The sequence below is a fragment of the Phascolarctos cinereus genome, unplaced genomic scaffold (genome assembly GCF_003287225.1).
Source record: "Phascolarctos cinereus isolate Bilbo 61053 unplaced genomic scaffold, phaCin_HiC Scaffold_726;HRSCAF=1367, whole genome shotgun sequence".
NCBI classification, from domain to species: Eukaryota; Metazoa; Chordata; class Mammalia; order Diprotodontia; family Phascolarctidae; genus Phascolarctos; species Phascolarctos cinereus.
The window spans coordinates 72357399-72501577 of NW_027556098.1; the positions used below are offsets into that span (position 1 = coordinate 72357399).

Genomic DNA, 144179 nt, shown 5'->3' on the forward strand with positions numbered 1-144179 from the left:
ACTTCCTTGGCTGGGTTCCTGCAGTAAACAGTGCTGATGTGACGTTTTGTTCAGGCAGCAACAGAACATGAGGGAGCTGGAGGAGGGAGGGATGCAGGGGGACAGGGGTCAGGGAACTGTCAAGGCCTTCATGGTAGTGTGCTGCAGCCAGTGCTACATTACCTGTGCTTAATACTGACCAGCATTGTACCGTGCTGATCTTGGGGGATGGTACCCTTTTTGGGCAGAGGGAGTCAGAGAGCATCTCTATAGGACTGACTACTTTAAAGATAATATAGAGAACAAACAAAAGAAATACAGAGGGGGGAAAAATGGAAACAAATCTTATGAGGAATGTTAGCACCCTAAGCATGCTTATGGTCAAGGTAAAGTTGTGCCCCAGCCTCAGGTTAGCACTGGTCTCTCTACTCATGAATTCTCACTTTATATTACCACTCAACAAGTTACCCCAAAGAAATCCTCTGAAGGATGAAAATAACTGCATTTAGCAAACCAATATCCAGAAAACAATGTTATAGGAGACCCTTGCTAATCAGCTTCTATAAAAGCCACATTCATTCATATTTTCCCAAGGTCCCTTTGTACTAGAATTGTGTCTCTAGTGGCTTTATTAAGATAAGCAGTAGTTGCTATGTGAATATAAGAAAAGGCTGAGTTGAAAATAAGAATTCTGGAAATTTCCTCATGCATTGACTTTGAGTATCATAGCTAATAAACCTGAATGATTTTTATATGTAGATAATACTAGCTTTTGATTAAACCATAAAAAAATCACGTGCTTGACAAATGGGAATAATTTATTTATTTATCCCATAGATTTCCCTAATTGTTTTTTTGTAGATGAAGAAATTCCACCCTTCTTGATATAGAACAGCCTTGAAATATGTTGCTTATATTGTGGTAAATTTTAGTGACATCCAGATGTGTGCAAAACCTTGTTCAGAAAAAAAAACTTAATTATGTCCTTTTTCAAAATATATAACTTCAAGATCAGTTTTCATATGACTTAGAGGCTATGTTTTTACTCAGTCTATTGTTCTAATAAGGAAGGAAGGAAGGAAGGAAAGAAGAAAGGAAGGAAATAAGCATTCATTAATTGCCTACTATGAGGCAGTCCACTGTGTTAAAAGCTTTACAAATATTATCTCCTTTGGTTCTTACCTTGTAAGGTAAATACTATAATTATTTCTATTTTATAGATGAGGAAACTGTGACAGGGGTTAAATGACTTACCCAGGATTACTCAGCTACTATCTGAGGCTAGAATTTGAACTCAACCTCTGCCTGACTCAAGGATCAAATACTTTGCCCCCTGCCTCTATCTACCTGCCTCTATTAACTACTCTAAATAAGATGTAAGCTGTCAGCTCTTGGAACTCACAATTCGTTTACTTCAATGGTGTTACAATTATCCACCCAAATAACTGAATTAAGGATCAATGTCTTATGTATTATCTTTATCCCGAGTACAACACTTAGAATATGAATTTAGGTCTGTGTTGTCAAAGCCACAACATTTAGTATTTTTTTAGGACCCATGACAGACTAGCATAGCACACTACTAGGCTGAGGACACAGCAGCCGGCTGGTGACCATTGTCAGTCTTCCCCCTTTACCAGTTCTGGTGGCTGGCCGTGGTTACACTCCTCTGGGGTTGTTTGTCTTCTCCATAGGGATGCTTGGCTCCTCAGGGCTTCAATTCCATCCCCAGCTCAGATTCCTGAGAAACAGCTCTGTTCTAAGGAGTCTTCCCAAGCAGAGGAGGAGGAAAGTACAAAAAGGATACTGAGAGTACAAACATGAATTAGGTATGGAACAGGAAGTTTTATTCCTACATATAAAGAGGGAATACTAAGCAACAAAGAATCGTAGAATGAATAGAATGAATCTAGAACTTCTTATTACTGGTACAATAAGTTGTACAGCTGAAATTCAAGCTTCAATGGGACAGTTTGGAGAGTCACTGATCAGCCATTTTACATTTCACCTCTGCATGGTACTGCCAGATCAATGCCAAATGGGCTCTTTCTCTCTTATGATATCTCTCTCCCTCTCCTCTCTTCCTCCCACTCCCTTTCCTTTCTTCCTCCTCCTCCTTCTCCTCCTCCTCACAAAGACTTTCCTCCCTAGGAAAGAAGACACAAACACGAGGTAGTCCTATTCAGGCACAGGCTTACCTAGGAAAACACTTGCTCATGCTTGTGGCTGGGTGGACTGATGTATTCTACTCCTCCCCTAAGCCTCTGGAGAGCATAAAGGAGAGACCTGTGGGACATAGAGTGCCCTTTTAGTATATCCCTGGAGTTCAGGTTTAACTAATTAAAAGACTTTTTTTTTTGTCACCACATAGTACAAACCTCTTAGTTATAATGACCAAAAGGAAGCGATAAGCAGATATCTATGTCTGCCCTGAAGTATGTTTAGTCAAGCAACCCTTTATTGTATATATCTAGAAGCAGGCCTACACCAAGCGTCCTTGCCCTTGATTGGAATGCAGACTAAAAATGTTTTAGGGGAGAAAGGGGTACAGAAGTAGGACTGAGAGGTTTTGTGGTATAGCCTAATTTCCCCCTACAATGTCAAGGAAAACAGGCCCTAAAACTTAATTGGCTCAAGAGACTATGGCTTGCACTATTGAAATGGGCCTCTAAAGTCCTTTCCTAGCATGAAGTTTTAGGTCATATTCCATCTCGACATTCATTTTCCAGATTGAAGAATTCTATTCTTTTAGTCTGATTTCCCAATGATCTACAATTTAGGAATTCTCCATTTCAATGGTGGTATGTGAGAAAACAGTTTCCGACTCCCAGCTCAGCTGATCCATATTTTCCAGTTCCATGCTAGTAGCCTAAGAAAAATAAGTCAAGAAAGTTAACTGTCTTAAAGAGGTGGCATGAAAGAATACAAAGGTTTGTGTGTGTGTGTGTGTGTGTGTGTGTGTGTGTGTGTGTGTGTGTGATGAAAACTATGGGCTACTCAAGTTGTTGTATAACTGAAATGTGGAAATCTATTTTTCCAAGCTTATGTGATGAGAGGAGTAAAGGTTAGCAGATGGCTCTTTAGTGACTGAGAAGTAGAAATCATTTTAACTCAAATACACCTTACTGTCTCTGCAACCATGTGAGGAATTTTGTAGTCTACAGGGTACTCCTGAGTGATGAGGGCATTAAGTTCAAACCCAGAAAAGCTCTTAGTTAACAGAAGAATTAAACTTTGATGGACATCTAAATGTGACAGAAACTCTTTTTAGCCTTTGCAGTGAAATAGATGACCTGGAGATTGTTTGAAATTGACACTATGAACCAATTTTTACGTGATGTCTTTTTATTCAAAGCTAAGGGTCAAAATTCACTTATAATGTGGGAAGAAAATAATTATATCCCTTCCAGAAATGAATCATGGCACCAAAAAAAAAAGGAATTTTTGAAGAACAAGATCTAATAGCTTGGAAGAAAATGAAAGGATTTAAAATCCAAAAGGTCAGTTGATCAAATTGTTCTTGGGTGAACTGCTAAATGTAGAAGAAAATGAAATAAGAAAAAGAATGTACATTAAAAACCAGTTTGTTCACCATTCTTTCAAATGGAAGTATCTATTAATGGGCACATCTATGATTATAAGAACAATGATAATTGATATTCATAATGAAGACCTCAAGGCACCGCAAGATCCTGAAGTGCTTTCTGAACCATCAAAAAAAAAATTAACTTTTGTGAAGAATAGTTTGTTTCAATCATGGTTAAAGACCCTTGGGCCCATGGTCCATAAGGTGCTGTCTCCCAATAAGGAATTTCTGCTCTTGGCTCAAGTGAACCAAGTTCAGGCCTGTGGGAGCCGAAAGATGGAAGTCAAACCCTTATTCTTTATGCCTCATTATGCTTTCATCTTAGAGCCCTGAGAAAAATTGAAGTTTTAGTTTGACTTAAGTGTAGGGATTTCCCAAAAGAGAATAACAGAGTCCTCCTAAAAAAGTACTCAATGTACAAAATAGATCAGGGGCAGAACAGCAATTCAGTTTCTCCACCACAAAGAGAAGTTTAAAATTCAAAAGACTCATAAGGGCACATTGATAAATACTTAAAGCATTTTATAATAATACATTATTCCTTTTATACTCCCCCCAGAAGGGTATTTCAAACATTAAAACATGAAACACTTTGTGGGACTGCTGAACAGGACTTTCACTTTCACCTTGGCTTTGTATGGTCTGAACAATTCATTCAATTGAGGGGTATTCTGGTAAGTCAGGGTTTGGCTCCAGTTCACCCTCTCAAAGGTGATTATTGTCTCTAAAATGTTTTTTAGAGATCACTGACAGCTGTGCAACTTGCAGTTGGACCTAGGAGTTTCCAACCTCTTGAACCCTTGTGGGTTCACAATAAGTCTACAAACATCCATCTCAACAACACTGGTCATACATGTTCAGAGAAAGAAACTCAAAGCAAAAGAGGAAGCTAGAGCCTTGATGTTGTCTCAGGAAGGATGTTTTCTTGTTGCCACAGTAGACAGTTGCTGTTGACTCTGGAGTGAGAGAGTAAGGGAAGAAGTACATATCTCCTTTCCCCTGATCAAAGTCCATGAAAGATGTTTAAAGAGTGTTTGACAAGACAGAAAGAGAAAAATGAAGAGAGTAGTCACTTCTTTTACACTCTGTAGAGTGATCCACTCTTCATGGTTTAGTGAACAATCTCCACTGACACTCCCTTCAGTGCTTTTTGTGTGAGCACAGATAAAGGCCAACCAGAAGGCTCTGTTTTCATATGCTCTTTATGAAGGGGTCCACTGAAGGTGCCCAGGTTGAACATTTATCTTTATGCATGTTCCACAAGATGGTTACTGTTAAGACCCTCTTATTCGTCTAGTTATCTAGAGTAGATTTGGACATTCTTTCTGTGGGTACTAGGGAAAGCTCAGGAGTTTTCCTTTCAAGTGTCTATTTCCAGTGTTTTGCTTTAAGGAGTCTAAATGAAGTCCATGTGACACAGTTTTTCATGGTTTCATGAGTGCCATGTAAGAAGTCCTAGCAGAAGTTCATTCAGTACAATTCCTAGAGAGTCTCAGATTTAGTAACTGTTGTGTGTGTGTGTGTGTGTGTGTGTGTGTGTGTGTGTATGTGTATGTATGCACACATGTGTGTGCCTAGATCTACTACAGCTGGTGAGCCTACTCACAAATACAAAGCTATACAACCCCAACAAGGAAAATATATTTTTTGAATTTATTGTAGGTTACCACATACCTTGTTCTTATAAAGGCCTATTCCAAACCAAATAACTAAGGAAAAGAATGAAATTGAAATTAAAAAAAAAAAGAAAAAATTGTACTAAGGAAAGAAAAAAAGACTATTTTTTAGGGGGAAATTTTAGTCTTAATTATTAATTAATGAATAAACAAAAAATAAATAACTAATTATTGTTATTAATTAAAATTTCTAGTCTTAACTTCCAGAGCACGTGAATCTTTGCCAGTAGAGATCAGGGACTTGGGGTCTACTGGAAGCTCTTTTCCCTCTGCTTTAACTTCAGGTGAAAATCAACATGTTTTGAGTGAAAATTACTTCATTGGTCCCCTCAGCATATGTACCAGTTAAGTAAAGATGGTGGAGTGGGAGTTGAGCAAATTTAGCTTTAGCTACTAGTGTTCCCAGAGTACTCAGAGGTTAAGTATCTTGCTTGTTGGTGGTCACACAGGTGGCATATGTTAGAAGCTGTACTTGAACCAAGATCTTCCTGACTTGAAGGCTAGCTCCCTATCTATAGTATCCTTATACTATGTAGCTTCTTAATCATATTTCATTGCATTCTGATTCTTTGAAAATTAATAATCTGAGAAATATAGTGTCAATTAATTAGAATATTTGGTTAACTCAAAGCCTCATCTCTGGGCGAATCAAATAGCAGAGAGTTTATTGGAATAATATTAAATTGATTTGCAAATTTCCTTAGTTATTTGTGTAAGTGTGGTGATGCTATCATAAACAAATTCTATTTTTAGTTAGTTAAAAAAACCTGACAATCACTGAATTTTCCCCAGACTTTTGATCTAGTTAATAATGAGAACTTGATAGAACCCACTAGTTGGAAAGTTGGAGAGAGATTTTTAGGAGGATTCTGTTCTGGAACTAGACATTTCTGATTATTGCAATATCATGTATTCTTTGAAAGATCATCAGAAGAATATTTCAAAATGGTTAGCAATAGGAAATATTAACAACTGAGTGAAGATCTGGTTTTATTTCTATCCAATTAGTTCTTGTGGCCAGAATGAGTGATTTGTTTGTTTTTTTTTTTCAGTTGAAATTGATAACTGACTCAGTGATTCAATGCCTGCCAAGTCTACAAGGAGAAGTCCTCTGATTTATGGTCAAGTACATAGGCAAATGCTCAGCTTATTTTATCTTTTCTCTCTTCATATGGTGGAGGGGAAATAGAGTGGTATCAGCATAGTGTTAGAGGGCTGGCTTTGAAATTAGAAAGACTCAGTTCAAGACTGGCTTCTGAAACACACTAGCTTTGTGACCCTGAGCAAGTCACTTAAACCTGTAGAACAACAGGCAACTTTACCTATACCAATAAAATACCAATTCCTATACCAATAAAATAATAAACCTACCAAAATTATCATAAAAATGATGATGACAGACAGATGAATATCTTACTCTAAATTTTCTGCTCACATGTATAATATAAATAGATTAAGAAGAGTCTGCTGAGAAAACATGATGCCAGCTATTAGCACAGTACATGGCACATAGTAGGCACTTAAATGTTTATTGACTGGCAAATGTTTTTTGACTTCTAGGTTTTTGATGAAATCATTGTCAATGAATTTTTTTTTTTGGCAAGGCAATTGGGGTTAAGTGACTTGCCCAGGGTCACACAGCTAGTAAGTGTTATGTGGCTGAGGCTGGATTTGAACTCAGGTACTCCTGCCACCTACCTGCCTCCAACTAATTTTTTTTTAAGTAACTTGCTCATTTTTGCTTGAGCAGTGATTATAATGGCCAAATATGTGTTGCCCCTGTGTTCTGGCAGTAAGTTGATGAATGACAGAGGCAGTATAGTAACCAAATATTTTTGGGCATGGTCTGGAAAACATACAATTCATCCTGTCCTTTAGTGAAAGAAGCTTGATTCCTTGAGTCAGCTACAGAATACTGCTACTTGAATACTTTCCACTGCATTCTTCTTTTAAAAAATAACACCCATGTTTACACTTTATGGGAAGTAGAAACTCTCTTAAGAAGACTTGTTTACTATTAAAGGAATGATTACATATATATTATATACATACATACATATTTAATAATATTAAATAAAATGTGGTTAAAAAGGCAAAAATATGATGAAATGACCTCTATTCATTAGGACTGTGAATGCTGAAGGATGCATAATTTAGGAAGCTTCATGGCTGTGAACCAGGAAATTTTAGCTAACTGTAACCCCTCTGCATGTCACCTGATCTGTTTGTATGTGTGTTCAAGAGGTTGAAAGGATAAGGCCCTGGGGTTAGTGACTTATTATTGCTTCACTTGCCTTATTTACTTATCAAGTTCCAGCTCTACTTTTTGTAAGTTATTCCAGGTTAGGGAAACAGTCACTAATTACTTTATGGAAAAGCCATTATTTTTATGATAATTTGATAGGTTTATTACCTTATTGGTATAGGAATTGGTATTTTATTGGTACAGGTAAAATAGCAATAGACAATTGTTGAATAGGTGACCAGGTTTGGATTGTAGACTCAAGTACAGTGGATAGAGCACTGGGCTTGGAGCTAGGAATAACTGAGCTCAGATCCTGCCTCAGACTTTAAGTATCTGTGTGACTATGGGCAAATCACTTAAGTTCTCTTGGCCTCAGTTTCGTCACATGTAAAATGAGGGGATTGGACTTGATGGCCTCTAAATCCATTCCAGGTCTATGCCTATATTCCTAAATGTGAGTTGTCCTATTTTCTTTCTCTTTCTAAGAGTGGGAGGCTGGTATAAGTATTTCGTAGGATAGATGATTACCATACCCTCATTTATGGGGTGGAAGGAATCTTTTCAGATTCTTAGCATGTCAGTGTAAGGGCAGGGATAAATTGAATAAATTAATTAAATCATTCTACCTCATTTAAAATAAGGGATAAAATGCTATGCCCCTGTCTTTTATGAGGTGAGAACAATCAATCAATCTCAATTATAGGCTTTAATCTCAAACAACCAACCAATCTTAGACTAAAAAAAAAAGTGCTTGTTCAATTGGAGTGGAGAGGAAGAGTGCTCAGATTGGCTAAAGAAGCCAGGAAGCTAGTAGGTGCTGGTTCATAATTTAAGAGACTTGAGCAAAAAGTGTAGTGAAAAGAGCATTCCAGCTAAATCCCTAGAGCAGGAATTTATTTTTTTGGGGGGGGAGGAGCAGAGTCCATAGACTCAATCTCCTCCCCTACTCCCTTGACCAGAGAAGGACCTTGTCAACTTTGGAGGTCCAGAGGACTTCACATCTTCCCATTGCCATCCCAATACCACACTTGGATCATCTCATAGTAAGATTTGTGTTGGGCACTAAGGTCGGATTGTACAGAAATCAAGCCTTTAAAAAGAACCCAGCAGAAAAGTCACACCCACACCTAACCTAAGAATATCTTGGGGATTCCAGCAAAAGAAGCTCAGGAGTTATGAAGTACTGCTTTTCCATGTTGTGTTCTAAGCTTGAGCCGTCTTTATCCTGGACTTTGGGTATCCTGGTGAGAGAGTGTGTCACAGACTTTCTTGGGGATGTTGTATAACAATTGGTTCTGACTGTACCACCTTGGTAAATATTCCTTTCTAAAAGGGAGATTAGTCTGGCTGACTAAATGGACAGTCATGGTAGGAAGCATACTGGTTGGGGCTTCTGTAGACTAATAACTCCTTCCAGCTCCACCCCACAACCCTGGGAGGATATAGTCAGGCTCTTGGGATCTGACTCATTATTTTGAGTCATTTAAGTGGGAGTCAGGATAATCTCAGAGTATATACTACATCAGAATCACAGAGAGTAACCAGATGTCAGAGCTAGAAAGCATCAAATCCAAAACTCTTCTTTTACAGATAAGAGAACCAAAGCACTGAGAGATTAAGTGATTTGCCCAAAGTGGTACAGCTAGCTGATAGGTGCTCTCCTATACACACAACTGTTGGATCTGTAAGAACCCCAGAGACACTGCCTCAGAATAGGATTATGAAGGAAATGACCATAGGTCCTATTTTGGGGGCTCAAGGGGAATTCTCCACATCGGCTTCTTGATTGCTCTGATTCTGGATGAAGCTTCCCCAAACTTGAGGGCAAAACACCACCATACTAGGAACTTTTTGCACTAAGTAGCTGTAGGTGATGGTGAAGAAAGCATGCCAAGTACTGAGCAACTTTTATCTTCCCCTTTCACTCAGACTCAGAGAGGAAGTACCCAGTGTTTCTCAACACGCAGAGCATAGCTTGGGCAACGTGTGTCAAAGGCTTTTGCTGAATTCAAAGATTTTGCTAGGATCATAGTTTTAGTGCTGGAAGAGACCCTAGAGTTCATTTAATCCGACCCCCTCATTTTACAGATGAGGAAACTGAGGCTCAGAGAAGGTAAGTAGCCTCATCCAGAATCATAAAGCTATTACCAGATGCAAGACATGAACCCAAGTCTTCCTGGCTCAAAGTCCAGTGCTCCATCCACTATATTAACCCCATTGAGACATTGAGGATTTGCAGGCCTTCTGCAATATAGAAACAAAAGAGCCTAGCACCTAGTTAACGGAAATAATTAGTTAAAGTAGAAAGCTACCAGATGAATGCTCCTCCCCCATGTTGCTCTACTACATATCTTCCTCCATAGTCCCTGCCTTGCCCTGGTGTCTCAGCATTTTTGTCTCCTCCTTTCCAGGTAGTATCCTCCCAACTAAAGGTACTCTTCTTGCCACTGGCTCCCACCACTATTTTTGATACTTGCCCAGTTACAAAAATTCATCGTTAAAAGAACCCTGGGAATAGTAGCAGTACTCAGTCCCCAACTACACTGTTACAATGAATTAAGAAGGAAGGTTTTTCACCATTTTTAGTACAGATGTCTGAATAAATTAATAAAAGAGCATTTCTACCATCCTATAACCCAGAAGCAATTATTGAGTGGGGGCAACTTTTGTGGAGAATGGACCTGCTATTATTCTCAACACCATCACTAACTACTAATGGCCATCAGTGGGCACATAAGCCTAAGAGCCTTGTCAGTAGTGCCCCATGACCCCCTACCACTGGTCTTGTTGACAGCGCAGATGTGCAGCCATCTTCCAGGGCATCGACTCTTATGGATATGTCACCTGCCAAACTTCCTCTGCAGCTGCTGCAGCATCTCCTTCCCAGTAGCCCCAGCTACTAAAGGCCCCCCAAAGAAATTCTTACCACCAAAGTCCTTGGCACAATAAAGTAGTTCAATATCATAAAAATATATGATCTTATCAGTGGAAATAATGTTAAAGAAGATACATTACCATCTGTTTTCCTGTTGCACCATGAAGAGCATGAGTCCTTTCTGCACAACTTGAAGCTTAAACCTCTTCTTTGTGTTGGTTCCTCCTATTAGAATATGAGCTTCTCGAGATCAGGGACACTTTACTTGATGATTGAAGAAAAAGGAAAGGGATAAAAGAGCAGATTTTAGCACTGTGTCAAAGGGAGACTTGAACTTTATCTATGTTATCCCTTGCTGCCAGGTAAATGGTTGGCCAGTGAGAGGCTGGTGTGCTTTCTATTATCGCCTGCTGCTAATAAGAAGCAGAAAGGATAGAGAGGTTGCAATCCGCTTTCTTTTATGATTTACTGCTAAAAAGAATGATGAATGGAGACAATATACTTTGCTCTGTTTTATGATTTGCTGCTAAGAAGAACAGAAGGTAAGAGAAGGCCAAAGATACTTCTCTGCTTTGCCATTTATTGTCACTAAAAGGTGAAGGAGGATCCTACCAAAAAGCTGATTTGGAGAAGGTTTTGCCAATTTTAATATAAAAATTGTTGCGTCAGGTGCAGTCATCTTCTAAACCTGAAGCTAGAGGTGAGATAAACTACAGAAGCTGTAGAGGACTATGTCTAGCTGGACAGAGGAAGGGCTTGGAAGCAAAGAATCAGAGAAGCCTCCAGAGTACTGACTCATCCAGCTGAAACATTGTGTCCAGTGACCTAGTAGTCAAATACAGTGTGGATCAACTCAGCTCAGAAGAGGGAGCATCTGTTTAACACAGAAGCAATTCTCAGCAAGGAACTTCTATGGACAGTTTCTGAGACAATGAAAACATTGAGATCTACATTTCCAGGTATGATTTGCCCTGACCCACATGTGTTCCCTACATGTGTGATTCACTCCCCTAAGATTTTAACCTTTGAACACTTCCCACAGACACTGTGTACACTGAGAGTGTAACTGAGGTTTATAGGTGGGATGTTATGAAAAAAAATTGTTTGATTTGCATTTTCAGTAAACATTTTAGATAAGATGGACTATTAGTGGCTGATTTGTTCTCTATTGATGAAGGTTCTTTATCTACTTGGGACAGTCACTCAAGAGTTACTCTTAAGATTCTCAGAGAGCAGTAGCTGTATGACTGCTCCTCTGTGGAAAGGTGCCTATGTGTTCAAGTAGGTGTAGGTAGAACAATCAAGTCAGCTGCATGGGAGGATGAAGATGGAGGAAAGGGGGGGGAGAGAGAGAGAGAGAGAGAGAGAGAGAGAGAGAGTCAGAGAGCCAGAGAGCCAGAGACAGAGAGAAAAAAAAGACAGAGAGCCAGAGAGAAAGAGGACAGAGACACAGAGATAGACAGACAGAGACACAGAAAGAGAGATAGAGACAGAGAGGGACACAGAGACAGAAACAGAGAGCTACAGAAGAGACAAAAACAGGGAAACAGAGAGACTGGAGGAAAGTTAGGGATTTAGTTCTAACCTGGGCTACAATAACATTTTCTAAAAAAAAACAAAACCCCAAACTCAGAAATTTTTAAAAACTTAAATCAGTGGTTCCTAACATTTTCAATTATGATAACCCCTTTTTAATAAAAAAAAATTTTCAGACCCCCCATATTATAGGAGTTGTATTTTTGATAAATAATGACAAAAAAGCTATGACTACAGTAACACCTGAAAAAATCATATCTATAATCATTTGAAAAATTCGTTATTCACACTACATATTTTGTGCTATAGTGTTTAATATATCTTAGGATTGAATCTAATTGCCATAAAATTTCAGAATATTGGAGCTAGAAGGAGCTCTAGAGATGAGCTAGCCTAATACCCTTCATTTTATAGATGAGGAAATAGGCCCAAAGGCAGAGTTGTAGGGGTAAATGTTTAATAACTGACTCTCCAAGAAAAGACAAAAAGTACATTTTAAAGTTTAATCTGCATTATTAACATTTTCTCATGATTTTCTTAAGCCTAAACAATCAACAAAACAATAAAACAGCCCTTATTTGTAGTATTTGTCAATTTCCAAAGTGTAAATGCTTACATGGGAAATTTAGCAACCTACTCTCAGGCCTTTGGAGCTAGCTCAATCACACCTGGGGCTGCTATCCCTTGCTGTTAAAATCCTACTTAACCTTCAAGTTTGGGTCCTTCAGGAAGCCATCTCTGATCCACCCTATTGGAATTAATCTTTTCTTCCTTTGAACTCTCACATTACTGTTCTCTCTCATATTCATTACCATTTTTATTTTATATTGTGGTTACTTGGGCACATGCCTGATCTCCCTAACAGAATCACGCAGTGTTAGAGCTGGAAAGAAGGAACCTTTTAGATGTTGTAGTTCAACAAAGGAACTGAGGCCTTTGAATAAGGAAGTATGGCATAGTGTAAAGAACCCTGGTTACGGAGTCATGAATTTAGGGATTCTACTCCTATCAATTACCTATGTGATGGTGAGATAATCACTTAACCTTTTCTCCTCTCAGTATTATCATCTCCAAAATAAAAATATCTAAGTGTTTTATGTTCCTTTGAAACAATTTCCTAGAACCACATACTAGGGAGTGACAGAAACTGGACTACAACCTGACCATATCTTTTTAGTCCAGCTGTCCTTTCATAGCAATGCCTTTCCTTTCTTATTTGTTGTAAGTACCCTGATTGCAGGGGTTATATCTTATTTGTGTGTGTTTATCTCTTTTTGGCGAGTAGCATAGTGCTCTGTACCAATAAGTCCCATGAACAGAAAATGCCTGAATTGGCCCAATGGTTGCTAAATTAAGTGGCAAATTACGGATTTCAATCTCAAAGATTAGGCAAGGCTATAGAGTTAGGATGACCTGGATCCCTATGATCAGCTTTGAGGACATGTAGGTCCTCATTAATAAATGATGTACTTTTTAAAGATGCTTAGGATGATACTTGGAATGACCACATTTGAAATTTTCCCCCCTATATTCTTCATCAGGAGCAGAAAAATCAGTTCCATTTTAAAATGTTCTCTTTCTTTTTCTTTAATTTTTTGATAGATTCACTGGTAAAAATTGAAAGTAGCTTTTAATTAATGTCTTTAGTTTTTAGGACTTGAAATGACTATCTTTATTGGGCAAATGGCTTGATTAAAGAGTAAAGAAATATCCTTTACTGCTCATAAATTTTTTATACTGAAGCATATTAATGGATCCATAATCTCGTCAATGTGGTTACCACCTCTGTCTCTCTAGGTTATGACCCCATCCAAGACTTTTCATCCTTTGCAATCCTTGTTCATGTTCTCTACATATGCTTACCATTCTTTATTTCTTTCTTCTTTTCTTTCTACCTTGCCCAGGCAGGAAATTTAGGGATCACTTAAAAGCCATGATCCAACTGCTGATTGGTATGAAAGCTTTGACCTGCTGTTTCCCACCTGTACTGGTTTGCCCTTCCTTAGGTAGCCCAGTGGTTCCCTCCTCATGGGGGCCCATCATTGGTGCTGTACTTAGTGTGGACACCCGATCATCTTTATTTAGCCCAACTCTTGATTTCATCAGCCTCAGGCTCCTCTTCCACCCTCCCTACCTTTCAAGAACAGGGACTGTAGGTGTGTTCTACCATGAACAAGCTGCTATAAATTCCCCACAGAGAATCTAGACAATAGAAAGGAAAGGAAGCCTTCTTGTGGAGTTTACTTAAAAAACAAAACAAAAAATAAAACTTTGTGGGTTGCCTGTGCAGTATTTTGGCTGTGACTATTCTCCTCCAGGTGAGGAAAGTGCTTCCACAAATACAGATCAGTACCAGTTCTTCAACTTGTACTCTTAGAGCAAGTCTTCTTAAGCTGGGGTCCATGAACTTGGTTTAAAAAAAATTCATTTCAGTATATTTTTTCCTTTGTAACCCTATAAGATACTTGATATTCATTTTGTAAAATGACCCTGGATATGACTCATACTTAAGCTTTATTTTAGAGAAATTCTCAGAATAAATATGGGCTATGTTGAAGGACATGCTATTTTACAACTTATAATCCTAGAGAATTTCTGAGGCACTGAGAGGAAAAGTGATTTATTCAGTTCTTTATAAGAGACTAGACTTGAATCTATTCTACCTCTGAGCCGGGCTCTTTATTCACTATAATGTATATAAATAAGCATACAAAGCCCACAAAACTCCCAACCTCTGACCACCCCCCAAAAAAAAATAAACTGAAGTTAGTCTGGGATGACTTATTTTTTGATGAACCCATGATGTCTCTACTTCTACTTCCAGGTGCTCACAAACCACTCCTTTGATAATATATTCAAGTATCTTGCCAGAAATATAAGCCAAAGTCACCAGTTTGTTGAATCTAGCCCTTTCTTTTTTTAAGATAAAAATTATGACATTTTAAAATTTTCAGTCCTATAGTACTTCCACTGTTACCCATTTTTTTTGCAAAGATTCTTTTTAAAAAAAATCCTTGAACACAACACCTAAGATAATTTAAAATAAATTATTTTAAAGTGGTCAGCACTTTGCCATTTTATTTTTCATTAAAGTACTAACAAAAAATCTGGGTTAAAGAGATGATCATAGTCTACTATCTTTTCAAAGGCCAGTACACTCAGGAGGTGTCCTGGGAGATTTCTCCTTGAAGAATCAGCCTCAACAGGACTGGAATGTGGATTTGCCTGGTCCAGGTACTTTAGACATCTTTGTTTTCTTTAGTGCTATTCCTATCTCCTCTGTGGTATATTAGAAACTATGACGTTGGAGTTAAATATGATAGTTCCATTGTCATTGACAGGTATTCCAGGGATTTTCTTGCCTGAAATTCAAGGGAGAGAAAGTGTATGTGCTGACAGGAAGGTCCAAAAGGAGAGACATTGAAGACTGTAGCTATAATCTTATAGGCTACCAAGGAGGGACATTATTGGATAAGAGAGTCTGTCTTTTCCAATATTGCATACCTATTTCTCTGTAAGCCAACTCTTCTTCCTCCACCCCAAGCCATGAGGACTGCTCAGAAATTTCTGTGCAATCCTGGTAAGGCACATTTATTTCAGAGAGGAGCCAAAAAACATATCCAGCTTTGTGGAAAACGTTCCCCAATTACATTTGCTGCACATGTTTGCCCAGAAGCCAATTCCATGGACATTATCTTCTTCCTAAACAATTCACATTTACCCCTCAATTGCATCTCGCATTCAGATATAACAGAATTCAACTCTGTCTCTGACTTTGTACTAGCATTTATTTTCTAACATTAAACTATTGGGATTTTTGTTATCATAATCTTTTGTCATTCCTCAAAGACTGGTATTTGTCAATATTCCATTTCTCAACAGACTTCCCATAAGCTCTAGACTTTTAGTCTAGGTGATTAGGGATGGTTTCCTGCCTGGTTCCATAGCCCATACATGAGAAGATGATCTGCAAGATACATCTTTCTGTGGCAATCCCATTTCTCTGTATGGTTCTTTTCCATAACAAATTGCGCAATCAGGAAGTTTGGACTTTTTTTTCATTAAACTAATCTTTCTTGCCTCAGTTGTCCTGATATAATTGGTAGGGGAGCATCCATATGATGGAGAACTAAGGGAAATGATATAATCCAAGAAGCAAGGATTTGATTCTCAGAAACCGAAATTCCATTCCTAAGAAGGTATGCTAATGTTGATAGCCCTAGAAATTTGATTCTCATTTCCCATACATATACATATACACCCTTATGGGAGACCATTCATGCAGTGTATACATTCAACCCAAGTACTCACATAAAGATGAGAGACAGCTGGAGGCAGACATTTGGAACAGATTTGGATAGAGTCCTAAGGCTTTGAGTCAGGGAAGCCCTGAGTTTAAACACTGTATCAGGCATTTACTACCTGTTAAAGGCAAATCACTTAACTTCTCTGAGCCGCAGTTTCCTCATCTATAACATGAAGGGGTTTAATCTGATGGCTTCTATGGTTGCTTCTAAATCTATGATCCTATGACTTAATACATTTAACTAGAGTACATCCACTGAGGCACAACTCATGTGTTCAACCCTCAAAGAAGCTTGAAATCTTTTGGTGACAGATATCATTGTGCATTTTGTTAGACCTGCTTTGGTCCAGGAGTTGCTCTTGACCATTCCCTGCAAGACATTTGTCGTTTTTAAGGTCATAGTTCTGTGGCTAGAAGGGATCTCTGAGGCCATCTAGACCAAACCACTATTTTTGCAAATGAGGAAACTGAGGCACAGATAAATGACATTCTAAAGGTTATCCAAGCAGTATGCATTAAAGACAAAATTTGAACCCAGGTTCTCTGACTCCTGAGCCAGTGTTTTTTCCCCACTGTATTATTCTCAGCTGTTTTTCATTGTGTATCATCTGCCGCTTTTTGTTTTGTTTTGTTTTTTTAGGCAAATGGGGTTAAGTGACTTGCTCACAGTCACACAGCTAGTATCAAGTGTTTGGTCTGAGACTGAATTTGAACTCAGGTCCTCCTGACTTCAGGGCTGGTGTTCTATCCATTGCGCCACCTAGCTGCTCTGATCTGCCACTTTTTGCAAGATATTGTATCTGCTCTAACTGGTCTTTAGTTATTTAGCTATCTGAGGCTCACTTAATACCCCCATCCAACACTGACTAAAGGTTCTATAATTAGTAATAATAATATGTATTGTATATTTATATCAAAACTTATTTCACAAAGCACCTAATACTTAGCAGAGATATAGCAATAATATAGCCATTATCCATACATGTATACTGAGTTATATAACAGCATAGAATATACATATAGCTCATGCTCTAGAGCTACTCTCCAAGATCACAGTTATATTGGCAGATTGGTTTCCCAGAGCATTGCTGTCTCTCCCATTCAAGTTTCTAAGGGAAGCCTTGAGGGATTAAGGGTGTCTTTTTTAATACTATAGTTCATGAGCCTTTAATTGTGTACTTTCCACCCTATGATTACAATTATATAAATTCATCCTCTGTTCAAGGCAAGAAGGGAGGAGACTAAGGTAGACTAAAGCTGGAGCCAGGGCCCTTCTCCTCTCAAGAAGTTTCTTCGCAGGGGCTTAGCTGGGAAGACTTACACTCTCAGGCACCAGAGGCTCAAATCCTCGATCACATTAGCTCACTAGTTTTATAAAATCCTCATAGGTATGACTAAGTCCCTCAACCAGGTTGAACACATTTCTTGTATGGTGCCACTCCAATTCATCTGGTGGATTTCAAAGACTTGTAAATTAATCAAGAACTTGTTGCACTTAGTCTAAAGCCTAGGGATTGATTGTTCGATTCAATAGAGATGTCTCTGATTGGCTCGCTCTCAACCAAGACATGAAACATACTATCTTGTCATCTACCTGAGGTGGGTTGGGGCAATTAATTGGTTCACTCAATAAATGAAGCATAATATAATCACCGTAGCATTTTGCATAATAAAATGTATTCTATGCAACACCAAATACATATGTTGTAATGTGTTGCATTGTGCACATTACATGCACTCCAACAGTTGGTATGATCTGCCAGAATGGGCAACCATTTTTTCCATTCTCCCTGACACATTATAAATGAGTTTCATCACTGGCCAAATAGGCTTATCATTTCTACTTTGACCATTCTTAAATTGTAGATGCCAGAGTTGATTATAATTAACTACAAACCTACTGTCTTTCAGTACTAAGCCTGAGTTAATGGATAGTCCAGAATCTGTGGATAGATACCTTCTGTTTCCTAGGAGCAATGGTATGCTGGTAAATGTTTCACAATTGACTCTCTGAAAAAACAAATGTATGAGCAACACACTTCAAGTTTAACCTGCATTATTAAAAATTTTCCCCATCAATTTCCCAAGTGTAGGCAATTAACAAAACAATATAACAATCTCTGATTTATAGTATTTGTCAACTTCTGAGGTATAATTGCATGTGTGGAAAATTTAACAATTGACTCTCCCAGCTGGTACGACTTGGCTTCAGCACATTCCTGCTTAGGTGACTCCTAAGAGCAAGCTAGAGCATTAAGATTAATTATGTTTGTCATCAAGCTTTCTGTATACTTACTTTTTCTTCTATGATTTCTATTTTGTGTGATGAAAGTACTCAAAATATTCCATATCATTCTCTGTAAGATTTGGCAAATGAGTTTACATTCTAAACTGGTATTACCCTTAGCTGCTTTGTCCCTGGCAAGGAGACAAATGTTTGCTGATTGAGGTGGTTTCTAGGATCTTTTGATCTCTTCTTTTTATTGATTAATTTGCATTGGTAAACTCCCTTAGGCAATGGTAATAGTCTATACCATTGATCCTTCTTTTCACCATTTCCATTTTTTCCTTATATCAGTAAATCATGTTGAGCTTGCTACAATGGAATTCATATCCTCTTGTTTTTGTTCTTTCTATTAATATTAATTTCCTATGGTCTTTGGCTTCATTGTATACAGATGCAGAAAGAACTCCCATATGGAAATCAGTTTTTTTCTTGTCTGTTAAGATATAGACAATTTGTGTATGTATGTGTATGTGTGTGTGTGTGTGTGTGATTTGTTGCTCTTCATGTCCAATGGTTTTGACCCTCTAGAGAAGCAACTAAGTGGCATAAAGAATAGTATGTTGGGCTTTGAATCAGGGAGATCTGGGTTAAAATGTTAGACAATTAATAGCTGTGTGAACCTGGATGAATGATTTAACCTTTGTATGCCTCAGTTTCTTGTCCTGTAAAATGGTTTTTGTAAGGTTGTTGTAAAATTATTTAAATCATTTTGCAAACTTTAAATCATTACATGTTAGCTGTTACTACTATTACTGCTACTACACATTCATAATGTAGATAGATCTAAGACTTTACAAGCACCTTTTCTCTTTGATTTCTTAGTCAGTCAAATTTTAATAATAGTAACAATAATAATGATAAAATAGTAACTTTTATATAATACTTACAGTGTACCAGGCAGTATCTAAGCACTTTATTATTATTTCACTTGATCTTCAAAACAATGCAGGGACAGAGATGCTATTATTATCCCTATTTTATGAATGAGGAAACTGAGGCAAACCAGGATTGAGTAGCTTGTCTGGAGTCACACAGCTAGTAGGTGTCAAAGATCAAATTTGAACTCAAGTCTTCCTGAATCCAGGACTGGCACTCTATTCACTGTACCATTTAGCAGCCTGAACACTGTTTAACTGCCCACTCTTATGTTTGTCTTTGTATTCAAGTCACTGAATATTCAAATATATATTCATATAATTTGGAGGATCTTACGAAGTTCTTTGTAGAATTTCCTTACTTTCTAACATTCTACAATAATTATTGCCTAATGAGCTGTAATTATCTTCACGTTAATCTTTTTGCAAATAGTCATTATACACATCAGAACAAGGATGATCCGTTATCCCATGAAATGATGTTTCTTGAAGGCTTTGGAAATAGGATAAAAGTCACTACTTTATTTGCTTCTTCCAAGAACTTTTGAGTCGTCCTTCCAACTTGGTCACAAACTGCTTTTGTTTTCTGGTTTGATTTATGAAAAGAATGTCATTATTGCTATGTTACTCTAGTCGTATGTTAATATGTTAGTCACTGGAAAAAGTTGTAATACTTAAGATACTGTTTATAAGTAGTCTAAAGACATTGTGATTCTTGGCATTTTCTGCCCCCATTGCTGTCATTCTGCTATCATCACTGAAGAAGCCATATAGGACTGAGGGACAGTTGATATTTTACTTTGTTGTTATTTAAAAAAAATGAAATCCTGGCTTGGGAACTAGCCTCTTTTCAATATTTAGGTAGGCTGGCCATTATAAAATAGACATATATTATGTTCAGATTAATATTTGAAATCTTCACAGCATATTGGAGAAGGGAAGGAGGGCAAAACCAAGATGGCAGAAAAAAAGTAGTGACTGGCCTGAGCTCTCCCCAAAACCCCTTCTAATGCCTTTAAATAATGCCATAAAACATTTCTTGGAGTGGCAGAACCCACAAAAAGATGGGGTGAAATAAATTTCCAGCCAAAGACAACTTAGAATGTTGGCAGGAAAGGTCTGTTGTTGGGTGAGAGTGGAGCACAGTCCAGCTCAGGCCATGCCAGCAAACCAGGAGCAGGCCTTGGGAATGACTGAATGACAGTAGTGGCAGCTGCTGCTTCTGGAGCTCTCAGCCCACAGATGGTAAAGTAGTTGAACAACTGGTCAAAAAGAGATTATAAAGGTCTCTTCGCTGGAATTGAGTATAGGATTCTGTTGCTTTGCCCATACTCAAATCCAGCTTGCAGTCCTGCATGGCACTCCCGGGGCAAAAAGGAGTACTAGTACACCAGAGCTTGCAGCCACAGTGGAGCAGGGTCCCTGGTCAGAGTTCTAGGGCATAAAAGAGTGCTTGTGGTTGCTTACAGAGGGAGAGTAGTAAACACACCACTCCTTAGATCATACTACTTTGGAAGAACTGAAAACTTACATGTCCCTAGAAGTATCTTTGAAAACAGCGGCACAAAATGCTTGAAGCTTGAGATGATGCATCATCCACCCTGGAAGCAAAGCCCTACTTTAACAAAGGGTTAAAAGTCAAGAAGTAGGCTCAAAAAGTGAGCAAACAACAGAAAAAAAATCTGACCATAGAAACTTACTATGGTGACAGGGAAGATCAAATGACACACTCAGAAGATAACAAAGTCAAAGCTCCTACAGCCAAAGCCTCCAAGAAAGATATGAATTGATCCCAGGCTATGGAAGAGCTCAAAAAGGATTTTGAAAATAAAGTAAGAGATGTAGAAGAAAAATTGGGAAGAGAAATGAGAGTGATGCAAGAAAATCATGAAAAAGGAATCAATAGCTTCGTAAAGGAGACACCAAAAAAGACTCAAGAAAACAGCAGCTTAAAAACAGACTAGTACAAATGGTAGAAGAGATACAAAAAGCCAATGAGGAAAAGAATGCCCTGAAAAGCAGAATTGGCCAAATGGAAAAAGAGGCACAAAACCTCACTGAAGAAAATAATTCCTTAAAAATTAGAATTGAGTAAATGGAAGCTAATGACTTTATGAGAAATCAAGAAACAATAAAACAAAAGCAAAAGAATGAAAAAATGGAAGACAATGTGAAAGATCTCATTGGGAAAAACAACTGACCTGAAAAATAGATCCAGGAGACATAATATTAAAATTATTGGACTACCCGAAAACTAAGGTATATTCTAGCCAAAGGAACATTCAAGGAATATGCTAGCCAAATTCCAGAGCTCACAGGAGCCACAGTCAGGATAACACAAAATTTAGCAGCTTCTACTTTAAAGGATAGGAGGGCTTAGAATATGGTATTCCAGAGAGCAAAGAAGCTAAGGTTACACACAAGAATCACCTACATAGAAAAACTGAGCATAATACTTCAGGGAAAAAAAAAATTGATCTTCAATGAAATAGAAAACTTTCAAGCATCCTTGATGAAAAGACCAGAGCTGAATAGAAAATTTGACTTTCAAATTCAAGACTCAAGAGAAGCCTAAAAAGTAAGCAGGAAATGGAAATCATAAGGTACTTCAGATTAAACTGTTTAAATTCCTACATGGGAAGATGATGCTTATAACACATAAGAACTTTCTCATTATTAGGATAGTTAGAGGGAGTATATTTAGACAGAGGGCACAGGTATGAGTTGAATATTAAGGGATGATACCTAAAAAATGAAATTAAGGGCTGAGAGAGGAAGGTACTGGGAGAAAGGGAAAGGAAGAGGTAGAATGGAGTAAATATGTGACATAAAAGAGGTAAGAAAAAGCTTTTATAGTGGAAAGGAAGAGGGGGGAGAAGAGGGGGAGTGAGTGATCCTTACTCTCATCAGAACTGGCTTAGAGAGGGAATAGAATAATTACTCATTTGGTTATAGAAATCTATCTTATTTTACAGGAAAGTAGAAGGAGAAGGGGGATAAGAGATAAGTGGGGTGATAGAAGGGAGGGAAGATTGAGGAAGGGGGTAGTCAGAAGATATGAACAGTTTTCAGATGATGTAACCAAAGCTATTTATGGCCATATAAAAAAAATGCTCTAATTCACTTTTGATTGGAGAAATGCAAATTAAAACAATTCTGAGGACCTCATACCTATTAGATTGGCTAATGGTAAAGAAAAGGAAAATGACAAACATTGGAGGGGATGTGGGAAAAAATGAGACATGAGTGCACTATTGGTCGGATTGTGAACTGATTATACCATTCCGGAGAGAAATTTGAAACTATGCCCAAAAGGCTATAAAACCCTTTGACCCAGCAATACCACTACTAGGTCTGTGTCCCAAAAGAGATAAAAAAATTTAAAAAGGGAAAAGACCTATCTGTACAAAAATATTTATAACAGCTCTTTTCTGGTGGCAAAGAATTGGAAATTGAGGGGATGCCCATCAACTGGGGAATGGCTGAACAAATTGTAGTATGTGATTATAATGGAATACGGTTGTGCTATAAGAAATGATGAGCAGGATGCTTTCAGAAAAACCTGGAAAGACTTACATGAACTGATGCAAAGTAAAATGTATTGTGTACAAAGTAACAGCAATATTGTAAGACGATCAGCTGTGAATGACTTATGACCCAAAACAACTCTGAAGAACTTATGATGAAAAATGCTGTCTAACCCCAGACAAAGAACTGGTGATATTTGAATACAGATTGAAGCATATTCTTTTCACTTTATTTTTCTTGTGTTTTTTTTTGAGGGGGGTGTCTATACCTTCTTTTATAACATGACTTATATGAAAATCTGTTTAGCATGATTATACATGTATGACCTATATTGAATTGCTTTCCTTCACAATAAGGGGGGTGGCAAGGGAGGAAGGGAGAGAATTTAGAGCTCAAAGTTTTAAAAACGAATGTTAAAAATTGTTTTTACATGTAATTGGGGAAAAATAAAATACTAAATACAAAAATAAAAGAAATTTGCCCTGAAAAAAAAAGAAGGGGGGGAAGGAGGGAGCCGGCATTTATTAAGTGCTTACTATGTGCCAGGAACTATGCTAAGTATTTTTCAGATATCATCTCATTTGATCCTCACAACAACCCTATGATGTTGGTATTATTTTGATCCGTATTTAGCAGTTGAGGAAACTAAGGCAGATACAAATTAAGTGACTTGCCCAAGGTTATGCAGATAGTGAGAGTCTGAGTCCAGATTTGAATTCAGGTTTTCCTGACACCAGGCCCAGTTCTCTATCCACTGCACCCCTTAACAGAGCTTGAAGTCATAACTTTGAAGAACACAGTCCCTTTGGCATCACAATGAGGCACGTGAATTGAACTAGTACATGGATTAGATGTTGAGCCAGAAAGATCTGAATTCTTGGCTTGCAACCTATGGGAAAATCCCAGGAAAGCCACTTAATGTTTTTCAGCCTCTGTTTCTTCATCTATAAAATGAGGGCTTGGCCTCGATGATTTCTGAGGTCTCTTCCTGTTCTAAACTTTTGATCCTATGACATTTACACAGGAAGAAATGTATAAAGTACGCACTGTCCTCTGCCTTAAAGAGAAAAGATTCCTTAGGAGAATATAATAACTAGTGTATCATTAAGCAAAGCTTAAATTATGAGCATGTGCAAAAATCTCTTTTCTCCCTGTCAGTTTCAGTTAGTGGAGATAAGAAACTTCCTCTTTCTTCAAGTACATCATAGTTAATTCAAATAGAACATCACACACTGAATTAAAATCATATTCCAGGGAAGCTTTCTAAATTATTTTTAATTTATTTGCAATGTTCACAAATAATAAGATTGTTTTCCTTGGTATTTAGGTAAGCAAGGTCATATTTAAGGTGTGTAACAAGACAGACCAAATCTAGAGCAAATATTAGAATTTTTAAGAGGCTGAGAGCATGATTCAATGATTAATACAAGGAATAACCTCTATCTAGTAAGTGAATAGCTAACCCAGATATATTTGTGTCTGGACTTTGTGGAGATTACATAACATTAATATTATGGCACGTGATTTGAACTGTGGAATTTGAACTGCCTTTTCTTATAGAAAGATGTTATTTGGCTTATCTTTTATAATTATATCTTAAATGATTATAGAGGGAGCAGTGGGGTTTAGTGGAAAGATAGTATTGGGTTTGGAATCAGAAAGATTTGGGATCAAGTCTCACCTGGTACTTACAGAAGCGTGACCCAAGCGTAGTCTTGTAAGCACCTCAAAAAAATGCCCAGGATTTACCAAATAATTCAGAGATAGGATTCCAGTTTGACAACATAACAGATCCTTTACATATCCAGGCATGTAAGAGTGCACAAAAATGAAGCTTATTTTGCATGTTGAGAACTTTTCACATTAGAGGGAGCATGGTGAAGAAAGAGAGCTGGCCCCAAAGACAGGAAGGCCTATGTTTGAGACCCAAATTTGACAAATACTTGCTGTGTGACCCTGGACAATTCACTTAATTTATCAGTTTTCTATGAAACTCTCTAGATTACAGAGAAGGTGATTAATAGAGGGAGTTTCTTCACTTCAGAGTTCCCTCTCCCAGTAAAATAATAGATTCAGTCCCTATTCGTAACTTTTAATAAATTTCTTTAATATGAAATTTTATTTCTGAAAAGGAATAAAAGAAGTTATTTTAAAAGAAAAGGCCTTTAATGCAGCTGCAAAAACTGAGAGTGTCCTTAATTCTCAAATCTTCCCCCCTTCTCCTCCCTCAACCCCCAAGACACAAAATGTGCATAGCACCTACACAAAACCACAGTTCCTCAGCCCAAATAGATATCCTTGCTTTTTCTAGTAAGAGGACACAATTAGCTGAAAGCAAAGGCATTAAATGAAATAACATGATAAGAAAAGTAGCAATAAAACAGTTTCCCCTAAACTTGAGGTATGTTCTCTCACAAACACAAATGCCATCAGTGGGAAAAGTGGACATACCAAAGAGTAGATGGGCTCATGTGTAGGGAATATCTGTGGCCATAGCACACTTAGACAGGAATATTTATGACTAGAAGACAGTCAGGAAGGAGCCCACATGTAATGAACACATGTGGGCCAAAGCTACCCCTGTGCAGGGTCACCTCATGGCTCCTAAGATGCATCTTCTGATGATACAAACAGGCTATCCTTCATGTATCTACTCCCTCCTAGTTATCTGTGCCTTGCCAGACACTGTTGCGTGTTTGGTCTCTGCCAAGTGTGTCATCTCTTTTTGTTAGGTGTGCCTCTCTTGAGTTTTTTCCCTGTGGGTCTTGTGTGGCTACTGTCTGATGGCATACTATCTAATTTCAAGGTTGCTACTCATCTCTTCCAAGTCTGACTCTATCATACACAAAGTTGTTCAGCTTCTCTTTGCTTTTAGGTTCTAACTTTAGCTGTAGCTATTAGCTTTATAATCCCATTTGGGGTTTTCTTGGCAAATATACTGAAGTGGTTTGCCATTTCCTTCTCCAAATCATTTTACAGATGAAGAAACTGAGGCAAACAGGGTTAAGTGACTGGCCCAGGATCACACAGCTAGTAAGTGTCTGAGACCAGATTTGAACTCAAGAAGATATGTCTTCCTGACTACAGGCCTGACACTTTATCCACTGTGCCACCTGGCTGCCTGGGGTATATGGGGTATTAAGGGAGTACTAGCACACCTTGTATGAGGGCTTGCCAAGCCTTTTCAGAGCTACTCAATTACTTTTGGTGTCCAACAGGTCACCTAACTCTCACCTGTGGCTCCAAGAAGCTGTCACATGCATAGTGGCCACACCTTGGTAAAACCAAGATGGGGTATAACTGACAGGCCTCAAACCCTTGTGTGAGTCAGGGGGGTGTCTACCCCAATTGTGTGAAGATTTCTCGTGGGAGAATAGGTGCATGACAACAATTTGTTCCAACAGCCCTGAAGATGGCTGAAGCAAGCTCTGTAGAGCGCTTAGAGCTTGGTCAGACATCAAAGACGCCAAGGTCATCCACTGCATCGTGGGCCATTTCAAGTCATCCTGACTTTTGTCCTGCCACCAGACTTTGATGACTCTGAAAAAAGGTGAATCAGATGACCTTGTTGCACTCTGCCTCACTTTAATCCAGTTCACACATGGGTCAAGACATTGCCCTCTGATGTCTGTTATTGGTCCTCTTTGAAAAGGAAAGACAAACAGCAATCCATAGCTGGGGTATGGCTTTTTCTTTATAAGAGGAAGAGTGGGTTGTATCCTCTTTCTTTTAGTTTAAAGCTCATAGGCTTAAGCAGTAGATTTTTTTAGAAAGGCAAGGCCCTTAGATCCACAGTCATTGGACTAAAGAAAACCCTTAGTGACTTGGCTTTTTCTCCCTCATCAAGAAAGGCTGTAATAGTTGTTTCATCTCTAAAAGGATATTCTTTGTCCAACCAGCCAAGATCACATTAAAAAAATAGCCACTGGTTTTAAGTCTATTTTTGACCTCTACTTCCTGATCACCAAGAGCAGAAGCTGTCTAACCTCTCTTTCTAACTTAGGGTAAGCGATTCCTTTGAACTGCCGCTTAATGTGTGCTCGTTGAACTGTACTTATTCAGTGTTATCCTAGGGATCTTTTTCTCATATATTGCTAAATATTCTCTGGTGCTTTCTGGGCCTGTAGCCTACCAGCTCTTGTCAATCTTAGGATTCTTTTTTTTTTTTAAGGCAATTGGGGTTAAGTGACTTGCCCAGGGTCACACAGCTAGTAAGTTTCAAGTGTCTGTTCTGAGGCCACATTTGAACTCAGGTCCTCCTGACTTCAGGGCTGGTGCTCTATCCACTGCGCCACCTACTTGCCCCTAACCTTAGGATTTTTTTTTTGTTTTCATGCAAATTAATTTGAGGAGGAAAAGGCAAAGAACAAAACTCATTGGATCAGAATTTTCAACACTGAAGGATGTTCCCCCTTTCAAGAGGCAGTAGTTGTACAAGAGAATCTGAAGGATTGGGAGCATGAATACATGACCAAAATTATTGGCTATTTTAAAGTAAACCCCCCATAGGCTACTTCCTATACTTCCTGTCTCCTCTAAGCTACCCCACCCACAACTTACACTCACAGATTGGGTCCTCTGGGGAATGACTTCTACAGGTTCAAGGTACTCTATGGATCTATACCACTACTAAAACTAAAATTTAAAGTCCATATCCATTTATTTTTATAAGTCAGCAAATTGACACAATTAGCTCAATCAAAGGCATTTACTACAACTGCATAGTAAGAACAGTAGTCACAAAATATTTTCCTTATATACTTGGGGTACATTCTCCCACATATATGAATAGTATCAGTAGGAAAAGTGAATACAAACACAGAGTACAATAGTAGAGAAGCACACATGCAGGGAACACACCTGGCCTAGGCATCTCACACCTCTGGCCCTGCAGGATCAAATGTCTTTTCCTTTTTCATGGCATCTTCAAGCTACCCTCCCTGGACCCATCATTGTCTCTTTTCGGGGTTCCCTGAGGCTTTTAATCTCCCTCAACTCAATTCTGAAGCTGTAATCTCTGGTTTGACTCTGCTGCTCCTAGTGGACACCTTGGTTTAATGGGTAGTCTGACTCTAGACACCCAGCCCTTCCTTCTGCTCTTACGGGAGGCCTTTGTTAGAGAGGAGAAGGTCTGGAACTCTCTGCAGAAAGAAAGGGTTAGTGCCTCTAGCATGTATAACAAACCCTGATGGCAATCTGTTGCCTCCCATCAGCTCAGCCTTGCAGTGAGGCCAATGCAAAGTTCTCTAGTGCCCAGGCATTGGGTGCTGCCTATACTCTGCTGGAGTGTCCTAGTCTCAGGCCTCCCATTATTTATGGCAGAAGTTCCTAGGGCATGACTAGGGGCTGGGTGGGTCAGGGATGATGAAGCCTAATTGAAATGTGCTACTTAGGGTGAGGTGTCAGCCCTGGACCTCTATGCACTTCTGGTTTTAGGTACTTACTTATCAGGTTCCCAAGTGGAAGTTTAAAAATTAGAACCTATTGTGTTTTCTTTACCCTTGACATTTGAGAGGCAGCAGGATTTTAATTCTGGCTCTGGTACTTAGTATCTATATGATCTTGGATCAATCACTTATCCACTCTGGGCCTGGATTTCTTTACCTGTAAAAGAATGGTATTTACTGGGTAATTTCCAAATTCCCTGCTGTCTCTAACTCTGTGATCCTGGGATCCTATAATGCTATAATGAATGTAGCGGTGATTATTTACATCATTTATATATTGTTTTGTTTTCTGTGTTTAATATTTGTATGGTACAGTGGACAGAGATCTGACCTTGGAAAAAGGAAGAAATGGGTTCAAATACTGCCTCACACATACTGGCTGTGTGACCTTGAGCAAGTTGCTTAACCTATTAATGCTCTAATAAACTAAGATTATAAATTGCAGAGAAGGTACCTATCTGCTTTGTTGAATGTTTCTTCACCTGGGAGTTCCTCATGTCAATGAAATTATAGGTCAGGTTCTTCTTCCTATAAAAATATAATAAATTCATAATTTTATTTGAATAAGATATTAACCAAGAAAAGTGTTTACAGAGATTGATTTATGAAAAGTGGGTTGAAAGCATGATATTTTCATTGTTATTACAAAGTGGGGTGGGGCTTAGCTACATCAAGTTTGGAAATTGCTGACTTTGGGGGAGTCACATTGCCAACTCACTCTTTTGTTTCAAATTTTGTTCAGTCATTTTCAGTCACGTCCTACTCTTTGTGACCCCCTTTGGGGTTTTCTTGGCAAAGATACGGGAGTGGTTTGCCATTTCCTTCTTTAGCTCACTTTACTGAGGCAAACAGGGTTAAGAGACTTGACCAGGGTCACACCCCTAATAAGTGAGGCCAGATTTGAACTCAGGAACAAACGTGAGTCTTTCTGACTCCAGGTCTGGTACTCTATCCACTGCGACACCCAGCTGTCCGTTGTTTTGAATTACAACCTTTTCCCCGCCTTCTGGTATGTGCCTATCCTCAAAACTTTTAGGGCTTTGATCTCCTCCTGATACAACTCTATTCATATTTTATTTCAGTTCAGAAAAAATGCTCAATGCTTAAGAAAAATACACAGCTCAGCTAACTTGCAACAATGATATATTTTCTCTTTGATGGTTAGTTATTAATCTCATTTCCTAATATGAACACTGCTGACTTGAAATTCTTATGTTAATTAATTTGCTTCCTGTATTAATCTTTCAAAAGAAAACTGAAACTATCTACACTTTGCATATACTCTTGTGCATCTTCTCTACCACCTTGTCTCTGTCCTTTACACTCTGCTGGGTACTAATGCAGGTAGATTAAAGTATCATTTTTAGTTTTGCAAGTCCGATTTCATTCCTCTATAGGAAATGGTCACATCTGTTAGTGACACTCACGAAAAAAAAAAACTAATAAAATTACCAAGTGCATTAGGTGAGAACAGGGATCCAGAAAGTTTTCTGGATTGTATCAATAATTACATGAATTTAAAACTGGCTTAAATAGTTACTGAATCAAAGCAAAAGCATCAAAGAAACATTTTTTTCACAAAGAAAAAAATCAAAACAATTGCATTCAAATGGCTATTGTTCCTTTGTGGAGAGGACGAATTTGAGGTTAATGTGACATTATCTATTAAATACTATAAAACCTCTTGGCCTTGAAAGGTATGTAAACATGTTGCCTGCTTTGGGTTACCTTAGTAACTAATAGAACAAGGCCTTGTGAGTATTTAGTGACCAGGAAAGTGGAAAGCCATTTAGATGTTCTAAGTGGAACAAAGTAATTTTCCTGTTACATCAAATCCATTTATATGTGGAGAAGATTGATTGATTAATAAGTAGATAGACTATCTTTTCTTAACACTTTTCAGGATTTAGAACACCTAGACTGAAAAAAACAATAATAAAGTTGATGGAAAAAAAAAGTAAACGTGAAGAACAACTGAATGATACTTCAAAGTATAAATTGCCATAGAAATTTATAGCAATTATAGTTCAAGTATTTACAAAACTCACACAGAAAATCTTGACTGTAATTAACTTTAAAGTAGAGAATACAGATTAGGTGTTGTGAACTCATGAATCATACATCTGATTTAATCTTTGATCTATAAAGTATTAGGCTGAATTAAGGTCCCTTTGAACTCTGATTATAAAATTTGTATTAAGCCTTGAACTTTATGTTTATAATACATAAAGATCGAATCTAACTCTTGGTTTTTGTATGTGTGTCTCACAACTTCTGCATATCTGTTTGGACTAGATGGGTGGCTTATCAGATTTGTTTATTAAGACAGACCAAGCATGTAAATGACCATTTGTTGATCTATTGTTTTCTGTCATTTTAGACTGATTCTGATTGACTCCTTTGCTTCCATATATTCATTATGACAGACTGCCTTCATGTTGTCCCACATCATCAAAACCTTGAACCATCTTACTATAGTATCAATCTAAACAATAATATTACATATTAATTCATTTTACATGAATCCATTTTATTTTAGGCATCTTCATAACTAATAGAGCAGGATTTTAAGGAAAAAAACTTTAGAACAATTCATAGTTTAATTGGTAATAGGATCAAAGACCTAGAGAAAATCTCAATCCTAAAAAAAATCCACCACTTTTATTTTACAGTTGAGGAAACTGAGTCTCAGAGAGGTAAAGGGGACTGCCCAAGTCAACATAAGTAGTAAATAGCATAGCCATTAATAGAACACAGGTCTTCTACTGCAAATTCAGGGCCCTTTCCATTACCCCACTTTTCATACACCTCACTCATTAATACATAGTCTTTAACGCAGTAACACTGGTCTTCCTGCTGTTCTAAGAATATGACATTCCATCTCTTGGCACTTTCTCTGGCTGCCCCCCACCCCAATCCTAGAATGCTCTGTGTCTTCATCTCTACCTCCTTGCTTCTGTGGCTTCCATTAAGTCTCAACTAATCTCTTATCTTTTACAGGAAACCTTTTTCCACCTCTCTTAATTATAGCACCTTCTCTCTCTTAATTATTTCCCAATTATATGGTCTCTGCACATATTTGTTTGCTTGTTGTCCTTTCCATTAGATTGTAAGCTCCTTGAGGGCAAGGACTACTTTGAACCCTTTTTGTATCACCAATGCTTAGCACAGTGCCTGCCACATATTAGGTGCTTAATAAATGCTTATTGACTTTCTGACACCATCTGATTTTTCCACATAGTCATTATAACATAGGATCCAGGGTCTCCCTTACTTTGGATCCTCAATTAGCTACCCAAAATTTTAGTTACTTTGTGGGTCAGAATCCTTTACAAATTATAGCTTGTGTGCCCCTATTAATGTATTTTTAGTTTTACCAATTAGTCATAGGACATAACAGTTCATTAAAAAAGCATACAATTAAATAGAAATGTAAATAACATAACAATAGGACATTTCCCCTTTAACCTTTAATCTACTCTCCCACAAATGCAGATTCACTCAGTGAGAAAACTGAACCTTTGTAGGAATGATGCTTGGGGCATCCCTAAGCCGCCATAAGAAACTCATTAAATTGGGTTAGGGTTTGAGCATGCATGTCTTCTTCAGCTTTGCAACTCTTTCTATTACCTCCTGGTTAGACTTGCCTTGTAAACTACAGAGAGAAGGTACTCCCATCTGAATTGAGCTACTAAGGTGATGAGAATGAGCAAGAATTTTCGTATCTCTGGCTATGTGGAATGGATTTCTCTCTCTTCTCTTTGCCTTTCTGAAGAGAAGGAGAAAAATCCCTCTGTGTTTACAGTACTCTTTGATCTCCTTGCAGCATTTTTAAAGGCACCAGTACAGTTAAACAAAGGAAAGAATTAAGCTTCGTGCAAATCTTTATGAATTTTTAATTTGGGAGAGTATTTAATAGTCATGAAAATCTGCATATAGCACTTTGAGAAAGCTGCCCTTTATGCCCAGTTAATTATATAGGAAATATTATGTACTTTTCATTTCGCTTTAAGATTGAATATCAGTTATATAAAGCCTTTAGTAATGAAACACACAATTATATTGATCCAGCTTTACTTTCTCTATAGAAAATTTAGAAAAGAATATGAACAAGAATTGCACAGAATATACAAGCATAGATGAGTTTTGACCTGCGTAGTTGGAGAGAGTGCCAACATCAATGAGATTATATACTCATTGGATTATTGCTTTATTGGTGGATTGGTCTTACATTCATGAGAAAAATTGCACAGAGGACAAGGAAGTAAGGTGTTTTTAGATCATTACAAGACATGGATGCTACCAGATCCAAAAATTTTAGTGTAGTAGTCTTATTGTCATACATGTAAATTAGAAAATCCATTCTAAAGAGTGAATTGCATTACATTTTTCTTTTTAATTGTTTAAAGCAAGAACAGACGTCATCTCTATTTCTGTCCTCAAGAATCTTGTACCCTCCCCTCTCTTCTAGGAGATCACCCTTTGTGTTCCCTCTCTCTCCTTTGTAGCCTGGCTTTTGGCCCAAAAACTCAATTGAACTTTCTCTGTTCAAATTTACCAATAATTTTTTAACTCTTAAATTCGATAGCCTTTTCTCAGCCTTCATCCTTGACCTCTCTAGAGCTTATAGCCTTTTATACTGTTGGCTTCCTCCTGCATCTTCGCCTTGATTTTCACTTCATGGCTTTCACTTCATGGTATCTTATCTCATCTGTCTGACCTCTACTTCTCAATCTCCTTTGCTGGATCTATCTCCTTAGAGGACACTTTGAGAGTGGGTATTTCCAGAGCTTTGTTCTGAGCTCTTTCTTTTTTTCTCCTCATTTATTCATCTGGAGACTGGATCAGCTCCCATAGACTCAAGTGTACAAATGACTCGCAGTTCTCTACTATTAGCCCTAATCTCTCTTCTGAACTTCCATTAAACATTGCCAACTATTTGTTAGATAGCTTCATCTGGGTATCAGCAGCATCTTAAACTTAACCTTCCTAAAACTGAACACATTACCTTTGCCCCTAAATATCTCTTACCTTCTCATTTCTAAGCAATTATCAAATATGGTTTATTTTCTCCCTCATTCATTGCTTGAATGAATTTTCTCCATCCTTAAACCATCACCTAAGTACAGATCCTCCTCACCTCCTGCCCAAGGACTTATTGTAGTAGCCTCATAATTTATCTTATTGCTTTTAATCTTTTTTTTCTTAGCTCTATCCTTGTTAAAACTACCAAAATAATCTTCTTAAGGCACAGGTCTGATGATGTCACTTTCTTCAAAAATCTTCATTGGTTGGCCTTTGATTGTATTGGGTGGGCCCTTATGAAAAGAATTAGTCTATCCACTGGGCCCTTATCACACTGTCTCCTCTCCTATTTCAGTTTGCCCTTTGTCCTCTTTTCTCTAATTGTCAATTTCTCTTTTCCCAAAAAATCTTTCCAGATCTCATAAATGTGTCTATATCTATCTCCACCTTTAAAAAATTTTTTGATTTTATGGTACTATTTTATAGATATCCTCATGTTCACAATTGCTGTTGTTGTTGTTGTTGTTGCTGTTTTTTGTCCTTTGTATAGAAGAGGACTAATGACAGCATGAAGGTGACGTCTTGACTTGCGTGCCAAATGAATTTGAGTAGAGAGGCAGAGCTGTGCAAAGTCATTGGCCTCCCTCTCTCTTCCAGTCATCAAAGTCCAGTGGCAAGACAAAGGTCAAAACAACTGGCGATGGCCCAGGATAAAGTGGGTGACCTTGGCCTTTCTAAATTAAGGTCTTCCCCAGGTCTCAGTTTGTCTGAGGCCATGCCCATTCAATGACTAAGGACTGGGTAAGAACTGAGACCGCAGATGGCCCAGTTCACTATCTCAATATCAATCTGGGAAAGGAAGACCCTCAGATATTCTGGCTAAAACAGAAAACAATTGCTATTTATACTCATTCTAAGCCACTAAAACCTTAACAATGACCCACAGAGGCTTTGTTTAGGCCTATTATTGGCCATTCAATGAAAGCCAGAATAACTGGGTTTAAAGGCTAGTTAAGTAGCTCTACTTAAAACACAATGGGCTTTTTAAAAGCCTGTTTTTCAGAGCTATATTTCAAAAAATAAAGACTGCTCAGGATGAAAAAAAAATTGTCTGAGCTTTTTGAAAAAATAAATAGTAGAAAAAGAAGGAGGAAGAGAAGGAGGAAGAAGAAAAGAAAAGAAATAATAGCAGCATTTCCCAACTTCTGTTTAAATTGGTAGATTGGATCCCCAGAGGGCAGCTGCTACTGCTCTCAGATAACATGGTAAAATAGTTAATACAAAACCTTCTCCTAAGAACCTAGTTTACTCCTTCCCACAAATACACACAGAGTCCACGGGAGGAGTAGGCTTAAGCTGAGACCATAATAGTAGTGAGGCACATGCATAAGAAATATATGTGACAAGGTTTAATTCATATCACCTCTTCTTAAACTCAACATTTCCAAAACAAAACTCATTATCTTTCCCCCTAAGCCCTAGCAATACCACCTTCCCAGCCCCTTAGGCTTGCAAGCTAGGAACCATCCTGGATTCCTCACTATCTCTCATTCCCTATATCCAAGACCTAGACAGAGAGGCCTGCTGATTTCATCTTTGTAACATCTCTCAAATATAACCATTTATCTCCCTGGATACCTGCACCATTCTGGTGCGGCCCTCATTGCCTCATGCCTCAATTACTGCAATAGCTTGCTAGTGGGTCTGCCTGCCTCAAATCTCTCCCCACTCCAATCCATTTTCCATTCAGCTACTAAAGGGATTTTAAAAAATTATGGGTCTGATCATGTCACCCCAGGCATTCTCTCTGGCTGTGCCCTATTCCTGGGATGCTTTCCCTCTTTTGCTTTGACTGCTGACTTCCCTGGCTTCCTTTAAATCTCAGCTAAAATTCTACTTTCTGCTGGAAGCCTTCCCTAACCCCTTTTAATTCCAGTGCCTTCGTTCTTTTAATTATTTTTTACCTAGCCTGTATATGGACAGGTAAGTGGCGAAGTGGATAGAGCACAGTGCCTGGAGTCACAAAGAGTCATCTTCTAGGTTCAAATTCAGCCTTCAAATCATACACTTACTAGCCATGTTACCCTAGGCAAGTTGCATAACTGTTTACATCACTTCAACTGTAAAATGAGCCGGAGAAGGAAATGGCAAATTACTCCTGTATCTTTGCTAAGAAAGCCCCAAATAGGGTCATGAAAAGTCAGACACGACTAAAACAACTGAACAACAATAACAAAACTTAGCCTATATACAGCTTTGTATATATTCATTTGCATATTATCTCTTCCATTAGACTGTAACCTGCTTGAGGGCAGGGGCTGTCTTTTGCTTCATTTTGTATCCCTAGAACTTAATACAGTGCCTGGCATACAATAGGTGCTTAATAAATGTTTTTTTTTTTATTGATTAACTGATGTTAAAGTTCCCTAGTATGAATGCAAGAATTAGGGAGGAGTGAAAGTGTCTAAGTCAGGCACTGAAATCATTCAAAAAGGAATGAGAGTCTCTTAGAGGTTGGTGGGTATTTTGATTGGGTGATAAAGATGAATTGGATAATTTAAAAGGAGAAGAGAATGATGGTAGTAGAAGGAAAGTCTGGAAATGGCAATAGAGAACAAAGAATATTTAAACCCCACCAGTGCAACCAGTACTGGAAGGGGTGGCTAGGGATGTCATGTCACCAGGAGGGAGCCAGGTCTCAGGGAATATAACAAGATGGAAGAAGTGAGAAAGAAGAAGGATAAGATGAAAATAAGTTTGTGACTTGTGGAGTGGGCATTCCACAGACCACAGTGGAGCGGATGGGTAGATCTTGAGTAGGGTTTTGACAGGGGTGAGTTAGGTTGAGGGGGATGGGAACCAGGGAGCAAGCAGTGGGGGGTGTAGGGAATAGGGTTTGTGTAATGACAGAGAAGGGGTTCAGAATCACTGGGACAGAGAGGGTATGTGTTAATCATTGGGGAATGAGTTTGGGGGGGTTATCAACATAATTAATAGGCCAGACAGACTAGGTGGAGTTGGGGCAGGCCAGAAGGTAAACCAGTAGTGGGGAGTGGGGGAATGTTTGAAATATCATGGAAAACAGGACAAGAAAACACAAGATTTGAGAAAAACAAAAGTCTCAATTTCCATAAAAGGAAAGAGAACAGAATCTGAAAGACTGCACCACTGAACTTGGCTTCAATTCCTGGCAAAATTGCATTAAAGATAGTGTTGGTGAACAATCCAGAAAGGGAAGCTGTGATTACAAGGAGGCAGCATGGTTTTGAGAACAGGTCATACCATATTAAATTCATTTTCTCTTTTGACTGGATTACTAAACTAGTGGAAAAAAGGTAACACTGTGGATGTGGTTTATCCACTGTGACTGTCTCTGTTTTGGGGACTGCTGGGAACATGTGTCTCCTTTCCTTCATTTAGGCTTTAAACTCTCTCAAAATGAATCCCTGCTGCCTGACAGGCATATCTCCTTCTGCACAAATAAATCTAATGCTCAACACCATGGTTGATAGGCAACAGGGGAGAGAGAAAGAGAGAGAGAGAGAGAGAGAGAGAGAGAGAGAGAGAGAGAGAGAGAGTGAGAGAGAGAAATCCCCTCTCCCCCTCTCTGAGGGAGAAGTCTTAACTGGTTCCTACTCTCCAGAGTTCAGCTATTTAATGCCCCAGAAGTCTGGCTATTTTGTTGTTGTTGAACTATTTCTGTTGTTGAACTGTTTCTTTCTAACTCAAGTCAGAGAGGGCCTCATACTTTGTAAACCAGGTATAGGAAAATTCCTTTATCTGTCTATCTTGGCATCAAGGAACTATATATACACACATACAGTTGCATATATGCATGTATATATATGTACACACACTATATATGTATATAAAAAGACACCCTGATGTTTTCAGTGGAAGGAACTCCTGGTGTAGAAATTCCCTCCAGCAATGAAGCACTGTAATTCATTGCCTTAAACAGTTGCCTGGGCACTAGCAAGTTGAGTCACTTGCCCAGTCACACAGCTCATATATGCAGCTAGAGGTAGGACTTGAACACAGATCTTCTTGGTGTCAAAGGCTTGCCCTCTTATCTACTATGTCATACTGCCTCTCATAAATTATCTGGCTATTATAACTACTCCATTCTTACTAGCTGTTTCATTACCCCCAAACATAGACATCCACTTCCCTTCAGTCCTCACAGTTTTGCTTGTTCTATAATTTTAAACAGCTGCATCTTGTATGAGATATGCCAAGTATGAAACTACATAGTACTTGACCTGTTATGACAGAGCAGAAGCCAAATCAAGTAATTTGCAGGAAAAAAAAATTAAAAGCTTTCTCATCATATCACTATATCAATTTACTGACTTGATTTAGCATTTATTTAGAGCACACAAGGATATAGAGATTCAACATTGATGACTTTAAAAAATTTTATTCTGAGGCCTGGTTTATTTGTCCCCTGTGACTTCCCATCTTAGAGAAGCATCTAGATCAGCTGTCACCCCTGTCCTGACTTCTCGGAATGATCCTGCTTAGTGAGTTATGGTTAGAACACAAGCTGAGTGCTCTCTGTGAGCCAGTTGTATGTTATCACCAAGTCTTTCTGTCTCTTCTATGGAAATGTTCTCTGGGTTTGCCCTTTCCCCTCCATTCCCACAGTGATCAGTGTAGCCCTAATCAGCTTATGGCTAAATCACTCCAACAGCGTCTCAGTTTGCTCTTTCACTTCTGCTTACTCTTGCCAGGCTGATCTCCCTCAAACAGGGTTTCTAACGGTCACTTCCTCATTCAGGACCCTACAAGGACTCCATGATTTCTGTCACATCAACTAAGCTCTTCTGTGGAGCTTTCAAGGCTCTCCAGGGTCTGGCTCTGTCCTGCACATTTCTTTCCAAAGCCCTTTTGTAGTTTAAACTTTTAACTTGTAAATGTCCATTAGGTTAAAAGCATTTTAGAGACAATCAGGAAATGATAGTAAAAGGCAAATTGAATCTCCCATACCAGAGGTGTATTTTATTTCAGACACAGATGCATTTTTGTCTTTTTATTCATGTTTCTCATTTTTTTCCACAGTAACTGAAATAAGAGTACCTTATATATAATTTACTATAATCCTTCTAAGGCTGTATTTGGATTTAATTGACTTTTACAGAATTTTTTTTTATCCTTTATCAGAATCTAAATTATAATAAAGTACATAAATATGTTGAGAACTCAGGATATACTTTATTTTTTATTAAAAGTATACAAGTATGCTAACAACTTAAGATGTAACTCTAATAGTGTTGAATTTGAGGTAAGGAGGGAAACCTTAGGAGGACCTTAACCATTGGTCTCAGGGGACTGAGTTCTTCTTCTCTTCCCTTGGAAGATGTAGGGAATTTCTAATGTAGATACTCTTTCCATGAATGCAAATTGTTAATCGCCTCATCTGTAAGTCTTAGAAAGTTGTCCAGGACACTGAGAAGTTAAATGATTTCCCCAAAGATACAATAATAATACAAATCAGAGACAGGATTTGAATCGAATCCAAACCATGAAGCATTTATCAAGCACCTGTTATATTCCTGACATTGTGCTAGGTACCGGAAAATAAAACAAGGTATAGCCTCAAAGACCTTACTTCTTCCTGGGGACACTAACTTGTAAAATGAAAGTTAAATTTAAAAAGTAAACCAAAAACTTGTGAAGGGAGAAACTACTGTGGATGAAGTAGAACCTGACTTCAGACTTGAAGGAAGCCAAGAATTCTGAGAAGCAGAGGTTAGGAAGGAGAGCGTTTGATATAATGGACCAGCTGGGTGAAAGCAGGAAGGAAGGAGTTCAGAGAACTGCGAGCACATCTGTTTGATTAGGAAGTAGAATATGTTAAAGGTTGCAACGTGCAACAAGGCTGAAATAGCAGATTAGAGCTAGACTGTGACAGGCTTTAAAGGCCAGGATAAAGTGTTTATATTTTGTTCTAGAAGTAACAGGGAGCACCTGAAGGCTTTTGAGCAGAGGAATAATCTAGTAGGGGCTCTTCCCTAGGACAACTATTTTGGTATCTGTATGATTGATGAATTGGAGAGAGGGGATGCTGGAAAAGTAGGAGATCAGCATAGAGACTACTACTATGTATAGCCCAGTAAAAGGAAGTGAAGGACTGAAATAATAATAATAATAACTTTCCACAGAAATACTGTGAGTCTCAGGGGGCTGGGCTCCTCTTCAGAATTCCTCTGGCCCTAAGAGTCAGAGTCCAAGGCTTCCCCCACCTCAGAGCTCCCAGACCTTCCATCCTGTCTCCTCTGCTTCACCAGAGGTCAGTAGCTGAAGTGTTAGGATTTGGAAGATAATGCTTGTTCTCCTTGGCCCTAGAGGGTCTTTATGATGACAAAGCTGGCCCTCCATACATTACACCAAGCTATTTCTCTTAATGATCTTGAGATAAGCTTAGTGGGGGCAAATTTCTAAAAGCCTTGCTTTTGGACAACTGGTAACTCAAAATACTATCTTAAAATTCGTGTTGAGTGGATTCCCCTTCATCTTCCCTGCTTAAGTAAGTAAACAAAACCTTTAAATTTAAATACTCTCTCAGTAAAAGACAATGTGGTGTTATGGAGAAAGCAGTCATTCTAGTCAGAAGACATATATTCCAGTTCTGACTCTTGTTATCTGTGTGACCTTGAGGAAATCATTTAACTCCTTTGATTCTTTGATGTTCAGTTTTTTCATCTTTAAGATGAAATGGTTATAGTAGATGATTTCCTAGTGCCCTTTTAATTCCAAAATCCCATGATGAAATCTTGTTTCTTAAGTGCAACTGGGGTTTGTCCCACCACCCTCATTCATACCCTTATCTTTTCTTGCTGGACCATACACATTAGTAATCTCCATGGTGAACAACTACTTTACAGATACCAAAATAGGCGTTGTAGGGAAGAGGTCTTACTAGGTCATTCCTTTGCTGAAAAGCCTTCAGTTGCTCCCTGTTACTTCTAGGATAAAATACAAACTCTTCAGGTAGGCCTCAGATATTGTTCTCATTGTCCCTTGATCATACCTTTGTGTACATGTACAAATGATAGGTATAAACATACCATATGTCTGCCCACATAGGAGCTTGGAAGATACTCATTCCTTCATTCTGTCTATTAAAATCCTACCCATGATCCATTATAGACTGAGAAGTGAGAAGGCCCTGTGAAGCCAGCTAGTCTAATCCCCACATTTTAAAGTAGAGGAAACTGAGGCCCAGGAAAACTAAACTTAAGTTACTGCTCAAGGTCACACTGGTAATACACATTAGATATGGGATATACACCAGGTTCTTCTGATTGGTAGCTCTCTTTCTAGTGTATTAGGCTGCCTCTGGATGAAACCTTCTCTAATTATTCATCCCCTCTTCCCGCCCCCCCCTTATAAATGGGGCAGGAGTAGTTTATCATTAGTGGTTATTGAATCACTAATTACATTATTCTTCAGAGTGCCATATTTAGAGTCAGAGAACCTGAGTTCAAACTCCAGATCTGGCATTCTTTTATTCCCTATGTGACTTTAAGCAAATTGTATAGTCTCCCTGTGCATATACAATAAAGGGCTTAAACTCAGTGATCCCTGTGGTCCCTTTTAGCTCTAAATCTATGAACCTAGGCCTTTTTAGGGCTGTCTAAGGCACTTGGTAGACACTTAGTAAATATTTATTGCTTGATTTATCTCCCTCTATTTTTGCACTACCAGATTTCAGGCAAGGAATCTAACTTCTTCAGATCAAAAACAAAAGGTGAAACCTCATTTTCACTTTGCATGCTTGAAAATAGTTCTGTGTTCCTAGTGCCTTTGAAAGTTTATGAATTGAATATACTTTAACCTCAATGGAATAAATAAAATATTGAGACAAAAAAGCATGAGGAACATTACTAAAGATGAACAGTGCACATGGGGGGGAGAATTTTATTAAAGCGTCTTGTGACATTGAGAAAGAAAAACTATTCTCCTGTTTACCAGCTGGCTATCAATGGTCGGCAGATCAATAAGGAACCACTACCATGACTCTCATCAGTGATATTACTTGTCAATTGTTATTGAAAGTCAGATCATGTGGTGAAGGTACCTTTCAGACTACAAGAAAGATTACACTGACAATGGCTGCTTTTGGGACACAGAGTAAAATTAACTTCTAGGTTATCCCCGTCAAGGACCATTAAGTCCTGAACTATGAGGGACACTGTGAACAAGTCATATTTTAACCTCCTATGAGCACAACGCAGGCAGGTCCCCCCTCCACCTTCTCCCTAACATCCCCCCCCCAACAAATCTGACCTTCACTGAAATTTATGTGAAAATGAAAAAGGGAAAGAAAGCTGTGACCCTGCCAAACACTGATGATGTTACTCATTTTAATTACTGGTATTTGGAAATTAAATGGCCTAGGGCTTGTTCGGCAGTTTGTTTCAGAAGGGAAAATGATTTAAGCAAGCCCTAGAGTTCCAGAACCTTTTTACAGCAGGTGTTGAAGAAGGCATTCATTTTTCTTTTTCCACAGTGTCCTTGTAAGCATAATAACAATTAGGAAGCAAGGCCTTCACATCAAAAGCTCAGGCTCATTCTGACATTCTTCCCTGAGCTTCTTCATCCCTTGCAATTTCCTCACTCAGCCTCAAAAATGCCTGTGCTTGAAATTTCCCTTTAAACAATGTCACAGACCAAAGACTTTCTTTATAGGTAAAGCATTTGGAAAAACCATACAAAAGAATGCTTTTAAGTTCATTTTTAAGTTCCCTTTCTTCCTCCCACATTCCATTTTCCAGCCCTGGGTTTGGTGTCCATTAATAAAAGGAGGTTGAGATGGCTGAGGGAAAACAAAAAAGGAAATGGAAAGGAGTAGAAAATTATATTCTAATTTCAGAGGCTTAAGAGTTCATCCTCTCTGTCTCTCTGAATGTGCACTAGCAAATGTTTCATCTGTAGGAGGCAGGGTGTAGTGGAAGGACTTAGGGAAGAGACATGGGTCTTGAATTCCAGTTCTGTTGCTTCCTTTTATTGTGGACTTTGGGTGAACCCATCTTGGCCTCAATTTGCTTGTCTGAAAATTAAGAGGTTGGGCTGTATTCTCTCTAAGATTCATTCCAGCTCCCAATCTATGAATATATACATTGTATATAGTATATACTTATGGGTATTTGTCTGAATAGAATGTTAATATGCCACATCCTACTCATATGGATTATAGCAGAAACCCCAAATACTACTTTTTCATAGTCTTCATCATCATCATTGTTATCATCATCATCATCATCATCATTATTATCAACATCACTTATAGACCAGGGATGTCATAATAGAGAATTCCTGATATAAGAACTTCCTCCACCAACGCAGACCTACAAATCATCTGTAACTTACACTCTAAGTCAAGACATATGCCTAGGACAGTGGTCTCCACATGTTTTTTAACCACATTCCCTTATGATTAAAATGATTTAGGAACATCCACTTCCAATATGTTAATATTTGTTTATAAAATATATGCATGCATTACTAACAATTAAGCATACTGGAATAAACAAAAAACAATTTTAAAAGGATGAGATTAAGGTGAAATAACTTTTGATCCTAGAGTCAGCTGGGAGCCACTGGAGTTTTTTGAGTAGGGGAGTGACATAGTCAGACCTGTATTTTAGGAAAATCATTTTGACAAGTTATATGGAAGATGGTTTGGAACAAGGAGAAGCTTGAGGCAGAGAGACCAATGGGGAGGATATTAAAGTAGTTGAGGCATGAGGTGATTAGGTCCTGAGCTAGGATGGTAGCTATTTGAGGAGAAAGAGAGGACAGGTATAAGAGATATTGTGGTTATATACAAGACAAGTTTTGGCAACTGATTTGATATGTGGAATGAAGAAGAGTCAGCAGTTGAGGATAATACTAAGATTGTAAAACTGAGTGAGTGGAATGATGGTATCCTTGACAGAAATAAGAAAATATGGAAGAAGGTAAGTTTTGGGGGAAAGATTTTGGGGAAGGAGAATGTAATAAGATTTACAATTCAGATGGAAGCTTATTCATGCCTACTTATTATATGTGAATTACTCTGTCCCACAAAAACTGCAAAAAGAGGGTAACTTTTATTTATTGTTCACTGACCCAGCTGCAGAAAGTAAGTGCCCACCACATCCACAAGGTAATCTTGGGGGGAGGTAGTTTGAGTGGGCACAGGCTGTGGGAATGTGAGGATGTGTGCGCACATGCGCACGCGTGTGTGTGTGTGTGTGTGTGTGTGTGATTTTGAAGCCTGGTTCATGATTAATTTATAATGGTCCTGAAGGATTGATACCCTAGTGTAGCCATGGAAGGCCAATATACGTGCCCAAAATTAAGGCACTGGATTTTGATATTCTATTTGATTTAAGATTTGCTTTATATACAATTGTGGACAGCTAGGTGGCACAATGAATAGAGCACTGGGCCTGGAGTCACGAAGACCTGAGTTCAAATCTGGCTTCAGACACTCTCTGGTGATGTGACCCTAGGTAAGTCACTTAACTCTGTTTGCTTTAGCTTCCTCATCTGTAAAATGATCTGGAGAAGGAAATATCAAACCATTCCAGTATCTCTGCCAAGAAAACCCCAAAGGGCGTCACAAAGAGTCAGACATGACTGAAATGACTGAACATGAGATAGTGAGTGACAGAGGAACCAGAGACCAAATTGCTAACATTCACAGATTTATGGAGAAAGTGAGGGAGTTACAGAAAAACATCTATTTCTGCTTCATTGACTTGTGGATCACAGCAATATGTGACAAGTCTTCAAAGAGATGGGAGGACCAGATCATTTTACTTGTCTCTTCAGGAATCTGTATGTGGGCCCAGAAGTAACAGTTAGAACCGAACATGGAACAACTGATTGGTTTAAGATTGGTAAAGGAGTATGTTGGAAGGAGGATATGGCTGGAAAGGACAAGGCTGTATATTGTCACCTTATTTATTTAACTTTTTGCAGATTATATCATATGAAATGCCAGGCTAGATGAATCAAAAGCTAGAATTAAGGTTGTTAGGAGAAATATTAATAGTCTCAGATATGCAGATGATACTATTTTGCTGGCAGAAAGTAAAAAGAACTTAAGAAACCTCTTGATGAAGGTTTAAGAGGGGAATGTAAAAGCTGGGTTGAAGCTTAATATTAAAACACTAACAACAACCAAGATCTTGGCAAGTGGTCCCATCACTTCCTGGCAAATACAGGGAGAAGAAATGGAAGCAGTGTCAGATTCTTGGACTCAAAGATCACTGCAGATGGTGACACACCAGACAGCTGTTGACTGCAGCCATGAAGTTAAAAGACACCTGAAAGGAAGCTTCTGGGAAGGAAAGCTATGGCAAATCTGGACAGCATACTAAAAAAACAGGGATATCACCTTGCTGACAAAGGTTTGTTATAGGCAGTGCTCTGAAGATCTACCCATGGTTCTAAAGTCATTATTCCATTCTAATTGTTAAGGAAGTATTTTCTTCAATGAGCTTTTGGACCTCCTTTTTCCATTTAGCCAATTCTGCTTCTTAAGGCATTCTTCTCCTCATTGGATTTTTGGACCTCTTTTGCCATTTGGGTTAGGCTATTTTTAAGGTGGTTTTTTTTTTTGTATTTTTTTGGGTCTCCTTTAGCATGCTGTTAACTTATTTTTCATGATTTTCTTGCATCTCTCTCATTTCCCTTCCCAGTTTTCCCTCTATTTCCCTTACTTGCTTCTCAAAATCTTTTTTGAGCTCTCCCATGGCCTGGTACTGATTCATATTCTTCTTGGAGGCTTTGGATGTGGGAGCTTTGACTTTGTTCTCTTCTTTTGGTTGTATGTTTTGATCTTCTTTGTCACCAAAGAAAGATTCTAGGTTCTTGCTTTTTTGCACAGTTTGCTGATGTTCCCAGCCAATCACTTGAGTTTTAAACTCTTTGTTAAGGTAGGGGTCTGCTTCCAATGTGGAGAACGCCCCAAGCTGTTTTCAGAGCTACTTCTAGGGACCTGTAAATTTTCAGTTTTTCCAAGGTGGTATGATCAAGGGTAAGGTGTTTACTCCTTTCCTGGCCTGTACTCTGGTCTGTGGGTGACCACAAGTACTGTTTTCTGCCTTGGGACTTTGAGGAGCATTCCCTTTTCACTGCCACTACAAGCTCCACCATGCCAGCACTCCTTCCCCCCCTCCCCAGGACCACCACCCAGAACTGTGACCCAAGCAAGGGCAAAGCAAGAGAATACTGCCTCAGCTCCAACAAAGAGATCTTTGGAATGCCCTTCTGACCAGCCACTCGATTCCCCCTCCATCTGTGGGCTGAGCTTTAGACCAACCTTTCTCACTGCAGTCACAGACTTTTCCTACAGACCTTGTAAGTTGTCTTTGGTGTTTGTTGGTTGATAAATCTGGAAACTGCCACATCTGCCCATGATTCAGTCCTCTGAGGGCTGCTCCAGGTTCACTGACGCCTGGTCGTTGCCTGCATGGCCCATGCCAAACTGCTGTGCTCTTCTCCTAGCCTGGTGCGATGGACCTTTCCAACCAACTATATAAGTTGTCTTAGGCTGGAAATTTGTTTCACTCTGTCTTTCTGTGGGTTCTGCTGCTCCAGAATTTGTTTAGAGCCATTTTTACAGGTATTTGGAGGGCTTTGGGGGAGAGCTCAAGCAAGCCACTGCTTTCACTCTGCCATCTTGGCTCCGCCCCCTCCTGAAGGCATTATTCAACTAGGTCTTTTAAAATAACACTTGGATTGTCCAGCTGTTAACTTTCACTCTCCCTAGAACCAACCCATCTTCTTCCAGTGATATGTCCTATGCCATATCCTTCATATCAACTCTTACAAATATGCTATAATATATATATACAGATATCATATATCTCTTCAGTGTTTTTTGGGTTACCTGAAATATTTATTCTTTAAAGATTGGGATGGTTGTTGAAAGATCAAAATAATATCACAATGTTGAGGTCAAGGTACAGACACACAGACACACGCATTTATATAGGAAACACTGCAGATGACAGTGAGGTTCAAATATTGTCCACTCCTCCCACTTCCCCCTCCAGCATATAAACTCTTCCTTTCACACTCCATTTAAGTGAGGTAATTGGGAATAATCTTCCTCTCCCTTCACCCTTCTCCCAGTGCATTCCAATTGCCCACTCTTACCTTCTTTTGAGATAATCCAAACACAACAAAATCATTCCTAGGCTCTTTGTCTATTTAGACTCCCTCTAAGACCTCTAGTGACAATAAAGTTCTGAGGGGTTACATGTATTGCCTCCCCATATAAGAATGTAAACAATGCAACCTTTTTGAGTCTCTTATTTTTCAGTGATATTTTCTTTTTGATGGTTCTCTTGAGTCCTGTATTTGAATGTCAAAATTACAATTCAGTTCAGTACTATTAAGGAATCTTGAAAGTCCTCTATTTTATTATATATCCACATTTTCCCCTGAAGAATTGTATTCAGTTTTGCTGGGTAGGTGATTCTTGGTTGTAATTCTCTTCACCCTGAACCTGTGTCCCAGGGGTAGATCTGCCAGATAGCATATGTTCCAAGTAGGAATAAAATTCCTAGGCCACAGTTCAGTATTTTGAGAATATTCTGTCAGTACTGGAGTTAGCACTTGTCATGGCACATTAAAACACGGGTTCTTGACCTGAGGTCTATGGGCTTAAATTTTTTCATAACTGCATTTCAGTATAATTAATTTCCTTTGTAATCTTTTGTGTTTTATTTTATGCATTAAAAACATCAGTCTGAGACATTCATAAACTTTAGATTGCCAAATGGGTCTAAGACACACAAAAAGATTGAATTCCAATGATAGTGTTTCATCGTGAGCACAATCCATTTCCAGAAATTCTTTCCAAAGCCAAACTGTGACTACAAGGAGAAATATGTGTGTGTATGTGTATGTATGTGTGTATATATGTGCATATACATGCATACACATATACATACATACACATAGTTGCTTTCATGAAAACAATTTGTTTCAAAACTTTTTATTTCTCTGAGAGATTCAGCTACTTCCATACTTCAATCTATATTACTTACCTTTGGGCTACTTACCCAGCTCCTATTCACTAACAGAGGAAGATTGAGTACCCAAAGAGGGTCTGACTACTTCTTTTTCTCAGGGTTCTAGACTTTGTATAAATCATGAGCTCCCACTTGCAGAGTCCTCCATTGATTATCAGCCAGCTAGACTTAGTTTTTAGAAATGTGTATTTACTAATATGGTACAGTATGAAGAGTTGATATAAAAGCAACAGGTGATACAGTGGGGGACATACTTTGCTGCAAGTGCACACTGAGTCCAAGGAAAAGTGGACTCTAGCTTATATGGCAGCTCTTGGTTTTTGAAGGCCTTTTTTCTCTTTATGGTGTTCTCAGCATAGTGCCTGGGACATGGTGCTTAATAAATGCTTGTTACCTCCTTCTTTCTCTCTCGTTAGCCACTTTGCTCCTTTGGGGACATTGCTACCAAACCTGACAGGAAGTCCATATGTTTTGACTTTTTAAATTTCAAAAGGTTTTCTTTTGGCCAGCGGGGAAAGGAAGGAGAGAGAACCCAGTTCTTGCTCACAGGCAATTAAATTTCTTTTAGTACCACTTCACAGGCCTGTTGCTAGAATATTCCTCCTGGAATGTTCAGTTCATAACTGGCTTGCCATGATATACATAAACCCAGAGTGTGGCTCATGGATTTCATTTAACAATCAACCCAAATTGATTAAGGACTTTTTAACACTTGATTTATACTTTTGATTGATTGATTCAGTGGAGCTTAGTTTATGCTTTTGACTGATTCTGTTAAAAGGACATCTAGGCTTTTTATAATTGTTTTACTTGGGGTTGGAGTGTGGAATACCCACCATCACACACATAGCAATGAATAGTTGTTCTGATGTTGGCATTCTTCATATTATAGCTACTCAAGTAGTGAATATACCAACCAAACATTTGTCACTGAGGTACAGTATTCCAGTTTGGTTAGAATATAAAATTGATGAAGGGGGGGACACATGCAGCTTGGAAATGTAGAATGGAGGCAGATTATGAAAGGCCTTAAGTGCTAAACAGAAGAATCTGATTTTTTTTTCCTCTTAGAGATTATAATATATTTGAAAGATCGAACTAGTGCAATGGAATAACTGAAAAAGACAGTATATAATTAATTGTTTATGTGTAGTAGAAAACATGCTGTAAGACTACAGAACAAAGGGAGATCAGTGCTAGCATAACTCATTGGAGGTGTATTTCTTTTTTTTTTTCACAAGGCAATTGATGTCTTTATTTTTCTTTTCTTTATGTATTTTTTCACATTTATTTACTTTATCATAATTTATGGAATAAAACAAGCATTTCCAGAACATAGTATAACAAAAAATATGATTGCCCATGAATCTGTTAGACAACTTGCTATTCCTTTTAAAGATATAATAAAGTTATCATGTAAATTTTCTTTCTTTTTTTTTCCTTCCCCCCTTCCCTCTCCCTACCCCAGAGATGGCTACCATTAGACATAAATAGATATACATGTAAAATTTTTCTACACAAATTTCTATTTATCAGTTCTTTCTCTATATGTAGGTGGTATCTTTCTTCATATGTTCTTTATCATTAATTTGGATATTTATAATAGTCAAAATGACTTATTTGCTTAAAGTCATTCTTAAAACAACATTGCTGTTAATGTATACAGTGTTCTTTTGGTTCTTCATTATTTCATGGAGGTGTATTTTGTGATTTGCTTTACTGGGTTGGCCAGACCATTTGACAAAACGTTGCCAAGTGTAAATTCCTCTATTTGGCTTTAATACCCTTCGTAACACAGTACCATTATACTCATCTAATCTTATTTCTCACTACCCCCTCCGTGTGTATCCTGAATTCCAACACATAATACTGACATTTAAAGTGCTTTATAGTTTGCTTTTTGCATATTACCTTAGTAGAGCCTCATGACAAGCCTTTCAGATTGGTACTACAGGTATTATTATCATCATTTTACAGATAAGAAAACTGAGGTTCAGAAAGGTTATACTTGTCATGCATTGATATGGAATTGGAGTGTATGTTTGTGTGCTGCTTTTCTCAGGGCTTTTGGTACTCAGTCCTGGACTATCTCCATCAGGATCTGAGGTAGTCATTTTTCTTAATCTCCTTATTCTTCTCAATCTCTCTTCAGACTTTGATACTGTTGATCATCCCCTTCTCCTTGATAGTCTCTTCTTCCGGGTTCTTCCACACATCAGACTACTCCTTCTCAGTCTCCTTTCCTGGATTTTCATCTAAATTATGCCCTCTAACTGTAGGCATCACACAGATTTCTGTTCTGGGTCCTCTTTTCTTCCCCTTCTATACCACCTCTCTTGATCATCTCATCAGCTCCAACGGGATTTAGTTGCCATGTTTATGCAGATGATTCTCACAAGTATGTATCCTGCCCTAACCTTTCTGCTAGCCTCCAATATCACATCTCCAACTGCCTCTCAGACATCTCAAACTGGATGTCCAGAAGATACCTTAAACCCAACATGCCCAAAACAGAACTTGTTAAGAGTTCAAGAAGTCAAGAGGAATGAAAACTGAGAGGTTATCAGGCTTGGCAATTAAGAGAATATTGGTAACTTTGGTGGGAATAGTTTTCATTGAATGATGTGTTTAAAAGACAGACTGCAAAGGAGTTTGGAAGAGAGTGAAAGGGGAGGAAATGGGCATGTATAGCTTTATCAAAGAGTTTGGCTGAGAGAGAGAAAAGATACAAAGAGACAATACTTTGAGAGGATGGTAGCATTTATTCAGCTTTTTTTTTTAAACAGATGGTGTAGACACTTGGCCATGTTTGTAGGCAGCAAGAAATAAACCAGTAGATGAGGAAAAGACTGAAGATAAGAAAGAGAACAAGATTAAGGGGACAATTTGCTGGACAAGATGGGAGGGAAGAGGATGCCTGTAGAGGAGTTGACCTTTGTGAGAAGAGGCATACTTTCCTCAGATAATGAATGAAAAAATAATAATAATAAGTTTCCTTCAAAATTATGCACTAAATGAATATCGTTTTAGAACTGAATGTACTCTCTCCTCTTTCATTGACAGGACTCTGAAAGAAGGTTACCTATATGTCTTCTGATCTATAACACAGACTTTCCTTTAAACTAATTACAGACCCTTAATCTTAATTAAGTTAGCTATTTCCTCTGATGGCATTAATCAGCCTCTGGTCTATGTGTTGCTTGACTAACAATTTCTTCCATTTTCTTCACAGGCTTCTTTTTAGTGTTCTTTTAATGACTTCAAGTCTTTTACCTTTCTAATCCATCTTTTTTTACAGCTTCTTAAAGCTGAGAGAAATTATTTTACTATTATATTAACAACCAATTATTAAATTGGGATCCAGGCTTTTCTCCTCAATTTTCTCATTAAGTTCATGCTCTTTTTAAAGTCAGTCTCTGAAGGACATGACTGATTGAGGAGATTACCCCTAGCCCTCTAGGAACATGTTCTTCAATCTTGGGGAGACCCTACCCAACTAAGAGACCTACTTTTCTCTGGAGTGTAAACAAAAGCCAATCTGGGTGAGTTCCTATTCTGAGGAAAGGAACCCCTCTCCTTGTACCCCTCCATTAGAGTTTAGGATGACCCAGCTCATGAAGAAGAAAACCAACCAGAGCGGTCTGGATGGAGACAGATTCCCCTGTCCAGATTGCTGGATGTGGCTGAGTCTCATGATCAAGCCATGTTCTCAGCAGGAGTTGCTGAAGACTTTTAGCCCACCTCCTCAGTAAATGTCCACTGCTCACGGCTGATTTTCAGTTGTCAAAGAAATTCCCTTTCAAGGGTTATTTAAAGCTTTCAGTCTCTCTATGGGACATCTTTGACTGACCATCAATGTATTGATAGTTGGCTAGCCTAATTAATAAATTGATTATTAATTACCCAGAAACTCTGTCTTTTGGGATTTCTTCATTCATTTCGAAAGTATAGTCCTGACGATGCTATTTTCTTCCTCAAATAGTTCTAGTGGCTCTCTATTGCCTCTAGAAAAAAAAAATCAAACTCCTCTGTTCAGCACTTAAGCCTTCCATAATCTGGCAGCTGCCTGCAATTCCAGGTATATTATATATTTTTCTCCATTTCATTTTTCATTCCAGTCAGATTGGCCATTTGATGTTAAATGAACATGACACCTCTTCTAGCTCTTTGCCCTTGCACAGCTATTGTCTCTTCTCACCCCACCCTCCATGCTTATAAAGTGTAATCTGTCTTATCTTCCTCCTTAGAAACTTTAATTCCCTTCAAAATTTTGGGCCTGCCATCTCTTAGAAGAGGCCTTTCCCACTCCATCCATATGTAAGTGCCCCTTCAATATTACTTCACAGACATTTTGTTTTTATTTATACATAGACATGTTGTTTCCCTACTAGAAAGTAGGCTCCTTGTTGCATTTTTGCTTTTATATGTCTAGTGCCCAGCACAGTAGACTCTTAATAGCTATTTCCTGATTGATTTCTTCAGATTTTCTCACTCTAAATTTAAACAGTTACAAGGACTAATTTTAAGGATATGATTTCATCATATGACCATTAATATTCCCAATAATTTTTCAATAGAAATAAAGGATTCAGTCATGTTGAGTTAGTTTTCCTTAAGTTTAAGGAAGGGGTGGGGAACTTGCAGCCTCGAGGTTACAGGTTTCCCACCCTTGATCTAGGGTCTTGTGCTTGTAGTCTGACTAATTAATAATTAGATCAGATAGACAGGCATTGGCCAATTCCACTTGTGTAGTTCCTTGTGGTGGAAATTAATTATTTTTCAAATATTTCCTGGTGGTTCATAAACATCCTTCAGTATGAATGAACTATGCTGGCTGGGTCATTATAAATTCATATTATCTACCTCTAACTGGAAGGGTCTTCACTGCAGCAAGGTAGTCCTTTTATTTCTCCCTAATTGGATCCCTATTTGATTCTCTGCAGAATAAATTCCAAATCTTCTCTCTTCACTTCAAGCCTCCCATACATCTTTCTACTTTTACTCTTACTCTTACTCTCTCTTACTCTCTCTTACTCTCTCTCTCTCTCTCTCTCTCTCTCTCTCTCTCTCTCTCTCCTTAAGGCCTTACTTATTTATTGAAAAAAAAATAGAAACCTGCAATTTCATGTCTTTTCCAGTTCTACTAAACACATAGAAATGGCCACTGGTTAAGTTCAGAATAAAAATAATTTCTAAGAAAGAATTTGAGAGAGAGAGACAGAGAAAATTGAGGTTATTCATTATGTGCTTCCTCATCTCCTTATATTTTTATCTCAAAACCCCTTGACATCACTCTCCCTCTCATTCTCTTTCTTTTCCCACTAGTATCTGATAATGAGGTTATCCTTCTTGCCAAAGCCAAGAACTTCTACAAGTGTGCTTAATGCCATACCTTATATCACTTCCATCAGGTTGCAGACTCAATCATCAAAATATTCAACCTCTCCTTTTCCATTAGTTCCTTTCCTACTGCCTTAAAACATATCCAAGTAATCCATATCCTTTAAAAATCTCAAATAGATCATATCATCCTCTCAAGCTGGCATCCTACATTTCTTTTCCCTGTGCCATCCAAAAATCCTAGACAATACTCTCATGGAATTGTCTTCCTCTTCTTCCACTCCTCAGCCTTTTGCATTTTGACTTCCGACTTCATCATAGAATTCAAACTGCTCTTTACAATTTTACAAATACTTGATTAATTGACAAATCCAATATTTTTCCCCAGTGCTTATCCTTCTGGACTTATCTGCTGCATTTGACAGTACAGTCCACCTTCTCCTCATAAACACTCTGTCATCTCTTGTTTTCATGACACTCATTTCTCATGGTTCTCCACTTGTTTAATTTTTCTTTTTCGATTTCTTTTGTTGGATTATCACCTGTATCGTGTCCTCTGACTGTGTGCATTCCCTAAGGCTTTTCCTCGGGCTTTCTTCATTTTTTTCTCTATGCTCTCTCACTAAATGATCTTATCAGCTCCCATGAGTTTAATTATCATCTCTACATAGACAATTCACAGATTTATGTGTCAAGCCCTGATCTTTCACCTGAGCTTCAGTCCTGTATCACTGATTCTTATTAGACATTTTAAAATGGACGTCCTTGAAGCACCTCAAACTTAACATGTCTAAAACAGAAATTATTATTCTTGCCTCCCTTCCAATCTACACATATTCCATACTTTTTCTTTCCGTCAAAGTCACTGCCATTCTTCCAGGCTCTAGGTTCATAACTTTGGCGTTATCCTCGATGACTTCCTCACTTTCTCCCCTGGCACATGAACAAACCAGTTGTAAAATCTTGCTGTTTCTTTTTCCATAAAATTTCCCACATCTTACCCTTTCTCTCTGTTTACATAGCCACCACCCTAGTTCAGGCCTTCATCTCTTTTTTTCATAGATTATTGCAACAGGCTTCTAATTGGTTTTCCTGCCGCAAGTTCCCCCCTAGTCTTGTCTATTCCATATATACTGTTGCCAAAATTATTTTCCTGAGGAGCAGGTCTTACCATATTTCTCCCCTTCTCAATAAAGTCCAATGGCTCCTAATACCTTTAAAGATGAACTCCTCTACTTAGCTTTTAAAGTCATTTCCAACCTAATTCCCACAAACCTTTCCAGCATCCTTTGGCACCCCTCTGTCATACTCGGCAGTCCACTACAACTGGCCTTCTCTCTGTTCATCATATAGACCTTCTGTCTTCTGTCTCTGTGCCTTTGTTCTTGCTACCTCCCAACCCTGAAATGCATTCTTTCCAAACCCCAACTTTGTATTTATTCCTTTATATTTATTTGTATATACTTATATTACCTTACATGTAAATACACACACACATACGTATGTACTTGTTATTGTCTCCATTACAACCCAAACTTCTTGTGATGAGGAATTATTTCATTCTTTGTATATGTATATGAAGTGCCTAGCACTGTGTTTGGTACATAATAGACAATAAACATTTGTTGATTGATTACCTTAGTTCCCCACTATAACCTGACCACATCAGGTTTTATACACACACACATATGTGTCTATATAGGTATGGATATACACATACACATATATAAATAGATAGATATCTATAGCTCTGTAGCATTTAATAAATGTCTATTGAAGTTTAAAATTTGCAGCCAAATATACTCATGTGAGTTAGAAAATGATTTTATCTATGGGAAATAACACAGATCTATGAAATTCTAAATATGGAAGTTTTATTTTTATTTATTTGTCTTGATGAAATACTAGGCATCTTGGTTGTATGAGCTACTGGTAATTTAAATAACAATGATCTTTTAGATTTTCACTTTACTATATTTGTGATACTGCACTTGATTATGATAGAGTTTACATTCATATTATACTTCATAGTTACCAAGTGCTTTATCTATACATTTGTATGGATATATTTGCATCTGTACATACATTATCACTATTTTACAAATTAAGAAACTGAGGTTCACAGAGGCCATGATTTGCTGAAGGTCTCCAGTGAAAAACAGCATCTGTTACTAAAATGTAAAAGAAAAAAATATGATGTCTATCCAACTTTTGTAGTCTGAACTATCTCAATGTCAACAGCTATGAAAGTGAGGTAATAATTTATAAGATCAAAGAATTAGAGTTCAAATCATCTCTACATAGATGATTCACAGATTTATGTGTCAAGCCCTGATCTTTCACTTGAGCTTCAGTCCTGCATCACTGATTGCCTATTAGACATTTTAAAATGGACATCCTTGAGACACCTTAAACTTGACATGTCTAAAACAGAAATTATTATTCTTGTTTCCCTTTCAATCTACACCATATTCCAAACTTTTCTTTTTCATCTCTTTTCCACCATGTTCAACCTTCTCATTTTACCAGTGAAGAAACTGGGGCCCAGAGATGTTAAATGACTTGTCTAGGGTCACACAGTTAGTAAAAGCCTGGGACAGAATTTGAACTCAGGTCTTCTTAACTCTTTACCCAGTTCTCTATCCACTGTGCCACCTATTAGCCAATGATTTTCTCATAGGTTTGAAACAGCATGATACCCATAACCAATTGAGTCTAAAAAAGCCCAGGGATAGACTCAGTGGCTTTTATCTGCCAGAAGATAAAAGACAATATCCATAGCAAACCAATATATTCAGTCTGTGCAAAAAAAAAAAATCATTTGGTTTAGTGAGAAAAATCAGTCAAAAAAGTGCTTTTGCCATTCTGCAGAGAGAACATTTGTATAATGGAAAACTTCAAAAAGGTAATTTTTGAATTGTGTTGACACATCATTAAATGTGTCATCAACAATACATCTGTAGGACCCGAAGTTACTAGTGATGATTGTCTTTGTAATATATGGCACTGTATTTAATTCTTCTAGTTAAAGGAATTATGCATGTGGCTTCAAAATAAATATCACCATGTAGGCTGTATCTGTTTTACAACAGCAAATAAAACCCAAGTTTGAAAGAAGGGTACAGGAAAAGTATAGCAACATAGCCATGGAATAAAAGATATAGTAAAAAAGTAAGGGCAGGTATATTATGAAATAGGAACAACTTAAGATATTTAATTTTATCAACATTAAAACATGGGTTATATTAGCAATAAAAATCTCAGAAGAGGGCATTACCTAGGGAAATTATTGACCATCTAAAGTTAATGGAGCTCTGCCTTTTCTTGGCTATCAAGGCTCTGAGCTAATCATTCATCAATCTCTGGGAAATGTCTTACATCATTATTGTTACTGCTTCAGAAAGTTTTTTATTTTAAGTGTTATAGGAATATGGGTTATTTCCTGCCTAGAATGCTTTCTCTCTTCACATCTATGTCTTGGAATTCCTAACTCCCCTCAAGAGACCTCAGTGTCCACATTCTACATAAGAATAGACTATGGCTATATAAGCCTATATATACAAGCCTGTCCTGATCTTATCAAATAATAGTGTTTTTCTCCTTACATGACTTTACATGTCCTGTATCTATTTTGTATGTACATACGTGTGTACATAGTGTTTTTCTCATAGTTTGTAAATAAGTTCATTGAGAGAAGAAACAGTTGTTTGGGATTTTTTTTTTCTCTTTCTTTCTTTCTTTCTTTCTTTCTTTCTTTCTTTCTTTCTTTCTTTCTTTCTTTCTTTCTTTCTTTCTTTCTTTCTTTCTTTCTTTCTTTCTTTCTTTCTTTCTTTCTTTTTGTCTTTATATCTTCAGTATTTAGCATTATGCCTGCATGTAATAGGCAATGAATGTCCTTTGAAATGAATTGAATAACTCCAGCTGAAAATAAAATAATTAACACTTTCAATGTCTAATGAGAAATTACTAGAATAGTTCACAGATTATTTATCCCAATGCTTAGTTATAAGTATCATTAAAATGTGACTAGTTTGAGACTTTTTGGTCATATTTTTAATATTTACTCAATTTAAATATTCTAATAGAGAGGAATTAACATTTACTTGTGAAATCGACAATGAAAGTTTTCATAAGAATTACACAATTGCATAGCAAATTTGAAATCAAGAACTTCAGTAAGCTTGTACTAAATCAAAACATAAAACAGATATACTCACTTACCCTCCATGCCAAGACTAGGTCAGGAGCAAGTGGAATTATGTCACATCAATAAACAAATCAAAAAATTTTGCTCTATATGTTATGCAAATTCAGTTAAAAAATGTTATTCTCGGAAAAATATTCAAGTAGTTTGAGATTTTTTTTTTCAAAGAGCAGGATGCATCAGCCTAAGATGTATAGTCCAATCAAAGGCCATTTCTAGGGCTCTCTCTGTTTCGCTAGCTCTGGTTTCCCCTAATGCAGTTGTGCTACAGCAGACCTGCACATCTTGGTAGGGGCCAAAATTAAAACAAGCCAAACTTCTTTGGGCTGCAGATAGGTTAGCATGGTTGGTTGCCATGGGACATGTGACAAACAGGAGAGTGCACAGTGGCAACTCTACATTTTTTGCTGGCTGCCCAAAATCCTTTGGTGGCCTCAAGTGGCTTGTGGGCCATATTTTGTGCAGGCTTGTGCTAGAGGATATGTGGATTGGTGAACAAACCTGAAGCTGGTTAATACTTCCTAGCTCACCACAAGTCTTAGGGCCAAGAGTTGTTTGAAAAGAAGGGGAATACCTGTTACCTGTCTTCAAATAGGAAGGCCAATTATAGTATTCTCCGAAAGTGAATAAAAACCATCACCATGATAGATAGTTTGCTGGTTTTGGCCCTGCACATTATTTGCTTTCACTATACCTCAGCAAAGGTAAAGAATAAAACTTTAAGATGATTTCAGACACTACTTTGAGTATGTCATGGTGGAGTATTTTTCAGGTGTTGTTTTTTTTTTTGTAGTTCATAATGGATGAAGAAAGAGTGCACTTATATCCTACTAACATTAACAGAGAGCCTGAACCAGCAAGAAAGAAATAGAAAAACATGGGGTGTGTTCTAGGAATGATTAACAGTCCTTCTTGTCTAGAGCATGGGGGGAGAGGGAGATAGTTGTTTTCCTTTAATTGATCAACCGTTCAATGAATATTTATTAAGTACCAGCTCTGTGTCAGACACTGGTAGGTCCTGGAGACAAATACGAAAGTCTCTGTTCTCAAGGAACTTATATTCTATAGAAATAACAAGTTTCATAAGAATTACACAATTGCGTTGCAAATATTCAGTAAGCTTGAATTGAATCAAAACCTAAAACATATATGCTCACTCTTTTCTTTCCCTCCTGAGACTAGGTCAGGAACAAATGGAATTATGTCACATCAATAAAAATAATTACTCACTGCTGTCATATAAACCCATTTGCTCTTGACCTGGACTCAGAAATGGGATAAAATTGTGCATCTTTCCTCGAGGAGGGGTCAGGAGGGACAAGACTGACAAACATGTAGTCATAGAGAACAGTACATTTCATGAAGAAGAACAGTTTGCAGTGGTATTTATCATTTATTTTTGAAGAGGACACTGGAGTCTAGGACAATAGCCTGAAGGCTATTTCAGCAAAGCTGCGATGTGATACTGAATGTTGAAACGAGGGAGATGGCAGTATGACCAGAAGAGAGAGGAAGGGCAATAAACATTTTTTGAGTGTCTACTATGTGCCAGGCACTATGCTAAGCACTTTTAAAATATTATTTTATTTGATCCTCAGAAAAACCCTGTGAGGTAGGTGCTACCATGACCCCCATTTTACAGATGAGGAAACTGAGGTAAAGGTGAAGTAATTTGCCCAGGGTCACACAGGGTCACACTTAGGTCTTCCTAACTCCAGGCCCAGTGATGTATCTATTATAACACCTGGCCGCCTCTAACAGGAAAGGATGGGTTAAAGGAACATTTTAGGGAAAAAAATTTTGCAGAATGATGAAATAATTTCTAAGAATACTCTGGCATTTATAAATTCACATCTTCTTCATGGGAACTTTGGAAGAATCTTATGCTTACCTTTTGGTGTTTTTGAGGTAATTGGGGTTAAGTGACTTGTCCAGGGTTACCCAGTTAATAAGTATCTGAGGCTACATTTGAACTCGGGTCCTCCTGACTCCAGAGCCAGTGCTCTATCCACTGAATCACCTAGCTGCCCCTTACCCCTCTTTGGGGAGTAGACTAGGGTAGTACTAGTTAGAAGGAATGGAGCAGGTTGTATGATCTCACTGGCCTTACCAACCTAAAGTTTTATTATGTATTCTTGAACTTTTCAATCAAGCTTCAAGATGCATCTTATGTCAGTATTTCAAATGATTTGTGATTTCATCAGAGCAAAGATTTTACTTCAGTGCTGCCATCATAGTACCTTTTACCATGGTCTCCAAAGTGGAGGCTGTCCTCCCTTGGGGGTAGGTAGAATGATCCTGGTTGATATGGCTTGACCACAAAATGATAAACCAGTTGAGGGTGGGAATATTGTAGCATTCACTCTCCTTCATCCTTCCCTTCCCTTCCCCAGTCAATTCTGAGTTTGTCTCCATTCCAGTGACATCAGTCCCCTGTAACACATCCCCTATTTGCCTCTTCCCCCTGCAGGTCTTCCCTAACTGCACCTAGTTATGGACCTTCAGGAAGGCAGGTTACTAGCCTCAAATACCAGCTGCAGCTTAGAAGGTAAAATCCCTCTGTTCCCTACCTGCCCCCATGCAGTGACCTCACAACTAGCCCTCTCCCCTCTACCCCATCTCACTGCCTACCATTCGTGATGGTAATCCTTGACAATGAATACTTTCCTATTTCCTATATCAATAAACACCCAGGCAGAATTCACTCAATTAACCTCCCTATAGTCCGATAGTAAATTCCTTATTATTTCACACAATTACAAAAAGGCAGTAGTTATATACAATTTTGGGAATGTATAATTATAAAGAAACAATAATGTTAAGAAATAAAACACATTAGAATTTTCAAATACTAACCCCAAGGCAAGTAAATTTCCTAGAATACCCACTGGTGAGTTTCTTCAGGGCTCCATTTAGCATTGCAAAGTCAGTTATTAAAAAGTAAAATGGAAAATTGAGATAATTATGGTGAAATTGGGTTTTTGGCGGGCCTAATTTAGATTACTGCCTCAGTTTTTTCACTTGTTTTTGATGCTGTGGACTTGGTCTTAGGAAACTGTCCCTTAAGAAAGAAGAATTTTGTCATTGTATGACCAAGCTTTTCCCAGATTAGTTTCTATTTGCACATGGCAAACTTTTAAATAACTGACATTTATATGACACCTTAAGGTTTGCAAAGTGCTTCCTTAGCAATAATGGTGTCAAGTTGGTAGTACAGGCCTGATAATTTTACAGTTTTAAGGAAAAAAAAAAAGAATCCACTCTCAATCCTGGAGCCCAGAGAGGTTAAGTGATTTATACAGGGCCACATAGCTCGTAAGAATTAGATCTAGGACTTGGACCCAGATCTTTGGATTCTAAGCCCAATTCCATTTCCAATCTACCATGAAACCTTATCATTAAAGACTATGGCTATTACCTATCTGTATATCCACACATATTATCCCCATTCTTCCTGTGTATGGTAGGAGTAACATCTCTACTATCCCTGTTTTTCCTTAAAAAGCATTTAAACAGCCCTTAAGGTATAAGTGGCTGAGAGAGTAAGGCTTGAACCAGATGAGTCAGTGCTGCATTCTTGCTATCCCCACGCTATTTAAGTAAATGGTCTTTTGTTATTTGTCAGAGGTTCCACCTGCATCTCATTTCATCCTGATGGTAAACCTGAATCATCACACCCACTTGGGTCTGGCCTAGCCCACAACATTTGGTCTTAGTCAGAGGGATTGGGTCAGCATCATCTCCTGGTTGAAGTGAGGGAAGTTCACTTTGAAGGAAAAGGGATCTCAGCTGATCAGAGGCCCTGCTCTTCTGAGGTTGCTTCTAACTCTGGAGGCATACTACAAGGGGAACCCATGACTTGGTAGGATAATGAGGCAAATTATCCTTGAGCATTGAGCAGCTAGAGAGATGTGAATACCTTCTGCATTTTTGAGAACTTTTTTGATAACATTTTGATAAATGTTAAAAAAAATTGTTGTATGACTTTTGTATCTGGAGGTGACAGTGATATACAGGCCCACACGGATATAGTAAGGGGATTATCTAAGGACTGTGCTGAATAAACTGCTGTGACTTTTCCTATGGCATTTTGGAGGCCAGCAAGAATCTTTATTGAAAAGCACTGGGGGAAGCCCTTGAAAAAGCAATGCTTGAGTTTCTCCATGATCCTATAGACCTTTCCAGATTGTTCTCCCATTTGATTTGTTGAGGACAATGGAGGCAGTTTGAAAGGGGAAATCATTCCTTATTTTACTCTAGAACTATGAACTATAACTCTTGTTGTTTGTTCCTGTTTGTCCATTGTTCTCAAAGAGGACAAATGACATCAGGAGGGTAATGTCTTGACTTGCAAGTGAATTGGATTTAAGTGAGGCAGAGCTGTGCAAAGACTTCTATGATGACCACATGTACTATTCTAGACCAATTATCTCTGGACTTCTTTTCTGTTCTTTTACTTTCTCTGAGCATAGGTGAGCAAATAATAATATTGAGATGGATCTTCCTGTATGATTAAAAGTTTGGGCCTTGCATGGGGTGGGACAGCAGTAGCCTCAAGCTCCAGTATAATGAAGCAGTGACAGCACCCATGGCAGTGCTCTCTCTGGCATAGGGATAGCATTTACCAGAGGCCCAGGGGCAGGTCTTGTGCTTAGCCTGAACACTGAGACAGCAGGAACCTTGGACCTCAGCACAGGAGGGCAAGGGCAGTGCTTGGGTCAGTGCAGGGAGTAATGGTAGTGCCTGGGACAGAGGGCAAAGCACAGATGACAATGCTCAGACAAGTGAAAAAGGGAACGGCTCTTGGGCCTAGAAGAATGGACATCCTTGTGGGCCTCAGAAGCAGAATATGCAGGGGTGTAGGCCCCAGGAGGGTGGACATGGGCAATTACATTTCCATCTGGTCCAGGCTGTACTTGAGAGTGTTGTGGATTGCATGTGGCCCAGGTCCATGTGTTTGACACCTCTGCTCTAGGGGACCTTTAGAACTTGCCACCAAGGTTTGAGATGTGGAAGGAATAATATCTATCTTATGAAGAATAGGATAGTTTTTCCTTAAAAAGTAATGAAATTATCCTTGAGAATTAATTACTCTGAGAGGAATGAGGCCCAAGCTGTTGATGAAGCTTCCTTGTTGCCCAAGTACAAAAGTGAAGGAGGTCTCTAAGGCTTGACACAGGCTTCTGACCAGCTACCATGGCAAATTCAGAGGCAGGGATGCTACCCTTGACTGACCCAATCCTGTGTCCTGGCTGAATATCCTTTCAATGCTATTGATAAATGAACCTCCTTCCATCAACTGTTGGATGCTATGAGTATCTCATTTTGTTCCAATCTTAAACCTGTATCCCCAGACAAGTCTGAGTCAAGTTTGACTTACAATACTCCCTATGGAGGATATATAGGCTTTATAATGTAGTGGATTCCTATCCCCATTCTGACTTGAAAGATTTTCAGCTATCTCTTTTCCTTTCCCCATTTTAAAGATATTTTTTCTGCCCTTTGGGATGACTCAGAAATAAGTCCATGTTTTAAACTCAGGCTAGCTTTTCAAACTATTTGAAGTGATTATGTGAACTGCATCTCACTGTTATTCTGGTCCGTTACACTGGGATGACTGTGAATATGGAGGATGGGATACAAACTGTACAGAAGTCATCATTTTTATCATTTAAACGTACTTGTTAAATTCAAGAATCACAAATCACAAATTTGATAAGTATGACCTTTTTTCCAATGTTAGTCACCTTTTATTTTACCTGTAGATCCCACTCTCCCTTCCACTCCCATGCCTATATCCATTTGTTCTTTACTGCCAATAAACCATGGACATTATCATGACTGTTTTACAGGTTAAAAAGCACACCAGCAACAGTGTGAGCCATACAAAGGTTAAGCGGTTTACGCAAGTCCCATAGCTAGCTAGTATTAGTGCGATCATTACATTCCCATTGTGTTGCTTCTTTCACTCCTTTTAATTCCTACTTATAGGAACTTTATAAATGTAAACAATTTTTAAGAAAAAAATTCAAAGTTTTTCTACCAAAAAGTACTTTTTGGAAAAAAAAATCAATAAGCTTTGTAGTACTGTAGCTTATACAGTAGTAGTCACTTACAGAGGAGTGATATTAATGAGGGATTGTAGGCAAAATGGTCACCTTTCTGATAAGGCTAACACCACCTATGAGAATACACTAAGAAAATCACATCAGACTTAGTGATAGAGTTCAAAATTTATCACATTATAGATAAGACATTGTAGGCTATAGCCTTGAATAGATCATTTATAAAGAGTGTGACTGAGGAGGAGATAGAGGACCCTGTCATCCTTGCCTTCTATATTACATGTTGTCATTCTGTCAAGTGATATCTAATATAAATGAATCACATTAATCAGAAAATGTGAATTTCTACATGACAAGCTAAAGGAGCATAACATTTCCAATTAGATTAGCTATCTAAAATTAGCTACTGACACAAGCAAGCATACATGGTCAATTTGCCTGCCTGATATTGGAAATTAAATAAGACATATTGGATAATAGATAGCCCTGGGATGAGCACAAGACTGTAATTCACTCATATGGCTCAGCTGATGTCATAGCCCTAAACTAAATTCAGCCCTCTACTTGGCTCGAGATCACCTACTTGTTGGACAATAGTGATTTAACATTAGGGAGTTCATGAGAAAGATACCCATTTACTCAGGCTTTTAGATGGTGAAAGCGAAGGATTTTTGCTATTGCTTGACTAATTTGAGTTGTCAAATGAGAAAGTGTGATTGTAGGATCCAAATCTCTTTTGAACATGTGGGTTCCTCTCATTATTATTGAGGTAGCAAACCATGCCCTTTTACAAGGTCACTTAACTTTCTGGTTCTACAAAGTTTCTTCTTCTTAAAACAGAAATCAAAACACCTGCTTAACCTCTCTCACAGAGCTGTCATGAGGGTCAAATGCACTAATCAATGTGAAAGTGACTTGAAAAGTTGAAAACGCCAAATAGATATATAATGAATTATTATTCCAATTATTCCATATACTTGATACACAGTAGTTCCCCTGCATCCACAAGAATTTGACTTCATTAGGAAAAGGTTTGTGATATCTAACTACTGAGGAGAGGCTAATGTGTAAAATAAAATTTAACAATTCAAATTCTTGATTAAAATTTGGCAGATCTATTGTGAAGAGAAAAAATATTTATTGTCTTGAGATACAATGCCTTGATTTCAGGCATAAAGAGCAAAATATGAAGAATATAATTTCTTATAACTTAGTGTCCATAACTGTTTGGAGGTTTGTTTGTTTGAAGGTGAAGAGAAGTCTTGATACTCCCATTTAGCTGGCCTCAACCTTTAGAATATAGTCTTAGCCATCCCTATTCAGCCACCAATTCTTTTCCTACCAAGAGGGAACCTTCTGTGTAACCACTATCTTCACTTCCATCACCTCAAAGATAATTCTCTGTGCAGAGATGGAAAACAATGGTGAGGGCAGCATGACTCATCAATGTCCATTCCCTTTCATCTAACCACTTAAAACAGCTATTTTTAGCTTGTAGGGAAGAAGAACCAGATATAAGCTTGTCCCACACGGAGAATTTTATAAAAATAGAAAATCAACATCAATTAGATTCTCTCTCATTTTGCTCTTGAACCACCAGTAAAGAAGGAAACGAATTCTATCCATTCTGACATTGAGACAAAGTGGGCCCATTTTCTCTGCCTCATTATCTCTCTACTCTGCCACCCACTGCCCCACTTTTCTCTTCCCCTTATTCACAAATAATGAAGTGTATAAGGAGAAGACATTAGAATTAGTCTCTTATCCAGTTGGCATTGGTACTAATTAAAGTGTAAAATGTAAATATACCTTTAAAGAACATAAGCATTTTGGAACAAAACTAATTTTCCCTGGGAATGAGAAAGAGAGAAGACAAAAAGAGGGGTGGGGGAAAAGCACCATCATAATCCATCTTAAGAGAAACAAATAGCCAGGGTGTGACCTGGGCAAGTCACTTAACTTCTATCTACTTTGGTTTCCTCATCTGTAAAATAAGGATAATAATATCACTTCCCACCCCTACCCCCTCACCCAGATTATTGTAAGGATAGACTGAAATAATATTTGTAAAATGCTTAACACAGTCCTGGCACATAGTACATACTTAATCTTTCCTTCCTTCCTTCCTTCCTTCCTTCCTTCCTTCCTTCCTTCCTTCCTTCCTTCCTTCCTTCCTTCCTTCCTTTTTTCCTTCCTTCCTTCCTTCCTTTTTTCCTTCCTTCCTTCCTTCCTTTTTTCCTACCTTCCTTCCTTCCATGAGGCTAAGAACTGAATGTAACACTCCAGAGTTGTCCTACTCAGACAGAATATGAAGGAATTATAGCCTTCTTATTCCTGGAAGCCATTTCCTTAATGCAATCCAAGATTATGTCAGTTTTTGGGGACAGCAATATGAGAATACTTCTCATATTTGAAGTCCACTAATCCCTCCTCCCCACCCTTAAAAAAAACTTTAAAAACTTAAAAAAATGCTACAAAGGTCTCTCCCATCTTGGGAAGTTGATTTTTTGAAACCAAGCATAAGGTTTTGTATTTATCCCTATGGAATTTTATATTATTAGGTCAGTCCAATAATGTAGTCTGTTAATATCTTTTTGAATCCTGACTCTGTTTTCTAGTGTTTGAAATAATCCCTTCTAATTTTGTGTCATCTACTAACGTAAAATTATCTTTTCCTTAATGTATTTTTATTTATTTTGTCAAATATTTCCCAATTACATGTAAAATGTTTTAAAAATTCATATTAAAAAATTTTGAGTTCCAAATTCTCTCCCTTTCTCCTGTTCCTCCCCCACCTCTTGAGAAGGCAAGCAATATGATAGTGATTATATATATGAAGTCATGCAAAATGTCTAATGTGAAATCATTGATAAAAAAAGACATAGGGCCAGGAGCAAGTTTAGGTGGCAAGATAATGAGTTCTCTTTTGGACATGTTGGATTTGAGATACCAGCAGGGTAATCCACAGATAGATGATGTTATAAGACTGTAGCTCAGGGAAAAGATTAGGGCTGGATCAGTAAATCTGGGAGTCATGTGTAAAGATGGTACAGAGCACTTGGAAACTGATGAAATCTCTAAGCAAGAGGATTTAGAGAGACAAGAGAGAACTCAAGGAAGAGCCTTATGGAGTATCTATCCTTGGAGAGTAAAAAAAAATAAAGCCATGGATCCTTAGTACACTTCATTGTAGACCTCTGGACAAATTGAAATTGATAATTATGGCCATTTTTGAGTCCTGTCATTCATCTGATTCCAAATCTATCTAATTATACTATTATACAGTCAACATCTTTCCATATTTTCCACAAGAATATTATGAAATAATTTATAAATTGCTTTGCTAAAAATCCAGGCAAATTATGTCCATGGAATTCCTCTGATTTTCTGTTTTAGGAACCCTGAGAAAAAAATAAATATGATTAGCTTGGCATGCCAAGGTTGTTTTTTTTTTTTAATTAAACCATATTGGATCTTTGTAATCACCACTTCTTTTTCTACATAGTCACTATTTCAATGAGCAATTTTAGAATTTTCTTAAAAATTAAAGCCAAGATTCTATTCTTTTCCCCTTTTTGAGTTTTGGGATGCTAGTCATTTTGCTTGCTATTAGTTCATTAGCCCTTTGTGATATAACTTTTTACATTTCCCAGATAATCTTGTGGCTTCTTGATCTTCCATTGAAGAAGACTATTAAACATTCCTCTTATGCCTCATCATATTCTGACAATAAAAAGCCACTACTGGTTGGAGGAGCTAAGATGTTCACCTGTCCCTCACCAGTAGAAGCACCCTCTCTTCCTCTGGATTCAGGCACGTATAGACTAGGTTCAAATGTTGTTGAGTCTGGCTTCCAAAGTGAAGGATCAGGCTCTTTTGTCTCATTGTCTCTGGCTCTTTAGGCTTCCACCCCAGAATTGGGGTATAGGAGGGGAAGTTGGTGATCTTATATAGCTTAGGTTTGGGATTGTGTCTAGGGACTTTCCAAAATGGAGGGCTTAGAAGGATCCTCATTCTATATTATATATCAGATATAGTACAGCTATTTATTACATCTACACACAAAAGAAAAGTCTTTTAAGATTACAATTTTTGGGGGCATCTAGGTGGCACAGTGAGGGGCAGCTAGATGGCTCAGTGAATAGAGCTCTGGTCTTGGAGTCAGGAGGACCTGAGTTCAAATCCAGCCTCAGACACTTAACACTTACTAGCTATGTGACTTGCCCAAGGTCACATAACCCCAATTACCTCACCAAAAAAAAAAAAAGACTACAATTGTTTTTTTTTCTTTTCAGGATTACCTTCCAGTCATATATGCTTAGGAAAGAAACACAAAATGGAGAAAGCAGTTGAGGTTCAAGGCCCAAGCTTGTATGACCTAGTTCAGTCCCTTCTTTAGCTCCTGTGTGCTTGTAAATGCCGTGCTTGGGGCATGATAAGGAGGTTCCACCTCTCCTTAACCCTCCAAGCAAACTCAGGGATGGAGAACTATGTTCCATGAGACAGGAAGCTTTTCCTCCTTTTGAATTACCACAGCAAGGTTTAATTACATAAGATTTAGTCAATTAAACAGTTTTTTTAACCTAAAGTTATTTACTCATTTTCATAATTTGCTTATGGGTTAACCAAGACATCAAGAATCTTAATATCTTCCTAAAAGCCAAATTATAAGTTGCTGGCAGAGCTAGACATATTTCTTGTCTCCCATCCTATATAATATAAACTGGCTGAATGGCAACTTGGCTAAGCATAGGGAGGGACTTAGGAGAACAAAAACATATCAAGTTTGCAGTTAATACATTTATGCTGAGGACAAGGACAGCTATGCATATTCCACTAATCAAAAGAACTTTTTGAAGTCAAACTATTATAAGAATGAAACATTTAACCATTTGACTTAGGACTGTAAGATTCAGTGGTTGAATGGACCATAGAGGCCAAGCTCCTCACTTTACGGATGAAGAAACTGAGGCTCAGAGAGGTTAAGGTATTTGTTTAGGGTCACGTAGTTAATATGTCTGAGGCAAAACTCTGTTCTGGTTGATTCCAAACCTAATACTCTATCCAGTATTGTTAAAGTAGGAAATTCAACCCTCATAGCTATAAAACAGCTGCTAGCATTTAGTTTTTGTGTTCATGAATAAGATTTTATAACCTTGAAGACAAACTTCATAAGACTATAAACCAATTAAATGTTAAGCATACTTTCCCTTAACCTTGGTAATAAGTATCCCACATAGGAACAAGAATTCAATTCCCTTTATGCTAATTAGGACTCTAGTTTTTTTTTTTAACTACCAACAAATATAAAGAGCTGTTCTCTGCTGATTGGCCTTATTAACTGCGTAAAAATGATTTAAAAACTCCCACAACAACAGAAAACAAGATGAGATTCATCACAGGATGGGGAAATTGGAACCATTGAACAGCTGGTCCTTTGACATACTACTGGTTTGATGCTGACTCAGTCCCAAGGGCTACCCAAAGTGGATAATTATATACAGAGGGGGGAATGGGAAATGGGCATATTTTAGAAATATTTTCGGGAAAAGTCATCAGCTTTCAAAATTACTACAAGTTCTTTAAATGTTGTAAAAATAATCCAATCAAATCAAAGTGATGAGCTAGGGGCCACTTGGTAGTCAAAATGGTGACTGATTTAGTGTCAAAAAGTCACAGAGCTGGTCACAGAGTAATTAGTCTCAAAATTCTCAAAAAGTCACAAAAAGTCACAGAGTAATTAGCCAAGAGTTCCTGAGTCTTATCATAGGACATACTCAGGCTTGATGTTAGGGGGAAAAATCCCCAAACAACTGGCTAACAATTTTTACTGTCCAAAAGTGGGGTGAGTAGACTGTTTCAGTTGGCAGGATGCTATTCCTCATTAGCAGTATTTAAGTAAAGTTTGTGTGATCATTTGTTTCAGCTCTGAGATTCAGTGATACTGTGAAACATTGATGAAGCATACCTATAGTGTCTCTAGAATTTTATTAGGTCCTTCCTCTAAGAGAGGAAAAGAAGTGACTATACTCCTATCGTTGCTGCAAAGGGTGAGAAGTTAATTGAGAAAGTATGCATGTTTATATGGGTGTGAGTATAGGAGATTATGGCATATACACATTTGACTTGAAATTAGAGAAGAAGATGACCGTACACTTTAGAGAGAGCATTTAATCCCACTCTTATTTTATAGATGAGGAATTTAAAGAAGTTAACTATCTTGCCCAAGATCAAAGAAGTTTGAGAGCCAGTATTCAAGCCAAGGTTTCCTGACTTCAAATTCAATTGCTGACTTTTTTGGGGACTATGTTATAATTTTTAAGAACTGTGCCAAATATATAGGGAGGCAGCATGGTGAAATATCACCTCTGGAAGTTACTGGCTGTGTAACTCAGGGCAAAGTCACTGACCAGCTATATGCCTCAAGAAGTTCACTAGGTTTTATTTATTAAGTCATAAATGAGTTAAGACTGCAGTAGACACTAGATAAATATTTGTTGTACTTGCAATGGGTCTCTTCAACATTCTCCATTTGTTGGAGGAGACAAAATAAAAAGCAGAAATTTTGTATTATTCCCCTTCTAGAATACAAATCACGAAAGTGGCATAGTGTATTAGAATAAGCAGGCATTTGAAGGTAAAGGGCCTGGGTTCAAATCCTGGCTCAGGTGCTTATGTATATATGACCTTTGGCAAGTCACTTAGCTTCCCTGGACCACATTTTCCTCATCTATAAAATAAGGGGCCTGAACCAAATAGACTCTTAGTTACCTTATAGCATAAAGTCTCTGGCTCTATAACCCTAACTATTTCTCAGCAAAAGTCTTGGTATCAGTCACTTCAATCACCTTGGGAAGGAGAATAGAAGGTGAAAAAAGAGACATAAGAGGATAAAAGAAAGAAGAAAGTATTAGATGAAGAAGGAGCAATAAATGTTGGGAAATGGAATTAAGAGGTGAGGGATGAGGGCAAGGCAAAGGATCAGAAAATAAGCTTCAATCCACCAAGTGCATATTGGGATGAAACTGCCATCCTAACATTTTATACTCCCTTTTTCCCCAATTGCTCATAATTTTCCCTGAAAGTCCCCTTTGATTTGAAATTGTCTACAGTTTGTAACCTGCTTCAAAAAAAGTGCACTCAGAAGCCTAACTGTAAGATACTGTGGCTCTTTCAAAGTTAGAGGTTTATTTATTTATTTTTTTTTCTGTGACCAATTTTCCCCTCCAATTCTATTTGCAAGGACAAAACTCAAAGCTGGTTTGGATGATAACCTTCAAATTCAGCAAGACACTAGATTTCAATAAATTGGCAAAGTGAAGCCTGAATTTGATAACAAAAGAAAGTATTAAAGTTTTTTTGAATTTAATATAATTTCTAAAGCTGCAACACTTTTGAAAGCAAAAGCCTCACAATTTCTTTTGAACAGAAAAAATTCTTCCTTCTCCATCAGAAGCATAAAAACCTATAATTTTAGTTCCTACAGGCTTCTTTCATAAAATTACCAATTTGTACTTTCTCATAACTTTATGGAAATTTCTCCTTTGAGCCTTAACTACATATATTTGACCTTAGCTGAAGGTGTTGTATAATTTAGGAGTTAATGTCTCTTAGATGATGCTAACTTTTCATTGCAGAATGACTTTTACGTTTGTAGAGAGTAGTGGATTTACTTTTAAAACATTTGCTTATACAACCTTGAAGGAAATTGAAATGCCATATTTAATGAACATGGTATGCATTCAGTGTTGCTTTTATGCTGGTTTTTTGCTCATAGGAGATTATTAGTGGTCTGGACACCCATGGCGGAGTGGGCACAGCATGCCAGAGAGAACTCTTTTGACCATGATCATGAGGCTATAGTTTTGGAGCTGGAAAAAAACTTAGAGTTCAAACTGTCCAACCCCTTTACTTTATAGATAAGGAGATGGCATTGCAGAAAAGAGACTTTCCCAAGGTGACACAGACTGGCAGACTCATTCTAGTCCCAGTTTCCAACACTTATTATTTCCTTTCCTTCTGATATTTTACTCTTCCCATGTCTCATTTTCTTTTATCTTGCCTCCTTATTTCTTCTGCTCTCCTCCCAAAAGTTAGGCATCTGAAGTCACTGACATAAGAAAGATTGAGGAGCAAAGGTGGAATCACGGGGTGATCATTGTAGATCAAAAAGGACCTTAGGAGGTCAGTTAATACCATCACTTAAATTGCAGATACAGAAACTCAGACTTGCCAAATGTTGCATAGATAGTAAGTGGTAAGATTGGAATTAGAACTCAGGTGTTCTTACTCTTCACCAAGCTATCCAGCTATTTTGGTTTCTGAGTTGACCAAATTAGATCAATTAGTCAGTTAACAATCATTTTTTTCTTTTTTCTGGTGAGGCAATCGGGGTTAAGTGACTTGCCCAGGGTCACACAGCTAGTAAGTGTCAAGTGTCTGAGGCCAGATTTGAACTCAGGTCCTCCTGACTCCAAGGCCAAAGCTTTATCCACTGTGCCACCTAGCTTCCCCCAAGCATTTGTTAAAGTGTCTACTACGTGTCAGGCACTGTGCTAAGAACTGGGGACACAGAGGAAAGGCAACCCCCCCCAAAGTCCTTGCTCTTGACGAGCTCATAATTGAATCAGTTTTTCAATGTTTATAGGGAAAATATGAATTTTATTCAGCAACTATGTGGAGTTTTAGGATATAGGTCATAGATTTACGCAATTCAGGTTATAGAATTATAACTGGAGGTAACCCTAGAGGTCATCTAGTCTAAGCCCCTCACAGATTCAGTCTCTGTCCGAAGCTATTGACTGCCTCATTAAGGCTATATAATATGGCTGATGTCAGAACCTCCCAAATGTGATTATCTCATTTCTCCAGCTAACAAGCATTTATTAAGTCCTTACTCTGTGCCAGGCCCTGTGCTAAGCACTGGGGATACAAAGAAAGAAAAAAAAGCAGTCCTTGCTTTCAAGGAGCTCACAATTTAATGAGTAGATGACATAAAACAAATATGTACAAACAAGATACACACAGGGTAAATCGGAGATAATATCAGATGCAAGACACTAAGACTAATGAAGACTGTGAAATGGTGCTTGAAGAAGGCGAGACTTTACCTGAGATTTGAAGGAAACCAGGAGGCAGAGATGAAGAAGAAGAGGGTGCAAGGTGTGTTACATAGCCAGTGAAAATGCCTGGTGTCGGGAGATGGAGTGCCTTGTGCGAGGAGCAGCAGGGAGGCAAGTGTCACTAGATCACAAAGTACGTGGTGAGGAGTATAGTGTGAGAATTGAAAGGTAGGAAGGAGCCAGGGAAGGAAGGGCAATGAAAGCCAAACAGAAGATTTTATATTTGATCCTGAAGGTAATATGGATCCATTGGTCTTTACTGAATAAGGGGTGACATGGTCAAGACATGCATTTTAGGAAGTTCAATGTGAGACAGTGTAGGGAGGGGCTGCCATGAGAGATTTGAGAAGGGATAAAAAGATTTGGAAAAACCACTGTAGTGAATGAAGTTGTAAATCTGTATAAAAGAATTGTCTTGCTGCAATGAGGACCCAGTTGAGATTATGTAACATTAATTTGTAGTAGACCTAGTTAGCGTGGTTTCATGCTGAACTCTGTTCAGCAGTAAGCATATTTTTTAGGTGGTTTTCTGCAAATTTGTCTCCTCCAGTTTCCTTTACAGGTGAAATTGAAAGTTTAGGGATAGACAAGGTTCCAGAAAGGAAAAGAAGGCCAATAATTTAACATTTAATATGAAACGTAGGGGTCATATTACCATTTTAAAGTTAGTATGTGGCAGAGGGTAGAACCAAGGAGGAAAAGCTGGATGGGAATTATGTTGATCAATAGAGTAATGGTAGACTAGAGGCATAATGGAAATAATGCTAGGTTGGAGTAAAGAGAATTGAATCTAAGTCCTTAAACAGCTAATTATTATTTCTGTGACCTTGGTTAAGTCAATTCTTGGTACCTTGGTTTCCTTCTCTAAAAACAAAAGTGTTGAAGTAATGACCTGTAAAGTCCCTTCTATATCTATAATCTTAGATAGAGGTTTCTATCCTGGAACTAATTCTGTTCAATAATTTATTTTTATTAATAACTTGGATGAGGGAATAGAAGATATTTATTATTGGATAGAATTCATTTGTAAATCTATTTGTTCCAAGATTTTTTTTCCAGAGAAGGGAGTTGAGGCTGAATTATATAAATTCTTTATTGCTCTATTAATCTTGATATTTTATATTTTTGTATAGACCTATGCATTTGATTTATAAGTTTTTGTTGGAATTTTGATAGAGTATTAGGCAACAAATTTTTAACAATTTCCTTCATTTTCTCTGTTATGATTTCTTTTTTATTTTAGAAATTTGATTTTCTGATTTCTAAAATTTGCTAACAGTTTATATTATTATTATTATTATTACTATTAGGTGAGGCAATTGGGGTTGCAACTTGCCCAGAGTCACACAGCTAGTGTTATGTGTCTGAGGTCAGATTTGAACTCAGGTCCTCCTGACTACAGGGCTGGTGCTCTATCCACTGTGCTGCCTAGCTGCCCCCTTATTTTATTATTCTTTTAAATAAAAGCTTGTAGTTTTATTTATTAATTGAATATGCTGTTTTTTTTCAACTTTCATCATCTCTTCTTTGATTTTCAGAATTTCTTTTTTTGTGTTTTTTTTTTTAAGTTGTTGCCTATCTATCATTTCTTTGGGGGGAGGTCATTGGGGTTAAGTGACTTGCCTATGGTCACACAGCTAGTAAGCTTCTGAGACTGGATTTGAATTCAGGTCCTCCTCACTCCAGGACCAGTGCTCTATTCACTGTGTTACCTAGCTGTCACGCCTACATATAATTTTAAAAATATTTCCATGACCGGTTCATTGATTAATTTTTCCTTCTTTTATAGGTAAAATTTTTGGAGTTATACATGTAACCCCAAGCAATACTTTAATCACATTTCAAAACCTCTGGACTATTGTTTCATTGATGTCATATTCTTTTAAGAAACATCTATTTTTCTATACCTGTTCTTTGACCCATATGTTCTATATGATTATATTGTTGTTTTATTGTTCAGTTGTTTCAGTCCTGTATGACTCTCTGTGGCCCCATTTGGGGTTCTTTTGCCAAAGATACTGGAATGGTTAGCCATTTTCTTTTCCAGCTCATTTTACAGATGAGGAAACAGGAAAACAGGATTAAGTGACTTGCCCAGGGTCACACAGTTAGTAAGTCTCTGTGGCTGGATTTGAACTTGGGTCTACTGACTCCAGGGCTAGCACTCTATCCACTGCACCACTTAGCTGCCCTAATATAATTATATTACTTAGTCTCAATTTAAGTATGAATCATTTCTTCAAACACTCTTTCTTCATTTTTTATTGCATTGTGGTCAGTAAAAGGAAGGATGTATTTAATATTTTTGCTTTTCTACATTTGATTATGAGGTTTTGAGGCTCTAGCACAAAATCAGTACCCAAGGGAGTGGGGAAATACATACACATATGCATGTATATGCATGTATGTGTGTGTGTGTGTATATATATATATGACATATATAATTATATATATGATTTTTTCTATTTTCATTCAGTAATTATCAGACATTTATAATACCTAATTTGTCTAAGATTCTATTTAAGTCCTTAACTTCTGGAGGCACATTAATACTTTTAACTAGTATTGTTTTACTGTTTAATTCTCCCCACATTTTGGTCAATGTTTTATTTAAGTACTTAGATGATACACCATCATGTACGTACATAGTAAATGCATATGAGAGGCATAGTGGCAATAGAGCAGTCCTCAAAGCCAGGAAAAACTGGTTCAAGTCCTGCCTCAGGTCTCTAGGCAATTCTCTAAGATTACAAGTTGTGAAAAAGGTGCTGACCTCCATTGATAAAAGTAGATTTCTCACCTAGGAGTTCCCTATACCACTGAAATCACGGGTTTGGTGCCTTTCCTTACTACTTCAAGCATGTGTTTTTCTTGCTTATCTTTTTTTTTTTTAATGACATCTATTTTTATTCTTTCCTCATCTGAGATCATGAATATCATGCCTGCCTTTTAATATTCATCTGAGGCAAAATAAACTCTTCCCAATCTATAGTTCTGTATAAATCTTTATTTTTCACATGTTTCTTATAAGCAACTTATTGTATTCTCTTTTCTAATCCATTCTGCTTCCCTCTTCTGTTTTATAGATGAGTCTATCCCTTTTATATCGACAGTTATGATTGTTAATTGTGTATTTTCCTCTACACTATCCTTACATATTTTTCTTCTCTCCTCCCCCATACTACTCCCCTCTATATAAAGATTAAGAGGTCTTAAAAGAGAAAAAAAATTGCTCACCATAGCAATCTATAATTGAATTGATCTACTCCCACTCTGCTGCCCTCCTTTCTTCACCTAGCCCAGATCCAGATCACTGGTCCTCATGCCTTCTTTCTCTCTTTTCTTTATATTCCAACATCCAAAGTTGAAGCTTCTTTGACTTGTCTCTATTCCTACCAGGACTATCCTCTCCTTAATTCCACTCTGTCCTCATCTGTTTTCTTGTTGAATTTGATATATTTAATATATTTTTACACCAAGCTTGTGTGTGTGTGTGTGTGTGTGTGTGTGTGTTCAGTCTCCTGGTTCAGATAAGAGTGAGATATGCTTGTTTCCTCCTTCTCTTCTTCAATATTTGCATATTCTTTTTTGCATACCCCAGTTATAGGAAACAAGTCTCGTTTCTTCCCTAATGTGTTCTTTTCTTTATTTTTTTTAAACCAATAAAACAGAACAAAACTAAACCCAGGCCTTATGTTGGTCTTTCTTAATTCCCCCTCTGACCCTTAAAGACAGTGGAATTCTGAAAGAGATTCTTGTCGCCTTTTCCCCATTAGCATTTGAGTGTTTCATTATGATTTAGCTTCTTCCAATTTATCACATGAATTTACCTTTCTAAGTTTCTCTTGACTCCTGTGTTTGTGTTTCAGAGCTTCTATTCATCTCTAGTAGTTCATTTTTTCAAATTTAGGGTTATACTCAGCCTTGCATGGTTTTGTACTTTTGGTACCTTTGATTTCGGCTTTGAGAATAACATATTTAAATATATTTTTTTCCTTTAGTGTAGTTCCAGCATAGTGTTATGTGATCTTTACTGCAATTCTTTGATACTTGAACTCTTTAGTATTTGTAGTATTTTTACTTTTACTTCGAATTTTTGGATTTTGGCTATAAGATTCCTGGATATTTTCAATTTCGGTTTTCTTTCAGGCAGTGACTGGCAGTTTCTTCCTTTTTTTTCACTTTTCCACTTGATTCACATAGATCTATGTTATTTTCTTTTATAATTTCTTGAAATGTGGCATGGAGACTTTACAGAGAGTCAATAATTCTTAATTTTTTTCTCCAAGATCTTTTCCAAGAACAGCTTTTTAAAAAATAGATACCTAAGACTTTTTTCTATTTTTTCCCCCAATGTTTTGACTGGTTTTTTTTTTTTTTTGGTTTGTTTTTGTCTCCTGGAGTCATTCAATTCTGTTTGCTCCATTCTTATTTTCAAGGGGCTCATTAATTCAGTAAAGTTTTCCTCCTTCCATTCAAAACTACTTATTTTCCTTTTTAAATTTTTTTTTGCACTCAGACATTCTAATTTCATCTCTTAACTCTTGCTTCATTTCATTTAGCCCTTCTTAGAGTTCTTTTGGCCAAACCATTTTTTTTTTCTCTGAGGCTTTGCTGTATTCTGTGTAGTAACTCTCTTTTCTGGGTTTGCCTCTTTTTGTTATCTTAACCCACAGTATTTCTTGATTGTGTCTGTAGTCTTCTTCTTATTCATATTATCAGCCTCAGTTCCTAGATTGGAACTTTTTGCCAAGCTCAAGTCAACCTCTCTCAATCACTTTTGAATAGGGTGAGCTGGCCCTATATAATTGCATTCCCCCTCTAATCTAGATGCTGCTACTTCTGAGCTTTTTTATTTAGACAGCTGATACTAGCTAGGATCTGACCTCAGTCTCAATTCCTGCTTTTTTTCCCCTTCCATTTCCTGGAAGTGCAATGTTATGTAAAACTTGGTCAAACTCTGTCTCCTCCTTTTACAATCCCCAATGAGGACAAGTCCTAATCAGAGGCCAGAGATCACACTACTCTCACCTCTCTTGTAAGATCCCATCAAGCTGGATCTGTATCATTCTGTTTTCTCCAGTACTCTGAGGAGTGCACAGTTGGGCACTGTCTTCATAAGTGATGACCTCTGGGGGTGGGGGCTATCTCACCTTTCTGTTTTGACAGACCAGGGCCAATATCTTACCACAGGCCCAATTCCTAGAACTTATATTGGTATTTAAGCTGGCTTATACTTCCAATGGCTTACACTCAGAATTTCCCTATCTTTCCAGATCGATGGAATGTCAGTACTAGCTTTTGCCTCCCTTGGAGAGACTCCTCTCTTAGCAATTATAGGCTTCTGAGCATCTAAATGTGTATCTCTGGATTAGATGGAAGGTTTAAAAAAAATTTTTTTTGTTACTCTTGATCATAATTCAATCTAGTGCTTTTTTTTAGATCTTTGCTGGAATGTATGTAGGGGAGCTAGATATTCACATCACCATCCTAATTGGAATAGATAACTTGGTTTTAAAGCATTCCTAAAGTGATTCCATATCCATTTTGATGCTTTCAACTAATTTCTTGCATTGACAATACTCTGATGTCTGAGAAATTCTCTGATCTAATATTGGAGAACTATGGTCAGTTATTAGCTTTTAAACATATTTGTTAGGTAAGATGGATAGAGACTCCAGAGTCTGTAGAGCAACCAAAAAACAAACTCCTAAATTTATGCAGCTTGCTAAGCAAGTTAAGCAAATACACTGTGCAAAACACTGTTTCAGGGGCTCACAGGAGACATAAAATATGTGGATGGCATAGTCTCTGGCTTTGAGATGCCTAAAATCTCTATGGAACACAGTGAGAATGCCAGGGTTGGTTGCCATGGAAGAGTTTTTTACTTCTGTTCATCCCCATGGAATGTAGATAAATCTTGGAGATTCTTAATCTGTTCCAACTCTTCTGAAACACTGGAGCAATGACTGCAACCTACTTGTCTCTTTGGCAATTCCATATTCTACCGACTTTCCAAAACTGACAAGTCATGGAGGTGTGTTCCAAATCACTGTCCACATCCCTTCTGATGGTAGTGGAGATATACTGTGTCTCTGATAAACAGTGATGATGGGGGGGGGAGGAGAGAAAAAACAGGATGCTGGGTGTTGACATTTTGACAACAGCCTTGACCTGTCTTATCTTCTTCGTGGTGGTATAAATGATGTCTGGTGATGAAACCACATCACCAAGTGGACTGATTAACCTTTGTCTTGGCTCTGCTACACAAAAGTAGTGAAACGGAGAATTGGGCAATTGACCAATGAAATTAATCAATGTAGACAACAACAATGTAGGAAATAACTCAAGGCAATAACAGGATTTATACCCTTTTGTCACATGAATATTATTAAGGGCCTCTACTGTTTGGGAAGACACAAACTCTTAAACTCATTCTACCTTATTTCCCAGTCTGAAATTATCTAAAGCACTCACAAAATATCACTAATTACCACAGTTGACAAACAAACAAAAACGTATGGTTTTCTCTCTGTGTTTCCCTATCTAGTACCTAGAACAGCACTTTCTACAAAAATGGAAGTTTAAATAAATGTCTGTTGGACTAGATTTTAAATATATTCACTGGAGAGGGGTTTGACATAGAAATGATCACAGAACTAGCTTTCTCAAGCAGTTGTTGACCAGAAGGGATAAATGTGATACGTGGTGAAACTATAATTTTACATCCTTCAGGGATCTCAACTTCCTAAGTGATATAGACCATCCTTGGGATGGAATTAGTTTGAGGCCCAGCTCTAACTCTAAAGTGTTCTGGCTCAGTAAATCTTTTATCCCACAGTAGTAAACAAAACTTGCTTAGTTGCCAAGAAAAGTTATTCTTGTATACATGGGTATGTGTTGGGGGTGAGGAATGTATACATTTTGGTATTTTGCCCACAGGAATGGAATGAAAACAGACAAACTTGAAAGCCACAACAAAGTTAAATGACCCAGGAATGAACAGGACCAGGAGAGGAGTGAGTGCTGCTTTTGTTCCAGTTGAGCTTTGTAGAAATACTCAGGCTTTGCCAAATGATTATCAGAAACTCTGTATTGAAGCTATTTCCAATGATATTGTAGCTGGATCATTACCCACACACAGTTAGGATGGTGTTTCAGAAGGGATAGCTGCCCTTTCATTGACAGATAAGCCAGTAACTCCTCCCCTGGCATCTCTAAAGCCATGCTTGCTGACAGGAGCTATTTACTTTGAGGGTAGGAGGTGGGAGGGCAATGATTGGGGAATGCAGGCAGCTTAAAGGTATCAATGTCTAGCACTTTCAGTAGTTGTAGTAGGATACCCATGGTCTGAATCTGATCCACAGAGAGGAGAGAGAGAGAGAGAGAGAGAGAGAGAGAGAGAGAGAGAGAGAGAGAGAATACTTGGCTCAGTAGATGGGTAAACATGACATGGAAGTCATAGAAAATAAAGATAACTGTTCATGAAATACCTAAGTGAATATTTGACAAAAGATGCTTTGTTTTTCACTTTCTGGACACTTAAAATGTGTATTTGGGGGTGTAGTTTTCCAAAAGACTTAGCTAAAAATTAAATGAAATACATAACAGAGAACTTCAGTCATTGTTAGCATTTTGACTAAGTTGTCCTAAGGAGGCACATTAGCCCTTACTGTTATTTTATTGGGTATTGAACTAAAGTTTCCCCAACTAATCACCTAATTATTTTTTACTAAGAATTTATGTGCAAAATAGACAACCAAGTTCACAATTTTTACATCTGGGCTTCTTTGAAATTAATACATGATTTTTATTTGCATAAATAAAATCCAAAGGGAACTATAGATGTCATTTTTTAACATATTTTTACATGGTTCTCCAAATCCTGAAAATTATTTTATCATGCACTTGTGGAAGAAAATGTATTTCAGATGGCTCCTACTAACAACCTTATATTTTCACCCTTGGCATAGCTTAAGTAACTAGCAGAAATACATCTTTGTGAATAGTCACATGTTCTTAAGTAATTTTCCTATTCCTACTTATCTCCAAAATACTGACTTTAATTTATAAAAGAAGAGAGGGTTTAATTTAATTCAATTTGTTGCATACCTACTATGTGCAGGCATTGTGTTATGTGCAGGGGACACAAAGACAAAAGTGAAAGTTCCTGACCTCAGAGAGACTACATTCTATTTAGGGAGATGATATGTACATATATTGGTATCTGTAACATGAATTTGTCTCTGGTCCCACTGACTGAGGATCAGGTTTATTACATTTTATTCTACTCCCCCACCAGGGTTTTCCAGGGCCCTAAAGGTGTTGGAGAGTCTATATTCTCTTTCCATCCTCTTAAGGACCACCCCCCACCACCATTTGTACTTTCCCCTTTGAAGGGCCAGCTATTAATAACTCAATTCCATTTAACCATTTAACATCAGATTGCGTATTATGAAAGAATATTTACTTCAAAGATATAGGAAGAAAAAACAAATAAACATTTCCCCCTATGTCTTGGGGGGCATAATTTCTTCTCTATCGACTTAGTTTCTAGAGAGAAGGAGATTAGGTTCACTTTTTAATTTAGTTCCTACAAAGCATTAGTCCCAACATGTTCAAGTTCAGAGCCCCATTAGGCTATTGTCTTTTACCTTTATTTTTCAAAGCTGGGGTGGCTGAAGTACACAGCCTGGATTCTTGGACTCCCAGATCCCCATGGTTTAAGCTCCTGAGTTGGAAACATCGCCTCCTTTTATCTGAACTGAAAAATCCAAATGAAGCAGGCCAAAATCTGGGTCCCATTTCTTGGGGGCCACATGGTCTAAAGGAGAGGGGGAGATGGCCCTCAGGTTCTACTGCTTACTGCATAGTGTCACCTGCTATGAATTAAGGAATCTTTCACCCTTACCTATCTCCAACTATATTTACTTTCAATATGCCTTGAAACAGAGAGATTTAGGGGGTAGGATTGACCTTGAGTTACAGGCAGGAAGCAAAGACTGGAGAACTGGGCATTAAAGTGAGTAGCTGCTAACACTGACAGAGCCTATCAGAAAATAGAGATTGAGGAAATTAAAGCAGCAGTGCCAGCAATGCTAGTTCCAGGGTGATGAGTTAGCCCAAGAAGACATAACTGAGTGAAGCTCCATTTTCTTCTTTCAGTTATCTGAGTGTGACAGCTTCTCTGTTCTACATCTGTTGCTTTCCATTTATATTTCATTTAGGGTGATTAGTATGAATAATGCTGAACTATGCATTTATTTTATTTAAAGCTTACAAATATAGAGAAGATAAGAGAGAGAACATTTTTTTAATCTAGAGAGACACAAAGTTTGGTAAGTAGGAGCTGATCTGGGAGCTTGGAGCCATTAGGCCAAAATAGGAGGGCAGAACTAGATTGAAAATCCCTGGTTTATGATTTGGGATTCAGGTACTCCTGGAAATAAATCATGGACTAGTGAAGATGGTAGGTTGCAAAGAAAATAAGTATGGGTAAGCTCACTTTTCATTTTTTTTTTTGGCTAGGCAATGAAGTTAAAATGACTTGCCCAGGGTCACACAGGTAGTCAGTGTTATACATCTGAGGCTGGATTTGAACTCAGGTCCTCATGACACCAGGGCCAGTGCTCTAGCCACTGCACCACCTAGCTGCCCCTCACTTTTGTTTTCAAATTGATGCTTAACATTTTGGATCTTAGGTTCAAAAGGAAAGCTAATTTCCTCCTGGAGCAGAAATCTTCAAGAAAGCCACATCTACATGGAGGAGGCGGATCCTTTCTCCCCCTTAGAACACTGTCAGGTCATCCTGACTAGCTCTTTAGTGGCATGTGATGTCTACATACAAAGTAAATGCAAAGTAATTTGAAGAAGAATGCACTAGGACCCAGAAGAGGCTTCAACAAAGCAAAATGTAGAAGGTGGAATTTGGGCTGTGTCTTAAGGGAAACTAGGAACTAGAAAAGGCAGGAATGAAGAGAGAGTGCATTCTGTCACCCAGCCAGAACTGGCCTCTGACCTGTGGGTGGCAGGAGTGGAACAAGGCAGGCAGGAGAGTCAGGAATTAAACAGAAGTTTAATTTCAAAGAAGGGAAATGGCTTACAAGCAAGGATACACGGTTCGGGAGCCTAGCCCCTCGTGAGGAGGACCCCAGGCAATGCGGAGAGATTTCAATACTTATACCAATGGTGATATGTAGCCCTGACAATGAGAGGTAAAGGCAACAACATGACAAGTTTGATTCATAGCCGGGCTTCATGACCAGAACTTGTCTGAGCTCAGAGAACACCTGGCCTTGGTCAAAGCAATACAATAATTATGTGATTTTGCCTGAGGGTGAGATCATCCAGAGGGCACACATAGGGTTGTTATGCCAAGCTCAGGGCAAATCTTGCTTGCTGGGCCTTAGCTCTGGAAAACAAGGTGTCTTCTAATACTTTGACATTTTCAAGTTTTGGGTGGATGAGTACAGCTAGGGCCAAGGCATGGAGATGAAGGATAGAGTCGTTATGACTAAAGATCAGCAAGGTCAGTTTTACTAGAGACCAGAGAGCATGAAAAGGAGTAAGATATAGTAAGTCTGGAAAAGTAGATTGGGGCAAAGTTATGAAGGGCTTCAAATTCCAGACAGAAGAGTTTGTATTTGATCCTAGAGCAAATAGGGAATCCCTGGAGTTTCTTGAGTAGAGAAATGACCTGCTCTATGGGAAACTCACTTTGTGTGGAGGGAGAGGGAAGAGACAGTCAGAACAATTGGGAGGCTATTGAAATAGTTCAGGTGAGAAGTAATGATGGCCTGAACTAAGGTGGTGTCCACGTGAATTGGGAGAAGGGGATGGATGGGAGAGATATTGTAGAAGTAGAAATGATAAGACTCAAAAACTAATGGCACCAACATTGAGAATCAACGTCATATATTACTTTTAATGTTTACAAAGCAACTTTACAGACATTATGTCCTCCAATGCTGCCTTAAAATCTGGTGGCTAGCAGTATTATTATCCCTATTTAATGGAGAAGGATATGGACACTCAGAGGAGAGTGATAAGCCTAAGTCTGTGTCAGGATTGGGATTCAAAGACAGCAATTTTGACCTTAACTCTAGTGACTTTCCTCTGACCTAAATTCTGGCTACTCTTTCAAAATTTCCCCTTTCTTCAAGATATCACTGACAATTTTCAGGCTCATGAGAGCACCATGGTTCTGTCAGGAAGAAAAATAAGCCTTTCTTTCTGGTTAAGTAACTAGAAAATATTCTCTTCTTACATCAAAAAACATTGAGAAATAAAAATGATAGAGACATCAAAGGTAGCATTAACATTGTGAGTTCTAGGAAATGGAGAGGATGATGCCGATTCCAGCAATCAGAGAAAGGAAGCAATGGAGACTTTCATTTATTGATATGTTGCCTTTTTGGGAAAGCATTCCTTAGTTATTTCGTGTGTTTATGCTATAATATCCTGACTAGGTGCTAAGTTCCTCAAGGTATGTATGTATATCCATATCCATATCCATATCCATATCCATATTCATATTCATATCTATCTATCTATCTATCTATCTATCTATCTATCTATCTATCTATCTATCTGTCTATCTACCTCTACCTCCATTTCTATTCATATTGACCTATATATCTACATCTACATCCACATTCACATCCATATCTAAATTTTTGATGAAAAGGTACTATTTTTCTTCACATTTTGTAGCACTTACTATCTGTCAGATACTGTGCTACTGATTTATAATTATTATGTCATTTGAAATTCACAATGATCCTGAGAGGTAGGAACTATTTTCATTCCCATTTTACAGATGAGGTGACTAAGGCAAACAGAAGTTAAGTGACTTGCCCAAGCTCACACAGCTAGCAAGTTTCTGAGGCCAGATTTGACCTCAGGTCTTTCTGACTGCAGGCCTAGCACTTTATCTACTGTGCCAAATAATTGCCTCCATGTTATTATGGTTCATTGTGATATTCCTTCTATTGTAGGCTATGTATATTGTTCTCTTGCTTCTGCTAATTTCTCTCTCCATCACTTCATATCTTCCCAAGATTCTCTGTCTTTCTCATATTCCTTGTTTCTTGTTATACAATTATATTAATTATATTCATATACCATAATTTGTTCAGCCATTCTCTTATTAATAGGAATAAATAATAAATGAATGAAAAACATTTGTTTTAGTACAGGCCCAGTACTAAGGGCTGGGGATAGAAATACAAAAAGACAGATAGTCCTTGCCCTCAAGGAGCTTACATTCCAATGTAGTACCATAGCTAACTAGGTACCCATTCACTGAAGCCACATGGGCTGATGATTGGCTCCCATTTTGTTCCATCGCCTGCTCTCACAGTGTGTTCAGGTTCAGTCTGGGGAGAATGATGCCTCAATAAAGGAAATGCCCCCCTCTCCATTCTCCTAGTTACTGCCTCATGACTGCACCATGTGTATCCTAGGGACTTTTCCAGTTTTGGCTCTATTCTAAGCTTCACCACTGGGAGTGGGGGGAGAAAGGTGCCCAGAATACAAACGTGAGTCAAGAATGGGACAGGAAGTTTTATTCCGATGAAGAAAAGAAAATGCTAAGTGAGAAAGAATAACATAAGGATTAGAACAGAATCCAGTAATATTACTTACTACCAGCATAATTAGGAAGCATCTTTGTGATATTTGCAATTGGTTTCTATGCAAGGACTGCTAATTTTCCCTTTTGTATTTTCACCTCTATTGTACAGTTGGATTAACATCAAATGGGTTCTTTCTTTACAGTAGTTTCTTTCTCTTCAGGCCACTCTTTTCCTTTGGACCTCCCTATTTCTCTTGCTGCTGCCATAACTGCTATAGTAGCCTCTGTAATAGATAGCCTGCTGCTTGAGTACCTGAAGAAGAGACTATACTAGATCTCACAAGGCCTTATACCACAGGAAAGAAGACACAAAAGGAAGGCAACTCCATTGTAGTTTAAGGCACCTGTAAAAGGTCATGAGCTCATGGCTTACAGTCAGGTGGGAAGAAGTATGCTCCCCACTCAATCTTTTGAAGATCTCAGAGAATCATTCACTTACTTAGAAGCCAGTAGGAAAGGAAGAGGAGGCCTAGAAGTGGGGGTGGAGGTGGAAACCACTCCTTTAGTATATCCATAGAGTTCTGTCTCAGGAACCAATTAAAGACTTTTCATCACTAGAGTATGAACCCCAGGCTGACAGAAAGTAGTCAGAGAATATTTGCACCTACGTTAAAATGGGGAGGTAAGAAGGACTCCTCTATCACTCATGTCCAAAAGCAGGCCTACAAGAAGCTTCTATGTTCTTTTCAAGATGCTGTAGTGTCCCTCACCGCAGAGACAAGGAAAAGCAACACCAAAGAAATAAATGGTAACCAATGAAGGGTGTTTTGGGGGAAGTCATAGGGATGTCTAGGGCACTCTATTGACCTTTGTATTAGTTCAATTACCGTTCCCAAAGCTAGAGATAGAAAGTTGGGGCTGAGAGAAAGGGTAGAAGGCAACAGTATGGCATAAAGATACTCAGAGAGTATCATCATGGTGGATCTGTGTTGACCTAGTTATAGAGTACTCTTACCAGCAAGAAGACAGGAACACAATATTTTGATACCACAGAAAGGACAATCTTGAAAATATATGTAGATATAAGAGTTTCTACACTCTTTTCTGGCTTTTGTATCTCTCTCACAGTATCAAGACTAAGGATACATCTATTTAACACACTTTTACGACACACCTACTATGTGTAAGGCACTGTGCTAGGGACTGAGAAAAATGCAAAGATAAAATATGGTGGCTATATTGAAGTTTATTCTTTGTAAATTACAGTAAATAATTGATTTGTAAATTTTTTTTTGTACTTTGTCCTTCATTCTCTTTTTAAAAAAAATTTATTTTTAGTTTTCAACATTCACTTCTCAAGATTTTGACTTCCAAATTTTCTCTCCATACCTCTCCTACTCCCACCCCAAGACAGCATGCATTCTGAATACCCTTTTCCCTAATCTGCCCTTCCTTCTATCTCCCCCCCTTTTCTTATCCCCTTCCCCTTCTATTTTTGTGTAGGGCAGGATAGATTTCTGTACCCCATTGCCTGTATATCTTATTTCCCAGTTGCATGTAAAAATATTTTTTAACATTCATTTTTAAAACTTTGGGCTCCAAATTTTCTCCCTTCCTCCCTCCCTACCCACCCTCATTGAGAAGGCAAACAACTCGATATAGATTATACATGAGTAGTCATGCAAAACACTTCCATAGTAGTCATGTTGTGAAAAACTAACTGTATTTCCCTTCATCCTATCCCACCCTCTGTTTATTTTATTCTCTCCTTTCACCCTGTCTCTCTTCAAAAAGTATTTGCTTATGATTACCCCCTCCTCCAATCTGCCCTCCCTTCAATCATCTCTCCTCTCTTATCCCTTTCCCCTTATTTTCCTGTAGGCTAAGAGATTTCCATACCCAATTGAGTGTGTATGTTATTCCCTCCTTAAGCCAAATCCAATGAGAGTAAGATTCACTCATTCCCTCTCACATTCCCCCTTCCCCTCCACTGTAAAAGCCTTTTCTTGTCTATTTCATGTGAGATAATTTACCCCATTTTACCTCTCCCTTTCTTTTTCTTCCAGTATAATCCTTTCTCACCACTTAATTTTATTTTTTAGACGTCACCCCTTCATCTTCAACTCACCCTGTGCCATCTATCTGTCTATCTATCTACCTATCTATCTATACATATTTTTTCCCCTCCAACTACTCTAATACTGAGAATGGTGTCATGAGTTACAAATATCATCTTTCTGTGTAGAAATGTAAACAGTTTAACTTTAATAAGTCCCTTATGATTTCTCTTTCTTATTTACCTTTTCATGCTTCTCCTGAGTCTTGTATCTGAAAGTCAAATTTTCTATTCAGCTCTGGTCTTTTCATCAAGAATACTTCAAAGTCCTCTATTTCATTGAATATCCATTTTTTTCCCATTGAAGGATTATACTCAGTGTTGCTGGTAGGCGATTCTTGGTTGTACTTCTAGTTCCTTTGTCCTCTGAAATATCATATTCCAAGCCCTCCAATCCCTTAATGTAAAAGCTGCTAGATCTTGTGTTATCCTGATTGTGTTTCCACAATGCCTGAATTGTTTCTTCCTGGCTGCTTGCTATATTTTCTCCTTGACCTGGGAACTCTGGAATTTGGCTATAATATTCCAGGAGCTGTCCTTTGAGGATCTCTTTCTGGAGATGATCAGTGGATTCTTTCAATTTCCATTTTACCCTCTGGTTCTAGAATATCAGGGCAATTTTCCTTGATAATGTCTTGAAAGATGATGTCTAGACCCTCTTTGTGATCACAGCTTTCAGGTAGTGCAAGCATTTAAAATTATCTGTCCTGGATCTATTTTCCAGGTCAATTGTTTTTCCAATATTTTTCCATTGTCTTCTATTTTTTCATTCTTTTGGTTTTGTTTTATAATTTCTTGATTTCTCATGAAATCATTAGCTTCTATTTGCTCCATTCTAATTTTTGAGGAAGTATTTTCTTCAGTGAGCTTTTGGACTTCCTTTTCCATTTGGCCAATTCTGCTTTTTAAGACGTTCTTCTCCTCATTGGCCTTTTGGATCTCTTTTGCCATTTGGGTTAGGCTGTTTTTTTTAAGGTGTTATTTTCTTCAGTATTTTTTTGGGTCTCTTTCAGAAAGCTGTTGACTTGTTTTTCATGATTTTCTTGCATCACTTTCATTTCTCTTCCCAGTTTTCCCTCTACTTCTCAAAAACCTTTTTGAGCTCTTCCATGGCCTAATTCATATTTTTTCTGGGAGGCTTTGGATGTAGGAGCTTTGACTTTGTTGTCTTCTTCTGTTTGTATGTTTTGATCTTCTCTGTCACCAAAGTAAGATTCTATGGTCTGACTTTTTTGGAACTGTTTGTTCATGTTCCCAGCCGATTACTTGAATTTTAAACTCTTTGTTAAGGTAAGGGTCTGCTTCCAGTGTGGAAACTGTACTGTCCCAAGCTTCAGGGGTTTTGTGCAGCTGTTTTCAGAAATACTTCTAGGGACCTGTAAATTTTTAGTTCTTCAAAGGTGGTATGATCTAAGGAGAGGTGTTTACTCCTTTCCTGGCCTGTGCTCTGGTCTATGAGTGACCACAAGCACTGTTTTCTGCGTTGGAACTATGAAGAGGATTTCCCTTCCAAGCACGACCATGCCAGCTCTCCTTCTTGTCCCAGGACAGCCACTCAGAACTATGACCCATATCCAAGCATGGGCCAAGTAAGAGAATTCTGCCTCAGCACCAGCAAAGAGATCCCTGTAATCCCCTTCTGATAAGCTGCTGGATCCCTCCCACCACTGTGGGTAAAGAGCTCCAGAAGCAGTCGCTGTCCGGGGGCTGTGCTAGAACTGGGGCCAGACTGTGCTACTGTCTCAACCAGGTCCAACAGACATTTCCTACTGACCTTCTAAGTTGTCTCTGGTGTTTGTGGGTTGAGAAGTCTGGAAATTGCCACAGTTCCCTGTGATTCAGCCCCCTGGGGCCTGATCCAGATTCCCTGAGGCCTGGTCTTTGCCTGTGGTGCCCATGCTGAACTGTGCTCCTCTACCTGCCTGGTGCAACAGACATTTCCTGCTGACCTTCTGTTTGTCTTGGGCTGGAAATTTGTTTCACTCTGTCTTTCTGTGGATTCTGATGCTCTAGAATTTGTTTAGAGTGGTTTTTTTTTGTTTTTTTGGCAATTGGGGTTAAGTGACTTGCCCAGGGTCACACAGCTAGTAATGTCAAGTGTTTGGTTTGAGGTCCTCCTAACTTCAGGGCCGGTGCTCTATCCACTGCCCCACCTAATTGCCCCTAGAACCTTTTTTTACAGGTATTTAGAGGGGTGGGAGAGCACAAGCAAATCACTGCTTTTAGTCCACCATCTTGGCTAAGCCCCCCCCCCACCAGATATTTTGTAAATAACTGGCTAGGGGAAAAAGCCTCTTGATGATGCAACATCTGTGTGCTTAGTGCTTGTGTTCACAGGTTGTAAGAGAAATAGCCTTATTTAGCATAAAGGACAACGATAAAACTAAGCTTCTGATAAATTCTAACATTCCAGCTTTGGAGATGGCTATTTGGCATAAAAATCTGGTTATGTGTGATCTAGCTGGATAGTTTTTTAAAAATAATATCTTATTCCTCCCCACCCCTAATTGCATGTAAAAACAATTCTAACACTTTTTTAAAGTTTTGAGTTTCAAACTTTTTGTCTCCCTACTTCCCTCCCCTCCCTGTTCTCTGAGATGGTAAGCAATCTGATATAGGTTATATGAGTGCAATCAAGTAAATCATTGCCATATTAGTAATTTTGTGCAGCAAGACAAAGAAAGAAAGAAAAAAAGAAAGGAAGAAAGGGAGGAAGGAAGGAAGGAAAGAAGAAAGAAAGAAAGAAGGAGAAAATGCAAAATGGTATGCTTCAGTCTGTATTCAGATGACATCAATTCTTTCTCTGGAGGCAGATAGCATTTTTCATCATGAGTCTTGGGACTGTCTTGGATCGTCGTGTTGCTGAGAATAGTTAATCATTCATAGTTATTCATTGTACGATATTGCTATTACTGTGTACAATGTTCTGGTTCTTCTCACTTCACTTTGTAACATTTCACTTAAGTACTTCTAGGTTTTCCTGAAATCATCCTCTAGCTGGATAGTTTTTGAGGAAAAGCTAGACTTTTTCTTCTTGACTTCTGCTTAAGGTGGGCCTGACTCAAACAGGATTGATGTTTGAACAAAATGAGACACTCATTCAGTAGTTAACAAAAGGAAGTTTATTTAGCCATGGCACCGAATGGATATTCAATAAGGATATTCCAGCACTTAGCTTGGGTAGACATGCCCCTCCCCTCATTTCCACATGGAAATGAGTCAAATCAGCTGGGCTAACAGTGACCTTCAGGGTTTGGGGATTTCCTTAAAGTCTAAAGGGTTCCAACTCCAAGCAGGTAAACCCTTTTATGTCCTTAGGCAATCAGGAAGCCACGTCAAGATGTCTAGAGGCTAATAGGAAGCTTCCTCAAGACAAGGATAACTTGACCTTTGAGGCCCTGGGCCACTTCAGGTGGTTGCTTTATCATCTTTCAGGTAAAAAAGAGCTTAACTCACATTGCAGGGGAAGGAGGAGGGGGAGAACTGGTACATAGTGGCCTCCAGTAGAATCAAAGAGAAGTTTCAGAAAGACAGCTTTTAGCTCAATGTAAGGGGAAAAAACCCTCAAAACTTTCCTAACAATTCAAGCTGTTCAAAAGTGGAATGGGAAGCTTTGAAAGGGGGTTGGTTGGCCTTTAAGTGGAGGTTGGGTAATTACTTATTAGGGTTAATTGTCAGTTGTCAGTTCAGGGGTGTTTTGAATTAGTTGACTTCTGATATTCCTTCTATTTATGGCTAGATAGGCCTGACTCAGGTCAGTCTAGTGGTCCAGATTCAGGATTAGAATGAAAGGAGATAAGATGACAGAATAACAGAAGGCCCCCATCCACAACTACTCCCAACATATTTAGAAAATGTATCAGACTGAATCCTGATGGGGGAATTCAGAAAAAGTCATGAGTACTTTGGCCCAAGCTTGCATAAAGAGACACACAGAGTTTTGCTAACTTTAGGGACTATGTCAGGGCAAGAGCACTCCCGCACCCACAGAGGGGTTGAACATCAAGGCAAGAAGAGCTCCCAAAGGCAGCTAGGTGGCACAATAGTTAGAGCACTGGCCCTGAAGTCAGGAGGACCTGAGTTCAAATTTGACCTTGTCACTTAACCCCAATTGCCTAAAAAAATTATATATATATATACACACACATACACATTCATACACATATCCATATACATCCATATATGTATATATACACATATACATACATATGTGTGTATGAGTGTTTGTGTTTGTGTGTATGTGTGTGTGTGTATATATATACACACACACACACACACACACATATATATATATATATGAAGAGCTCCCAGACCTATATGAAGCACCCCAGACCCATACTGGGACATTGTGAGGGGAACAGGTACCAAGTGGCAGCTTTGCTATTTTATTACACAGTTCCGGGGCACAGATCCCAGGCAGATCAAGAAGGGGATCTGCACATGGGTGTGGCATTCCAAGACAGGGAGGTCCTGGGTTGTGTACCCAGAAAGGAGGAGCAGAACTGAATTTCAGTTCCAGCCTCTAGCCCAGCCTGCAGAATAATACCCAGGGCAGAGATTCCAGTCCAGGGGGAACCTGAAATTCTGTCACTCTGGCCGCAGAACTACTGTCAGCTAGCTGGTAGGGACTGAATCCAGTAGCAATCCACTGTTCTCAGACAAAAACTCAGGTCAGGAACTTGCAGAGCTCAGAATAAGTGGGCAGCAATCAGACTTTGCCTTGGATCAGACCACTTTGGGAGCACTGAAAGCCTGTAGATTCCCAGCCTGTCCCTGAGATCCTGGAATAGCACAACTTATAATACCCCATTAAAGCAACTACAGGACCAGCCTAGACATTCTCTCTAGAAGTGTGGCAGAGTCCAGCCCTAACACAAAGTCCAAAGTTAGGAAGTAGGCTGCCAGAATGGGTAAATAGCTCCATCATAATGAGTTATTGGGGCAGGGACACTCAAGACAGAAATGCAAAAGAAGAGAATGACACCAAGATAATTACAAGTGATGCCTCAAAGAAAATCACAGTGTGGGCAAAAACTCAATTAGAATTCTTGGGAGATTTTTTTTTAAGTTTAAAACTTTTTATAAATGAAATGACAATGTTTAAGAAAAAAATTGTTAAAGAAATTAGACTTCTGGAAGTAACAATTAGAAAGAGAATAAACAGCTTGGCACAAGAGGTTCAAAACCTTGTCCAAGTGACAACTCTCTGAAAATTTGAATGGACCAAATAGAATCCAGTGACTCCATGAGATAACAAGAAATACTGAAGACAAAAGGCTTAAAAAACAAGTAAGGAATTTTATAACAAAAACAAATGACCTGGAAAACAGATGAAGGAGAAAAAATTCAAGAATCATTGGACTATTTGAACATACACACACACACACACACACACACACACACACACACAGAGACAGAGACAGAGATAGACACAGAGACACAGAGAGAGAAATAGAAAGAGAGAGATCATAGACATCATATTTCAAGAAATTCTAAAACTGCCCAGATCTCTTGGAACCAGAGGGCAAAGTGGAAATAGAAAGAATCCACCAGTCACCTCCTGAAAGAAATCACAAAACAAAAACTCCCAGAAACATCATAACCAAAATCCAGAACTTTTACAGGTCAAAGAAAAATACCCTATAAACAGACGGAAAGAAACAATTCAAATATCAAGGAGTCAAAGTCAGGATCCCACATGATTTAGCAGTCACCAATTTAAGGAGTTGAGAACTTGGAATATAATGTTCCAGAAGACAAAGGACATGAGTTTACAGTCAAGAATAACTTACCCAGCAAAACTCATTATAATACTACAAGGGGGGAAAATGGATCTTTAATGAAACAGAGGGACTTCCAAGCATTCTTGATAAAAAGATCAGAGATGTGTAGAAACTTTAGACTTCAAACACAGGAGTTAAGAGAAATATAAAATGAAAAATATGAATGAACAATGATAATTGATTAAACAAAGATAAACTGCTTACATTCTAATATAAGGAGATATGTATCCTCTTTGAACCGTATCATTGAGAGACATAGCAGAAGTCAAATTAGACAAGGCTTGGAAGTGGTTTTGTTGTCTTAATGACCTTTTTAAAAATCACTGGGGGGCATTTTAACTTTCAATTTTTAAAAAAATCATTATTTATTTATTTTAAACATTTTCTCCTTTGCTTTCACTGCTCCCCCACTCACTGAGAAAGCAAGCAGTATAACTATTATACATTTGAAATTATGCAACACATATTTCCATATTGGCCAGATATTAAAAAAAGTCAGGAAAAAGAAAGTGAGAAAATTATACTTCAATTTGCACTCCGAGTTAATTAGTTAACACTTTTTCATCATGTCTTCTTTTGAATTGTCTTGGATCATTGTATTGATCAGAATATCCAAGTCTTTCACAGTTGGTCATCATTACAATGTTGTTATTGTGTTACAGTGATCTCCTAGTACTTTTCAGTTTACTTTGCATCAGTTCATACAGGTCTTTCCATGCTTTTTTTTTTCTGAAACCATCCCTACCTTGTTATTTCTTATGGAATAATAGTACTCCAACACAATCATATGTCATAACTTGTTCAGCCATTCCCCAATTGATGAATATCCCTTTGATTTCCAATTCTTTGCCACCACAAAAAGAGTTACTATAAATATTTTTGTACATGTAGGTCTCTTTGTTTTTTCTTTGATCTCTTTGGGACAGATCATTAGTGGCATTGCTGGGTCAAAGTGTATGCACAGTTTTATACCCCTTTGGGCTTAGTTCTAAAGAGTAATTTAGAGCTTTTTTTGTATGACTATAGATAACTTTGATTTCTTCTTTTGAAAACTGTGTGTTTATATCTTTTGACCATTGATCAGTTGGGGAATAGCTCTTATTTTTTTTTATTATCAATTTGACTCAATGTTATACTTAGTATATATTTGAGAAATGAGGTTTTTACCACAGTACTTGCTGTAAAAAATTTTTAATATTTACTTCATTGTCTATGATACCTTTTAGTAAAGTGTGCTTTCCCTGATTATCTCTTTTAATTAAGTTTATTTTTGCTTTTGCTTTTTCTGAGATCATGATTGCTGCCCCTGCCTTTTTTTTAGTTCAGCTGAAACATATTAGATTCTGGTCCAACCCTTTATATAACTCTGTGTGTTTGTTTCTATTTCAAGTGTGTATCTTGTAAATACCATATTGTTGCATTCTGATATCCTAATCCAGTCTGCTATCTGCTTCTGTTTTATTGGTGAGCTCATCCCATTCACAATCACGGCTATGATTACTCACTGCATATTTTCCTCCATCCCATTTTCTTCTGTTTTTTCTCCTCTTTTTTTTTTACCCTGTCCCTCCTTAAGAGTCTATTTTGCTTCTAACCATTGCTTCCCTTAATCTGCCTGCCCTTTATCATATCACTCCTCTTTCTCTTACCTCCTTCCCTTCTTATTTCCCCATTAGGTTACATTTCTATGCACAACTGAGTATACACACAGGCATATATTTATACGTATGTATATATGTATAAATATGATGTGTGAAATATGATGTCTAGGCTCTTTTCTTGATAATGGCTTTCAGTTAGTCTAGTAATTCTTAAATTATCTTTCCTTGGTCAATTTTCCAAGTCAGTTGTTTTACCAATAATATATTTCATATTTTGTTCTATTTTTTCATTCTTTTGACTTTTTAAAAATTGTTTCTTGATGTCTCATGAAGTCATTAGCTTCCACTTGCCAAATTCTAATTTTTAAGGAACTGTTTTCTTCATTGAGATGGTATACCTCTTTTTCCATTTGGCCAATTCTGCCTTTTAAGGAGTTCTTTTCTTATGCGAATTTTTGTGCCTCTTTTACCACTAGACCCATTCTATCTTTAAGGTATTATTTTCTTCAATACTTTTTTTATGTCTCATTTACCAAGCTGTTAATTCTCTTTTCCTAAATTTCTTGCATCACTCTCTTTTCTTTCCCCAATTTTTCCTCTACCACTCTTATCTCTTTCTTTAATTCTTCCAGGAATTCTCCTTGGGCTTGGGTTGAATTAGCATTTTTGAGACTTTGTAGCTGTTTTCACGTTGTTGTCTTCTTATACGTTTCTGTCTTGGTCATCTCTGCCACCATAGTAGCTTTTTATGGTTAACTTCTTGTTTTGGTTGTTTGCTCATTTTCCCAGCCTATTCTTGACTTTGCACTTCATGTTAAAGTTGGATTCTGCCCCTGTGGGGATAAGCAGGCAATCTCCCAAGCTTTTGGCTTTTTTGTGCTGCTGTTTTCAGAGATAGTTCTTGGGGTCTGAAAGTTTTGGATGCTTCCATGGTGGTGTGATCCTGGGAGAGGGTATGGTCATTGCTCTCCTGGTGTACACTCTGGTATTTACCCAGGAAAAGCCCATGGTTCTCCCCAGTCACAAGCAATAGCACTCTCTTTGCCTTGGAATTGAGACCAAGGCCCATGTTCCCTTGTGACCAACCACCAGCACTCCTCTCTGCCCCAGAATTGTGACTCAGAACTGTGTATGGGCCACAGTTGCCAATCAGTGCCAGCTGAACTCAGTGTAATTTCTTTCTGACCAGTTGTCTGACCCCCTTACCATCTCTGGGCTGAGAGCTCCCAAAGCTGCTGCTGCTGTAGTCTCTATTGCTGCCACTGCCTGTGTGGGCTCTAGACAGGCTTCCACCTCATGCTACAAACATCTGCTGACCTCCTACATTTTTTTAGGCCAGAAAAATGTCTCACCCTGACCTTTTGTTGTCTCTGCTGCTCTAAAATTTGGTTTGAGGCATTATTTAAAGTTTTTTGAAGAGGAATGTTGAGAGTGATCAGCTAGGTTGCCACAAATCCTCCATCTCGGTTTTGTCCATCCTTTTGATGACTTTAAGAGAAGAATGGAAAGAAATGGGAAGAAGAATATACCAGGGGGAGGGAAAGGGAAAGGTAAGGGAAGGTTTGGGAAAATTGTCTATAAATATATGTGTGTGTGTGTGTGTGTATAATTTGGGCACACAAGTACACATCTATACAAAAAAGGAGGAGGCAGTGGGGGAACGAGTGCCACCGAAACCTCACTCTCATCTGAAATGGCTAAAGGAAGAAAGAACACATACAGAGTTGGGTAAAGAAATACATTTCATTCAAAAAGGAATTGAGAGGGAAAGAGAAGAAGGGCAGAAGGGGCATTAAAGAAAATGGATTAAGGAGAGGTGGGGGGTAGGGGGAGAAGGCAGATTTTTGCTGATTGAAAGAAAAAAATATTTTTAAAGAGAATGAAATGAGATTTTAGGAGGCAGCTAGGTGTTTTAGTGTGTTGAATGCTTGACTTGGAGTCAGAATGATGTGAGCTCCAATCCTACCTTAGATTCTTTCTCTCTCTGCACATGTTGCTTAACATCTCATCTATAAAACAGGAATAATAATAATAGCATCTATTTCATGGAGTTCTTGTAATATACATAGCACATGCTAAACACTTTGAAAATCTTAAAGGACTACATGAATATTAGCTATTACATGATGTAATATATACTAACTTTACATAAAGTACTTAAAACAAAATGCTACTACTACTACTATTATTTGATATTAACAGTTAATAAAGTAAATGAAATAAATATTAAACAGTTAATAAATAAAGTTTCCTTTATGGTTTGGTTGTTTTTTCAGTCATGTCCAGCTCTTCCTGACCCTGTTTGGGGTTTTCTTGGCAAACACACAGGAGTGGTTTGCCATTTCCTTCTCCAGCTCATTTTACAGATGAGGAACAGAGACAAACAGGATTAAGTGACTTACACAGGATCACACAGCTGGTAATCATCTGAGGCCAGATTTGAACTCATGATAACCAGTCTTGGTGACTCTAGGCCCAGCACTCTACAACATTGAGTTAGTTGGGCAGAGCTTTCCTTCCTTTCAGTTTATTCCCCTCAAGTGTATTCCTTTTTCCTATTTCTTTCCATTCTTCTCTCAATATCATCAAGAACCACTCCCTAGCCTTGTCTAATTAGACTCTGTGACCCTGCTGTTGATGGGTTCAGAGGGGACTATATTAGAATGTAAGCAGTTTATCTTTGTTTAATCAATTATCATTGTTCATTCAAGTTTACTATTTTATATTTCTCTTAATTTCTGTGTTTGAATTCTAAAGTTTCTACACATCTCTGATCTTTTCATCAGGAATGCTTGGAAGTCTTCTGTTTTGTTAAAGATCCATTTCTCTCCTTCCTGCCCCCCAGCCCTGCTGCATTACTCCCCTCAGGGTGACTTTTGTATGTAGACCACCAGGAAGCTATAGCAATAGTTGAAGCCTTAGCCCTCTCGAGCAATTGGGTTTTGAGAATGTTTTCAGTCCCTTTAAAGAAAACTAGCCTAGCCTCCATGGTTAGATGTTGGTTTTATAACACATTCTAATGTCATCCTTTGGGATTTTTCAGAAAGTCACAATATATATAAGGAGAATATAATCATAACTAATCACTTTTTTTTTTCAGGGGAAAAAGGAGCATGACCTACGTCCATTCTAGCTCTCACACTCTACGATCTTATGAAATAATTCTTGTAAACTCCTATGGACCTGTGGACTCAACAACGTGGAAACTTCTTCCAGTGATACAGATCTCAACCTATTCTGATGGGCTTGCCTATGTTATTTCATGGCAATCCATGAAATAACATACACTATATTCAAGATAATGGGCTATTTAAATATGTATCATTATTTTCCTCCTGGATTTTCCTTGTTATTTCAGATTAGGTATTACTTTCTTTTTTTGGTTAGGAGTTAAAGAAACAAACAAAATGAATAGAAAAAAATTCACAGAAAAAGTAAAATGTCTGTCATTAATGTAATGTGATGATATAGTACGGTAGATGGAGCACTGAGCCTGGAGTTAGGAACGCCTAAGTTCAAATCCAGCCTTAATTAGTAACTGTGTGACCCTGGGCAAATCATTTAGTCTCTATCTGTTTCTATTTCTTCATCTGTAAAATGGGGATAATAGTAGCACCCACCTCTCAGAGTGATTGTGAAGATCAAAGGACATTATTTACCAATAATGTTTGTAAAACATAGCACACTGTCAGGTACATAGTAGCCTCTTTTACATAAATGTTAGCCATTATTATTATTTTTATTAGTGCTCTGCATTCCCTTCTAGTTCAAGTTAACACTGAAATCCAGAATTCCGGGATTGATGGTCAAAAGAGAAATAAACTCAAAATCTCAGTCTCTTTCTCTCTCTCTTTCTCTCTCAACAATGACAACAACAATCTGGATGATATATTTCATTTCTGCTTATTTACTGACCAATCAAGTTTTTATGACCTCCATTTCATATAAAACCAAGAACATTTATTGACTTAGTACATGAGACTATTTCAAGAAGAAGCAGGTGCCTTTTCTAACATGAACAAATGAATTATTTTAGATCAGAAAGCAGATGAGGTTAAATTACTTCATTATTTACTTATTGGAAGAAATGAATCTCTGGGATGTACCCTATTGACCAAACTGGCACCAGCCTATATCTAACAGCAGCAAAGGCAATTACAACACCAAAATAAATAACTGTTCATACCTTGAGAAGACATAGCCACTAACCATTTCCCTTTCAGCATTAAGGGTATCAAGCAACTATGCAAAACATGCCTCAAGGCTAATGGCCATCTTTTTTGAATAATTCACAATAATGGGATGTTGAATTCTGATTTTTGTACTATGCCTTTGCAAAATTTCCTCACCATATTCTGTTATCAAGGCTGTGCGTTAGCACCCATCTCCAGCTAATGTGATGACAAATACCTTTTTATCTTGGCACTGACAATAGGGAGATAGGTAAACTTCTCCATCACCAGAAATAATTGGGTGGCACTAAGGAGTTGGGCATTTAACTTATTTCCCTGCATCTCGTTATTGGGGAGCAATATAATGGGGTGTGAAAATGATGTGCCATATTTCAGGGGCAATTGGAGATAATGACAACACCCTGACCTCTACCTTATGTAAGAATCTCATTCCTTCCATTTTTGTCCTTTAGTTTCCATCATATCAAGCTTAGCCTTGTGAAAATTTTAAATTAACAGCAATCATGATTTATATGCAAAAAAATGATGCCCTACTTTATCTTCTTCCCCTGGCTATGAAATATAGGTACTTCTAATAACACAAAGATAAAAGTGGTCTGGATCCCAAAGTATATCTTTTTTAGAATATGCGCATTAAAACTATGATTGTTGATAATCGAGGAATAATCTAAGGTCTAAACAAGAGCAAGAAAAAGAGGACTTGAATGGGACCAAAATTACTTTAAATATTTATTTAAAGGTTCATATTTTTCTAAAAATGCTTAATTTTGGTCAAATGAAAATGTTCTATGTAAATACTATACCTTGGTAAGGAATGAAATGATCAAATGTACAAAGATTACATATGATATGAGTGATTTTAAAAATAAAATATGCTTTAATTTATGTATTTAAGTGAGCATTATCCCTGTTACAGTAAGAATAGTGAGTAAAGGGGGGCATTATATGCATATTTCAAGCATATTGCTATTGCTCAAAATATTTATGAAAATCACTTTTTGGAATAGCCTTTAGAATCCATAGCATATTCTTGTTCTATTTTTAAAAATTGATACTTTTGTTTTTACATCACATTGATTTCCAAATATGTGCCTTCCTGATAAGATAGTGCTTGGTAACAAAGAATTTTTTTTGAAGAGAAAAAGCAATTTAGCAAAACAAACCAATAAATCAATGGAGCCTGACCGTATAAGCCATGTTCCACACCCACAGTTCCCCACTTGTTGTTATTGTTGTTGTGGTCCTTTGTTCTCAGAAAGGACCGATAATATCAGAAGGATGATGTCCTAACTTGCCCCTTAACTGGATTTAAGTGAGGCACAGTTGTACAAAGTTGTCAGCTTTACTACCTCCTCCAGAGTCAGTGAAGTCCAGTGGCAAGACAGAAGTGAAGATGACTGATGATGGGCCAGAATGTAGTGGGTGACCTTGGCCTTTCTGCAGATAAAGGAAAGTGGTACATTTTCTCATCTATTCTTCTAGGCCAAGCTTTGTCATTATAGTCCCATAGTGGTCAGTTTATTTTGTTTTTCTTCTTTTCGTGTATGTTATTGTGGTCATTATGAATATGGTTTCCCAAGTTCTGTTTATGTAGGACTTTCTTCTGAATATTCTTTAGTAGCAAGGGATAGCTTGAGAGTCATGACTGTGTGTTCAGAGACTTGGGCTCTGGACTAATTCTTTTCCTATTTAACAGTCTGAACTGAACACGTCTTTTAATTTCTCTGGGCCTCAGGATTCTCAGGTGCAAAATGAGGAGTAGAAAGAAGTAGAAGAAGACTTCTTGGATAAATTCTCTAAGAAGAATCCATAGATTAGCATGGAGAAGATGAGAAGGCATTTATAGATTAGAATTTAGACTGGAGGAGGGGACACATTAGTGAGATCATAGCCCACTTCTGACAAGTGGCTACCCAGCCTTTTCTTGGAGGCTTACAGTGAGGGGAAGCCCACTGGCAGCAGAGGCAGCCCATTTCACTTTTGGAACGCTTTCTTTGCTGGCAAGTTTCCTTATATAAAACTTCAGTTTGGCTTATATCCAACTTCAGTTTGGCTTATATCCGTTGCTCCTATTTCTTGCTTCTGGGCATGAGCAGAACAAGTCAGGCTTCACTTCCTATCACCTGCATGGAAATCTATGAATATGAGGGTGAAAGCAAGATGAGATGAATTTTGATGGATAGAAAAGAGGAGAAAAGCAGAGATATATCATCATGAGACTATTGAAGAGATTCTTTAGGTAGGGGTTGGCTGTGAATAATATTTCCCTGATACAGGTCACAGAAATAGCAGAGATGGTATATAGTAAGGATAGGACTCTTCAACTATCCAAAAAATGCATTGAACATCTCATTCTACTAAAGGCAGAACATCTGATACATTCTTATTTACCTTACTGAGAATTTAATCTTTTAGAAGACAGAGGAAGCAGTGAGGGAAAAGAGGATAATGCTGCTATTTACTCTATAATAATTTATATTTGCATAACATTTCAAAATTTACAGTGAAGTTTCCCCATTATAACACTGTGGGGTAGGTCATCTTTCCTTGATGCTTACATAATGATTAAGTTTTACTGATCCACACAGCATTTTTTAAAAAAACTTTTATATAGCATGTGTTATGTGCCAGGTACTATAATAAATGATTTGCAATTACAACAGCCCTGGAAGGAAGGTGCTTTTATTATCTCCATTTTATAGATAAGAAAATTGAGGCAAAAAGAGGTTAGGTGACTTACCCAGGGTCACACAGCAAGTAAGTGTCAAAAGTTGGATTTGAATTCAGGACTTCCTGATTCTAGGTCTAGCACCCTATCCTGGGGCCATCAAGCTGCCCTTTGGAAGCAATAAATCTAAGACCACAGAACACACTGACCAGGGATGGACTCCAGGCTGCTTTCCTCCAAAGCCTAGTTTTCTAAGTACCAAGGTCTACACTGACACCCTCCTAGGAGCATCCATGACATGGAGCCCTAGCTACTTTTTTTTTTTGACAATCATTTTTGATAAAATTTTGAGTTCCAAATTTTTTTCCCTCCCTCCATAAGACCATATAAGTTATGTATCTGCATTTTGATATAGATTATATATCCACAAAGATCCTTATTTCATAAGGATTTATTTCATATAAATTTATTTATTTCATATAAACTTATTTCATATAAACTTAGAAAACCGACCCCTATTTTCCTTCTTGCACACCTAGGTGGCGCAGTAGATAGAGCAGTGGGCTTGGAATCAGGAAGACTTATTTTCATGAGTTTAAATCCAGCCTCGGACATTTACTAGCTGTGTGATCCTGGGCAAGTCACTTAACCCTGTTTGCCTCAGTTCCCATCCATAAAATGAGCTGGAGAAGGAAATGGCAAACCACTCCAGAATCTTTGCCAAGAAATACCCCCTCCCCCCAAAATGATGATGTCACAAAGAGTCAGACATGACTGAAATGTTTGGTAGAGAATTTAAGCATTTGATTAATTCATAGAATGTCTGAGAACTTGTAAACACCAAACTGGGAGAGTGTTGTAATAGAGTAAATAATAAGGAGCTGAAATGGGATGACAGAAATGCAAATGTGAAGGAAGAGATGGATAACAGTGATATTCCCAAAGAAGAATTGCCAGTATTTAGTGAGTAATTGAATGCGGGTGGTTAAAGAACAGGAGGAATCTCATGATTCTCACACCTTGAGACTGAATGACTAGGGAAAAAATTGTACTCATTATAAGAAGACAAACCAGGAAGAAGAGATAGTTTTTATTTTTATTTTATTTTTATTTTTGGGTGGAAAATAGAAAGTAGATGTGTGAGAAAGTACTAGAGACGAAGTAAAAATATTTTTTCACTTAAAGTTCTTTTTAAAATATCTGGACATATGATTTCATCAATGTAGGGAATTCACATTCATAAACTTCCCTCTGCCAAGGCAGGTTATATAGATTAGAGAGCTGACAGAGCCACTGAGAAGGGACTTGCCCAGGTTGGCCATTAAATGTTGAAGATAGATCTTGAACCTGAGTTTTGTTATTGTTGTTGTTATTGTTTTCTCTTGAAGCAGCAGCTGGCTCATTATCTACTTTAGTATTCCATCCCTCCATTTTCAAGTGACTTTTGGGAAATTATTTTCATCTGGAACTTGGCCAGTTGCTAACTTTGACAATTTTTCATATATTTTTGATTATTTCGTTCTGTGATTGACACAATTTCACAAAGCTAATTATATTCTTAATTTAATGCTTTTATAATCAATTTCACTATGCTTATTGGAAAAGTGTGTGGGTGAGAGAGAGATAGGATTTATAACTGGCTAAAAGCTAGTTTTCAGGGTTGACTTGCTTTCTTTTTAAGCTTCAGGCTTGGAGCTTAATCTTCTTTTAGTTCAGGAGTAGAGGAGATAGGCAGCTGATAGTGTCTTCTTATGGGATGGGAAGGATACTAGGGGGCCAAAAATTGTCTACATCTAGGCAGAAAGAAGTAAAAAGCAGGGAAAATAATGAAGAAATGAGGCAGAGGCAGAGAAACAGATGTAGAGAAATTAGGGATAATTACCTTTTTATTCCCCACATAGCCTGTGGTGAATTTCTGATTTTATTTCTAATCCTTTATGCTTTAACAAAGACAAAAAAAAATGAGTGATACACTGCAAGGCACAAGGAACTTTCAGTTAAATAAAGGAAGTGGGATTGGTGGAGTAGGAAGAATGGATTTGGAATCAGAGGTTCTGGGTTCAGGCTTCATCACTGCCACTTACTAGCTATGTGACATTGAGCAAGTTACTTTGAATTTCTGCTCTTCAACTCATCTGTAAAATAAGGACAATGTACCACATCAATATTAGACAATCTCCAAAGCCTAATACAGATATTTCACCCATGAGGAAAATGAGGCTGAGTCTAAGTGACTTGTTCAGAGACTAAGTGATAATAAATGACAGAGGTGGCATTTGAACCCAGGTTATTTGACTCTCAGTTTAGTTTTCTTGTCATGACAATGTCATGCTGCCAAAAAGGAGGAATTGGCTGGCTAAATGGAAGCCACAAGAACATTAAAGACAATTGAATATCCAAGATGTCTTGTAATTCCTGAGAGTCAAGGAACAGAACCCTAAGCACAGTCAGACATTTACCCTAAAACTCAGGGAAGCACATTTTCCTAAAGTTTACAGAAATAATGAGATTGGCTGTATTATATATACATATATATTTATTATATGTTTATAATATATCATTATATAATGTTTTATATTTTTATATTATAAAATATCTTAACATTGGCCAAATATTATATAATTAATTGTAATTATATATTATATTGACTATATTAACTATTGGTTTATTATATAAAATAATATAACATAACATAATATAGTGTAATATAATATAATGTAACATAATATAAAATAATATATAAATAAATAATAAATATGGCTTTAGATCACAAAATGCAAGATGGTCCAAGAGAGGTTAAATGTTCTCAGAAACAAAACTCAGACAATATAATTACGAATGTACTAGGAGAGGAAGAAAAGTAAACTGTTATAAAAGTAGATGTTACTACATAAGGTGTTCTCTAATGAACTGAGATTTTTTTTGAAGATCTATCATCTATCTATCATCTATCTACCTATCTATCATCCTATCTATCTATCTATCTATCTATCTATCTATCTATCTATCTATCTATCTATCTATCTATCTAAAAAGTATTGCACATATTGAGGGTCAATGTTAAAAAAAATAAGATAAAAGGCAGCTTGGAAGTTGAGGGACTTATGTAAGGAAAATTAAAGTCTAGAATGAGCCAAAGTTTCTTGTAGAAACTGTAAGGGACAATAAATATATTTTTAAAAATTGTTGTGTTCTGGGCAAAAAGAAGAAAAAGATAGACCCAGTCTTTGGGGGGCACATATGATATTGTTATCAAACAACAGTGAAGATCATTAGGATCCTATATTTCTGTAATTGGAAGAAAACTTTAGAGGGCTGTTAGGACTCTCTCTTTTTTTTTCTCCACAAATGAGGAAAATGAAGCCCAGGAAAATTAACTGACTTGCCCAAGGTCACTCAGGTAGTAAGTAGAAGAATTTGTATTTGAACTTAGGTTCTTTGATGTCAAATTCAGTGTTCTTTCCACTGTAGTTCAGATACTATTTGGATTTCATTTTTTTCTTTCGAGGTAGGTTGTTCAGTTACTATTTCTTCTGTTGAGGTAAGTGCTCTTAATGTTGGAAAAGGGAACAAATATGACAATGAGGGAACAGAAGCCTAAAACAAATGAAAATATATTAGGAAAGAACCTGTCTGCTTTAGATGAATTGAAGTCTCTATGTCTAGAGAGAAAACATCTTAAGCTACTGAAAGAAGCTGTGGATATAATAATGAAATCACCACTGGTAATCTTTTTCATATTTTAAATTGATTTATTTTTTATTTTTTAACATTTACTTCCATAACATATTGAGTTTTAAATACCCCCCACCCCCGTCCTTCCCCTTCCCCAAGACAGTGTGAAATCTGATATAGGCTCTACTTATGCATTCATATTAAACATATTTTCACATTAGTCATGTTGTAAAGAAGAATTAGAACTAATGCGATGAATCATTAGAAAGAAGAAACAAAACAAAACAACAAAAGAAAAGGAGAACAAATATCATGCTTCCATTTGCATTCAGATTCCAAAGTTCTTTCTCTGGATGTGGATAGCATTTTCCATTGTGAGTCTTTTGGAGTTGTCTTAGATCCTTGCATTGCCGAGAAGAGCTAAGTCTATCAAAGTCAGTCATCACACAATATGGCTATTGCTGTGTGCAATGTTCTCCTGGTTCTGCGCATTTCACTCAGCATCAGTTTGTATAAGTCTTTCCAAGTTTTTCTGATCACTGATAATCTTTGAGGAGGGGTGGAGAATTGGAGCAGTGCTAGAAGACTGGGACCTAGTAGAGATTATCTCCATTTTCAGAAGAGGAAAAAGGGTAAAAGGATGAGTTTGATTCTGATGCCTTTCAAAATTATTTTATTATTAAATAGATGATTGGGGAACATTTAAGGAGGATAGGATGATGATCAACATGAGGCAGCATGTGTTCACTAAGGACAAGTCACTTCAACTTCTCATCTTATGAATCTTTTAAGGATAGGATTATTAGTATCACTATTAACTACTATTTCTGTAGTTTGGTAAGTATTGCAAAGCATTTTACAGACAATCTCATTTGGTATCAAACTGCTACTGTCGTAATCTAGTATCAAATAAGTATCAAATATCTAGTATCATGATAGTATAGTAGGCAGCTAGGTGGCAAAATGGATAGCATGCTGGGCCTGGAGTCAGGAAGATTTGAGGTTAAATCCAGCTTTAGAAATTTACTAGCTACATGACCTTGGCAATTCTATGTAACTCTAGAAGATAGAACTATGACCAGAGGATAAAAATTATGGGCAAGCAGATTGTGGCTCAATATTAAAACAAAATAAAAAACCAAAATGAAACACTTTTAACAATTAGAACTTTCCCAGAATAAAATGGGCTGCTCTGTAAAGCAATGAATTCTCTGTGCTGCATTGTCTTTATATACCCAGGACCTAGCACAATTACTGGCACATATTAGGCCTTTAATAAATGTTTGTTTATTTATTGGATAGGAGATTGGTCTAGGTCATATTCCAGGTTTGAGATTCTTTGTCTCAAACATTTCAGAAAGATTCTAACTTGTTCAAATGATTTTGAATGTCTCAATTCTCATCTTGGTAGTAATAGGATTCTCTATTATTCAATAGCTAATGAAGCTGATTACTCCTTACAGATACATACAAAGGAAGGTGGTGGTGATGATAAGTAAATTTAGTTCTCTTGTTCATAGGCCCTAATCCTTACATCTTTCATAATTTTCATTGTCTTCATTTGAATTCTCTTGGAATTACTTATATTTCACTCTAGTTATGGAGATAAAATCTAATTACAGTATACAAATTGGGAGGTGCATAATGATGAGAATAGTGGGAGGATAAGTTCACAATAATGACAAGTTAAATTCCTTTCTGGAAATTTCAGTGTACTTTCTGCCTTTCTAGGAGATAAATAATTCAAAAATTTTCCATAAAATTAAGGTTATTAGGACTCCTAGTTTTGCCAAAATGTCAAGTCAATTCAAGGTCCTAAGAAGTTCTTGAATTTCACTAAACTGTCAACATATCTCCTATCACACAGGAAGAGAGACTTTGGGCCTTATGCTTTCAGAAAAAAAGAAACTTTTATGATAATATAAGAGTTACACAAGCACAAAAGTAAGTTTATAAGGTTAATTGCCAGTACATCACATATTTGTTGTTGTTGACCAGTCATTCAGTCATGTCCAACTCTTTGTGACCCCATGGAATATAGTTCTCTAGGCCCTTCTTTCCTCTACTTTCTCTCAAGGTCTGTCCAAGTTCATGTTTGTTGTTTCCATGATACTATCCAGCCATCTCATCCTCTGTTGTCCCCTTTTCCTTTTGCTTTCAATATTTTCCAACATCAGGATCTTTTCCAATGAATCCTGTCTTCTCATTATATGCCTTCAGTATTTAAACTTCACCTTCAGTGTTTGACCTTCCGGTCAATAGTCTGAACTAAATTTTTTTTTAATTAAATTCTGTTTTGGTTACATTTTAAGTTACAAACTATCTCCCTCCCTTCCCACCCCACACTACAAAAGTTTACTATTTGACACAGATTTATAAATATATGTAAAACCATACTATGGGAAACTCTATTTATGAATTCTTTCTCTGGAGGTGGATAGCATCTTCTTTCATAGATCCTTTATAACCGATTTGAGTATTTATAGTACTCAGAATAACCTGGTTGTTCACAATCATTCTTAGAATATTGCTCTTACTATGTACAGTGCTCTTTTGGCCCTGCTCATTTCACTTTTCATTATTTTATGCAAGTCTTTCCATGTTTTTTTTTCTAAATTCAACCACCTCATCATTTCTTACAGCACAGTAGTATTCCATCACAATCATATACTACAACTTGTTTAGCCATTTCCCAATTGATGGGCATCCCCTCAATTTCTAGTTTTTTGCCACCACAAAGAAAACTGCTATAAATACTTTAGAACATATAGGTTCTTTTCCTTTTTACCTGTTCACCTTGAAAAATAGACCTAAGAGGGGCGGAGCGAAGATGGCGGAGTGAAAGCAGTGACTTGCTTGAGCTCTCCCCCAAACCTCTCCAAATACTTATAAAATATGGCTCTAAACAAATTCTGAAGCAGCAGAACCCACAAAAAGACAGAATGAAACAAATTTCCATCCCAAGACAACCTGGATGATTGATCAGAAAGGTGTATTGCGCTGGGCTGGGAGTGCAGCGCAGCACAGTGTGGGCATGCAGGCCACAGCAAACCTGGAGCAGGCCTCAGAGGACTGAATCGAGAGCAGCTCCTCCATCCACGAATGTCAAAGACAACTTAGAAGGTCAGTGGGAAAAGTCTGCTTCTGTAGGTGGTCAGAGAGGAAGGCGGGGTCTCAGCTCCATTCTCCAAGAGCCTGGCCCTGGGGGGAGCAGCTGCTTCCTGAGCTTCCGCCCCACAGACTGAGGGGGAATCCAGTGGCTGATCAGAGAGGGACTGCAAGGATCTCTTTGCCAGTGCTCAGGCAGGAATCTCTTGCTTTGCCCGTATGTGGATCTGGATCACAGTTCTGGGAGGCAGTGCTGGGGAGAGGAGGAGCACTGGCATGGTGGAGCTTGTAGTGGCTGTGGAGAGGAACCCCTCCTCACAGTTAGGGGACAAAAAGGAATACTTGTGGTCACAGGCCAGGAAAGGAGTAAACACCTCGCCCCTTATCATACCACCTTGGAAGAACTGAAAATTTAGAGATCCTTACAAGTAACTCTGAAAACAGCTACACAAATCCCTGAAGCTTGGGACAGTACACTCTCCACATTGGAAGCAGACTCTTACCTTAACAAAGAGTTTAAAACTCAAGTAATTGGCTGGGATCATGAGCAAGCAGCACAAAAAGAGTCAGACTATATTATCTTACTTTGGTGACAAAGAAGATCAAAATATACAACGAGAAGAAGACAACAAAATCAAAGCTCCTACATCCAAAGCCTCCAAGAAAAATATGAATCAGTCCCAGGCCTTGGAAGAGCTCAAAAGGGATTTTGAGAAGCAAGTAAGGGAAGTAGAGGAAAAACTGGGAAAAGAAATAACAGTGATATAAGAAAATCATGAAAAACAAGTCAACAGCTTGCTAAAGGAGACCCAAAAAAATGCTGAAGAAAATAACACCTTAAAAAACAGCCTAACCCAAATGGCAAAAGAGGTCCAAAAAGCCAATGAGGAGAAAAATGCCCTAAAAAGAAAAATTGGCCAAATGGAAAAGGAAGTCCAAAAGATTACTGAAGAAAATACTTCCTTAAAAATTAGGATAGAGCAATTGGAAGCTAGTGACTTTATGAGAAATCAAGACACTGTAAAACAAATCCAAAAGAATGAAAAATTAGAAAACAATGTGAAATATCTCATTGGAAAAACAACTGACCTGGAAAATAGATCCAGGAGAGAGAATTTAAAAATTATTGGACTATCTGAAAGCCATGATCAAAAAAAGAGCCTAGACATCATCTTTCAAGAAATTATCAAGGAAAACTGCCCTGATATTTTAGAACCAGAGGGCAAAATAGAAATTGAAAGAATCCACAGATCTCCAAAGAGAAAACTCCTAGGAATATTTAGCCAAATTCCAGAGTTCCAGGTCAAGGAGAAAATATTACAAGCTGCCAGAAGGAAACAATTCAAGTACTGTGGAAACACAATCAGGATAACACAAGATTTAGCAGCTTCTACATTAAAGGAGTGCAGGGCATGGCATATAATATTCCAGAGGGCAAAGGAGATAGGATTACAACCAAGAATCACCTACCCAGCAAAACTGAGTATAATCCTTCAGGGGAAAAAATGGTCATTCAGTGAAATAGAGGACTTTCAAGCATTCCTGATGAAAAGACAGAGCTAAACAGAAAATTTGACTTTCAAATACAGGACTCCAGTGGAACATGAAGAGGTAAACAGGAAAGAGAAATCATAAGAGACTTATTAAGATTGAACTGTTTACATTCCTGCATGGAAAGATGATATTTGTAACTCATGAGAACTTTGTCAGTATTAGGGTAGTTGAAGGAAAAAAATTGTATGTATGTATGTAGATAGATAGAGGGCACAGGGTGAGTTGAAGATTAAGGGGTCATATCTGGAGAATAAAATTAAGGGATGAGAGAGGATGATACTCGGAGAAGAAAGGGAGAGGTAGAATGGGGTAAATTATCTCACAAAAAAAAAAAAAAAAGTCTCTCACAGTGGAGGGGAAACAGGGGAAGGTGAGAGGGAATGAGGGAATCTTATTCTCATAGGATTTGGCTTAAGGAGAGAATAACATACACATTCAATTGGGTATGGAAATCTGTCTTACCCTACAGGAAAATAGGGGGAGAAGGGGACAAGAGAGCAGGGGGATGATAGAGAGGAGGGCAGATTGGGAAAGAGGGTAATCAGAAGCAAATACTTCTGAGGAGGGACAGGGTCAAAAGAAAGAATAGAATAAATGGGAGGGCAGGATAGGATTAAGGGAAATAGAGTTAGTTTTTCACAACATGTCTACTAAGGAAGTGTTTTGCATAACTGCACATGTACAACCTATATTGAGTTGCTTGCCTTTTCAATGAGGGTGGGTGGGGAGGGAGGAAGGGAGAAAATTTGGAACTCAAAGTTTTAAAAACACGTTTTAAAAAAATGTTTTCACATGCAACTGGGAAATAAGAAATACAGGAAATGGGGTACAGAAGTCTATCCTGCTCTACAGGAAAATAGAAGGGGAAGGGGATAAGAGAAGGGAGTGGGGAGAGATAGAAGAGAAGGCAGACTAGGGGAAGGGGTATTCAGAATGCATGCCATCTTGTGGTGGGGGGAGGGAAGAAATTTGGAACTCAAAAACTTGTGGAAGTTAATGTTGAAAACTAAAAATAAATAAATTTATATTTAAAAAAAAAAGAGAAATAGACCTAATAGTGGTATTACAGGTCAAAGGGTTTACACAGTTTTATAACTCTTTGGGCATAATTCCAGATTGCTCTCCATAGTGGTTGGATCAGTTCTCAGTTCCAACAGTGTATTAATGTCCCAATTTTTCCACATCCCTTCCAATATTTGTCATTTTCCCCTTCTATCATCTTAATCACTCTGATAGGGGTAAAATGATATCTCAAGGTTGTTTAATTTTCATTTCTCTAACCAGTAATGATTTAGAGAATTTTCATATGACTATATATATTATTTTATTTCTTCATTGAAAAACTGTCTGTTGATATTTTTTGACCATTTATCAATAGGGGAATGACTCATATTCTTGTAAATTTGACTAAGTTCTGTATTTATTTGAGACATGAGACCTTTATTTGATAAACTGTCTATAAATTCCCCCTCCCAATTTTCTGCTTTCCTTCTAATCTTGGCTACATTGGTTTTATTTGTACTGAATCAATTTCTTTAAAGTATTGATTAATTTGATCACTTTGCTGTCCAAAGGCCTCTCAAAAGTCTTTCCAGCACCACAATTCAAAAGCATCAATTCTGTGGTGCTCAGTTTCCTTATAGTCCAGTTTTCATAGCCATACACTGCTGCTGGAAAAACTATGGTTTTCACTATACAGACCATTAAACATAGCATGCAGAATTTGTTGATAGTATAATGTCGTGAGTCACGTATTACAATACCGTGAAGTCCACTTCAGCTAAAAATTCTGGAAGTGTGCTGTGTCCTTACTTACAAAATGGCAGCTGTCTTAGACCCAGGGTCCCCAGATGGTATTCTCACTGAGATTTTATTTTAAAATGTAATAATACATATATTATATGTGTATGTGCATACCTACACACACATATATGTGTATCTATATCTATTATGTATGTGTGTGAAGGTGTACATGAATATATATATACACACACACACACACACACACACACACACACACACACACACACACACATATATATTCCTACAAAAGAAATAGAAAAAACTTGAATTTCAGGAAGAGAGCATTTTCATGGGACTCAGTATCTTCAGTGTTCTGCAGAGTACCACCTCTACAATGTGTGAAGAGAAAGCACAGGAAACACAAGTGGATACACAATAGAATAAATCAATAGCACCATTTTCTCATGGTTAACATGTAAGAATTCTGACCTTTAACAAAATTCAGTTTCCATTCTGGATGTATATTTGTTTTTCTTGGAATCATTGTGTAATGGTGTTCCCTAAAGGTTCACTTCACTGTGACTAGTGATGAACCTGTGGTATCGACCCACTAGATTCTATACAGTTGTCATGAAATGGAAACATCTGGGGCTGCAATGAACCAAAACATTCAAGATTGGACTTTATTCAGTAAGATGATCACTTGAAGGTGGGGTACGATCATTGAGATATTTTCTATGTTAGATACACTTAAAGGAGGAAAAAACGATAAGTATCAATCTTAATATGAAACTTTACTCTCAGAAAAAAACAGTTATCTCATGTTACAACAGATCAGGTTGTAGGTTTGGGAATTGGGGCTTGGCTGCACAGTCCTGATATTTTACTAAGTAACTTTCATTTCTTTCCAGCCCTAAAGCAACAACTTAGAGGTCATTTTGAAACAATTCTAGTGTGAAAAATTAACCATGTGAAGTTGGTTAAGCACACTACCATTTTTAAGCCATTGTACTAGATGATATACAAAAGAAATAAACATGACATGACCCTTTCCCTCAGGGAACTTACAATCTAGCTGAGGAAATAAAACAAAAAACAAACATAGTATAAGGATGAATATGACAAGATTTATGGAATTAGATTGAATTAAAAATATGATCCCTATCATATTTGAATCTTGGCCATAGAATGAGACAAGCTTTTAAATGCCATTTAAGTAATATGTAGTATATCATTGAACATTCATTAGGATCTTACTTCTGGATGTATAACCAGACAAGTCATTTAATCTTTCAGGGTCCCAGTCTTCTACAACTGTAAGCTATTGAGAAAACATTCACTTGCATTGGTAGAGGGAGTTTGCTCAACCAGGATTTCCCTTTACCAATGACATTGCAGATCCAGTCAGTATTCCTATCCCTCTGTATGATCAGATTAAAACCATAATTATAAACGAGCATAAATGTATTTAAATGATGAACTACATTGGGATCATATATGTACAGAGAGGAATACAGAGAAATAAGATGTGGGCCCTATCTTCACTGAATATAAGAAATCATCAATAAATTGAAATTTGAATTTTTATAATAACTGCTTTTCTTATAATAAAACAATCACTTTTAAAACTCTTTGTGAACTTTCTGTTTTGTTTTGTTTTGAGTCCTGTGAAGAGGACTCATCAAAACCATTGCTCTTTTTTGAGGGGCAGCTTGTTGCAATAACAAATAGTTCTGTAGAGCCTACCATTAAAAAAAAAATTCAGTTACTGTTGTTCTAACAAAAGAACTCCTCCACTCCCTGCAAGAGAAAAATGACATCAGCTTTATTTACGCAAAAAAAGCAAAAGTGATTGAAGCATAGCTGAGGTACACAAATTACAGCTGAAGTATGGTATAAGATAGACTGTGCTGGACTAAAAAAGATGTCAGCTGAATTTTCCCTGGCTCCCAGTTCCAAAGGGGTAGTGGATGAAGGGCTGGGCTTAAGAGTCAGGAAAACCTGGGTTCAAATCTGGCTATAGATACTCATTATCTGTAGGCAAATGACTTTACCACTTCTAGCCCTCACTTTCTTCATCTTAAAGTGAGGAGCTTCAACAAAATGATATTCAGGCTCCAAATCTATGATCCTAATGTAGTTCATTATTTAAAACACATGAATTCTCCTCTCTGCTTTACTCTAACCATTCATACTATTTTCTAACCCTCTCAAATTTGAAAGAATGAAGTTCCCTTTAATGTATCTGCTCATCTCATGGTTTGAATCTGATCCTACAAAGGGAGAGGAATAGTGACTGGACGTGTAATGTCACTGGTAGAGGGAAATCCTGGATAAGCAAAGTCCCTCTACCATTACAAGTTACCATTTTCTCTGCAACTTACAAATCTAGAAGCCTGGGGCCCTGAAAGATTATGTGACTTCTCCAGTCTGATACCTACAGCTAGTAGGTATCAGAAGTCAGACCTGAACCCTGATCATCCTGGTTCTGAGGCCCTTTTCTATCTTCTATTATACAATGCCTCTTATGGCTGTGGATAATAAGTCAAGATGGGGAAACTGGTGAGTATAATTGTCAAGCAGGACTGTCTTGTTTATATGACAGTAGCCAAGGTTAATCTCCCCAGGGAAAGATTTCTTCCTTTCTTCCTTCTTTTCTTTCTTTTTCTTCCTTCCTTCCTTCCTTCCTTCCTTCCTTCCTTCCTTCCTTCCTTCCTTCCTTCCTTCCTTCCTTCCTTCCTTCCTTCCTTCCTTCCTTCCTTCCTTCCTTCCTTCCTCCTTCCTCCCTTCCTTTCTTCCTGATACATAGTAGGTATCATTTAAATGCTAACGATGGTGGTGAGGAGGAGGATGATTGTTATTATTAGTTGGTCGTCAAGATCCCTTCTATAGCACTGATCTTATGATCAATAAAACTTAAAAATCATGTAAAAATTAATTGTTTATCATATAGTAGGTTACTATGATTACACATGTATAACCTATCTGATTGCTTACCATCTCAAGGTTTGGGGAGAAGAGGTAGGAAGGGAGGGATAGAATTTGGGACTCAAAATATTAAAAAAAAACCAAATGTCAAAAATATTTTAACACGTAAATGGGGAAAATAAAATATATCAAAAATAAAATTAAAAAATTAATTGAGCAGTCTTCATAATTAGGAAGGAAGAGAGGGAGTCAGGGAGGGAGGAATGCTAATCAAAGCATACTTTTTAAAAACTTCATTTTTATTTATTTAGGTCTGTATTGTGTTTTCTTGTACAATGTGACTAGTATGGAGGTGTGTTTTGCATGACTACATATGTATAGCCTGTGTTGGGTTGCTTGCCTTTTTCATGACTGTTGGGGGGAAGGAGAGGGAGTCAAGAAGAGGTCTGGAGTTCAAAGTTAAGTTATTGAATGTTAAGTATTGTTTTTACATGTAATTATGGAAAAATAAAAATTAAAAAGAAAAATATTCATATTTCATCATAGGTTAAATTTAACAATTTTTTTTCAGTATGGTGTTGATAGATAATGTTCATCAGAATCTGTGTTCAATGAGTAAATCTTAGACATGGATATTTAAGTTACAATTTTCACCTTAGTTTTAGAGAATATAGAACTGTGTGTTTCATGAGCATGATCAAATGTCCACATAATAAAATTTCTACAAAAATGAAACATTTTCTCTAAAGAAAACTTTCAATTTTATTGATAATCTTTAAAGCTTTCACTCTGGTTAACTAGAAGTGTTTGTGTGCTTTCCCTTTAGATTTGTGTTTATTTTACAGCCAGTAGACCACATAATTTGAGTAGAAAGGCTTTTATAGAGTTGACCTTTAAAGGTTCTTACTACCTGTGGTGTGGCCTATCTGAAACTTAAGATTCCCCTAAAGAAATATTTATTTTTCTTCCACCTCTTTCAGCAGGCTGGTGGGATAGTGAAAATCAAATACCTTGCTTCATCTGTTTCTGAATAGTATTTTAAGTTACATAGCTGACAAAAGTAACATACAATAAAAACCCAACAATTTTGGACTTTGTGAATTTGATAGCAATGTGATACAGGAGAAAGAACACTGACTCTGGGGTCAGAGAAGCAGGGTTCAAACATTAACTCTGATGCTTGAGTTGACATTGAGCAAATCACTTAACCTCCTTGGTCCACTGTTTTCTCATCTGTAAAATAAATGTGTTGGGCTATATGGCCTTTGAGGTTGTTTTCAACTTCCAATTTTCCTCTGAAACTGTTCATTTCATCGTGTCTTATGGCATAGCAATATTCCATTACATTCACATGCCACAGTTTCTTTTGATGCTCCCAAATAGAACTCCCTTTAGTTTCCAAATTTTGGCTACTTTTAAAAGATTTGATGTAAATATTTTTGCACAGAGAACCTTTTCCTTTTTCATTGCTTTTTTTTTTTGTGGGGGTGGGTATAGGCTTCCTAGTGCCATACATGAGTTAAAGAGTATGTATGTACAATTTTCTAACTTTGGGTATATAGTTTCAAATTGCTTTTCAATTTTCAATTTCATTTTCAGAACGTCTAGACTAATTCACAGCTCCACCAACAATGCACTAGTGTACCTATTTTCCCACAGCTACCTTTTCTTATCTTTTCCTGTCTGGCAAATGTGAGGTAAAACCTCAAAGTTGCTTTAATTTGCATTTTCTGTAATTATTAGTGATTTAGAGAATTTTTTCATATGATTGTTGATAGCTTTTATTTCTTCTTTTGAAAAATACATATTTATATTTTTTGACTATTTTTAAAACAACTAAAATATTTTACTTGGAAAAGAAAAATAATAAACTATCATTTAATAAAAGAATATTTTGTAGGAAGAGTAGCACAAGTTGGGCTAGAATGTAAAGTGCTTTAAGGGAGAAGTATGTATTAAACTTGGAAAGGTAGGTAGAGAAATCAAATAAAATTTTATTACTATAATCCAAGAGAGATTTAGTGGGGATCTGAATTATGGTGGTGTCTATGTGAATAAAAAGAAAGGTATGGATGCAAGAGATGCAGAAGTAGAATAAATAATACTTGGCAACTGATTGCTATAGCAGGGGAGAGGAAGTGAGAGAGGGAGAAATGTTGAGCATGAATCTGAGTTTGCAAACCTGGGTAACTGGAAGGATAATGGTACCCTCAAATGCGGAAGTTAGGAGACCTAGTAGTTAAAGTGCTGAGCTTGGAATCAGGAAAACTGTCTGCTGGGTTAAATCACTTACATTCTCTCAGTCTCAGTCTCATCCTCTGTAAAATAGGATAACCTACCTAACATCTACCTAACAGAGTTGTGTGGATCAAATGAGGTAAAACATACAAGGTACTGCTACCTATTGTTATCAGTATTAAAAAGGGAAGATAGGAAGAGGGATTTGCTTTGAGGAGACAGGAATATGTATTTTATTGTTTAGTCATTTCAGCTGTGTCGTACTCTTTGTGACCCCATTCAGGGTTTTCTTGTGGTTTGCCATTTCCTTCTTCATTTCATTTCACAGATGAGGAAATAGGCAAACAGGGTTAAATGATCTGCCCAGGGTCACATAGCTAGTAATTGTCCAAGGCTGAATTTGAACTCAGGTCATATTGACTCCAGGCCTGGTGCTCTAACCTCTGTGCCACCTAGCTGCCCTAGGGAGATAAACTGATACATAGATAGAAAAATAAATAGATAGACAGACACATATATGTATGTATATATATACACACTATATATCACATATAACATAATGTATATAATATATACATCATATATTATAAATACTATATATATATACATATAAACATATACATATATATCAAATGAAGAAGACATACAGATGGAACTGTAGTCTAATAGGTAATTGATGGTGCCAGTCTTGATTTCAGGAGTGATACTAGAATTAGATTATACCATAGGGATGACAATTAGCACATTAGAGTTGATGAGAGCACCAAGAAAGAAGATATATAGAGAAAAAATAAGGGGAACCAAGATTTAGCCTTAGTGATCAGTCATGGTTGGGGGATGGGAAGCTTATGGATGAAGATCCAATAAAGTAAACTTAAAGAATAGGCAAGATAGGTAGGAGGATAATCAAGAGAGAAGAGTGTCCCTGAAGCCCAGAGAGGAGAAAGTATTCAAGAGGAAAGGGTGATCGTGCTGTCAAATGGAATAGAGAGGTCAAGACACAGATTGAGAAAAGAGCATTGGATTTGGTAAATGAGATTTAGCCACTAGGTGGCAAGGATAGCTACTCACACAATCCTGTTAAGTAAAAATGATCTGGAACCTTGGAAGGCCATGATCACTAGCATTTTATTCAAACCTTACAGGGTAGAAGTGTGGTCTAAGTATGGTATTCTCTATAGTTCTCAGACAGTCTATCCCTTAGCTTCCCTCTCCCTGTGAAGTACTGAGGACTTGTCAAGAGGTATGAAACTTAACCAGTCAGAAAACAGCTGTTGAGCCTTCACCTTCTCACTGGTAAGAACATGCCACTTTTTTGAACTTGCTGTGTTTCAGTAAGCCCTTATTACGTTACTCTGGCATAATGATTATCTACTATGACTATGCAAAAAAATAGCATACAGTTGTTTTTACTTAGAGCATGATATCAATTATCAAATAACTGCATAACAACAGAACACTACAAAATATACTTCTAGAAAGTGTCTTCATGCCTGTCTGTGTCTTAGATCTCAGAAGTGTCCCAGACACAAGACCAATCCAAACCTGGGAAACATACAGTTTGAATCCTCACATAAGTGGGCAGAGGAGTAAAAGAACTCAGTTTCCCTGTGGATTTCAATTCATATATGCAATAGGACTGATTATCAAATACAGAAATTCTGGCTCAACTTGAGGCATGGAATTTGGGATATACTCTGAACTGGAAGAAATTAGAGTTTGTGTTTTTCCTCATTTTGGATGTCTGGTTGCAGGCTAGGACCTCTGATCACCTCTGACCTTGGCTAACCCATCACAGAGCAGGAGGAGAGGACTTAATGGTCAGGCCCAGTAAGGAGAACCCTGTCACTCTCATTATATCACTATGGTGCCCTTCTCTGATTTTGACCTTGAATATGGCTCCCATCTGTTGCAACTGCATCATGTCACTCCCTATGACTATTTCATCCTTAGGCCAAAGTTCACTGTGCTTCACCAAACAGAGGGGATGGGTAGAGCAAAGAAGATTACAAAATTAATAACTTTGGAAAGGACAGTTTGATTTGGAAGCTAGACTGCAAAGCATTGCAAAGTAAATCAAAAGACTGATGTTACTAGCCTAATTATTTTTCACACAACAAATAACCAAAAAAAATTCACTGATAGTACCAGAAAAAATAATATTCCTATGTAAAAATTCTCCCAGAGTGCAGTTTTGAGGCAAGAAAAATATCTTACTCTAATCCTTAGACCTCAGAAGTCTTTCCACCCTTCACCCTCAACACAGGATCAGTAAAACCCAGAAGTTCTAAGAAATGTAGGGTTTGAGGAGAGTATAGGAACTCAGTTTCTGAAGGAGTTTCCTCTGTCACTAAAGGGAGAACTAGAAGGAAGGGCTAAAAGTTACTGAGAGGCAAATTTAGACTTTTGTTGTTCAGCCATTTCAGTCATGTTAATTTCTTCATGATCCCATTTTGGGGTTTTCTTGGCAAAGATATTGGAAGGATTTGTCATTTCCTTCTCCAGCTCATTTTACAGATGAGGAAACTGAGGCAAACAGGGTTATGTGACTTGCCCAGGATCACACAGCTAACAAGTGCCTGAGGCTGGATTTGAACTCAGGAAGATGAGTCTTTCTGATTCCAAGCCTAGTACTCTATCCACTGTACCACCTAGCTGCTCATAGATTTAGACAGTGTATGGAAAACAACAAAACAAAACAAAACAAAACAAAACAAAACAATTCAAGCCATCCTAAAGTGGAATTTGTTGTATCTAGTAGCAAGTTCCCTTTCACTGAAGGCCCTCCAGTAGATGCAGAATGACTGTTTGTTAGGCACATTGCAGAAAATAGCCTGAGGAAATTCTGCATGATATTAAGGGAGTAAAATTAAAGAGATGAGGAAAAATCATCAAGGCTGTGCATTAAGGGCATTAAAAACACAGAGATTTAAACTGTTAATAGTCTGTGAATCTTGGGAGTGTCCAACAGAATCATTTTATTTTTGGAGGGACTTTAATTCTCTGTTGCTCTGCAACATATTTCTTATCTAAATAATCCCATCTGAGAGACAGACTGTGCTATATTCAGGGCTGCAATGCTTTACTAGTGAAGAGAAGCCTGTTTTCTCCCTGACCCTCATTCCCTTTCTCCTCCAGTATATGCCCATCTGCAGGTTAAAAATGCCCCATTTCCATTTGCAAAATGGGTCAGGTTTATCAAGTTTATGACTTGCCCTTCTTGGCTCCAAAAATGCCATGCTTTTGAAAAGAAGGACTTTTAGAGTAAAGATTGTTATCCTTTATTTACACCTTCAAATATACAATCAGACCATTTTTTTTGTCCTGTAAATAAGAGCTATATTTGCTTCAATGGGAGAAATTCCAGTGTGTGAGCCAAGAGTACTATGAATTGTACAACCAGGTATTTTTAGAATTGATTTTATTTTTATTTTGTGCTTCAGGTTAATGACTCCCCCACTTTATATAACGAATATCTAAAGTTTCTGTAATATCTTTAAACTCAGAAATTAAAATATTGATTTTTAATGATAGTGCAAACTTTATTATTATTCTTTACAAGATCCTGACAGAAAAATGGAAGTCTTTCTATCTAGGGCCTATTCAATTTATCACAGAGGTGACATGTAGCTGTCAGGAACAATATATCATTGTTCATTCAACCTTAAGTTAAATGGGGACATAAAGGGGACATTCAATTTCCTAGCTCATTGTGCTAAAATCTCAATTGTTCCACTCTATTCTAATTATGCTCCCAAACTTATAACTAAATCAAACTAGTAGTAGGGGTTCTGAGTTGTCTTTTTATGATTTCAAATTATTTTTTAGTATTCATATAGACTCTTTCTACTTGCAATGTTCTTGACAATGATTTATTCCTCACAATACTGCTGTCATGAGGGGCGTGAAAAATATCAATATATCCAGTTTACAGACAGATAGAGAAAATGAGGCAGATAGCAGTCAAGTGGAATGCTCAGTTAGAGAAGACACCTATCTATCTCAAACTAGGATTAGAAATAAGAACTTTTTGTTCTATTCTATTGCTTACCTCATTAAGTTACAGGAAAAGAAAATTGTTCAAATTCAAAGAGTACAATTCTGTCTCAAAAATAATTGATTTTCTTGCATAGACCTGTTATGGTTTAGATATTTCTTGGCCTGGGAGTGAGAGCATGAACCAAATAATGATAATGTCATATTTACATAAAGTTACAGGGTTTACAAGGATTTTTTTTTAACAATAATCCTGTGAAATGGATATATCTTATTCCCATTTTACAAATGAGGAAATAGAAGTAGCATGGAGTAGAAGGAAGTCCTAGATTTTGGAAATAGAGGACTGGTAGGGGACTTTTCCATGCTCTTTCTACTACATTGTTGACTTTTTAAAAAGTTTTTATTTTTAGGCAATTGGGGTTAAGTGACTTGCCCAGGGTAACACAGCTAGGAAGTGTTAAGTGTTTGGTCTGAGGCTGGATTTGAACTCAAGTCCTCTTGACTTTAGGGATAGTGCTCTATCCACTGTGCCACCTAGGTGCCCCCTTACTGTTGACTTTTATTTAAAAGCATTAAAAGGCTTACAGCTTGAAGGTTACTCTAACATCTAATTCAAACAATTCATTTTACAAATGTAAAATGAGGTTCAAATATCTTATGACTCATCCAAGGGAATGCCAGGAGTAGGTAGCAGAGGTAAGATTCAGAACTTGGTTTTCTCACTCCAAATCCATTAATATTACCATGACCTCTTATGATCCATTTAGCCTTATTTTATATTCCTAGGTTCCCATGATCCCTATGGGTGGAGCACTGAAGGATATATGGGGGAAAAAAAATCTGTTCAGGTTTTATATCTCTCATAAACAGGGAGTCTTGAGGGCAAAGTTCCCTTACCTCCAAAAAAGTCTCAAAGCTGATTTGCATGGAACTCTCAAGCATTGAAGACTGATTATTCAGTGCTCCATGGCCAGTGTGAGGGGTGGAGTTGGTAAAAGCTTAGGAGAATAGAAGTCCTGGTCTTGTGGTTTCCAGCTTTGAGAGAGAACACATAGGAGGCGGAGCCAAGATGGCAGAGTGAAAGCAGTGACTTGCTTGAGCTCTCCCCCCAAACCCCTCCAAATACCTATAAAAAATGGCTCTAAACAAATTTCTAAAGCAGCAGAACCCACAAAAAGACAGAGTGAAACAAATTTCCAGCCCAAGACAACCAAGATAGTTGACTAGAAAGGTATATCTCACCAGGCTGGAAGCGGAGCATAGAGTGGTGTGGGCATGCAGGCCGCAGCGAACCTGGAGCAGGACTGAATCTCGGGCAGGTGTGGAGGCTTCCAGACCTCTCCACCCACAAACACCAAAGACAACTTAGAAGGTCATTGGGAAAAGTCTGTTTCTATGGTGAGAGAGGAGCTAAATCAGAGCCAGCTCCAGAGCTCAGAGTGCTGGGGTGGTGGCTGCCTCCCGAGCTTCTGGCCCACAGACTGAGAGGCAATCGAGTGGCTGATCAGAGGGGGTTTTCAGGGATCTATTTGTCAGTGCTGAGGCAGGAATCTCTTGCTTTGCCCGTATGTGGATCTGGGTCATAGCTCTGGGCAGTGGTCCTGGGGTGAGGAGGAGTGCTGGCATGGTGGAGCTTATAGTGGCAGTGCAGAGAGAACCTATTTCACAGTTCCAAGACAGAAAGGAGTGCTTGTGGTCACTCATAGACCAGAGCACAGGCCAGGAAAGGAGTAAACACCTAGCCCCTTATCTTACCACCCTGAAAGAACTGAAAATTTACACGTCCCTACAAGTATCTCTGAAAACAGCTACACAAACCCCTGAAGCTTAGGACAGTACATTCTCCACATTGGAAGAAGACTCTTACCTTAACAAAGAGTTTAAAACTCAAGTAACTGGCCGGGATCATGAGCAAGCAGCACAAAAAGAGTCAGACTATATTATCTTACTTTGGTGACAAAGAAGATCAAAATATACAACCAGAAGAAGACAACAAAGTCAAAGCTCCTACATCCAAAGCTTCCAAGAAAAATATGAATCAGTCCCAGGCCTTGGAAGAGCTCAAAAGGGATTTTGAGAAGCAAGTAAGGGAAGTAGAGGAAAAACTGGGAAGAGAAATGAGAGTGATGCAAGAAAATCATGAAAAACAAGTCAACAGCTTGCTAAAGGAGACCCAAAAAAATACTGAAGAAAATAACACCTTAAAAAATAGCCTAACCCAAATGGCAAAAGAGGTCCAAAAAGCCAATGAGGAGAAGAATGCCCTAAAAAGAAAAATTGGCCAAATGGAAAAGGAAGTCCAAAAGATTACTGAAGAAAATACTTCCTTAAAAATTAGAATAGAGCAATTGGAAGCTAGTGACTTTATGAGAAATCAAGACACTGTAAAACAAATCCAAAAGAATGAAAAATTAGAAAACAATGTGAAATATCTCATTGGAAAAACAACTGACCTGGAAAATAGATCCAGGAGAGAGAATTTAAAAATTATTGGACTATCTGAAAGCCATGATCAAAAAAAGAGCCTAGACATCATCTTTCAAGAAATTATCAAGGAAAACTGCCCTGATATTTAGAACCAGAGGGCAAAATAGAAATTGAAAGAATCCACAGATCTCCTCCTGAAAGAGATCCCCAAAGGAAAACTCCTAGGAATATTGTAGCCAAATTCCAGAGTTCCCAGGTCAAGGAGAAAATATTACAAGCTGCCAGAAGAAACAATTCAAGTACTGTGGAAACACAATCAGGATAACACAAGATTTAGCAGCTTCTACATTAAAGGACCGCAGGGCATGGAATATAATATTCCAGAGGGCAAAGGAGATAGGATTACAACCAAGAATCACCTACCCAGCAAAACTGAGTATAATCCTTCAGGGAAAAAATGGTCATTCAGTGAAATAGAGGACTTTCAAGCATTCTTGATGAAAAGACCAGAGCTGAATGAAAATTTGACTTTCAAATACAGACTCAAGTGGAACATGAAGAGGTAAACAGGAAAGAGAAATCATAAGAGACTTATTAAGATTGAACTGTTTACATTCCTGCATGGAAAGATGATATTTGTAACTCATGAGACTTTGTCAGTATTAGGGTAGTTGGAGGAAATATGTATGTATAGATAGATAGATAGATAGATAGATAGATAGATAGATAGATAGAGAAGAGGGCACAGGGTGAGTTGAAGATTAAGGGGTCATATCTGGAGAATAAAATTAAGGGATGAGAGAGATTATACTAGGAGAAGAAGAAAGGGAGAGGTAGAATGGGGTAAATTATCTCAAAAAAACAAAAAGAAAAGCTCTTACAGTGGAGGGGAAAGGGGAAGGTGAGAGGGAATGAGTGAATCTTATTCTCATAGGATTTGGCTTAAGGGGGAATAACATACACATTCAATTGGGTATGGAAATCTGTCTTACCCTACAGGAAAATAGGGGAGAAGGGGACAAGAGAGCAGGGGGATGATAGAGAGGGCAGATTGGGAAAGGGTAATCAGAAGCAAATACTTCTGAGGAGGGACAGGGTCAAAAGAAAGAATAGAATAAATGGGAGGGCAGGATAGGATTAAGGGAAATAGAGTTAGTTTTTCACAACATGTCTACTATGGAAGTGTTTTGCATAATTGCACATGTATAACCTATATTGAGTTGTTTGCCTTTTCAATGAGGGTGGGTGGGGAGGGAGGAAGAGAGAAATTTGAACCAAAGTTTTAAAAACACATGTTTAAAAAAAGTGTTTTCACATGCAACCGGGAAATAAGAAATATAGGAAATGGGGTACAGAAGTCTATCCTGCCCTACAGGAAAATAGAAGAGGAAGGGGATAAGAGAGGGGGTGGGGAGAGATAGAAGAGAGGGCAGACTAGGGGAAGGAGTATTCAGAATGCATGCCATCTTGGGGTGGGGGAGGGGAGAGATGGGTGAAAATTTGGAACTCAAAATCTTGTGGAAGTAAATGTTGAAAACTAAAAGAAATAAATTTACATCCCCCCCCAAAGAGAGAGAGAGAGAGAGAGAGAGAGAGAGAGAGAGAGAGAGAGAGAGAGAACACATAGTTCCAGGTTCTCTTTTGGTCTTCAAAGGAAGAAAAAGGCTCTGGGAAGAAGCTGACATGGAGAAGAACCAACACCTTAATCAAGCCCCTATCCCCAGCTTGCTACACTAAAACTTTGGAGAATTCCCTTTGGGTTGAATTTGGGCCTCTCTCTCTCTCTCTCTCTCTCTCTCTCTCTCTCTCTCTCTCTCTCTCTCTCTCTCTCTCTCTCTCTTTCTGTCTCTGTCTCTCAGTTGAGCTGAGATATCTTGTTTCCAATGGGAAAGCTTATTCACTCTGCGTATATAATCCTATCCATATACCTTTTCTGATTTCTTCCTGTTATTTTCTTGGATAAATGGGTTTATCTGGTATTTGCTATGCATGTTTCTTGTGGAAATGACATTTTGTGGGAAAGGAGTCAAGCCATGGATATAGAACTTAAGGCACAACCCCATTAAGAGATAGCAATCAGGAATGCAGCTTGTTCCTAAAAACTATTGCCCCTAGACTAACAGTATTTAAGGGTGTGGATATAAGTCTTGCCTGGTACCCTCTCTATGTGGAAAGAGGAATGGTTAGCCACTGGCCCTGGTCTCCTGCTCCTCTTCTGACAGGAATCAAAGTCTTACTTGGAGAAGGGTGAGCAGAGTAGACTTTAGAGATATCTGTTCATGCCTCCCTAGCAACATCTAGACAAGTCCATGTAGATACATATAACCTACATAGACAACACACTCCACACCTTACATATACATTAAAAACCACACTTCCTTTTGTTTTCTATTGTTTGTAATTCCACTATTAAAGATTAATCTTTCGGATCTCAGAGACTTAAAGAATTTTGTACATCTTAAAAAATCCTAGAGAGAGCTATGGAGTGTTAAAGGTGATGAGGTCCGTAGAATAAGGTAATAGAAACTCCTTTTTTACATTATTATTTTCTTTATATTGTCTGTCTTGGTGAGCTCGTCAGCTGCCATGAGTATCTTCTCTATGTAGATGAGAATCTGCATTAATCTATATATCCACTCAAATCTATATATCCAGTCTTAATCTCATTCCTAAACTCTAGTCCCTTATCACCAACTGCTTTCTGGATATCTCCTGGAGATCACATAGGCATTTCAAACTCAATATTTCCCAAGGAAAACTCACTATCTTCCTGATTAAATCTGCCTCTTTTCCAAGGTAACTAATTTTTTTAGAGGGACATGAAGTGGAAAGAGCACTTCATTTGTAATTGAAGGGAGCTGAATTTGAATTTTGGCTCTGCAGTTACTGTCTTTGTGGTCTTGAGTGAATCATGTCATCTCTTAGGGCACTGAAGCATTTAGAGCTCTTCATAACCTGGCTTTAACTTACCTTTCCAGGCTTATTATACTTTACTCTCCTCCTTAAACTCTGTGGTCCATCTAAACTGGCTTTGTTTCCTTTCCTCACACATGGCACTTCATACCCCATCTTCACTGCACTGGTTGCCCCCATGCCTGGAATGCACCCTCTCCTTGCCTGTCTTGGAATCCCTGCCTCCCTGAAGTACCACCTTCTAAATGAGGACTTTTCTGCTCCCCTGGTGGCTTGTATCTTTCTCTCCCCACCTCCATACCTCAAGATTACCTTTTAATTGTTTTGTATGTATTTGATATAGACCTAAAAATGTACACATTGTCTAACCAACTAGAACATAAATCACTTGTGGAGAGGATTTTGTCTTTGTATCCACTTGCATTCAAGACTTAACTCAACTGCCACTTCTCCAATGAAGACTTCAAACCATCCCCTTCCCTCCTACCCCCAGTTGGTATGCTCACACAATCTCTCCTCATTTTTTCCTTTAATACACTTAAAAAATTCTTCCCCAGAAGAATTCCTAAGAGCAGAGACTTTTTTGTTTGTTTCTTTGTATCTAGGTACCCAGTAACTGTCATAATACCAAATTCAGTATCTTCTCCCTCTGAACTATGTTTACTGTTATTGCATTTTAAAGAGGGAATGGAATCTTTGAGAAGACTGGCTGTTTACCATTCTAAAGTCTGTCAACTGGGATTGTTGGAGACAGACTGGGTGAGGCACAGACACTGTCCTCCTTACCCACACATAAGGTATGTGTGAGAAGAATAAATGTCTGAAATCCTGTTACGTTAGCACAGTGCATTGCACCTCATAGACACTTCTAAGATGTTGAAGCAAGAATCAAGGCAATGTGCTAAGTCTTAGACAACTATGAATTCTGATTGTCACATTTCAGGAAAGTCATTTTTAAGCTGAAGAGCATCCAGAAGAGAATGAGCAAAATGGCAAATGTCAGCAGAGAGGAAAAATTTAAGCTTTTGACATATGGAAAGTTTTCTGAACAATTAGTGGTGACCAAAAATGGAATAGCTTCTCTTTGGAAGTGGCTTTTGCTCTTTCCCTAGAGGTTTTTAAATAAAACCTGGGTGATTATTTATCAGGCATGTTATAGAAAGGGGTCTTGTTCAGGTATAGTTTAGAGTAAGTGAATTTTGAGTCATATTCCTTCCAACTCTGAGATTCTGTGATCCTGGAACACTAATCAAATCAATGCTATCTTTTTAAAAATTTTTATTTATTCATTTATTTTTTGGTGAGGCAATTGGGGTTAAGTGACTTGCCCAAGGTCACGCAGCTAGTAAGTGCTAAGTGCCTGAGGCCAGATTTGAACTCAGGTACTCCTGACTCCAAGGCTGGAGCTCTATCCATTGTGCCATGTAGCTGCTGCAATGCTACCTTTTCTACTGAAAAAAATGACAATCAACTAGCCTGTGACTACACTCAAAATCCCTGTGACTCCCCAGAACAAAATTCCCTTCCTGTGCCACCACTCTTCTTTGTATGTTCTTTCCTGCTATTAGAATGTAAGCTTTCTGAGGGTAGGGACTGTTCATTTATTTCTTTGTTTATTTATTTATTTCTTTGTTTGTTTTTGTATCTCATCATACAACAATGCTTGGCACATAGTAGGAATAGGGACTGAACATGTAATTTCATTGGTATAGGAAACTCCCAGGTGTAGGAAACTCCTTTACCAATGCAGGTTGGTACCTTTTCTGCTATCAATTGTCTTAGACAGTTAGCTGTAGTGCTGAGAAGTAATTTGCCCAGAGCCACAAAGCATGGGTCTCAATGTAACTGGAGTTTAATCAATGTGAGTATTCTCTAGAAAAACGGATTGAAACCCATTGCCATTGAGCATTTCTTATCATCGCCTCTCCACCAAAAAAAACCAACAACAAAAAAACCCTTCATAAAGGATCCATGATACACTGAGGTCCTTTCTCTATTAGAGGTTGTTAATCTAGGGTCTGTGAATTTGTTTCAAAATAGTTTTATAACTATTTCAATATAATTGATTTCCTTTGTAGTGCCTTGTGTTTTATTTAATGCATTTATAAACATTATTCTGAAGAGTCCATAGGATTTACCAGATGGTCAAAGGGTCCATCACATACAAAAAAGGTTGAACACCTCTGCCTAAACCTTCTAACATTTCACAGTTTTGGCCCAGTGCTTGGGATGCCCATCCCTCACCCTCAATATATAGTCAGCCCATTTGTTTTATATTCATACACTGCCTGACTGACTTATTTTATATGAGTCCTTGCATGAAAGTCATCCTGTAGAATGTAAATTCCTTCAGGGAAGGTGCTATTTAATTTTTGCCTTTGTATTTTCAATATCTAGCACAGTGTCTTTTGTGTAAGTGGTGCTCAGTAAATGTTTGCTTGATTGAATTATTGAATGTAAGTATTTGTAATATGAGTACTACTTATTGCTTAACTCCATTGCCCTTTGGGTCACTCACATTTTTGATTCTTTCAGAGCCTAATGTATTCCATGATTCACAGTCATATAGCATCATTAGAAAAACATCAGTGTTAGAACAGAGCAAGTTGAGATCATTCAAAGTATGATTCTCCAGATGGCATCCAGCCTGCCCTCTTCGCCCAGTTCAATTCTAAGCATACTTCATTATCCTTTTGCAGGTTTATCCTGTCTGAGGTTTCTGTACTAATGGACTAAGTCAATGGCCTATCCATGCAAGGGCAGGTCACTGTCTGAAAAGAAGGTATTCATCAATTTGACTCTTTTTTTCTGTAGAGATCTTTCTACTCTTCTCTTTTGAGAGTTTGTGGAGCCCTTTGTGAGGGTTCTAAAGATTATGGCTTTTAATACCATCATCACAATGCCATCCACTTCCAGGTACTTAGTAAGCACTTAATAAATGCTTGGTGAATTTGAATTGAATTGAATCCGTGAACAGTAGCAGCTGAAGACTCTACCCAGCGTTACCAGAGAGAGATTTCCATGGGAGTACTATTTTGTTCTTTTTGGTAAGCCTAAGTGTCCCTGTTCTATGCCTTACTTGGTGTTGGCAATTTGAGAACTAATGAACAGAGTTATTTCAGTGGTTCCATCTATCAAGGAATTTTGTATGATTTTAATACACATATGAGATCCCATGTTTTAACAGAGCTGATAAAGCTGTGCTTTTCTCTACTAATTCAAACACCTATGCGTGATCAACAACCAACATGTAATATGGGGCCTTGTATTCTCTGATTCTTTTAGTCAATTGTGTGAATGTAAAGATACAATTTAGTGTAAAAAATCACTTGTGAAACGTAATTGTAGTAATCATTTAAGCAAAAAGGCTTGCATTTTTCTCTATGAAAGAAAAATTATTTTTGGCTCAAGTTATATTCCACTCATTCACGAGACTGTAAAATGAACAATGCATCTAGGCAATGTGCTAAGTGTCTGACCACTCTGTAATTTGCTTGATTAAATAAATAGGAAACCAATGTTTTAGATATAATATATATTAATGACAGGTGTCCATGAAACTACTTATTTTTGAAATGCTGACATTGTTTGAAGCATTAGCATTCAAAAATTATTTTGCATCATTTAAAGTTTTAAAAAAATATTTTTAATGAGACCGTCTTGCAGACTATATGATTGTTTTCCAAGGATCAGCCTAGCTAAAGTTAGAGGAACTCATCTGTCTTCCTATAGGGTGACAACTTCTTTTTTTAACCACAGCAATTATCACCAAGCACTGAGATGTTCAACATCAGAAGTGGGAATATGCACACAAACTAAATCATAGATGCTTGGGGTGAATAATTTCCCCCCTTACACTACATAACCGTTTCTTTGACCACAAAACATCTATATAACCATTTTTCAAATTCTAAAACAACTTTTCTTCAAATAGCAAGGACAATGATTCAGTTGAATATCAAACTCTTAAATAATTAAGGAGCAAAGTAGGTCAATGCCATGGATTAAATGATGAAGCAGATTAATATTTAATTCAATATGAGTCTAATCTTTTAGGTCAATTCCATACATTTAAATGAAGTAGAAGACTAGCACCAAAGACAGTTTAATAACTTTAGATCTTTGAGAGTTATCTCCAAAATCTCAACACACATGCAGCTCAAAGAATCATATAGGTCACTTATATTTCAAGAAGCAAAATGAATTGTATTGATTTTAAAACTCTAATTACAATAGAGTTCTGCAACAATATGTCCTTGGTATATGGTAATTATGCAGGCATTTTCATCAATCTGCGTTACAGAAGACTTGGACCTAGTTAAAATACCTTTCAATTGCACTTTGTTTGAAGGTCTGTAGTTACTTTTTCATCACTTGCTTTCACATAGTTAGGGTCTTCTCTCTCATGTGGAATGGGAGACTTGGGCTGTGTCAAATCATTCCGGGTGCTTTCAACAGTGAGGTGGCACAGTGGATATTACTAGACCTGGGATTGGGGAGAAGAGTTCAAATCCAGCTTCAGGCACTCACTAGCCATGCAATCCTGGTTAATACTTAATGTCACTTAATATCTGTTTGCCTCAGTTTCATTACCTATAAAATGGGGATAATAATACCTCCAAGGGTTGTGGTGAGGATAAAATGAGATATTTGTAAACCTTAAGTACTATGTAAATGCTACTGTCATTGTTTTTGTTGCTGTTGTTGTTATTATTCCATATAACTTGTATATCATTAATATATATTATAAAGATGTGAAATATTGGTTTCCTATTTATTTAATCAAGCAAAATACAAAATGCTTAGGTATTTAGCACATCGACTACATGCTTGCTTTGTTTCATAGTTTCTTGAATGAGTGGAATGTAACTTGAGCCAAAAAATACCTTTCGTAGAAAAAAATGCAAGTCTTTTTGCTTAAATGATTAGTACAGTTACCTCTCACAATGATTTTCTACACTAAATTGTGTCTTTATAGTCACACAATTGTATGCATGTACAAGTGACTGGGAGGAGTGGGTACAGCAGCAGTCCAGGGACAGGAAGCATTCAGTACCTGGGATACTAAGGGTGAATAAGGGATTAATATGCAAAAGCTGGCACCAAGGAATAACACTTAGGAGTATAGCTCCATTAGGGATCACAACTGCTTTTAGGTTATTTAAAAGTTTACTTCAGTGATGTAAAGCTAACATTTTGCAGCAACAGCAGAATGCATGAAATATACAGCACAGTATGGTCCTATAAAAGACAGAGTGAGAAAATCTTGTATTCTGCCAGCCCTTTCTTATGTCTAAATTCTCTTTGACCTGCTAAAGTATTTGCTTGGTTCAAGAGAATGCTCAGGGTGTGGCACATTTGTTACCACAACCAGAAAAGCAAGAAATCTGTGGAATAAGAGGATAGTAGTTGTTGCTAATATCTCTGACAAAGACATTAGCCTTTTCCCTGCTCCCTACTTTGGGGTTACCTGAAACCAGTTGAAAAAAGCCAAGCTAGCTCAGGCTTCTTAACCAATATCCCAAAGCTGGCTGCCAAAGTGCAAAGCTAATGCAGCTGTCAGAATGGAGAACATCTCTTTGTAGGACAGCAATGTAACTCTGTAGAGCTAGGTCTTAGAGAGAGTCTAATTAGACAGAAAGCCTAGGAGAGATTTTGTTATGTTTGAATTATCTAAAAAAGAAGAATGTAAGAGTGGGGAAGAGGAATGCACTGGGAGAAGGGTGAAGGAGAGGAAGATTATTCACAATTACCTCACTTCAATGGAGTGTGCAAGGAATTGGGCAAGTAGAAGTGATGACACATTAAGGAACAATAAAACGAAGTCAAAAGAATGAAAAAATAGAATAAGATGTGAAATGTCTCATTGGAAAAACAACTAACTTGAAAAATAGGTTGAGAGATAACTTAAGAATTATTGAACTCTTGAAAGCCATGATCAAAAAAAGAGCCTTGACATCATCTTTCAAGAAATTATCAAAGAAAACTGTCCTGATATCTTAGATTCAGAGGTTAAAATACAAATTGAAAAAATACACTAATCACATGCTGAAAAAGATCTCAAATGAAAACTCCCAGGAATATTATAAGCAAATTTCAGAGCTCCCAGGTCCAGGACAAAACATTGCAAGCAGCCAGAATGAAACCATCCAATATCATGGAGTCATAGTCAGGATCACACAAGATTTGGTAGTTTCCATGTGAAAAGAGTGAAGGGCTTGGAATATGATGTTCCAGAAAGCAAAGGAACTAGGATTAAAACCAAGAATTATCTACACAGCAAAACTGAGTATAATCCTTCAGGGGAAAAATGGATATTTAATGAAATAGAGGTCTTTCAAACATTCCTGATGGAAAGACCAGAGCTGAAGAGAAAATCTGACACTCTTACTCAAGACTCAAGAGAAACATAAAAAGGTAAAAATGAAGAGTGATCATAAGAGATTCAATAAAAATCCCCTCTCTTGCTTGTATAAACAGCTTCCCCTGGATTCAATGATCATTTCTATACAGAGTACTTCTGGATTTATACATCCTACCCTAGCCTCTCTTCTGAGTTCTAGACTTGTACCACTGACAGCTTACTGGATATTTTGAACTGTATGTCTTGTGGGCATCTCAAAGTCAATATTTTAAAAGTAGAACCCATCTTCTGAACAACTGAAACCCATGACTCTTTGTAATTTCCCTATTTCTGTCAAGGATACCAGTAGCTTTCTAGTTCCAAGTTCATAACCTTAGAGACATCATTGACTCCTCATTCTCCTTCACCCCATATATCTGACCACTTGCTAAGTCTGCTTGATTCAACTTCCATGACATATCTCACAACCATCCATCTCTTTATTCATATAGTCACCATCTCAGTTTAGGGCCTCACCTTTTATTTAGACTGTGATGATAACCTGCTAATTAGTTTCTCTGCCTCGGTTCTCTTCCTTTTCTAATCCATCTTCCATTCAGCCGTTGTTGAGATTGAAATTAAGGTATATTGACATGTAAATTTCTGAGCGTGTTCAATTTATTGGTAAGGCTAGCAATTACCAATAAAATGGTTCTGTTGGCTCCTCAGCCAACCAAGATACCATGAGGTTGGGCTTACTAGCCTTCATATGGCTTTGGGAAGTGCAAGAGAACAAATAACAAGAAGCATCACAGCTGGAAAATAATATGATCAGTTACAAAGTCTGAAGTATCATAGATGATAGAAAACAATGTGATTGAATGGAAGTCTTGAATGGAGGGCTAGCAACAGCCCCTCGTTCCATCTTGTTGTTAGGGAAAGCCCATTGGTGGTGTCAACTTGCATGGCTAGTTAGTATTCCAACACTAACAGACCAGACTTTTTTTGAATCATAGCCAGTGTTGCACAGATAACAGACTTCCTGGAGCCCACCTACTTCTTAAGACTTGCTAGCAAGATAACAGATCTCCCTTAATTGTACATGGGTATGCAAGGCTCATTAGTAATATAACAAGTCTCCCTTAATTGTTAATGGGCAGTAAGATGTATAGAGATAATGTATTTCTTTGAATTAAGGTGATTAATGGGACAACTTAGCTCAGAAAGGAAAGCTGAACTTCTGAACTTAACGCAGAGACAAAGAAACATGGCTTAGATGGCAACAGAATAGAATCAATTACTGAATGGACTAAAACAGTATTTGATTTTCTCACATCAAAGTGATATTCATAAAGCACAAGTTAAACCATTGGTCACCCCTGCTCAATAAACTCCAGTGGCTTCCTATTATCTCTAGTATCAAATGTTTAGCGTTTAGAGCTATTTACAACATGCCTACTGCCCACTTTACATTATTTTCCTTTATGCTCCGTGGTCTTCTAGACCAATGATGTCAAACTCAAATAGAAACTGAGGCCACTACACCATACATAAAGACCCCTGCACGCTATACATTGACTTAGAAAACCACAAGTATTTATGTGTTTCTTTTTAAATATCAATACATCAATACATTAAAATCAGATAAAAACTACATTTTTATAAGATTCTAGCCATACTCAGGAGTGCTGTGGGTCACACGCAGCCTATGGGACTCATTTTTAACAACTGTGTTCTAACACCTCTTACTATTTGTGATATGTGACATTCTGCTTTCTTTCTTTTGCAAGGGCTGCACCCTCCTCCTTAGCTTTGCCTCTTAGAATTCATTGTTTCCTTCAAAACCCAGCTCAATCACATCTTTTTTTTTTTTGGTGAGGCAATTGGGGTTAAGTGACTTGCCCAGAGTCACATAGTTAATAAGTGTTATATGTCTGAGGCTGGATTTGAACTCAGGTCCTCCTGACTCCAGGGCTGGTGCTCTACTCACTGCACCACCTAACTGCTCCTCAATCACATCTTATGTGAAGCCTTCACATGTTCCCCATCTGGAGGTCTTCCCCTAAAAGTACCAGCTGCTTATTTTTATACACTTCTGTGAACAAGTTGCCTCTCCACAATAGTATGGAAACTCCTTGTGGGCAAGGACTGTTTCATTTTTATCTCTGTATTCCCAAGATCTGGTCCTTGCTACATAATAAGTGTTTAATAAACACTGATTTTGTGATTGATGACTTATCTCAAGATAATGAGAGCACACAGAAGTTTTCTGAGCAGGGAAATGTTAAGACCTGTATTTTTAAAATAGCAATTTGGCAGCTGTTTGGAGCGTAGTGTGGTTGAGGAATAGAGACCAATTCGGAGGCTATTGCAACAGTCCTGGTGAGAGGTGATGAGGGCCTGAACTAGGCTGGTTGTAGGATGAGTAAAGAGTAGACAGAACCTGGAAGCAGAGTAGGTGTGGGGAATGGGTTGGAGGAAGAGAATGGTGAGTGAGAGTGTGATGTTAAGGATTCCTTGATTTCCAACTCTGGTGATCTCAAGTCATCCCCTCTGTGGAAAAGGGAAGTAAGAAGGAAGGCTAGGCTTAAGAGGAAGCACAAACATGCTGTTAGAAATGTGTATAAGACATTGGGCCAGAGATCTTCAGCAGAAAGGTGGAGATGAGAGACTGGAGTTTGAGAGCCCTCATGTCTGGGATTCAGGAGCCATTTTCATATAGATTATAGTTAGACCTATACCTAAGGAAAACTATCAAGAAAGAAAAGAAGAGAAGTAGGATAGATCCAAGTACATGAGGCAGGATAAGGATGATAACCTTTTTGTTGGGAAGAACTAGATCATGAGGGTCTTTGAACAAGTTGTTCTATCTCTGGAATGCTCTCTCTTCCTTCACCTCTTGATATTTCTATCTCCTTTAGCCATGTCACAGAAAACCCAGGGAGAAGAGAATATCTAGAGGGGGGATATGAATGCCAAATATTACAGAAAGGTAAAAAAAGAATAAGAACTGAGAAAAACAATTTAGCCTTTAGCAAGAAAGAGATTATTGTCTTTGGAGACAGTAGCTTTAGTGGAACGATATGGGTGGAAGGTAGATTGCAAGGGATAGAGAAATGAACAGTGAGTGAGAAAGTGGAGGCAATGAAAGTAAACCATCTTTCCTAGGAGTTTGGATGGAGGGGGAGGAGAGATAATGGATTGAAGGAATAGTTGTGTCAAAGGAAAGTTGTTTTTTAAAAGATATTGGTATGTTTATAGTCAGTAAAGAATAAGGCAATAGATAGGAAAGGTTGAGAGGAGAGAGAAAGAAAGACAGGGACAGAGACAGGGACAGAGAGATAGTGAGAGACAGAAAGACATAGAGAGACAGAAAGATGGAGAGGGAGACAGAGAGACAGAGACAAAGGAGAGGAGAAGGAAGAAGAGACAGAGCATAACATTTATATAGCATCTTTACAATTTACAAAGTAGATACATTATCTATTTAATCCTCACAACATGTTTCATTTGAAAAGAATCCTGACTTTGCCATTTACTACCTATTTGGTCTTAGGCAAGTTACTTCTCTTATCTGGGAAGCAGTTTCCCTACATGTGAAATGAGAAGTTTGAACTAGTTGGAAGGAAGAAAGGAAAGAAAGAAGGAAGGAAGGAAAGAAGGAAGGAAGGAAAGAAGGAAGGAAGGAAAGAAGGAAGGAAGGAAAGAAGGAAGGAAGGAAGGAAGGAAGGAAGGAAGGAAGGAAGGAAGGAAGGAAGGAAGGAAGAAAAGAAGGAAGGAAGGAAGAAAGAAAGGAAATTTAAGTGAGTTGACCACTGAAGTTCCAGGAAACAATTGCAGAAAGTAAGGAGATGATAACTGTAATAATGCAGCCAAACAGTCACCTGAGTGAATTAGAAAACAATATGATTGCCCCCCAAAATAATTGTGCATACCCCTAATTTTCCAGTAAAACATAACAAAACAGTTCAAGAGAAAACCAGATTGAGTGGGTCAAGGCAGGAGTTAGACAACCCAGAGGAACTCAGCTTTTGCTATGAGAAGTAGAACAATGTATGGAGCTAGAATAGGGAAAACCTCTAGAGGCCTAGAAGAGCTGAGATAGCAAAAGTATTGATGTTGGCAGTTGCCAAATAAGTGTGTGTGTGTGTGTGTGTGTGGTTGTGGTTGTGTTGGTGACTGGGAAAAAAGAGATACCAGAAAAGAGGTTGGTTATGCATTATGACTGAACATGTGCAATGCAACTAAAAGACATGGTAAAATGGAAAGAGCATTATATTTGAAGTCAGAAGACATGTCCAAATCCTAGATCTAATAAGCACTACCTGTATGACCTAAATCAAGTTACTTAATCTCTCTGGTCTCTTTTCCTCTGTAAAATGAGGGAGTTGGACCAAATGACCTCTCTGGTCTCTTTCAGCTTTTCACTCGTATGCATAAAGCGTCCCCATTCCACACTAGATATTTTGACCTTAGAAACTCTCAGAAAGAATTTTCTTTCTCCCCTAGAACTCCCTCTTGGGAGCCTAAAGTTTCCTCTAGATCCAGAGTCTGCTTACCTTTCTTTGTTTTAAATGTTTACTTTATCTTTATAAGTAGTGTTAACTATCACCACGGCTTACTGAGAGTTCTTTTGGAAGGAAGCAATTGATAGGGAGCAGCTCTAGAAAGACTGAGGTGTTTCGCCCAGGGCACTGTTTTTGGCTGGGGGCTTGGAGCTAAAAATTAAAAAGAATTAGAGATTCTTTTGTTATAACTTCGTACTGCAGAGAGATTAGGTTTAGGCTGGAAAAGTTGTCCAGGCAACTAGTCAATAGTAAGGAGGTGGTGTTGGCAGGAATAACTAAACAACCCTGCTCCCCTAGTACTTCTACCAGAGAAAGAGGAGTGGGGAAGGAAGGAAGAAATGAAGGAATAAATCATTAAGTAAACTTGATGATCTCCTTGGAAAATGACTGGATATTAGATTCTTGTAAAATCCCTCAAACTATACATATATGCACTATAGTTAGCAAATTTAACTAGAATTAAATTTAATTTTACCTTTATTTAGTAAATATAGTTTTGAGCTCTTTGGGGAGATAGACTCAAGTTGATTTAGAAGTTTTATATTAAGAGTAGAAAAAAAGGAAAATGTTCTTCTCCCTAAAATATATCCCATATATTTCATTTATAGTCATGAATTGTCTGCCCATAACTCAACCCCAAATGGGAGTCCCTATAATAAACTGTTTTGTTGGCTTATTCAGGAAACTGGTTGAGGCATGTTCCAATTTGGTGAGATTTATGTCCCGTGTTGCCAGGTGACCTTAGTATCTTGTTCCCTTTCTGTGGTTGACGTGAATTAAGAGTTATTACACAGGGCAATGGAAACTTTTGAAGCTTGTCTTCTTTTGTTTTTTTAAAAAGCTCTTTTTCAGATGAGTATGGTAAAGAAAAAAAATCTTGTTTTAATTTTTAGTTATGTTAATACCCAAAACAGCTATGTGAGATTACACAGGTAACTTGAAGAGAATGTCATAGTTGTCTCATAAACATTCCCTGACAGGTAACTATAAATCTACTTCACTCTTTTCCCCACTCTTAACAACAAACAAAGATATTGATAGAATACTTCAATACTCTAATATACTGGAAAATGCAAGTCCCTGAGTCTTCAGTGTTGGTTAATAAGCCAATATATGGTGGGAACTGCTAAATAAGGCTATGCTAATTCTGAATATTTCTGCTTCTGTAGGGTTTACTGATTTGAGGAGAGTTTTACAATTATTTGCTAGGGTTCACTGAGAGTTGTATTATTATTTTTCTTATTTATATACTATTACATTTAAATATAAGGGCAGCTAGGTGGCATAGTGGATAGAGTGCCTGGAGTCAGGGAGGACTTGAGTTCAAATCTGTCCTCAGACACTGCTTAACTGTGTGATCCGTGGCAAGTCATTTAACCCTGTTTGCTTCAATTTCTCATTTGTAAAATGAGCTGGAGAAAGACATGGCAAACCACTCCAGTATCTTTGTCAAGAAAACCCCAAATGGGGTCACAGAGAATTGACCACTACAGAAATGACTCAACAACAACACCACATTTAAATATACATATGAATCCATATTTTATGTGTGTGATCATATTAGGGAAATTGCTTAGTATTAGCATTATTCAGAACTAATAGGTGGGAAAAAAACCTAATGAGTTAATTTGAATTTATACATAGAAGTTCAAATTAGTCATCCAGGTAGGATAAGTTTATGGATTCATCCTCTCAGACACCCTGACAGATGAAGAAAAAGTCCTTTGCAGGGCCATTAAGCAAAAGGGCGATGAAAATGACAAGAAGCAACACCCTCCCAATATAGAAGATAATTAGAGTCCTTAACACCATAATCAATGTCATAAACAATTAAATATGTATGACTGTGCTGGGAGCTATCTTCATTTCCTTTGGACCTTAGGAACAATAAGAGTTGCTATTTAATTGAACGTCTTTTGTTTCAAGGAGAAATTTTATGTATTCTCTATAGTCAGTCACACAAAACACAGTAGAAAGAATGTTAGATTTGAAATCAAAGAATCCCAACTCTGCCACTTACTACTTGTGTGACCTTAGGCAAATCATTTAACTTCCCTGGGACTCAATTTTCTCATCTTAAAAATGAGAGGTTTGGTCCAGATTACTCTAAGGTTCCTTACAACTCTAACCCTGTAATCCTATGACATTGGGTTGACTATATACTAATTATGTTTGGGCAACTAAACTATGAACTTTAGCATATTTTAATCATGTAATAATGAAATAAACATTCAAGTCAACAGTTATTAAGCACTTGTTAGGTAACAAGTGCTGGGAATATGAAGTCAGAAATGAGATATAGTTCTTGCCCTCGAGGAATTTACATTTACTGGAATGGAAGTTCTTGACCTTTTGTGTGTGTGTGTGTATGTGTGTATGTGTGTGTGTGTGTGTGTGTGTGCACGTGCGCGTGTGTGCATGCATGTGTGCCCTATTCCCTGCCCTTGTGGAATTTGTGATCTAGTAAGATGATAACACACAAACATAGATAACTGAAATAGACATTACAGCAGAGGTTCTCAACTTTTCTGTGTGTGTCATGGACCCCTCCAGCAGAATGATGAAGTCAATGGACCTCTTCATCAAAATAACTGTTTAAATGAAAAAGTATTTACTAGCATACCTCTAAGTCTATACCTGTGACTTCATTAGTGTCTGGCACTCCAGTAAGGAACTCTACCAAATACTGATCAGCACTTATCTTGCAACTAAAAGTCTTAGAGAATTGTTTGATGGCTCTGAAAAGCTAAGTGACTTGTTCAGGGTTACACCTCTAGTTTTTGTCAGAGGCGGCACTTGAACCTAGGTCTTTCTGACTCATAGTCTAGTTGTTTATCAACTATATCATATTACTTCTTGATCATTTCTTAACATACAATAAATAAATTATATTAAAGAAGATAATTTCTGGACTGGCATATGAACACAGAATAGAGCCTAGCCTTTTTTTTTTCCACTTGGTTTCTGGTTCAAGTATTTATAGTCATAGAACTGGAAGAGACCTGGAAGATTAAGTTGTCCAGTGCCCATGTTTTACAGGCAAGGAATGGAGGGTGAGAAAAATTAAAAATACTTCTGTTCACTTAGCAAGTGTGCGGAAGTAAGACTAGAGTCAAGGTTTCTTGCCTCCCTACCTGCTTCACCACAAAGCCACATCTTGACATGTGTGTTTCTCTCAGACAAAACCATAGGTACTTAAATAATCAAACAATTTATATGCTTGGTAATAAAGATGATTTCAAGTATATCCAAAAAATCCTTAATATACATAAATCATTAATGGTGAAATGTTTGACAGCTCCTTGAAATGAGTTATCTGAATTTTTAAAACAAATGCAGAACTACCTGAACCTTGTTATACCTAGATGTTTTTTCTACTTGTTTTGCTTTGATTGAGACTGGTAATTTAACTCAAATTGGGAATTCCTGGTATAGCAACTTGTTCCACCAATGCATGTTGGCATCTGTCTATAATTCACAATGTTAGAGAGTTGCCTGGCTCACCAAGAGATTAACTAACCTGGCAATGGTCACATGGTTAGTGTGTATCAGTTTCTGCACTTGAAGCCAAGTCTTCCTGACTCCAAGTCAGGAAGATACCATTTTAGGTATTTCACGAGAAAAATAATTTGGATTTTCTTTCCTTTCCTTTAATATTTAGGACAGGAACTGAACCCAAGGAAATGTTACATGATGAATTATTTTCCTATTCTAAGATGTTACATTAAGGTATGGAGAATAAACTAGCAAATAAGTTTGACCCCAGACTATTTTCAAGTAATGAGGGATGTATATTTTTATTTTATTTTATTCTACTACAAAGGATTTTATTTAGTTCAGGTTTTATATATATATATATATATATATATATATATATATATATATATACACACATATACATATACATATATATATACACATATACATATACATATACACATATACATACATACATACACATACACACATATATACACATATATACATATACACATATACACACATACATACACATACACATATACACACATCTACATACATACATACATACATACACATATATACATATACACATATACATACATACATATATACACATATATAAATATACGCATATACATACATACATATATACACATATATACATATACGCATATACATACCTACATATATATGTATATATATACATATATTATACACACACATACATATATATAAACATTAGACTCTGCAATGATTTTGACACAATTGATAAGTCATGTCACAACAATGGCTTAATTCTCTGAAACAATTAGTCTGACATTTTCCACTATACTGACCATTTGCACCATGGAGTGGGTGGATTGACTGGTGGTTTTAGCACCATGTAGCTGTAGAGTCTTGAGACTGTGAAATGATAAGAAGGGTACTGAATTTTGAGTCAAGGCCCTGAGTTTAAAATCTGATTTCAAAAATTACTAGATTTGCAACCACTGACAAATTTAAACTCTTTTGACCTCAGTTTTCCTCATCTGTAAAATGAAATTAATAGTTGTACTACTAACCTTGCTACACTTTGGCATAGTGTAGAGAATTCCAGCCTTGTAGTCAGGAAGATTTAAGTTCATGTCTTGCCTAAGACTTCTGCTAGATGTGTGATTATAAGTTGCCTTACACTCAAGTTTCACCAGAAAGTTACATCTTTGAAAAAAAAAATGGACTACTTCATCCATAACACAACCATTCTATTTGTGCAGGGAAGAAAGATGGACAATCAATCTAAGACCTGTTATCTAAGGTCATGTAATTTTTAGATGCATTGCTGTTATTTTAACCCCATTTATGATAAAAGCCTGGAGTGTTTGTTCTCTACACTTTTCAATGTCTTTCCTTCCAGTCTACTAATAATGTGATGATTTGGGGGTGAGGGGATCTGAAAGGAAATAAAATGGATATTACCAGTAGCATAGCTCTGTAATAAATAAAAGTCATTAGAGTTCATAAATACATTGTAACATGATGGACGAGATTCCTTGAGTCCAAGTCAAGGTTACATCTATTAGATGACAAAAAAAAAGTTTTAGCAAAAAGCTTAAACTTTAGTCAATCAACCCTGTGCTAAATACCTTGGTGCTTAGAACATAGTGACTCATCCAAATATGTATGTATGTATGCATGTATGCATGCATGTATGTATGTATGTATATACATATACATACATATGAATGCATACACACATTCACATTTATATAATACTTTAAGATTAACTAAGTAAATGCAATTGTATAATGAGATATATAGGAATATCTCAATTAAAGTCCTTAATTAGGTTCCCTGAAAAACAACTTCAAGGCAAACAACATTACAGGAAGCAGTTTCATAACAACAAAGTTATATAGGTGATACTTTTCTAGATGGCCAAAGTTCAATCTATAAAGCTTAATATATACACAGATTTTTGTTATCCCTCTTCCCCTCAACTTTCCTCTCTACATCACCTAAATTCATTCAGGGGCATCATTCCCTATGGACTCTCACTTAATATCTCTAATGGCATCTCTGTCCCTAGAACATAACACGCAGCTTTGAAGGTACTTTTATGTTGTTAGGCATAGTAGATACTTCATAAATGATTGTGAACTTGATAAACTGAACTAAGAAATTCCTATAGCTCAAGGAATTTGAACTGAAAAGTACTATTGCAATGAAAAAAGGTGATTTTATTGGTAGGAACTACAACTTATAAGTGGCATACACTTGTTTAATTCTAACACTCATTATGACACAACAGAAACCTATTAATTACTTCTTTATGAAAAGTAGGAATATCTATTGTCAGACATACCTTGGTGGGCTCAGTGGTTTCATTAACAATTTTGAACTGACCAGTCAATTCAGCTTTATAATTAGTCAATCCTGTCCAACAATCGGTCATTTTAAGGTGTCTCTAAATAAATCAATTCAAACAACTAGATTGACTTTTTTTTTTCGGTGATTGAGTTGACTGGTTATTTGAATTAAGTAATTGTTGTAGCACCACTTAGACACTATCTTAAACTATACCTGGGAGCTAAGAGCTGTAATTCAGTTCAGTTGGAAGTTGATTAGCTTTTCAGTATCTCATCTGAAAGAAATGGCTAGTGACAATATATTTTCCTTCATCTGGATTTTTGAGTTAACAGAGCTATTTATTCTTTTAGGGACTATATACACATATGTATGTCTTTGTATACACACATATATACATATATGCACACATATATACAAAAGGACTTGTATATATGTATGCATATATACAAATAGCTATACATAAACATATGTACAATATGTACCTATGTATGATATATGGATATGTTATGTTATATTATATGTATATACCATATATTTACATAGATATATATTTAGAGATTTTCCTTTCTCATCTAGGAAAGGCGTATTTATTGTCTCATTGCTTTTATCAGTCACAATTCTATTACATGAGAGACAATGTGGTGTAATGCATGGAGGACCTGTCATCAGGAAGACCTCTTTGTCTCTGATACGTATTAGTTTTGTGACCTTGGGCCAGTTACTTCTCCTTGCCCCAGACAACTCTCTTAAAATATAAGTCACAAAGGAGTTGCCTATCTATATCAGTAAAAGGAACTTACCACAATTCAAATTTCCTACACCCATGAAATAATGGTTAGGACAAAAAAAAATAGCTCCTATTCTATAATAATGCTCATCTAAATTTCATCTTGCAAACTAAAGGAAGCTCTGTTTATAGACTTTGTCACAAGTTTACTCAAGAAACTGGTTTCTAAAATACACACACACACACACACACACACTCCATATATATTCTTTTTTATATATTTATATGCATGTGCACCCATATATTAATATATGCATTCATTAATTCATCTATATGCATGTATACACATGCATTTAGCCACATATATGTATGTATAAGAATTCAGATCATGTTTATGGTCATTATACCTTTGCAGGTTGGAAGAAACTTACTGTGCAAAGGTCAGTTTTACAGTGTTTCCTCAGCTCCATTTCCACCTGTCCTTCAGTCCTGTATCCTTCAGTGAAAATTGCATTATTTTTAAGTTGAAGGTTGCTCTCAGGCAGGCAGGCAGGCTCTTCACCCACCCCTATTTGAAACAGATAATGGATTCCGCACAGGTTTCAGACTGGCCAAGGTCATTGTACATATAAGCTTCAAGGAATGAGTCAGTGTAAATATCCAAATTGCAGTTGTGGCCAAACTCAGGTGACGACAAGCATTTTTGATGAGTGCCCTCTTGTCTAGTCTTGACAGTGGCCTGATGACACCAAACAAATCAAATGAAGAGAAGTCACTGTCTGACTGGGAAGGTTATATCTTCACTAGAAGTAGAACAGTGAAAGAGGCTTGCATCCAGACACGTCAAGCCCTGGACCCCTGTGTTAATCCGCACAGCAAGATATTAGCCTGATTTTGCTTGCCAAGTACAGGTTGTATTTATTTGCTCAGGAAAAAAATGAAAAATTAAAACCAGAGACATTTTCTCTAAGGAAGGAAGAATAACCAGATGTAATGTTTTGGCCTTTTTCCCAGCTGAAGAGTGGCTCTTTACATTGACTAAGAGAATCTTGATAGG

General features: G+C 37.6%; 1 long non-coding RNA gene across 1 annotated transcript; it reads left to right on the forward strand.

The window, feature by feature from the left end:
• The first annotated feature begins 11176 nt into the window (after positions 1-11176).
• LOC110210882 (uncharacterized) lies at positions 11177-98043 on the forward strand. Its single transcript, XR_002325201.2, has 3 exons — positions 11177-11320; positions 15046-15131; positions 97310-98043. It is a non-coding gene; the product is annotated as an uncharacterized LOC110210882 (long non-coding RNA).
• Positions 98044-144179: the final 46136 nt, after the last annotated feature.